Source organism: Monodelphis domestica, chromosome 1, assembly GCF_027887165.1.
Source record: "Monodelphis domestica isolate mMonDom1 chromosome 1, mMonDom1.pri, whole genome shotgun sequence".
Lineage (NCBI taxonomy): Eukaryota > Metazoa > Chordata > Mammalia > Didelphimorphia > Didelphidae > Monodelphis > Monodelphis domestica.
The window spans coordinates 345,102,707-345,246,885 of record NC_077227.1 but is presented as its reverse complement, the minus strand read 5'-3'; positions in this window follow the sequence as shown (position 1 = coordinate 345,246,885).

Here is a 144,179-nt window from a genome sequence, read left to right as displayed (position 1 = left end):
ATGGAAATAATTGTACTTGTATCACTGGATTCAAATAGCCATTGCATCAAAGGAGAAAGTCTAGCTGAAAGAATTTTGTATACTTTGCCAGTACAAAGGAGGATAGTTCATTCCCTTGGCCTCTTTCTTTGGCTATATATTACCTATCTGTATGTAACTATGTGGCTCATAGGAAACATGGATGCTCCCATAGAAATTTGACAGGAATTAGAGTCATAGATTCAGATTTAAATTTCCACCTCTTTGTTTTACTAATTATATATCCTTGGATAAGTCAGTTACCACTCTGGACTTTTCTTTTCTCATCTGTATAATAAGATTCTGAATCTAGAGTTTCTTTCAAATCTAAATGCCATCATAAGATTATACATTTTGAATTCAGAAAGACCATAGAGGCCATTGGGCTCAATTCTCATTTTGAAAATAAGAAACTGATTTACAAAGAGATTAAAATATTTGTCTTGGGTCACACAGGCAAGTAAGTGTCTGAGTTGGTATTTGAAACAAAGTCTCACTGACTCAAATTCCAATACTCTATCCAGAATAGCACATGACCTGAATAAATTAAAAACCATTATTATATAGCTCCAATGACTATTCTCCGGTACCTAAAAAACTTCTTAAGATCCACAGTCTCTCTAATGCATCTGGAATGCTGCTGGGTAGGATACCAATTCCTACTCTAAAGTAGAGGATATGATTCTTCTTTTCCATGACTGTCATCTATGCATTAATGTTAATCCACCAGCCTCTGCAAAGTAGATAGAATACCATATAAGTTGCAAGGTCCAACTAATGACTCAATTAAATAATCAATAAGTAATTATTAATCACTTACTATGTATTAAACTCTAAGCTAAATACTGGCATACAAAAAGTAAAATAACTTCTTTCCTTAAGGAATTTACATTCTTTTGGAGCATTTCAGTAAGTGTGTACAAATATAAACAAATATAGTATATGCAAAATAAATACAAGATCCTACACCAAGATGAACTCAGAATGGGTGAATGACTTGAATATAAAGAAGGAAACTATAAGTAAACTAGGTGAATATAGAATAGTATACTTGTCAGATCTTTGGGAAAGGAAAGATTTGAAGACCTAAGAAGAGTTAGAAAAAAATTACAAAATGTAAAATAAATAATTTTGATTACATTAAACTAAAAAGTTTTTGTACAACCAAATAAATGCAACCAAAATTAAAAGGGAAGTAAAATATGGGGGAAAAAACTTCATAACAAAAACCTCTGACAAAGGTCTAATTACTCAAATTTATAAAGAGCTAAATCAATTGTACAAAAAATCAAGCCATTCTCCAATTGATAAATGGGCAAGGGACATGAATAGGCAATTTTCAGATAAAGAAATCAAAACTATTAATAAGCACATGAAAAAGTATTCTAAATCTCTTATAATCAGAGAAATACAAATCAAAACAATTCTGAGGTATCACCTCACAACTAGCATATTGGCTAACATGATAGCAAAGAAAAGTAATAAATGATGGAGGGGATGTGGCAAAGTTGGGACATTAATGCACTGCTGGGGGAGTTGTGAACTGATTCAACCATTCGGGAGGGCAATTTGGAACTACGTCCAAAAGGTGCTAAAAGACTGTCTGCCCTTTGATCCATCCATAGCACTACTGGGTTTTTACCCCAAAGAGATAAAGAAAAAAAGACCTGTACAAGAATATTTATAGCTGAGCTCTTTGTGGTATCAAAAAAATTGGAAAATGAGGGGATGCCCTTCAATTGGGGAATGGCTGAACAAATTATGTATGTTGGTGATGGAATACTATTATGCTCAAAGGAATAATAAACTGGAGGAATTCCATTGGAACTGAAATGATCTTCAGGAATTGATACAGAGTGAGAAGAGCAAAGCCAGGAGAACATTATACACAGAGACTGATACACTGTGGTACAATTGAATATATTGGACTCCTCCATTAGTGGCAACACAGTGATCCTGAACAACTTGGAGGGATCATCAAGAAAGAACACTATCCACATCCAGAGGAAAAACTTTGTGAGCCGAAACACAGAAGAAAAACAACTACTTGATTACATGGGTCCATGGGGCTATGATTGGGGACGTAGACTCTAAATGATCATCCTAGTGCAAACATCACCAACATGGAAATAGGTTCTGATCAAGGACCCATGTAAAACCCAGTGGAATTGCATGTTGACTAGAGGAAGGGGCAGAGGAGGGGAGGGAGGGAAAGAATATGATTCTTGTAACCAGATAATAATGTTCTAAATTGTCTAAATAAAATTTCAAAAAATAATAAATATAAGATAATTTTTGTGGAGGGAGCTAGAAGATAAAGGATCAGGAAATGTTCTTAAGTTACATTTTGAACATAACAAGGAATTCCAAGAAGCAAAAATGAAGCCAGAATACATTCTAGGTATATAAATTATGATATGTGTGAGGAAGAAAAAGTATGTTAGAACCTTAGCGTTCAATAAGTGCAATGTAGTATAAAAAGGTAGGACATGTATGTTAGTGCTGGGATGTTGATTTTTTTATATGTCAAAAAAAGGTATTTTAAATTTGTATCTAAAGGTAATAGGGAACTGTTGGCATTTATTGAATAGATAAATGGCAAGATCTGACCTACACTTTAGGAAAATTACATTACCATCTATGTAAAAGATGGAGTAGACAGAAGATATGCAACAGAAAGTTCAATTAAGAGGTAAATTCCAGGCTTCCAGGTAAACATGGCTGCAGTTTACATGCATGAATCTACCTCTCCTCATCACCTGCCAATATAGACTACCTCAAAAGGCTAAAAAAATAACCTAATTCATATGAACAAAGGGACTCCACAATAGGGTGCAGCATTGGGCATTTCCACACTATAAGGGGGTGAAATAGCTTTCACCAAAATATGAGCTGATCTACCCTCCCCCACCCCACCTACAGAGTCAGTGCACTACACTCAGAGCCAGTGTGGCTAGAATCAGTGAGCAAGCAAGGGGCACCTCTAGATCCTTTGCAGCTGACTAAGACCACCAAAGACCTACTCCTGAGAGCAGCTAGACTTGAGTCTCCAACAAGCAGAAGAGCCAAGACATTGGGCATGGAGATAGCACAGAGAAGGGCTGTAAACAATAGGAGCTGCAGAGATTTGAAAGGTGGCCTCAGGCAAAATCCATTCTCCTTAGCTCCATTAAGAGAGAGTCTCCTATCCTCACTCAGACTTCTGACTGGAAAGGGAAGGAAAAAGCTTAGTGATGGCAAACAATGCCCAGAAAATAAAACCTCCAACCACCAAGAAGATCAAGAAAAAGGCTTTGACTATGGATAAATTTTATGGTGAAAAAATTCAGACAACTGCAACCAAACCTCCAAAAAATCCCAGAAATTGGTCACAAATTCTTGAAGAATTTACATCTGAGATTTCGAGAAAAATTGAGGAATTTGGGCAAGAAAAGTTGGAAATAGTTTTTAAAAAGCAGTCTAAAAGACAAGAACTCCCAATTGGAGAAAGAAACCCAGAAATAAAATGAAATGATAAATAAATTGTAGAACACAATTAAACAGCTGGAAGCCATGAAAAGCAGGATAGACCAAGTCGAAACGGAAAAATCAAAAGATTTTAGCAAAAATAAATAAATAAATAAATAAATAAAAGTTTATGGTGAAAACCAGTGTTTAAAGACCAGAATTGGGCACTTGGAAGCCAATGATCTTGCAAAACTGCAAGAATTAATAAAGCAAAGTCAAAAGACTGACAAAAATAAGGAAACATGAAATATCTCATTGAGAAAATAACTGATCATGAAAACTGGTCTAGAAAAGACAATTTGAGAATCATTGGTTGATCTGAAAACCCAGAATAAAGAGAAATCTTGACATCAACTACAAGAAATTATCAAAGAAAACTGCCCTGGTATTCTTGAACAAGAGGGCAAAATATATATTGAAAGAGTCATAGAACACCCTCTACACCAAGTCCTCAAAAGATAACACCCAGAAATGTAATTTACAAATTCAAGAGGATCCAGACTAAGGGGAAAATTTTACAAGAAGCCAGAAAGAGACAATTCATGCATAAAGAAGCACCAATCAGGATTATACAAGATCTGGCAGCTTCTGCACTGAAGCACAAAGCTTGAAATATGATATTCAGAAAGGCAAGAGAATTGGGTTTTCAACCAAGTATCACCTACCCATCAAAAGTGACTACATACTTGCAGGGGAAAGTATGGACATTCAACAGAATAGAAGATTTCCAAGTATTTGTAAAGAAAAGACCAGAAAAAATTGTTTTTATTTAAATTTTCTTCTTTAAGGGCTTCAATAAGATCAAATTGCTTATATTAATATATGGGAAAATGTTATTTGTAACTCTAAATTATATTAATAGGGAGAGAGATGGGAGTAAAAAGTGGTCTAAGATGATATGTAAAAAAAAAGGAGAGAGGGGAATAGATGGTACCAAGAGAAACTTGAAGGAATAAGATAAATAGGAAAATTTTTATCACACAAAGAGGTGCATGGGAAGGGGAGGGTAATAATACATTATTAGAAGGATAGGAAGAGAGTGCTATTAGGTAATACTTAAACCTTACTCTCAGTGGAATCACTTCTGAGAGGGAAGAGCATCTAGATACCTTCAGGTATCAAATTCTATCTTACCCTTCAGGGAACGTGAGAAGGGAAAAACTAAGGGTGGGGGAAATGGAGTATAATAAGGGAGGTCAAGAGAGGGGGGGAGGGAATTTAATAGACCCTAAAAAAATTAATAATCAGGGTACAAAAAGAGGAGGGGGTGGAAAGGAGAGTAAAATAAGGGTTGGGAATACAGTGACTGATTAAAATCAAACCACTGGTTTAAAAGGAAATAGCAAAAGAAGTAAGGGCAGAACTAGGAGAGGATATCAAAATGTAGGGGAATACAGAGGTGGCAATTATAACTCTGAATGTGAATGTGATGAATGTATCCATAAAACAAAAACAAATAGCAAAGTGGATTAGAAACCAAAAACCTATCATATGTTTACAAGAAACACACGTCAGGCAGTTAGACACACACAGAATGGGGGTCAAAGGCTGGAACAAAATCTAGTAAGCTTCAAATGAGAAAAATAAGGCAGGAGTTGCAATCATATCTGACAAAGCCAAAGTAAAATTAGATCTGATTAAAAGAGATATGGAAGGTAATTACATCCTAATAAAAGGCAGTATAGACAATGAGGAAATATTAGTACTGAACATATATGCACCAAATGGTATAGCATCCAAATATCTAAAGAAGATACTAGTGGAGTGGAAGGAGGAAATGAACAATAAATGAATAGTAAAAGTATACTAGTGGGATTCCTGAACCTTCCTCTATCAGATCTAGATAAATCAAATAAAAAAATAAATATGAAAGAGGTAAGAGATGTGAATGTAATCTTAGAAAAAATAAAGTTAATAGATATGTGGAGAAAAATAAATAGGGACAAAAAGGAATACACCTTCTTTTCAGCAGCTCATGATACATTCACAAAGATTGACCATGTACTAGGGCATAAAAGCATGGCAAACAAGTGCAAAATAAAAGAAATAATAAATGTAACCTTTTCATATTATAATGTAATAAAAATAATAATTAGTAAGTGTACATGGAGAGGCAAATCAAAAATTAATTAGAAATTAAACAACATGATTCTACAAAACCGGTTAGTTAAAAAACAAATCATAGATACAATTAATAATTTTATTGAAGACAATGATGAGACATATTTTCAAAATATATGGGATATAGCCAAAGCAGAACTCAGGGGAAAATTTATATACTTGAGTTCATATATTAACAAATTAGGGAAAGCAGAGGTCAATGAATAGATCATGCAACTTAAAAAACTTGAAAGTGAACAAATGAAAAATCCCCAGATGAAAACTAAATTAGAGATCCTAAAAATTAAAGGAGAAATTAATAAAATAAAAGGTAAAAGAAATATTGAATTAATAAATAAGATGGGAAGCTGGTACTTTGAAAAAACAAATGAAATAGACAAAGTACTGGTTATTCTAACTTTAAAAAGAAAAGAAGAAAACAAAATTGGCAGGAGACCTTATCTCTAATAAAGAGGAAATTAAGGCAATCATTAAAAACCATTTTGCCCAATTATATAGCAATAAATGTGGCAATTTAGGTGATATGGATAAATGTTTACAAAAACTTAAATTGCGTAGATTAACAGAAGAAGAAATAGAATACTTAAACAATACCATATCAAAAGATAGAAATTGAACAAGCCATCAAAGAACTCCTGAAGAAAAAATCCCCAGGTCCTGATGGATTCACAAATGAATTCTATCAAACATTCAAAGAACAACTAATCCCAATATTAGACAAAGAATTTGACAGAATAAGCAAAGAAGGAGTTCTACCACATTCTTTTTACAACACAAATATGGTACTGTTTCCAAAGCCAGGAAGGTCAAAAACAGATCTAGAAAACTATATTCCAATCTCCTTAATGAATATAGATGCAAAAATCTTAAATAGGATACTAGCAAAAAGCCTCCAGCAAGTTGTAATGACTATAATTAATATTAAATACTCCAAGTATTATTTTAATGCTATTTATTAAAATCAACTTAGAGCAATGAGCAATTAAAAAAACAGAGAAAGGAAAAAAAATGCTCCCTCCTCCATGCTGATACTAGCCAGAGAGACCATGTGGGCAGAAACAGAAACTCAAAATCTCAATCCACCTAAGGAGAAGCACAAACAGGAAAAGGAAAAGGGGATTATGGGAAACATAGTCTCTGGGGGTTCATGATTCTAAATCAATACACTCTTCCCCTGTGATCCTTTTGGAGACCAGTCTCCCCAATGGATCATGAAAACAATTAACTTATAACTTGAACTAAAGGTATATACCAATATTATAATTTTTTAAAGGTTAATTACAATAATTTGGGGATAAGAGGAAAATAGAAGGGAAAAGTAATAAAATCAATAATAGGTACATTGACAAAAGCCAATTAGGAGGCAGTCCCCTTTGTTATAAAAGAGTACATTCAAAACAAAAGCATTTCAACCCCTCCCCAAAGTTCAAATTTGCCATATCTCAGTGTTCAATCTGGATCTTCTGGTGTAGTGTGTGGTCTTTGCAGGCATCTTTACAGAACTTTCTATATTCTGGGAGGTAGTCTCATGTTCTAAATTAGGCTCAAATTCAAGTCAAATTTCACAACAATAACATAGTCCTCCCTGCAGAAAATAATTATACATTCCCCCTGAGGAGGATACTGGGATACATATAGGATTTTCAGAGGGATACATGGTCAAGTCATAAGGCATATGAATCAAGTATCAACAACATCAAGGAATCAAAGAATTTTTTTAAAAATAACCTCTGAGTGAAATAAAATATAAAATGAAAACTTGAAAAATTCTGAGAAGGAAAAAAGAAAAAAAAAAGAAAAAATATTACAACTCACAACAGGTTCTTGTAGTGATTCATGTTCCATATGCATACAACAACAATCAGTTACTAACCAAATTAAACAGCCTGGACTACAGTCCGTTGTCATATCATGAGAGAAAATAGGAAAAGAGACTAGATCTTGAGCCAAATGATTCACCCCTTTTCTTTGCTTTTTTGGGATAATGGAGCCAGAACAATCAATGTTATGTTCTTGATATAGAGTGTGTACAAGGATGTCCTGCACTTAAAATGTGTTAAACAGCCACAACCTTGAGTCTCACATATGATCAAGTGATTGTGCTTTTTGTGCATAATGTCATCAATCCCTCTAGGATTATCTTGATTTCCTTCACCTTTTTGTGCTTGTTTGTCACTTTGAAAGTCAAGTTCTATGCTCCTTTGTGATCTGTTTGTCCTTGGATTACACATAGTCAATGAGCAAAAGTCTCATAATAGTTAAATAACTAGTGGCAGGTTACCATAGTCCAAAGCTTTTTTGGGTATGCTTTTATATGATAGCTAAATGGACATCTTAGGTTATGCTATTGCAAAAAGTAAAAATAGTTAAAAAAAAAAACTTTTCAATACTAGTGACATGTGTTCCAAAGGTAAAAGAAATGAGAAAAGAAGAGGAAAAATAAAATACTGTATGACACATGTAGGAATAAAACATAATAATAAAATGTGTATATTTCACAATTGCAGAGGTAAAGCATAGAGGCTAATTTTCAAAAAATAAGATTCATTTCCTCTTTGACTTAACATGATCCACAATGTGAGTGCAAATTAGGTAGACAAAACAATGTGAGTGCAAATGAAGTAGATCAAGCAATAATACATTCAAGAAAATAAAAAAAATTAGAAAAGGTACAACATATTACAAAAGGAACATCAGGTTAATATAGGCCACTAATACAGATTTTCTTCTATGAGGTAGTATATATGTTGTCCTAAAAGGTAATTTGTGCAAATATAAGGATCAACCAAATAAAGTGCAACAAAATAATTCAAATCCAGCAATAAAGAAGTCTAATTACAATCAATAGTCAAATACAATCAGTGCAAGCAATTATTTATCCTCAACAGAAGGTACTCATTTTACATGACTACAATGAATCCAAGAGTCCCGCTCTCCAATTTTTATGGCTGTTGGTATAGTTAGTAGAATCTGGGATGGTCCATCATTAGCAGGTTCAGTCAACCCAGTACATTTGAAATTCTTCATGTACACACTATCACATGGGTTTAAATCATGAAGCAAGAAATCTATGTTCAAACAGCAGCTCCAGAGTCAAGGCGTTCTCAGTTTTGTTTGTAATAGTCTGATATATGTAGCAATTGTTGTATCCCCTCTTAACAGTGAAATATAGGCAGGAGTAAATAGTTGTGCCTGAATAGGTGGATGCCCAAATAACATCTCAAATGGTGAGATGTATAAATCACCTCTAAATTTTGCTTCTGAGATAAAATAGGGCCAGAGGAACAATTTCAGTCCACTTTAAATGAGTCTCTGTGTACAATTTGCTAATCGTTGTCTGAAGTTCTTTATTCATTCGTTCAAATTGGCCAGAGGCCTGGGGGGATGATATAATGTATGAAATTTAGAAGTTATCCCCAAACATGAATAAATTTGAGATAAAACAGAATCAGTAAAATGTGTTTCTTTATCCCAATCAACACATGCTGGCAGGCCAAAACGAGGAATAATTTCTTTCAAAAGGATTTTGACAAAAAAGTCACTGTGGAATGAGCAGTAGGAAATGCTTCAGGCCACCTGGTCAGTTGATTGACTATGATCAGACAAAATTTATACTGTCCATCTTTTGGCTTAGAAATAAAGTCAATTTGTAGGTGCTCAAATGGTATGTGAATGTGATGACGTACACCAAAGGCTTTTCCTCAAAAGGCATGTTGATTAAAGACCTGGCAGGTAGGACAAGCTGTACATACTTTGGAGGCAATTGTAGTTATCCCAGGTACTATCCATACTCTTTTAACAGAGTCTACAATTCTTTGAGTGACAAAATAATCATGTTTGTGGATGTAGTGACAAATCTGGTTATAGAAAGCTCTAGGGAGTAGGGGTTTGCCATCTGATGATACCCATACTCCATTAATCCATTTTGCTTTAAATCTCTGCTTCCATTTTTCCACTTCCTTGTCTTTATAAGAAAGGGATAGATGTGAATTATCAGTAATTATTAGTGGCATAATTAAGTCAGGACCTTCTAAGGCTGCTAGTTTTGCTGTCATATCTGCTTGGCTATTTCCTTTGAAGATAGGGTCAGTGACACCTGTGTGTGTAGAGCAGTGAACAACCGAGATAATTTTGGGGAGCTGGATGGCAGAAAGCTATTCAGTAATGAGGTTTGCATTGTCAATACATTTTCCAGCTGATGTTAAGAATCCCCTTTGTAACCATAGCATGCCAACAGTGTAATACATGCCAAAGGTGTACTGGGAGTCTGTGTAAATTGTGACTCTTTTATCCTTTGCAATGATACAGGCATGTTTCAAAGCTATGAGTTCTGCCCACTGTGCACTTATATTTGAGGGTAAGGAAGCTGACCATAGAATATCAAGTTTGATAACCATTACAGCTCCTGTATAGCACACACCATCCCTCAAAAATGAAGAACCATCTGTAAATAATATTCAATCCTAATTATGCAAAGGGGAGTCCAGTAAATCATTACAAGGTTTATCAACAGTGGACACTAAAGATTTACAATCATGTAAAGGTTAACCAGAATTTGGTAAATCAGGGAACAAGGTTGCATGATTAGGAACTCCACAGCATTTTAGTGTGATGTGTTTATTATACAATAAGGTTATCTCATACCTAGTAATCCTTTGGTCACTAAATGCCTGTGTCCTATACATTAATAACAGTGATTCAATGTCATGTGGGCACACTATGGTCAGAGGGCATCCCAATACCAGATCAGCAGATTTGCTTACCAATAAAGTTATGGCAGTTACTCCTCTAAGGTATAGTGGTGCTCCAGCAGCTACTGGGTCAAGTTGGGCCAAATAATAGGCCACTGGGTGTTGAGCAGGTCCCAAATGTTGAGTTAAAACACCTTAATCTACCCCTTTCTGTTCATGGACATATAAGGTAAATAGTTTATCATAATTTGGAATGCTAGAGCAGGGGCAGACAATATAGCTTGTTTTAGATTTGAAAGAGATGTTAGGTGTTCTACTTCCAGTTTAAGTGATTCAGGGACCAAGTTTGTTATGAGTGCTACAGTGGGCTTAGTGATTTCCCCATGACAAGGGATCCACTGCTGACAAAATCCTGTTGCTCCAAGAATTGCCCTCATTTGCTTTTTAGTGTTAAGAACACTTAGCTTTTGGATATTTTCAATATGCTTGGGAGAAATTAAATGGGACCCAACAGTCCAAATGAAGGCTAAATGTTGTATCTTGGGGAGACACCTCTGAATTTTGTCTTTGGAGACCATGTGGCCTCTCTTATGTAGCTCTAAGAGAAGGTGCTTGCTGTCCTCTTGGCATGCTTCAGCGTTTAGTGAAGCCAAGAGCAAATCATCCATATACTGAATTAAACAACCTATATTTAAATTTTATAGCATCAGTATGCTATAATATATAGTATATAGTATCTGAATCCAATGCAGCTGAGGAAGTCTCCAGGTGTAACGACTTTTCATACCACTGAACCCAGGCTTCTAATGCTGAGAGAGTGGGACTGTCTCTGTGCATCGATTTTTCCACTTAAATCTCCTTCATGCACAAGTATCTTTGTGCACACTCATCTATCCTAACCCCGTCCACCCTCTTCAAGACCTGTGTTGTGACACAAAGGTGGAGGTGACCACTGGCAGTTGTAGTCACGATCCTGCAAGTAGGAGGTCCACGGACCAGTGGTCACTCGGCCCTGTAGGGTAGCATCCTGGGTGACTGAACAGTGCTCTCTAGGACAGCACTGCTCACCCTAATCAAGGAAGGGGACTAGAAAAGGTGTTCCAAACATTGCCTGCCCTATAAACACCCGGTCAGCACACCGCGACTGACAGGTCATCCCTTTAAGCGGTTGAAATCAAAGAAAACAAAAAACAAAGAAACTCCTACTAGGAGCATGGAACATCAGAACATTACTTGATAGAGAGAATACCCCAAGACCTGAGAGAAGAACAGCTCTAATCGAGAAAGAACTGGCGCAATATAACATCAACATCGCAGCATTAAACAAAACACGCTTACCAGAAGAGGGATCACTCAGAGAACCCACCACTGTATACACCTCCATGGAATTCCTCCACTTTATTATTCCTTTTAGCACAATAGTATTCCATCACCAACATATACCACAATTTGTTCAGCCATTCCCCAAATGAAGGGCATCCCCTCATTTTCCAATTTTTGGCCACCACAAAGAGTGCAGCTATGAATATTCTTGTACAAGTATTTTTCCTTATTATCTCTTTGGGGTACAAACCCAGCAATGCTATGGCTGGATCAAAGGGCAGACATTCTTTTATCACCCTTTGGGCATAGTTCCAAATTGCCCTCCAGAATGGTTGGATCAATTCACAACTCCACCAGCAATGAATTAGTGTCCCTACTTTGCCGCATCCCCTCCAGCATTCATTACTTTCCATAGCTGTCATGTTAGCCAATCTGCTAGGTGTGAGGTGATACCTCAGAGTTGTTTTGGTTTGCATCTCTCTCATTAAAAGAGATGTAGAGCACTTTTTCATGTGGTTATTAATAGTTTTGATTTCTTTGGCTGAGAACTGCCTGTTCATGTCCCTTACCCATTTATCAATTGGAGAATGGCTTGATTTTTTGTACAATTGATTTAGCTCTTTGTAAATCTGAGTAATTAAACCTTTGTCAGAGGTTTTTATGAAGTTTGCTTCCCAATTTGTTGCTTTCCTTCTGATTTTCGTTACATTGATTTTGTTTGTACAAAAACTTTTTAATTTGATGTATTCCAAATTATTTATTTTTCATTTTGTGACTCTTTCTAAGTCTTGCTTGGTTTTAAAATCTTTCCCTTCCCAAAAGTCTGACATGTATACTATTCTGTGTTCGCCTAATTTTCTTATGGTTTCCTTCTTTATGTTCAAGTCATTCATCCATTTTGAATTTATCTTGGTGTAGGGCATGAGGTGTTGATCTAAACCTAATCTTTCCCACACTGAGACTACCACTACTACTAGCATCTGTATCAGAAGTTAAGAATTGTGTGAACAGGGTGAGGCTGTCCACGAACCCTTGAGGCAAAAGAGCCCAGGTCCTTCTTGAGACTTTCCAGGTGAAAGCAAAGCTATACCTGGATTTCTCATGTATAGGTATAGAAAAGAAAGCTGAGCACAAGTCTACTACTGTAACATATGTAGCTGTGCTAAGAATAGAAGAAATAACAGTATTTATGTTGGGAATGACATGATGTCACTTTGTAACAGCTATCAGATAACATGATTGTTCACAGCTATCAGATCTTGGGCAAATCAGTAGAGGTTCTTGCCATTGGGCCCCAGTTTGGGCTTCTTAACAGGCAGGATGGGCATATTGTATTCAGATTTACAGGGAATTATGATGCCTTGGTCAATCAGGGAATTTATTACTGGTGTGATGCCATCAATTGCCTCCTTCAAAAGAGTGTACTAAGGAATGGAAGGAGGTGGTCTAGATTTTCTTTAAATTTGACCAGGGACAACCGATTTAAGTAGGCTAACATCAGAAGATGATGTGGCCCAGAGAGACTCAGGTATATCAGTTGGGATCTCAAAAATAGGAATCTCTTTGATTTTATGAACATCTGAAAGAAATACATGGAGTACAGTTAAGGATTTCTCAAGCAATTCCAGTGTCATAGAGCCATCTGGAGAACAAGTTATTGTGGCCCTAAGCTTCCATAAAAGGTCTCTCCCCAGCAAATTTATAGAGGAGCCAGGCATTAAGAGGAAAGTGTTCCACACTAAGGGGTCATATGGACACTATTGGGGAAAGTTTGGGAACCTTTAGGGGTGTCCCTGATACCCTCATGATATTTATTGAGCCAGTTGAACTGCAATCTGAATCAGGTGTACACTTCAATACAGACCAGGAAGCTCCAGGGTCCAAAAGACAACCATAATACATGTTGCCAACCTTTAATGTTACATGGGGCTCATCAGTATGGGTGGGGCAGTGGATACAGACAATGGACAGTAAGATGTCAGGGTCTGGAAAATCAACAGCTGTATCCTCTGATTCCTGTGCCCCCCCTTACACATTCAGAATCTTTGAGTATTACCTTGGACACCCCCCTGAGGGGCAGTAGCACCCTGAGTGGTTCAGGGATGAGCTCCACTCAAATTATACTGCTGTGGGATCATTTGGTATGAGTTGTTTGGTGCCTGATTTATGTCCCTAGGATTGTTATTATCAGTCCAAAAATTATGAATCCTGAAATCGCCATTATAATTATCATTCCTGTAATTGTTCCTATAATAATTTCTCCAGTTGGTATAGTTCATCATTGCCAAGGAAAAAATTCCTACACTTTATCATTATGTGACCCTTCTTCTGACAGAAGTGGCAGGTAAGGGACTGATAGTTAGATTCTTAGAGAGGACTAGCACCATTGGTTGTGCATCATGCCTTTTGTCCTGTTTATCAAACCAATCCTGTAAAATTTTGATTTCTTTTTTCAAGGTTTCTATGCCATTATTAGCCTCTTCCTGTTTTTCTTTTGGGCCTTTAAAGACATAAGCAGCAGTGTTCCTCAACTCTTCAAGGTCCATCTGAGGCCACTATGGGCAATGCATCTTAAAATAATTATAGACCACCCTGCAAGAGTTGTTGATAAAATGTCTCTTTATTTGCTTAATATTTTTATCTTTAGAAATATCAAAGTCTAGATACTGACCCCAAAACTCAAGGAGCTTATCCATGAATTGTGAGGGTGTCTGAACATTGAATTGTCTAAGGCTTTCAAATTTTGACCATGTTTCCAAATCCTCAGAGCATTCTGATATAGCTGTTATAATGGCCTCCCTACAATGATTTAATTGTAACCAGTCCTAGGGGCTGTTATAATCCTATGCAGGATCCTGAGCTGGCTGATGTGCTGCACCACATCCCCAGACCTTGTTAACATGAGAGATGATCTTATTTTTCTCACCTTCCATTAGAAAAACATTGAGCAAATTCTCAATATCCTTATAGGAGGGGTCATATTGATAAAAAAAAATCAGCCAATTTCTTGGTCACCACAAGGGGTTCACATTCAATATGAGGGACATTGTATTTCAGTTCTCTAATTTCTTGAGGAGTGAAAGGTATTTGGTGTCTTAGGGTTACCACATCCCCACTGCATTCTATTTCAGGTACTTCCCTTGGCTGTGATTCCTTAGAAGTTGACTATGGGGATACCAAAGCAAGATGGGTAGGAACAGGTAGTATAACAAGATGAGATTTCTTCAGGGTTGGGGTTGGTCATGGGGTGGGAGAAAGGACAGGAGAGGATGGGGGATTAGAAGAAGGATCAGGGGAGGTAAGATCAGCCAGGAGTTGTAGAGCATGAGAGAGATGTTGAAGAGTATGTGAGAGAGAAGGGTCTGAACTTGATGTATATGAGAGGAGTATCCCATCTGCATTTTGAGAGAAATAGGACTGTCCTCTATTTATGGTTCAGGAACAGGCTAGCAAAATTCAGTCTTGTTTTGGATGGGATCAGTATTTTTCATTAGATCATGATAGTGTGAAATTTTTTTATTGAATTTTCCTGTCAGCCTGCATTTCTGCTTTAATCTTTTGTATAGTAGCATCTTTTGTCTTAATATTGAAGAGAAGAAAAATAAAACTTCCTAGGAGTACAAGGAGAAGGAGGGAATTCAGAATCTTACATGCCTTTAATTGGGCAAAAAGCAGAAGGCTTTCATGCATGGCAGCATAAATGCTGCTTTACATTTTGATAAAAAAAAAGAAAAAATAATGTATATTTTATTGATTTATTTTCTAATTATTATTATTATTAGGGGTGGGGATAGTGTAATGTGAGGGTATTTAGTTTATTTTACTTTATTTTAAATGATTTATTTAGATCTTTCTTCATAAAAATGGGGGTGGGGATCATTTAATTATTTTATTGCTGCTCTCTAGTGGTAGCAAACAACCACTGTAGCTAAGCTGGAAAGAGGGAAAAAATAAAAGGGGGGAAGGAAGAAAAGAGAGAAAAGGAAAGAAAATAAGTTGGAAAAAATCAGTGCTCAATATTGACTCCTAATGCCCAAGAGGTAGCACTACAACTGGGAGAAATTAGGGGTGTTGTTAGGGGTGGGTTTCAGGGTAAGAGATGTGGTTAGGGACTGCCAAAACCAAAATGGAGGATATAACTACAAAATTAAGCAGGGTCTGAGAGACTGAATAAGGCAGGTTTGGTAAAGCATGATGTGGGCTTGGGTTGTTGAACGAGGTCCAGGACCCTCTCTACCAAGGCAAAATGCCTGGTAGGGGCTAATAGTCAACCAGGTGCCATTGGGGGAAAGGGGCTTCCCTCTTGCACTGGACTGGGGAAAAGGGAAACTTATAATCACCATCTAGAATAGGAGCAGGTCAGCAGAAGCAGCAGAAATCTCAGTGGTGTGGCAGCTGCAGGAGTGCCAAAGCCAGGCATGACTATGCTTCAGCAGCTGCAGGAGGCAATAGTAGAACCAAGGTGGGCACACGGTGCTCTGGCTGAGGTAGCAGTTCAAGGTAGTGGGGTGGAATGAGCCTGTTGCTTATCCAGGGTTTAGCCAAGCTGTGGGTAGGAATGGCCAAGATTATTCTCCAGGCTGTGGGTGTAGAGCAGCTTCTCCACCAAGTCCCCCAAATTAAGGCAGCTAGACCTGTAGGAGAGCTACAAGCAGGCCAGGATGGAAAATACTCACAGCTGTTGGAGGCTCCGAAGGCAGAAGGAGGGCTAGAGGAAGAAGACCTGGCTGGGCAACTGGATCTGGGATTTGAAAACTCCCAGCAGAAGAGCAGCTTTTGGTTGCAAACAAGTTGCAATTTTAAACAGTATGGTTTTTGGCAAGTTGGTGCTTTAATGCCAATTGATAATAGCTACTAGAAACACCTGTGCTCTGGCATAGGGGAAAGCAAGCATGGCTACAGTCAGGGCAGGAACTGCCTGCTTTAAAAAAAAAAAAATCTCTGCATTCTAAACTTCCACCAGTGTCACCAAAAATGTAAAGATTAAAATTAATATTCAATACTCCAAGTATTATTTTAATACTATTTATTAAAATCCACTTAGAGCAAAGAGCAATAAAAAAAATCAGATGAAGAAAAAAAAACCTTGCTCCATCCTCTGCACTGATACTAGCCAGAGAGACTGTGTGGGTGGAAATGGAAACTCAAAACTTCAATAAAATGCACAAACAGGAAAAAGGAAAAGGGGATTGTGGGAAATGTAGTGTCTGGGGTTGAAGATTCTTAATCAATACAAAGTGATGATGAGGGTTATTCATTATGATCAGGTAGGATTTATACCAGGATTGCAAAGATGATTCAATATTAGGAAAACCATCCACATAATTGACTATATCAACAAGCAAACCAACAAAAACCACACAATTATCTCAATAGATCCAGAAAAAGCCTTTGACAAAATACAACACTCATTCCTATTGAAAACACTAGAAAATATAAGAATAGAAGGGACTTTCCTAAAAAATAATAGACAGTATATATCTAAAACCATCAGCAAGTATCATCTGCAATGGGGATAAACTAGAAGTCTTCCCAATAAGATCAGGAGGGAAACAAGGATGTCCATTATCATCTCTATTATTTAACATTGTACTAAAACACTAGCAGTAGCAATTAAAGAAGAAATAGAAATTTAAGGTATTAAAATAGGCAATGAGGAGACCAAGCTATCACTCTTTGCAGATGATATGACAGTGTACTTAAAGAATCCTAGAGAATCAACTAATAAGCTAGTCAAAATAATCAACAACTTTAGGAAAGATGTAGGTTACAAAATAAACCCACATAAATCATCAGCATTTCTATGTATTTCCAACACATATCAGCAGCAAGAGTTAAAAAGAGAAATTCCATTTAAAACCACCCTAAACAATATAAAATACTTAGGAATCTCACTGTAAAGACAAACACAGGTACTATATGAACACAACTACAAAACACTTTCACAGAATTAAAACAAGATCTAAATAATTGGGGAAAACATTAATTGTTCATGGGTAGGAGGAGCTAACACAAGAAAAATGACAATCTTACCCAAATTTATTTATTTATTTAGTACAATACCCATTGAACTACCAAGAAACTTTTTTTTAATTAGAAAAAGCCATAACAAAGTTTATTTGGAAGAACAAAAGATCAAGAATAGCAAGGAAAATAATGAAAAAGAAAGGTGAAGGAAGGTGGCCTAGCAGTACCAGTTCTCAAAATGTACTATAAAGCAGTGGTCATCAAAACAGTATGGTACTGACTAAAAGACAGGAGGGAGGATCAATAGAATAGACTTGGCATAAGTGACCTCAGCAAGACAATCTATAATAAACCCAAAGATCCTAGCTTTGGGGTCAAAAATACACTATTTGACTAAAACTACTGGGAACACTGGAAATAGAATGGGAGAGATTGGGTTTGGATCAATATCTCACACCCTACACCAAGATAAACTCAGAATGTGTGAATTACTTAAATTTAAAGAAGGAAACTATAAGTAAATGAGGTGAACACAAATAGTATACCTGTTAGATCTTTGGGAGAGGAAAGATTTTTAAGACCAAGCAAGAGTTAGAAAAAATTATATATATATATATATATATATATATATATATATAAATGTAAAATAAATAATTTTAGTTACATTAAAATAAAAAAAATCATACAAACAAAACCAATGCAACCAAATTTAGATAGGAAGCAAAAAATTGGGAAAAAATCTTCATAACAAAAACCTCTGACAAAGGTCAAATTTATAAATAGCTAAATCAATTGTTCAAAAAATCAAGACATCCCCCCACTGACAAATGTCCAAGGGAAATAAATAGGCAATGTTCAGATAAAGAAATCAAAACTATTAATAAGCACATGAAAGTGTTCTAAATCTCTTATAATCAGAGAGATGCAATCAAAACAACTCTGAGGTATCACCTCATACCTAGCAGATTGACTAACATGATAGCAAAGGAAAGTCATAAATGTTGGAGGGAATGTGGTAAAATTGTGGCATTAATTCACTGCTGGGGGAGTTGTGAACTGATCCAACCATTCTGGAAGGCAATTTTAACTATGCCCAAAGGAACTAAAAGACTGCCTTCCCTTTGATCTAGCCATAACACTGCTGGGTTTGTACCCCAAAGAGATAATAAGGAAAAAGACCTGTACAAGAATATTCATAGCTGTGCTCTTTGTGGTAGCAAAAAATTGGAAACTGAGGGAAGGCCCTCTAATTGGGAAATGGCTGAACTAATTGTGGTATATATTGGTGATGGAATACTATTGGGCTCAATGAAATAATGAGCTTGAGGAATTCCATGTGAACTGGAACGACCTCCAGGAATTGATGCAGAGTGAAAGGAGCAGAAGCAGGAGAACATTATATACAGACACTGATACACAGTGGCACAATTGAATGTAATGGACTTCTCTACTAGCAGCAATGCAATGATCCAGAACAATTTGGAGGGACTTATATGAAAGAATGCTAGTCACATTCAGAGGAAGAACTGTGGGAGCAGAAACACAAAAGTAAAACAACTGCTTGATATTATGGGTGAATGGGTATATGATTGGGGATGTATACTCTAAATGATCACCCTAGTTCAAATATGAATAACATAGAAATAGGTCTTGAACAATGATTTATGTAAAATCCAGTGGAATTGTGCATCAGCTACAGGAGGGGATTGGTGGGAGGGGAGGGAAAGAACAAGAATCTTGTAATCATGGAAAAAATATTTTAAATTAATTAAATACAATGTTTTAAAAAGAGGCAAATTCCAATAGTTCAGATGAGTGCTAATGATGGCTTGATATAGACTGGTGGTCCCAAGCAAAAAGATGAGAAAGATGTGAGAGAATCTTGGGTTAGATAGAAAGACAGATGACAAAATTAAGCAATTGATTAAATATATATGATGAAGGAAAGTATTAATCCAATGCACCTCTCTCTTGCCTGTTATGTTCTCTTATCTTCTCAGGGACAGAAGCTAAACTTTGGTAAATGGACAATGCCCTTTCCTAGTACAACTACATTTGGGATCAGATTGTTAATGTTGTTGATAGTACTTTCTCTCTCTCTCTCTCTCTCTCCCCCAACTCCAACCTTAATTGTCACAAGCTATATCATTATTGTAGTCAAGAGATTTCATCTTGTTCCATAGGAAAATAGTGGAAAAGTAGAGAAACATTCCTCTTTTTCAGAGTTGACAGAGCAAACAGACCCATTTTGCATTTTTAAATTGATCTTATATGTATGAGTCTTCATTTCTTTTAAAATTGGCACAAAGTAAGTAAATTAAAAACTATTAGGTACTGGGATTTCCTTGCCCAACTGATCTCCTTAGGGGAACAAGTATGTTCACTAAACATACTCTTGAAGAGAAAAGTCTGGTAAATATAGATTATACACTGTCCTCTCTTTCTTGGAGAGAGTAATTTACATTTCACATTCACCTCTATTTTTCTTTTCTCCCAGTGCATTCCTTTTTCTCACATATTCATTTTTTTTTAGATCATCACAACATAATTCCAGGTCCTCTATGTAGTCTCTTAACTACCTTAGTAAATGATGAAGTTCTTAGGAATGACATGTATCATCTTTCCATATAAACATGTCAACTAACATGCTTTTTCTTTTGTTTTTATCTTTCTATGTTTTACTTGAGTCTTGAATTTCAATTTCAAAATTTTCTACTTAGCTCTAGTCCTTTTAAAAAATATATCTGGAATTTCTCTATTACTAAAGATATCTCCCCTTTTTTTCACCTTTAGGATTGTCTTCATTTTTGTGGGTAGGCTTTTCTTGGCTGTAATCCTACCTGCCTTCCAGAATCTTGTATCCTAATCCCTCTTTTTTTTTTCATAATAGTAATTTCTAAATAATGTGTGGTCTTGACTCTAACTCTGGTAGCTGAATGATTTCTTTATGGCTGTGTTGAGAATTTTCCCTTTGGCCTGGAAGTTTTGAAATTTGACTATAATATTCCTAGGAGTTTTTATTTTGGGATCTCATTCAGTAAGTCATTGGTGGCTTCTTTCAATTTCTATTTTTCCCTGTTCAAAAATACCTGGGCAGTTGTCCCTTTTTATTTCTTGAAATATTATATCTAGCCTTTTTTTGATAATACCTTTGAGGCAGCACAATAATTTTAAAGTTATTGTTTTTTTAACCATTTTCCAGGTCAGCTTTTTTTCTTATGAGATATTTCACATATTTATATTTTTACATATTTGACATATTTAGGCTTTTCACTTTCTTTAATTGTTTTTTTTTTATGTTATGTATTCATCAGTTCCCTCTTGACCAATTTTTAGTTTTAAGAAATTATTTTCTCCAGTGAGGTTATTTACTTCTTTCTTCCTTTGTCCAATTAAGCTTTGTAAAATTATTTTCTTCAGCAAGGTTTCATACATCTTACCATGTGATAAACTCTCCTTTTTGACAAGTTATTTTCTTCACTGATGGCTCATATCTCCTCTACAAGTGGGTCAATTCTGTTCATAATGAATGTTTTTCTTCAATACTTTTTGTGAGTTTTTTTTAATTAAGCCATCAATTTCCTTTCTGTAATTTCCTAATATTAACCCCATTTATTTTTTTTATCATTTCTGGCATTATGTAAACTTTATCATTTTTTAAATTTTTAAATTTTAAATTTTTATTTATCATTCTTTAAAAATTTTTTCTGTTCAAAGAAAAACAACTGCTTGATTACATGGATTGAGGGGATATGATTGGTGATATCGACTCTAAATGATCATCCTAGCACAAACTTCAACAATATGGAAATAGGTTCTGATCAAGGACACATGTAATACCCAGTGGAATTTCATGTCATCTACAGGAGGGGTGGGGGGAGGAAAGGGAGGGAAAGAATATGATTCTTGTAACCATGGAATAATGTTCTAAATTGACTAAAAATAAATTAATTAATTAAATTAATTTTAATTTAATTAAAAAAACAGAATCAATACCTGTTGGAACAGTTAAAAAAATAAAATAAGTTAACCACCAAAATTTTTTTCTGTTCAGAACTCTCCTTCTAAATGCTTCTGACCATTACCCTCTTTAATTTACCTTCCCTATTTTCATCCTGACCACTTTCTCTTGCCCTCCAATTTCCCTGTTTTATAAGATAGATTTGTATGCCCAATTGAGTATGCACATATATTCCTCCATCTTTGAAACAGTTCTGATGAGAGTAGGGTTCAAGCACTGCTTGCTACTCCTGCATTGTCCCCTCCACTGTAAAAGATCTTCCTTGTATGCCTCTTTTTTGAGATACTTCCTCCCTATTGTATATTTCCATTATCCTTTTTCGCAGCTCGTTTTCTTACTCTTGAATATTTTTGGAGATCATCCCAACATAATTGACTTATGCCTCATGCTTTCTGCTTATGTAGATTCCTTCTGCTTAGCTTAATAGTGAAAAGTTCTTAGAGTTGCATTATCATCTTCCCATATTGGAATGCAAATAGTTCTATCTTATTGAGTCCCTTTTGATATCTCTTTCTATGTTTACCTTTTAATTCTCCTTTTGAGTCTTGCATTTGAATGTCAAATTTTGTATTAAGTTTTGGTCTTATCATCAGGAATGCTTGAACATTCACAATTCATTAAATATTCATATAATCTCTCAAAGAGAGGTAGGGGAAGGTGTTGGATGTATGATTAGTTGCAATTTTAGATCCTTTACTTTCCAGAAAAAATATAATCTAAGCTCTTTGCTTCTTTCATGTGAAAGCTGCTAAATCTTGTGTGATCCTGACAATATTTCAGTTGTCTCTTTTTAGATCCTTTCAGTATTCTCTCCTTAACCTGAGAGGTCAAGAAACTATCTATAATATTCCTAGGAGTCTTTATATGTTAGGATATCTTTCATAAAGTGATTGCTGGATTCTATTAATTTCTATTTTGCTCTCTAGAACTAATATATTGATGTACTTTTCCTTTCTATTTTCTTGAAATATGATGCCTAAGCTCTTTTTTTTCTAAATCATAGATTTCACATAATTGTATACTTCTGAAATCTTCTCTCATCAATCTCTTTTTCTGCTAAATTGTTTTTTCAAATGAGATATTTCAATTTTTCTTTTGTGTTTTTTTTCATTCTTTTGACATTGTTTTATTTCTTTTCTTGATGTCTCATGCAGTCATTAGCTTCCACTAGCCTGATGCTAATTTTTAAAAAATTCTTTTCTTCAAACATATGATCAATCACAAGGTTTGATGGGGATTTGATTGGGGTTTTGGCTTTAAAAAATCATTCTATTGCATGTATGAATAATACAGAAATAAGTTTTGAACAATGACACATGTATAACCCAGTGGAATTGCTTGTCAGCTCCAGGAGGGAGTAGAAAAAGGGAAGGGGAACATAGGTGCTGGTAATGCAAAGATGCAAGTAAAAAAAAAAGTCTGGATTCAAAGAACTCATATGCTAATAGGCTAACAACATGGACATATATCAGGATATAACTAGTTACAACTAGTTAGGTTAGAAGTAATACAGTCCTGATCTAGGATAAGTGAAGAGAAGTTACATGTAAGAGATGTTATATATGTATAAATTACAAGATTTTACAACTGATTGGTATGTGAGGTGAAGAAGGGCAATCAAGGATGACATTTTGGTTATAAATCTGGGTTACTAAAAAAAATGATGGTGTAATAATTGAAAATTAATATATATATATATATATATATATATATATATACCTAGTTATTAATTTTATGACGTTTTATTAACAGGAAAGGTAGATCAGCATAGTTTAAAATCTCGTTCTTACTCTAAGTCCTCCAATCATGGTTTTCCTAGTATCCATTAATCTTTCTCTCCCTCACCTGTCTCTCCAGCCCTTTGTCAGTCCATAAAGCCCAGTCAGTCTCACCTACTTTCTTTTATTGACCTTCGGTCATTCGTTGCAAACTCTGCCCCAATCCAAGAATGCAAAGAATACTGACAGACAGGTCAGGAACCTAGGAGGGGGAGGGGATAAGATCCTTTTAGCACAATAGTATCCTTGACAGAAAGTAAGAATTCAGGAAGAGAAATGAGCTTATAATGAGTTATTTTGAACATTTTGAATATGATATGCCTACAACACATGGTGGCAACTAGGTGGCACAGTGAAAAGAATGCTGAGGCTGAAGTAAAAAAAAATTACAAAGAAAAACTCATCTTCTTGAGTCCACACCTAGCCTCAGAAAATTGCTAGCTGAGTGATCTTGGACAGGTCATTTCCTATTTGCCTCAGTTTCTTCATCTTTAAAATGAGCTGGAAAAGGATATGACAAACTTTTCTAGTGTCTTTGTCAAGAAAACTTGAAATGGAGTCACACATAATTGAGTCTGACACAACTGAGGATGACTGAACAACAATATAGCACATTAAGTTGTAAATGTTCTATAGTCAGCTGGTGATATTGGACTAGATCTCATGTGAGAAATCAGGAATGGGTTCATACATCTTGGAGTTATATTTATAGAGATGATAGTGAAACTTTCAGCAACTGAGAAGAAAATACTAAATGAGAAAGAAAATAGAAGAGGACCTAGAATAGAGACTAAGAAAACACATACAATTTGAGTATTTTCTTTTCAGACTTCATCTCTTCACCAAAAACCTTTCAATCTGCAGAAATCTCTTCCCTGAGACATTGACTTCTTAACTGAATAAATTCCTGGCCCAGATGAAATTCTGGGAGTTTTCTAGCTGGGCTCACTTCACTCCCGAGTGAATTAATTCTCTGGACTTCCTTAACTCTCCTCTCTTTCAACTCCTATTTCCAGATCTCCTTTATGTGATGTCTTCTCATTTCAATGAAAATTTCTTGGGGATAGGAATTGTTTGGCTTGCTTATATCTGTAAACACAGTGCAAAATGCCTGACAGTCAGTATATGCTTTCTATCATGTCTATGTATCTATCTATCTACCTATCTATCTATAGATCCATCTTTCAGTCTCTCTGTATATTATATTGACCACATATCTATCTATTTATACTCATCATTTATCATCCATCATCTGCAAAATGAGATTATCTTCTAGATTTTGACTTCTGTCTTTCTATTTGGCCAAATCACTTAACCTCTTCAATCTCTTATTCCTCTTTGATAATCATTTTGCTACAGCACATTGTAAATCTTAAAGTTTTATGTAAATGTATTATTATAATATTGCAAAGAAGAGTCATAGCTCCTCACCTTATTCCACTATTTCCTCTATTTTCACATTTATATCCATCCCAACTAGATTGAGTTCAGCCAAAGAACTGGAAATTTAAGGAACTTAAACTCAGAATAGAATCAGTTATGATCATTAGTAGCTTTCCTTCATATACATGTTCAGTTTTCATGGAAGAGGGATTGAATACATAAAAGAAGGGAGGAAGGGAGAGAAGTTTTTTTTTAATTAAATTAAAATTGTTTGCTGTATCCTCCTATCAAATTCTCCAGACAAAATGAAGCCCTCTGTATTTCACAATCTACTAAATGTTCCTAACAATAACTGTCATGTATATACTAGTGTAAAATGCTTGAATTGCTTGATGTAAATCATATAACTCTATTTTCTCGACACTCTAAAGTATATGTTCTAAGTATGTAATATAGAGTATTGTGAATATCATCATCCCTATTTAAGATATGATAAAAAATTTGATTCAATTTCTGTGACATGACCATGATCCTTCTTGTCTGATTCTTTGACCCATGAATTTGTAACAACATGGCAAAAGAACCAATCAATTTATTTTGGCAGAAATGTTATTTTCACTTCATCCTCATTGTCTAATAGGAAAGGGAAGACAAGAGGCATAGAGTAGTGTTTGTGGATATAGAAAATGATTAATAATCTTTGAGTAACTGACAGAAGTCTGTACCTGCAGATAGTATTGCAGAAATTGAACAAGACTGATCAGACACAGCACACCTAAAAGGTTCCACAATTGGCAAAGAATCAAATAATGTGTGTGCTGTACTGTGATGGCATTGCTATGATAGGAATGGTTCTAGTTGGCATCATGTCCTTGGTAGCAGTTCTATAAATACTCCTTGAATGAATGCAGAAACAAATGAATACTCAGAAATGTAGTAGCAATATTAATAGGAACACATTCTCATGTAGTTTTAATATTTACAAGAAATGGGGGCAACTGGGTAGCTCAGTGGATTGAGAACCAGGCCTAGAGACAGGAGGTCCTAGGTTCATATCTGGCCTCAGCCACTTCCTAGCTGTGTGACCCTGGGCAAGTCACTTGACCCCCATTGCCTAGCCCTTACCATTCTTCTTCCTTGGAGCCAATACAGAGTATTGACTCCAAGACAGAAGGTAAGGGTTCATAAAAAAAAATATATATATATATATATGTATATATATATATTTACAAGTAATTTTCCTCACATGTATCTTGTTATATAGGAGTGAGTATATTCATATTCATTTTGCAAATTAAAAAAATTAAATTTATAATTTTTTTAATAAACCCTCATCATCCATATTAGAATCAGTAATATGTATTGGTTCCAAGGCAGAAGAGTGGTAAGGGCTGCAATGGGGTTTAAGTGACTTGCCCAGGATCATGCAGCTAGGAAATGTCTGAGGTCAGATTTGAACCTAGGACTTCCTGTCTCTAGACCTGGCTCCCAATCCACTGAGCCACCCAGCTTCCCCCAAGATGAAAATGTTAAAGTTTAAAGAGTTAAAATGTCTTGCCCAAGGAAAAATTGCAAGTGAGTGTGATGGTCAATATTTCAACCCAGCTCCAATATAATATTGCTAAGTTTGGAAAGATTTTCCTATATCACAGTCATAGATTCCCTAACTTTCTCTTCCTTGTTCATCTTTTCTTTTAAAATTCAAAAATAATACATTTTAATGTAACAACAGCAAAAAGTTAAACATCAAAATAGCACATATACATGTATACATATGCATGTATGTATATATGTATATAATGTGTATATATACATATATATATATGTATATAATTAAGGGCTGTCTTTTTAAATTGCCCAATAGGAACAAGGTAGCTCCTTTTTATATTACTCCTTGAGATGACTGTACTTCTTGGTTACTGATTTAATCCTTTGTTCATAGGTGGCATGTATATGTGTATGTGTGTGTCCTATTTTATGTTTTCTCTCTTACTACTCCCATAGTGATATAAAACAGAGAAAGGAAGGGGCTTTGAATGTCAAATATATTAAGAAACAAGCATTAAAAATAGATATGGCTACCTTCAAACTTAACAAGCTACAGTTGTATTTTCTTTCAATGATATGATATTTTTTCCCCCTAGATTTAATGGCCAAAATAGGAAGAAACTGGAAAAAAGTAGCTGGGTATATTGAACATGTGTTGACCTATTTATCTGGTAGAAAGATTTTTTTTAAACAGAGTAGAATAGAAACCTAACCACTTTGTGGATAGAATATTATTTCAAGCCTATAGACTACAAAGTTCTAAATCTAGTTATTTCATTGACTTGCAGTATAACCTTCAGTATAAGTTTGGACTAGTGGCAACCTCTGTGTCATCTGTCCTCTAACTCTAGAATGAGAGGGAGCTTTATGATACCCATACCTTCTACATCAAGCAATGTCTAAGAAAAGATGGTGTACATTAGAATTCAGAAATAAAATTATACTGTGAATATTGGAGGTTTGTAAACAGGAAAAAAGAAACAATGCTCTTGTAATTTAATTCAACAAATATTTAGGTAGTATTTTACTACATGTCATTCATTGTACTAGGGAATGAGTATACAAAGATACAAATGAAAACCATTCTTGCCCACAAGGAACTTAAATTTTTACTACATGAGAAAGTTTAAACTCTGGCAAAGTTTAAAACTTGATAGATTCTGCATGCCATCTGGACATGGATCTGCATTTGAGATTCATCTGTTCTAAGAGGCTGTAAGGTATGAGTAAATGAGTATATATTCCTTCAGAGAAGAAGTTAGCTTGTTCTTACAAAAATGTAGCACCTGACTAGCCAATAAGGCAATGTAACTGCTATTATGCAGGGAGAAGAGGTTAAGGATATGATATAAGTAAGTGGTGCATTCCTTAAGGTTTCTCTCCCTTCCTTTGCATTTCTCTCTGTTCTGTGTGTTTGTATGTCTGTGTATCAGTCTATCTGTCTGTCTTCTTGACATTTCTTGTACAAATTCTTCACCAAGTATTCTAATTCAGAAAGAGAAGGATCTATGAAAATAGACACTTCTTTTGGAGCTTCAAATTGTTAGAATATGTATGGAAAATGGTCCTGACTACAGTGCCTAGCTCATAGTTAAGTAGGCAATTAATACATTTCATTGACTGATTTGGGAGGGGGGGATGTTGGGGGATTCTAAAATTCTTTAAAAGGTGAACATGAGAAAAGAAAACATGAGAATACATGTTTTTAATCATGCAATATGAGGTTCATTGAAGGAATTAAGGATAATTATCTTGAAAAGTGAAGGTTTGGGGGTTGGGGGGAATGGGATGATAATTGTGTCCAGATAATAGAAGAGCTGTTATATAGAAGAAAGATTAGGCTGTACAGAGAACAACCAGGAGCAATGTGCAAAGTTGCAAAGAATCAAATCTAGATTTCATGTTAGGACTATTTTTCTAACAATTATACCAGCTAAAAAGTAGAATTTCTTTGAGGTATAGCAAGTTTCTTCTCTTTAGAAGTCTTCAGGTAGAAACTGGATGATCATTTATCCAGTTTATTACAGTATGAATTTCTTGATGGACTAGATAGGGTATAGCATCCCTTCCAGATTTGAAGTTCTATCTTTCTGTGATCCTGTGTCCATAGAGATGTTTTAAAAGATAAATGCCAAATGATAGCATTGTTTAAAAGGAAATAAAAGATAAAGATTTCTTCACACAAGTACACATATGCTCTGTATATACATATACATATACATGCATATACGTACTCCATTTCTGGGAAAAATGAAAATTTACACATGAGAATTTTGAGGGAGAAGCAATAATGATAACTCTAAGGACTTAAAACTTCAATAGCATTAAAAATATTACACTGAAAACAAAATGAAAATAATTCACAAGCCATAGACCCCCTCACATTAATCCAAAAGTACTTTAAGCAGAATCAGTAATGGAGAGATCTGAAGTAATGTGGCTTTTCTCTATAGCAAGAAATAAGTCTGCCTGTAATTGGTTTTTTCTTGAGTGCTAACAGACTTAGCAAAATGATATATGCAGTTCACAAGTATGCAGTTACTTTCTGGCTTGGCTTCCCGATGTCTCTAAGTCCCCCTCCTTGCTCATTTCCTGCTGCTTACAGTAGCTTGAGGTCGACAAGCTCCATGGGAAGATGGTCACTCACTTACCATCTCCAGCAGGGAGATCAGCAGTAGTACTACACTGTTGCTAGGTTGTCATTATTGGAAATCCAATAGGACCCCCACTGTTCACAGTGCTATTCTATTTGATTGTGGTAATAAGTGTTTAATAGGTATTTTCTTTATCCGTGTTTTTTGTTCCTGTTCAAACCTCACACTTAAAAGGCTAAAAGGTATTCTAAGTAATCCCTCTAGCCTTAACTCCAACACTTTTCTATAAGAAATCTATTCTATTCAAACTAGTCTAAAATCATAACATCATGAAGCTGGTTGGGACTTTAGAAGCCATCTAGTTCAGCTGTCTCTTTTTACGGATGAGGAAACTGAGGTGCAGAGTAGTTAAGGAACATGAAGAGTTCATAATCTTCTAAAATTGAAAGATAAAACATGTGAAGGCAAGAAGTTACAATAGTCCTGGAAAGACAAGTTTAAGTAAAATCATAGAGATCTGTGAATACTGGAATTAACAGTTCATATTTTATTCTATAAGAAAGGGATTTATATTACTTAAATGTAATTGAGTAAACATTTACTTAGTATCTATTATATATGATATAATAATATATATATATTATATATAATCAATCTATTATACATGCATATAATTAGAAAGAAAATGTATACAAACAAAAGGCAAAGTAAATTACATAGGGAGAGCAGAACAATATCTGTAGAGATTATGAAAGGCTTTTATTTTTTAATTTTATAATATTTTATTTGATCATTTCCAAGTATTATTCATTAAAGACAAAGATCATTTTCTTTTTGTCCCCCCCACCTCCCATAGCCAATGCGTGATTCCACTGGGTATTTATTACATGTGTTCTTGATTCGAACCCATTGCTATGTTGCTAATATTTGCATTAGGGATTCCTTTAGAATCTCTCCTCTGTCATGTCCCCTCAACTGCTGTAGTCAGGCAGTTGCTTTTCCTCAGTGTTTCTACTCCCACAGTTTACCCTCTGCTTATGAATGGTGTTTTTTCTGCTGGATCCCTGCAGATTGTTCAGGGACATTACACCGCCACTAATGGAGAAGTCCATTACGTTCGATTATACCACAGTGTATTAGTTGCTGTGTACAATGTTCTCCTGGTTCGGCTCCTCTCGCTCTGCATCACTTCCTGGAGATCGTTCCAGTCTCCATGGAATTCCTCCACTTTATTATTCCTTTTAGCACAATAGTATTCCATCACCAACATATACCACAATTTGCTCAGCCATTCCCCAATTGATGGGCATCCCCTCGTTTTCCAGTTTGGGGCCACCACAAAGAATGCAGCTATGAATATTCTTGTACAAGTCTTTTTGTCCATTATCTATTTGGGGTACAGACCCAGCAGTGCTATGGCTGGGTCAAAGGGTAGATATTCTTTTGTTGCCCTTTGGGGATAGTTCCAAATTGCCCTCCAGAATGGTTGGATCAGATCACAACTCCACCAGCAATGAATTAATGTCCCTACTTTGCCACATCCCCTACAGCATTCATTACTTTCCTTTGCTATCATGTTAGCCAATCTGCTTGGTGTGAGGTGATACCTCAGAGTTGTTTTGATTTGCATCTCTCTGATTATAAGAGATTTAGAACACTTCTTCATGTGCTTATTAATAGTTTTGATTTCTTTATCTGAGAACTGCCTATCCATGTCCCTTGCCCATTTATCAATTGGAGAATGGCTTGATTTTTTGTACAACTGATTTAGCTCTTTATAAATTTGAGTAATTAAACCTTTGTCAGAGGTTTCTATGAAGATTTTTTCACAATTTATTGTTTTCCTTCTGATATTAGTTACATTGGTTTTATTTAAACTAAAGCTTTTTAATTTGATGTAGTCAAAATTATTTATTTTACATTTTGTGATTCTTTCTATGTCTTGCTTGGTTTTAAAGTCTTTGCCCTCCCAAAGGTTTGACATGTATACTATTCGGTGTTTACCCAATTTATTTATGGTTTCCTTCTTTATGTTTAAGTCATTCACCCATTTTGAATTTATCTTGGTGTAGGGTGTGAGGTGTTGAACCAAACCTAGTCTCTCCCCACACTGTCTTCCAGTTTTCCCAGCAGTTTTTATCGAATACTGGATTTTTGTCCCAAAAGCTGGGATCTTTGGGTTTATCGTATACTGTCTTGCTGAGGTCGCTTTCCCCCAGTCTATTCCACTGATCTTCCTTTCTGTCTCTTAGCCAGTACCAAATTGTTTTGATGACTGACGCTTTGTAATATAGTTTAAGGTCTAGGACTGCAAGGCCCCCATCATATGTGCTTTTTTTCATTATTTCCTTGGATATCCTTGATCTTTTGTTATTCCAGATGAATTTTGTTATGTTTTTTTTCTAAATCAGTAAAGAAATATTTTGGGAGTTCAATGGGTATGGCACTAAATAGATTAATAAGTTTGGGTAGGATGGTCATTTTTATTATATTGGTTCGTCCTATCCATGAGCAGTTAATGTTTTTCCAATTGCTCAAGTCTAGTTTTAGTTATGTGGAGAGTGTTTTGTAGTTGTGTTCATATAGTGCCTGTGTTTGTCTCGGGAGATAGATTCCTAGGTATTTTATTTTGTCTAGAGTGATTTTGAATGGGATTTCTCTTTCTAGTTTTTGCTGCTGAGCTGTGTTGGAGATATATAGAAAAGCTGATGACTTATGTGAGTTTATTTTGTATCCTGCAACTTTGCTAAAGTTGTTGATTATTTCAATTAGCTTTTTGGTTGAATCTCTAGGATTCTTTAAGTAGACCATCATGTCATCTGCAAAGAGTGATAACTTGGTCTCCTCCTTGCCTATTTTGATGCCTTCAATTTCTTTTTCTTCTCTAATTGCTACTGCTAGTGTTTCTAGTAGGTCAAATACTGGAGGTGATAATGGACATCCTTGTTTCACTCCTGATCTTATTGGGAATGCATCTAGTTTATCCCCATTGCAGATGATATTAGCAGATGGTTTGTAGATATACACTGTTTATTATTTTTAGGAACGACCCTTCTATTCCTATGCTTTCCAGTGTTTTTAATAGGAATGGGTGTTGTATTTTATCAAAGGCTTTTTCTGCGTCTATTGAGATAATCATGTGGTTCTTGTTGGTTTTCTTGTTGATGTGGTCAATTATGTGGATGGTTTTCCTAATGTTGAACCAGCCCTGCATCCCTGGTATGAATCCTACTTGATCATGGTGGATGACCCTTCTGATCACTTGCTGGAATCTTTTTGCTAGTATCCTATTTAAGATTTTTGCATCTTTATTCATTAGGGAGATTGGTCTATAGTTTTCTTTCTCTGTTTTTGACCTGCCTGGTTTTGGAATCAGTACCATGTTTGTGTCGTAAAAGGAGTTTGGTAGAACTCCATCTTTGCTTATTATGTCAAATAGTTTGTATAGTATTGGGATTAACTGTTCTCTGAATGTTTGATAGAATTCACTGGTGAATCCATCAGGCCCTGGGGATTTTTTCGTAAGAAGTTCTTTGATGGCTTGTTGGATTTCATTTTCTGATATGGGATTATTTAAGAATTCTATTTCTTCTTCTGTTAGTCTAGGCAGTTTGTATTTTTGTATATATTCATCCATATCACCTAAATTGGTGTATTTATTGCCATATAATTGGGCAAAGTAGTTTTTAATGATTGCCTTAATTTCCTCTTCATCAGAGGTGATGTCCCCCTTTTCATCTTTGATGCTATTAATTTGCTTTACTTCCTTCCTTTTTTTAATTAGATTGACCAGTACTTTGTCTATTTTGTTTGTTTTTTCAAAGTACCAACTTCTTGTCTTATTTATTAAATCAATAGTTCTATCACTTTCAATTTTATTAATGTCTCCTTTAATTTTTAGGATTTCTCATTTGGTTTTCTTCTGGGGGGTTTTAATTTGATTGTTTTTGAGATTTTTTATTTGCATTTCCAATTGATTGATCTCTGCTCTCCCTAGTTTGTTGATATATGCACTCAGGGATATGAATTTACCTCTGATTACCACTTTGGCTGCATCCCAAAAGGTTTGAAAGGATGTCTCGCCATTGTTATTTTCCTCGATGAAATTGTTAATCGTTTCTATGATTTCTTCTCCAACTAAACGATTTTGAAGTATTATATTGTTTAATTTCCAATTAGTTTTTTGTTCGGTTTTCCATGTACCATTACGGAACATTATTTTTATTGCCTTGTGATCTGAAAAGGCTGCATTTATTATTTCTGCTTTTATGCATTTCTGTGCCATATTTCTGTGACCTAATGTATGGTCAATCTTTGTGAATGTGCCATGTAGTGCTGAGAAGAAGGTGTATTCCTTTTTGTCCCTATTTATTTTTCTCCATATGTCTATTAATTTTAATTTTTCTAAGATTTCATTCACTTCTTTTACCTTTTTCTTATTTATTTTTTGATTTGATTTATCTAAATTTGATAATGGTTGGTTTAAGTCTCCCACTAATATGGTTTTACTGTCTATTTCTTCCTTCAATTCTCCTAGTTTCTCCATTAAAATTTGGGTGCTATATTATTTGGTGCATACACATTGATTAGTGATATTTCCTCATTATCTAAACTCCCTTTTAACAAAATATAATTACCTTCCCTATCTCTTTTGATCAGGTCTATTTTTGCTTTGGCTTTATCAGATATCATGATTACCACTCCTGCCTTCGTTCTGTCAGTTGAGGCCCAAAAGGTCTTACTCCATCCTTTAATTCTGACCTTGTGGGTATCAACCCGTCTCATGTGTGTTTCTTGAAGACAACAAATGGTAGGGTTTTGGATTCTAATCCATTCTTCTATATGTCTACTTTTTATGGGTGAGTTCATCCCATTCACATTCAAAGTTATGACTGTCATTTGTGGATTCCCTGGCATTATGATATCCTTCCCTAATTCTAACCTTTTCTTCTTCAGCTCTATCTTTTACTCCAGTGATTTACTTTAAATCAGTTCCCCTTGTCCCCTCCCTTGACGTGTTTCCTTTTTTAGTCCCTCCCTTTTTGTTCCCTCCCCCTCCCCCCTCTCTTTCTATCCTCTTTTGTTTTCCCTACCTCCCCTCCCCACTTTGGTTTTCCCTTCTCCCTATCCTTGTTGGGTAAGATAGAATTCAAGATCCCAATGGATCTGGGTGTTTTTACCCTCTCAGAGTTGATTCCCCTGAGATTAAGTTTTAAGTAAAAATTCTCTTCCTCTCCTTCTTATAGGAGTTTCCTTCCCCTCCCCTTCCCATTTGAATCTTTGTGTGAGAAAGATTATTCTATTTGGCCTTTCTTTTTCCCCTATTTACACATTACATTTTCCCCACATGTTAGTATACATAGATTGAAATAAATGTAGTTCTTATAGAAGAGAGTTTGAGTAAAGGAAGAAGATAACATTTTTCTCCTTTTCCCTTTCCTTCATATTTACCTTTTCAGGTATTCCTTGCTCTTTGTTTTTTGGTGTCGAACTTTCCACAGAACTCGGGTCTTTTCTTTGCAAAAACTTAGAAATCTTCTATGTTGTTGAATGCCCATACTTTCCCTTGGAAGTATATAGCCAGTTTTGCTGGATAGCTGATTCTTGGTTGAAGACCCAGCTCTCTTGCCTTTCTGAAGATCATGTTCCATGCCTTACGATCATTCAGAGTAGAAATTGCAAGGTCTTGTGTGACCCTGATTGGCATTCCTTTATATCTAAATTGTCTTTTTCTGGCTTCTTGTAGGATTTTTTCTTTTGTTTGAGAGCTTTGGAATTTGGCAATTACATTCCTGGGAGTTGTCTTTTGGGGGTTTAGTGTAGAGGGTGTTCTGTGAGCTCTGTCAGTGGCTGTATTGCCCCCTTGTTCTAGAATCTCTGGGCAATTTTCTTTGATTATATCTTGTATTACGATGTCAAGTTTGCTGTTTATTTCTGGCTTTTCTGGAAGTCCAATTATTCTTAAATTATCTCTTCTCCCTCTATTTTCCAAATCTGTCACCTTGTCAGTGAGATATTTTATGTTCTCTTCTAATTTCTTGGTCTTTTGGCTTTGCTTTATTAGTCCTTGCTTTAAAGCCTGGTTTTCCTTTTCAGTTTGGTCAAACTGCTTTTGTAGATGCGTGAATTTCTTTTGCATTATTTCCCATTTTTCCTCCCAGAAGGTTTCCATCTTTTTTATCATTTCTGATTCATATTCTTCATGGGTTTGTGGAGAGTTTCCATTTCCTTTGGAAGGTTTCGGAGCATTTGCTTGTGTTTCCTCTTCTATCTCCTCTGTGTTTTGTATTTTTGCACCATAAAATGTGTCCAAAGTCGCCCCCTTCTTCTTGTTTTACTTGGAATTTTGGGTTTTTTGTGCTTCTGTGGAGTTTGCCATCTCTATCTGAGTGGGGAGGATTAGCTTTTCTTATCTCTGTCTGGCGTTCAGAGGTTTTAGCCCTAGGCAGATTGTCCATTCTATGGCTTGGCCCTAGGGGGGAGGGGCCATGGTTTCCAGGAGCTCTGAGGGCTGGTGATAATATTAACCTCAGACTGAGTATGCCCTCAGGCAAGGACCTTCAGTGAGACTCAGATGGAAGGATCTGGTCAGGGGGCTACAGGCTCCTCCTGTCTCTCTCTGTTTCCCTGCTGTCTGGGTGCCCCCTCGATTGGGTCAGGTTGTTTTCAGGATTCGGCCTTCATCTCAGAGGCTCTTTTGCCAGCTCTGAGGGTTACTGTTGTTTCAGATGACCCTGAACTATGAGGGAGGGAGGTGCCCTGGCTTCCTGGAGCTCTGAGGGCTGGTGATAGGATTAACCTCAGACTGAGTATGCCCTCAGGCAGTGACCTTCAGTGAGACCCAGATGGAAGGTTCTGGTCAGGGGGCTACAGGCTCCCCCCCTTCCCCCCCTCTCTCTGCCTCCCTGCTGTCTGGGTAAACCCGTGACTGGCTCAGGTCGTTTTCAGGGGGTGGCCCTCAGAACAGCCGGCTCCCGAGGCCCCCGTGCCTGCCCTGAGGTTCCTGCTGCTGCCTCGGACTCAGCACTCTGGGTTGGGGGGGGATGGGTCCTGGGACCTTCCCTTTGCCTTCCCCTTAGATCCAAGTGATCTCGGGCTCAGACTCTTGGGGGGGCCATACCTTTTGATCCAGGTCCAGGAGTAGTGTTTCCAGGGTCTATTCTGCTGTTTGTTTTGATTTTCGATGCCCTAGGAGCATTCCTTTTGAGATCGGTAAGGAAGGGTTTCTGGAGCTCTGAACTTTCGATTTCTCTAAGTTGCCATTTTGACCGGAAGTCTATGAAAGGCTTTTTACCAGTGATGGTGCCTGTGTTGATGCTTATAGAGATGGAGGGATTCCAAAGTTACCAAACTTCCATTCCTAAAATGTCATTGAAGACTTTGAGTGAAGTATGGGTGGAAGGAGAGAAGAACCTCTTCCCTTCCCTTTTCTTCATTTCTCAAGATTAAAACTCAAGAATGTGGTGCTGGAAAATCCCTTCAGCAGCCATGTCAACCATTTGGTGTCCATGGGTCAATCTTTGGCAAGAGTAAGATCAATACATTGATCAGGCTGGCATATGAGAATGGACAGCTTAGTGGCTTTATGAAGGCTAGCCTTCATATGAGAGGCAGGATATATAGGGTAGGATGCATAGTCAAGACATGATGACTATTTCAATAAGGGTGATAGCCATGTGAGTAGAATGAATAGAAGAATGTTTTTTTTTTGAAAATTTTATTTAATTAGTCAATTTAGAACATTATTCCTTGATTACAAGAATAATAGTCTTTCCCTCCCCGCCCCCCCACTTCCTATAGCCAATACACAATTCCACTAGGTTTTACATGTGTACTTGATCAAAACATATTTTCATGTCATTGATGTTTACACTAGTATGTTCATTTAGAGTCTACATCCCCATTCATGTTCACCTCGACCCATGTAATCAAGCAGTTGTTTTTCTTCTGTGTTTCTGCCCCCACAGTTTTTCTTCTGAATGTGGATAGTGTTTTTCTTATAAATCCCTCCAAGTTGTTCAGAATTACTGCATTGCCACAAATGGAGAAATCCATTATATTAAATTGTACCACAGTGTATCAGTCTCTATGTATAATTTTCTCCTGGTTCTGCTCCTCTGACTCTCCATCAATTCCTGGATTCCAGGTCACATAGAATTCCTAGTTCATTATTCCTTTGAGCACAATAGTATTTCATCACCAACATATACCACAATTTGTTCAGTCATTCCCCAATTGGAGGGCATCACCTCATTTTCCAATTTTTGGCCACCACAAAGAGTGCAGCTACGAATATTCTTGTACAAGTATTTTTCCTTATTATCTCTTTGGGGAACAAAATCATCAGTGGTATGGCTGGATCAAAGGGCAGACAGTCTTTTAGTGCCCTTTGGGCATAGTTCCAAATTATCCCCCAGAAAGGTTGGATCAATTCACAACTCCACCAGCAATGAATTAATGTCCCAACTTTGCCTCATCCCCTCCATCATTCATTACTTTCATTTGCTATGATGCTAGCCAGTCTGCTAAATGTGAGGTGATACCTTAGAGATTTTTTAATTTGCATCTCTCTGATTATAAGAGATTTAGAATACTTTTTCATGTGCTTATTAATAGTTTTGATTTCTTTATCTGAATATTGCCTATTCATATCCCTTGCCCATTTATCAATGGGAGAATGGCTTGATTTTTTATACAATTGATATAGCTCTTTATAAATTTGAGTAATTAGACATTTATCAGAATTTTTTAATAAAGATTTTCCTCCAATTTGTTGCTTCCCATCTAATTTTAGTTGCATTGGTTTTGTTTGTACAAAAAAACTTTTTAATTTAATGTAATCAAAATTATTTATTTTCTATTTTGTGATTTTTTCTAATTCTTCATTGGTATTAAAATCTTTCCTTTCCCAAAGATCTGACAAGTATACTATTCTGTGTTCACCTAATTTACTTATAGTTTCCTTCTTTATAATCAAGTCATTCACCCATTCTGAGTTAATCTTGGTGTAGGATGTGAGCTGTTGATCCAAACCCAATCTCTCCCATACTGTTTTCCAATTTTCCCAGCAGTTTTTTTTTTATCAAATAGTAGATGTTTGTCCCCAAAACTGGGATCTTTGGGTTTATCATAGACTGTCTTGCTGAGGTCACTTACCCCAGGTCCATTCCACTGATCCTCCTTTCTGTCTCTTAGCCAGTACCATATTGTTTTGATGACCACTGCTTTATAGTATAGTTTGAGATCTGGGATTGCAAGGCCACCTTCCTTCACATTTTTTTTCACTATTTCCCTGGATATCCTTGATCTTTTATTCTTCCAAATGAACTTTGTTATGCTTTTTTCTAATTCGGTAAAAAAGTTTTTTGGTAATTTGATGGGTATGACACTAAATAGGTAAATTAGTTTGGGAAGGATTGTAATTTTTATTTATGTTAGCTTGTCCTACCCATGAGCAATCAGTGTTTTTTCCAGTTGTTTAGATCTAATTTTAATTGTGTAGAGAGTGTTTTTTAGTTGTGTTCATATAGTTCCTGTGTTTGTCTTGGCAGACAGATTCCTAAGTATTTTATATTGTCTAGAGTGATTTTAAATGGCATTAGAAGAATTTTTGAGAAAGATATTGTAGAGAAAGGCAATGTGGTGTAAAGGAAAAAGTGGACCTTTAAATCAAGATAAATTTAATTCAAATTCTACCTCTAAGATATACTAGCTGTGCAGTCATTTGGAAGTTTTTAACCCCTCAGTATCCTCACAAAATATTCTAAAATTACAAACTCCAGAGTAGTTGCTGATATATACTAATATATGGGAATTTTTTACCTGGAGTTCCCCTTTCCAATGAAATCACAGACTCAGTTACTCATACATATCCACTTAACAACTGATTATATATAGGAAGAGACAGAATTTGGGTGAATGGGAAGATATTGGTATGATAGCAATGAATTAGGAAATTAGAAAGGTCAAATTACAGGAAGAAGATGATGAGTTCAGATTAAATATTTTAAACTTTAGATCTAAGAAAATGAAGCAGCAGGCAGCTGAAAATCCAGAACTGAAGCTCTAGGAGAGTTTGAAGATGAAGGTATAGATGTGGAAGTCATATGTTTGGAGCTGTCAACTGAAACCATTGGGGTGAATGAACATAATAAGGAATAAAGTGGAAAGAGGGAAGAGGGAAGAGAGACAAAGACAGAGTTCTGAATGCTTTCATGCTTGAGTGGAAGGAAGAAATAAGGAAACTAATGAGTCATATTTTCCTTTGATCTCTCTTGACATCCATCACAGAGTTCTGCATGTAGTAGGCAATTGTTGTTCAATAAAGGTTTAATTAAAAAGAAATTCAAAAGTATGTTTCCTTTTCTCTCAAACTGAGAATAGGTTAAAGTATAGTACTTGATATTGGCCATTATTCCCAACTGTGTCCCCTAGACCAAGGTAGAGCAAGACAGGGCACTAAGATCATGTGGCCTAAGTGATTTTAGCAGTCTAGAAGTATTGCACCCAGGGATGAGCCTCCATCATTTATTGCCAATGAAGCACTGTAGATTCAGTGAAGACATCTGATTAAGAGTGAAGAACTAAGATGAAGAGGAAAAATACAGAAGAGTTGTGACATAGTACTGCTCAGACCTTTAAGTTTTCTGGAAGTCTACCAAAATCCAATATTTTAGGAAGCCAAACTTTGAATAACTGAAATGCCATTTCAAGGTCCACAGGAATGATAATCTAACAGACTTCTCTATAACAAAAAGATCAGGATTTTCTGGGGCAGAATACTTTAAACATTAACAGATGCAGTCATTTTTTTTTTACTTAATTATTTTCCCTTTTCATCAGGAAAACTTCAGTGGGAGGAGGGGAAAGTATAAGGGAAGAATGGTCCAGAAATGACAATGATATGACAAAAACTTTAAAAAATAAGAAAATACAGCATGCTAGTTGGGCTTGAAAATTCATGTTAGGAAATACCTTCAATAAGTGGATTAGAAATAAGGATCAAATTATAATGGATGTTATTACTCACAGTGTTTGTCTCTCTCTTTTTTTTGTTTACTCTCACTCAACCATAGGAAATTTTGATGTGTGTCAGGTTTCTTGCAATTTATATAAAATGAAATTCTTTGGGAAAGATAACCTCAGAGTGTCCATATGATTTCATGCTGCTGTCTCAGCTTAGATCTAAGGCTAATAGCACTTTCCCATCCTTTCTCCTGGGGAGATGTCAACAGAATATTCCCATTTAAAATTAATATGTCCCTGTGACTAGTGTTTCATATAGACTTGGCTTTCAGAAATCATTCCTTCCTGCGATGGAGACAGGAAGAAGTTTTGTTTCATTAAAAACTGTTTCTAAGACTTTTTTTAGGTTTGAAAATGTTATTTATAGATCCTTATCCCCCTTTATTTGCAGAAGTGGGGAACTATGGGTTTGGAGCACTGCATATAATGTCAAACTTTTTCAATATTTTGGTTAGTTTTATGAATAATATTTTCCTCATTTTTTTTCTTTGTTATAAGGGATTGTCTAGGAATTGGTAGGGGATATGTCAGAGAAAGTAGATTATTTCAACATACCACATCAATGAAAATATTTAAAAAGAAAGAGATGCTATGTAACTGCTCAGGAAAACCTACCTGGTTTATCTTTCTCCAGTCTCAGATGATTTGGGAATTCATGTTTACAGATTATGTCACCCAATTCTTTGGGTTTGTAATCTATATTCTTTTGTAAATCTTCCACAAAGGACCCACTGAGGATACTAGGATTTTCCTCTAGTTCTGTCAACATCTCAAGAGCTATCCGTATAACATGTTATACTATCCATCTGTTGTCACTCCTCCTCATCACATGACTGGGACATCTCCTTTTCTAATCCTGCATAGGCTTATAGATTTAAACTGGCATTACAACTTAACATATTCAAAACAGAACTCCTATCTTTCCTACCAAATCCTACCTTATTTATTATCCTATTATTGTGAAGGGCACCAACAACTTCCCAGGAACTTAGACTTGAAATCTTAGTATTATCCTCACTTTTCTTACTGCCACACATCTAAGTCATTTGCTAAATCTTCTCATTTCTATCATTATGCCATCCTCTTACATATATCTCTTCCCTCAGACCCTCATCCCTTCTCATTTGGGTGACTGCAACAGCCTTCTAATTGATCTCTTGCCTTGAATCTCTCACCACTCCTGGCCAAACTTGAGGAGATTTTTCTGCAGTAAAGATCTTACCATGTCACTCCCTGCTTAGTGAAGACAAGTGCCTCCCTATTACCTCCAAGATTAAATATAAATTCCTTTCTTGAGGCTCTTAAGCTTTTTCCAAACTTCACGCCTTCTTATATTTCCAGTCTTCTTACCCCTCTTTCCCTTCCATTTATTCAACAATCCAGTTATATTGGCCTAATTTTACATGTTTAAAAGCAACATTCCATGCCCTGCTTCCCCCCCACGCCATGCCTAGAATGTTCTGGCCCTTCATTTTCTTCTCTCAGTTTTCCTTATATTTCCGTCTTCTACTTTAGAAAAAATACACAGTATTTATTCTAAGGTGGAAGGTAAGACTGAAAAAAAAAAGACAGCCAAAACCTTTCCTTCTACAAGAGGTCTTTCCTGGTTCCCCATCTACTAGAGTTTTTTTTTTTCCCTTTCATGTTACCTTTATCTAGAAGTAAACATTAAAAACTAACTTTCCAGAAAAAAATGTGCCCAGGACACACTTTTAAATTAAATATTTATTTTCAATAACTTTATTAAGTCTGGATAATCAGCCAAACAACAGATTTGGCCATGATTTGTAGCATTTGCCTTCCAAGGTGCAAATTCTTAAACTAAAAATTTAATAACCAATTCCAGTTGCAGTTGGCTCCAGAATACCTTTTCCCTTCATCTACTCTGTATATATCTTCTACGTATTTGGTTATTTAAATATACCCATCATTAAAATATTGCTCCATGAAAGTAGGAACTCTTTTAATATCTGTATTTTCCCCCTCAGAGCTTAGCACATTATCTGGCATGTATTGTTGAGGTTCTTTTTAAGAAATCACTCTTTCATGTGGTTATGAGACTTTTAGATGGGATTTAGCTGAGTAGTAGTAGTAAGAATATATTATGAAATTAAATGGGTGACTAAGTAGTTAAGAGCCTTGGGCATGGAATCATGAAGATCTGAATTCAGATTTTATCTCAGACATTTACTATCAATGTGGTTCTGGGAAAATTACCTGTAACTTCATTGAAACTCAATTATCTCCTCTGTAAAGTGGACACAGGTTGATTGTGAGAATCAAATGAAATTAAATATGTGTAGTATTTTGCACATCTTAAAGCACTACATATTTTATTTCATTCAGGTGCTAGGGATGCAGAGGAAGGACTTTAATAGTCTCTATTCTAAACGGGCTTACATTTATTTAACTTACATGCAGAGAATATCATGCAAAATGAAAGACTAGATGAATCAAAAGCTATAAGGTCACCTGGAAAACATAAAAAATCTCATATATGCAGACAATAACATCCTGATGGTAGACAGTGAAGAATTAATAATTTTTTGACCAGGATAAAAGAGAATATAAAAACTGATTTGAAGCTTAATGAAAAAACAAAACAACCAAGATCTTGACAACTGTTTACATCGCTTCCTATTAAAAAGAGGGAGAAGAAATAGAAACAGTGGCAGATTTTATATCATTGGGCTCAAAGATCACTGGAGAAAGTGACTATAGCCATGAAATTAAAGGATGTTTGCTTCATGGAAGGAAAGCTATGGCAAATCTGGACAGTATACTAAAAAAGGAGGTCCATATAATCAATACTGTGTGGGTTTTTTGTTACAAGAGCAATATGTGGTTGTAAGAGTTGAATAAGGAAAGCTGAACAACACAGAGTTATTATTTTTGAATTGTCTTTCTAGACTTTGCGAGTCTCTTGGACAGCAAAAATCAAATTAGTCAGTACCTAAAGAAATTGTTTCAAGCTGTTTACTGAAAGGTCAAATACTGAAGCTAAAGTTTAAATAATTTTGTCACATAATGAAAAGATAGGATTCATTGGGAAAGACCCTGATCTTGAAAAATATTGAAGGAAAAAGGAATGGCAGATGATGAGATGAGTAGTAGATCCACAGAAACAATGAACATGAACTTGGCTAGAATTTGAGACATAGTGGAGAATAGAAAGAGAAAGGTATACTAAGGTCCATGGGGTCATGAAGTATGCAATATAACTGAATAGCAGCACTCACTCTTTATTACAAATTTTTCTTCTTACATATACATAGCTTTTTGTTCTTTTTATATGGAAACATTTGTGTTTGTTGATAATGAAGTTCATAATTTTTAAATGTAAATAACTGCAACAAAAAGAAAAATAATGATATTGAACTAGATGATTTCTAAGTCTCTTTCCAGCATCGATGTTCTGTATTCTAGAATCCCTTCTGGACCTGAAATTGTATGTTCCATGTTCTCAGGTTCTGTCCAGCTTTGATTTTCTAAGTTCTAAGGCCTGGCATGACAATGCTGAATATCACTATAGGATATCAGTCAGGACTTAGGTGTGAATCTACAGAATTCTAAAAGTCAGAGGACTGAATGTATTTTCAGACATTGAGGTACCAAAAGCCTGGGTGTATCTCTAAGTTAGAGCTTTTCATATTTTTCTTACAGTCTGCTAGCCTGCTGAGGTCAGACCTCAAAATGACTTCTGCTTATATCAAAATTGTGTGGGTAGTGGGGTTCACAAAAACTTAAGTAGCTTTGAGTGCAAAACATCCAACAAAGTTCCAAGTCCCCACTTGGGTAAATGGCCATAGGATGGATGTTTTCCACTCTATATTTGTGGTATAGAACACTTAAATACATAACTTACTTTTGAGATGAGAATAGAGGTGGAGAACTGGAATCTAGTCCTTAGATGGCTATCAACTGAAGGTGTACTATTCATTTGGTCATTTCATATCTCTGAACCTCTATATCCTTATTCTTAAAAAATAAAATAGTTGAACAAGTTGATCTTTTAAATTCCATAACACTCCAACATTTGATGATCCTAGTACATTTTAACCATTCTTCAAAGTACGTATCCTGACTTGAGGTTACTCAAAATGGAAGGAGGAAAGTAAGGCAAGAAAGAAAGATGGCAAGAAAGGTAAGATGAAAAAAAGAAGGAAAGAGGAGGGAAGAAAGAAGGAACCTAGGAAAGAAGGGAGGAAGGAATTACCAGTTGGTGCAGTCTGGCTCTTATACCTCATAATCATAGCTCCCATGAAATTATTTCCTATTGCCTTTTGGGCAACTCTCAGTTTTTACTTTTCAGATTGTGGCATTCTGTCCGTCTTCATCTTACAGCATCATGAGAAGAATAGTGTGGAAAAGAGGTATATATCAGAAGGTTGATATAAGAGTAATAATGTGAGAGTTAAAAGAAGTGATTCCCAATTACATAACACAGGGAAAAGAATATTGAATTAGAGTCAGAAGATTAAGGCTTAATTCTACCTTTGCTGCTTACTACCTGAGTGTTCTTGGCTTAATATGTATAGATTAAATTCCTCACTTAGCAAAAAAGAATGTCTTTCAACTTCCCTTTGACCTTACAAGTTTATCATTCTGTTCTCCTATGACCTCTTTTTAACTATTTGTATGACCTAGAACAAATAATCAACTATCTCTTGGCTTGGATATCTTCATTGATCTAAAGCAAAGTGGTTCTACCAGATATCCTCTGAGAACCTTTTCAGGTCTATTATTCTATGTATCATAGTGGATATTGTAAAGATTAAAATTTAGGGGAGAGGGGGAGACTGAGGCAGGTAGAAATTAGTTTCTCTCTGCAAGGAATATTATAATTTTTAGAGGTTTATTAAAGTTTAAAGATTAAGAATATACAAGTAAGAAACATGTGCCTAGGCCAGAGGCCTAGACAAAATAACCTCACATCATGGAAGAGACGCCTCTGCTCCAAAAACGGAAGTCCAAAAAGCCGAGCCCTTCAAAAGCCTTTGCTTAAATATCTTCTCGATCTCGGCCCAGGTGAGATTACAAGGCATTCTGGGGAAGTGGAGCAAAGGCTCATGGGGATTGTAGTCCTGTATTCGAGTCTATTTTTTAAATCCCCCCGTGTGATCATTTGTGGAAAAATTAATTTTTCCCCAAAAGGATCATAAAAACATAATAAACTTAAAAGATTACAATAGTGTGAGGATAAGAGAAAAAAGAATAAAACCAATAATTTCTGAACACATTGACAAAAAGCCGTTAGGGGGCAGTCCCCTTTGGCATAAAAGTATACATACAAATAAATGTTCAATCAACCACACCCAAAGTTCAATTTTGTGCAACTTGTGGTCTGGAGGCTTCTTCATGATGGCTTCTCCAACAGTTCAGTTTCTGAATTCAGGGAAGTAGCATCTTCTTTTTTATTTTTTTTAAATATATTTTATTTGATCATTTCCAAGCATTATTCGTTAAAGACATAGATCATTTTCTTTTCCTCCCCCCCACCCCCCATAGCCGACGCGTAAGTCCACTGGGCATTAGATGTTTTCTTGATTTGAACCCATTGCTTTGTTGATAGTATTTGCATTAGAGTGTTCATTTAAAGTCTATCCTCTGTCATGTCCCCTCAACCTCTGTATTCAGGCAGTTGCTTTTTCTCGGTGTTTCCACTCCCATAGTTTATCCTTTGCTTATGAATGGTGTTTTTTTTTTTCTCCTGGATCCCTGAAAGTTGTTCAGGGACATTACACCGCCCCTAATGGAGAAGTCCATTACGTTCGATTATACCACAGTGTATTAGTCTCTGTGTACAATGTTCTCCTGGTTCTGCTCCTCTCGCTCTGCATCACTTCCTGGAGGTTGTTCCAGTCTCCATGGAACTCCTCCACTTTATTATTCCTTTTAGCACAATAGTATTCCATCACCAACATATACCACAGTTTGTTCAGCCATTCCCCAATTGATGGGCATCCCCTCGTTTTCCAGTTTTGGGCCACCACAAAGAGTGCAGCTATGAATATTTTTGTACAAGTCTTTGTGTCCATTATCTCTTTGGGGTACAGACCCAGCAGTGCTATGGCTGGGTCAAAGGGTAGATATTCTTTTGTCGCCCTTTGGGCATAGTTCCAAATTGCCCTCCAGAATGGTTGGATCAGTTCACAACTCCACCAGCAATGAATCAATGTCCCTACTTTGCCACATCCCCTCCAGCATTCATTACTTTCCTTTGCTGTTATGTTAGCCAATCTGCTAGGTGTGAGGTGATACCTCAGAGTTGTTTTGATTTGCATCTCTCTGATTATAAGAGATGTAGAACACTTCTTCATGTGCTTGTTAATAGTTTTGATTTCTTTATCTGAGAACTGCCTATCCATTTCCCTTGCCCATTTATCAATTGGAGAATGGCTTGATTTTTTGTACAATTGATTTAGCTCATTATAAATATGAGTAATTAAACCTTTGTCAGAGGTTTCTATGAAGATTTTTTCCCAATTTGTTGTTTCCCTTCTGATTTTAGTTATATTGGTTTTGTTTGTACAAAAGCTTTTTAGTTTGATGTAGTCAAAATTATTTATTTTACATTTTGTGATTCTTTCTATATCTTGCTTGGTTTTAAAGCCTTTCCCCTCCCAAAGGTCTGACATGTATACTATTCTGTGTTTACCCAATTTACTTATGGTTTCCTTCTTTATGTTTAAGTCACTCACCCATTTTGAATTTATCTTGGTGTAGGGTGTGAGGTGTTGATCTATTCCTAGTCTCTCCCACACTGTCTTCCAATTTTCCCAGCAGTTTTTATCGAATAGTGGATTTTTGTCCCAAAAGCTGGGATCTTTGGGTTTATCGTATACTGTCTTGCTGAGGTCGTTTTCCCCCAGTCTATTCCACTGATCTTCCTTTCTGTTTCTTAGCCAGTACCAAATTGTTTTGATGACTGCTGCTTTGTAATATAGTTTGAGGTCTGGGACTGCAAGGCCCCCATCATATGTGTTTTTTTTCATTATTTCCCTGGATATCCTTGATCTTTTGTTCTTCCAAATGAACTTTGTTATGGTTTTTTCTAAATCAGTGAAGAAGTATTTTGGTAGTTCAATGGGTATGGCACTAAATAGATAAATAAGTTTGGGTAGGATGGTCATTTTTATTATATTGGCTTGTCCTATCCATGAGCAGTTAATGTTTTTCCAATTGTTCAAGTCTAGTTTTAGTTGTGTGGCGAGTGTTTTGTAGTTGTGTTCATATAGTTCCTGTGTTTGTCTTGGGAGATAGATTCCTAGGTATTTTATTTTGTCTAAGGTGATTTTGAATGGGATTTCTCTTTCTAGTTCTTGCTGCTGAGCTGTGTTGGAGATATATAGAAAAGCTGATGATTTATGTGGGTTTATTTTGTATCCTGCAACTTTGCTAAAGTTGTTGATTATTTCAATTAGCTTTTTGGTTGAATCTCTAGGATTCTTTAAGTAGACCATCATGTCATCCGCAAAGACTGATAACTTGGTCTCCTCCTTGCCTATTCTGATGCCTTCAATTTCTTTATCTTCTCTAATTGCTACTGCTAGTGTTTCTAGTACAATGTCAAATAGTAGAGGTGATAATGGGCATCCTTGTTTCACTCCTGATCTTATTGGGAATGCATCTAGTTTATCCCCATTGCAGATGATATTAGCTGTTGGTTTTAGATATATACTGTTTATTATTTTTAGGAATGACCCTTCTATTCCTATGCTTTCTAGTGTTTTTAATAGGAATGGGTGTTGTATTTTATCAAAGGCTTTTTCTGCATCTATTGAGATAATCATGTGGTTCTTGCTAGTTTGCTTGTTGATGTGGTCAATTATGTGGATGGTTTTCCTAATGTTGAACCAGCCCTGCATCCCTGGTATGAATCCTACTTGATCATGGTGAATGATCCTTCTGATCACTTGCTGGAGTCTTTTTGCTAGTATCCTATTTAAGATTTTTGCGTCTATATTCATTAGGGAGATTGGCCTATAGTTTTCTTTCTCTGTTTTTGACCTGCCTGGTTTTGGAATCAGTACCATGTTTGTGTCGTAAAAGGAGTTTGGTAGAACTCCCTCTTTGCTTATTATGTCAAATAGTTTGTATAGTATTGGGGTTAACTGTTCTCTGAATGTTTGATAGAATTCACAGGTGAATCCATCAGGCCCTGGGGATTTTTTCTTAGGAAGTTCTTTGATGGCTTGATGGATTTCAATTTCTGATATGGGATTATTTAAGAATTCTATTTCCTCTTCTGTTAGTCTAGGCAGTTTGTATTTTTGTATATATTCATCCATTTCTCCTAAATTGGTGTATTTATTGCCATATAATTGGGCAAAGTAATTTCTAATGATTGCCTTAATTTCCTCCTCATTGGAGGTGCTGTCCCCCTTTTCATCTTTAATGCTGTGAATTTGCTTTTCTTCCTTCCTTTTTTTAATTAGATTGACCAGTACTTTGTCTATTTTGTTTGTTTTTTCAAAGTACCAGCTTCTTGTCTTATTTATTAAATCAATAGTTCTATCACTTTCAATTTTATTAATTTCTCCCTTAATTTTTAGGATTTCTAATTTGGTTTTCTGCTGGGGGTTTTTAATTTGATCGCTTTCGAGTTTTTTCAATTGCATTTCCAATTGATTGATCTCTGCTCTCCCTTGTTTGTTAATATGAGCTTTCAGGGATATGAATTTGCCTCTGATTACCGCTTTGGCTGCATCCCAAAAGGTTTGAAAGGATGTTTCGCCATTGTCATTTTCCTTGATGAAATTATTAATTGTTTCTATGATTTCTTCTTTAGCTAAAAGGTTTTGGAGTATCATATTGTTTAATTTCCAATTGGTTTTAGATTTGGTTTTCCATGTACCATTACTAATCATTATTTTTATTGCCTTGTGATCTGAGAAGGCTGCATTCATTATTTCTGCTTTTTTGCATTTGTGTGCTATGTTTCTGTGACCTAATGTATGGTCAATTTTTGTGAATGTGCCATGTGGTGCTGAGAAGAAGGTGTATTCCTTTTTATCCCTATTTATTTTTCTCCATATGTCTATTAATTCTAATTTTTCTAAGATTTCATTCACTTCTTTTACCTCTTTCTTATTTATTTTTTGATTTGATTTATCTAAATTTGATAATGGTTGGTTTAGGTCTCCCACTAGTATGGTTTTATTGTCTATTTCTTCCTTCAATTCTCCTAGTTTCTCCATTAGAAATTTGGGTGCTATATTATTTGGTGCATACATGTTGATTAATGATATTTCTTCATTGTCTAGGGTCCCTTTTAACAAAATATAATTACCTTCCCTATCCCTTTTGATCAGGTCTATTTTTGCATTGGCTTTATCAGATATCATGATTACCACTCCTGCCTTCTTTCTATCAGTTGAGGCCCAGAAGGTCTTACTCCATCCTTTAATTCTGACCTTGTGGGTGTCAACCCGCCTCATGTGTGTTTCTTGAAGACAACATATGGTAGGGTTTTGGATTCTAATCCATTCAGCTATTCCTCTACGTTTTATGGGTGAGTTCATCCCATTCACGTTCAAAGTTATGATTGTCATTTGTGGACTCCCTGGCATTTTGATTGCCTTCCCTAATTCTAACCTTTTCTTCTTCGGCTCTACCTTTTAGTCCAGTGATTTACTTTGAATCAGTCCCCCTTGTCCCCTCCCTTGATGTTTCCCTTTTTAGTCCCTCCCTTTTTGTTCCCTCCCCCTCCCCCCTCTCTTTCCCTCCCTTTTTGTTCTCCCTCTCCCCCTCCCCCCCTTGGTTTTCCCTTCTCCTTACCCTTGTTGGGTAAGATAGAATTCAAGATCCCAATGGATCTGGATGTTTTTCCCTCTCAGAGTTGATTTCCCTGAGATTGAGGTTTAAGTAACCCCCCCCCCTCTCTTCCTCTCCTTCTTATAGGAGTTTTCTTCCCCTCCCCTTCCCCTGTGAATCTTTGTGTGAGAACCATTATTCTATTTGGTCTTTCTTTACCCCCTATTTATACATTACATTTTCCCCACATATTAGTATACATAGGTTGATATAAATGTAGTCCTTATAGAAGAGAGTTTGAGTAAAAGAAGATAACATTTTTCCCCTTTCCTTAATATTTACCTTTTCAGGTATTCCTTGCTCTTTGATTTTCGGTATCAAACTTTCCACAGAGCTCTGGTCTTTTCTTTGCAAAAAGTTGGAAGTCTTCTATTTTGTTGAATGCCCATACTTTCCCTTGGAAGTATATAGTCAGTTTTGCTGGGTAGCTGATTCTTGGTTGGAGACCCAGCTCTCTTGCCTTTCTGAAGATCATGTTCCTTGCCTTACGATCATTCAACGTAGAACTTGCAAGGTCTTGTGTGACCCTGATTGGCATTCCTTTATATCTAAATTGTCTTTTTCTGGCTTCCTGTAGGATTTTTTCTTTTGTTTGATAGCTTTGGAATTTGGCAATTACATTCCTGGGAGTTGTCTTTTGGGGGTTTAGTGTAGAAGGTGTTCTGTGAGCTCTGTCAGTGGCTGTATTGCCCCCTTGTTCTAGAATCTCTGGGCAATTTTCTTTGATTATATCTTGTATCACCATGTCCAGTTTGGTGTTTATTTCTGGCTTTTCTGGGAGTCCAATTATTCTTAAATTTTCTCTTCTCCCCCTGTTTTCCAGATCTATCACCTTGTCGGTGAGATATTTTATGTTCTCTTCTAATTTCTTGGTGTTTTGGCTTTGCTTTATTAGTTCTTGCTTTAAAGCCTGGTTTTCTTTTACAGTTTGGTCAAACTGGTTTTGTAGATGCGTGAATTTCTTTTGCATCATTTCCCACTTTTCCTCCCAGAGGGCTTCCATCTTTTTGGTCCTTTCTGATTCAAATTCTTCATGTGTTTGTGGAGAGTTTCTATTTCCTTTGGAAGATTTTGGAGAATTTTCTTGTATATCTTCTTCTATCTGCTCTGTATTTTGTATTTTGGCTCCATAGAATGTGTCCAGAGTCGCCCCTTTCTTCTTATTTTTCTTGGTATTTTGGGGCTTCTGTGCTTCTGTGGAGTTTGTCATCTCTGAATGTGGAGGATTGGCTTTTCTTGTCTTTGTCTGGTGATCAGAGGCTTTAGTCCTGGGCTGATGTTGGTTCTATGAGCGTTCCCTGGGTTAAACTGAATATGCCTCACTGGAACTGGAATGGAAGGGTCGGACCACGAGGCCACACTCTCCCCCGGCTTGATTTCCGGAAGTTGCCTTCAGAATCCCTGGCCGTGAGGCTGTTTCCTCGGCCTGCGGGGGGATGGGCTGCCGCTTCCCCAAGCTCTGAGAGCACAGACTTTCACTGAGACTTGGATAGCAGGATCCAGCCCGTGAGGCTGTCTTGCCCGCCCTGAGGGTTGCTGTTGTTTTGACCAGCTCTCTGCAGCGGAGGCCCCAGGCAGTAACTTTCACCCGGACCGACCAGCTCTTTGCAGCGGAGGCCCCAGGCAGTAACTTTCACCCGGACCAACCGGCTCTCTGCAGCGGAAGCCCCAGGCAGTAACTTTCACCCGGACTGGGACTTGGGTAGAAGACCCTGAGGGTTGTTGTTCCTCAGACCCTGCTCTCTGAGCCCGGCACGGCTGCCGCTTCCGGGAGCCTTGGACTCTGCGCTCCTACCCCTGAGGTCCGAGGGATCTCGGGTTCTGGCTTTTAAGGGGAGCCGTACCTTTTGAACCGGGTCCAGGTCCAGGAGGAGGGTTCCCAGGGTCTGTGCTGTTGATCGTTTTGAATTTCGGCGCCTTAGGAGCTTCTAGTTTGAGATCGGTCGGGAAGGGTTTTCCGGAGATCTGAGCTTCAGCTTTCTCTAAGCCGCCATCTTAACCGGAAGTCCAAGTAGCATCTTCTTTACCTAAAATTCTTCTCAAAAAGAATTTGAACTTTGCAATTTAAATAATGATATTTTTTTACATTCCCCCGTGTTGTGGGTGATTGAAAGATTCAGAATCAGTTAGGGATGCATGGCTGAGGTATGAGGTATATGAATCAATTGGCAAGAGATATTAAAAAGACATCAGAAAATCCAAAAGAAAAGAAAAATTTCTGGATGAAAATATAGACTATCAAAGTCTTATATGTAAAAATTCCAAGTAGAAGAAAAATAAATCTATAACAGGTCCTTCAATCAGGGCCCAATCAAAATGATCTAAGTAATGATGCATTTACCCAATCAGTGCCAGGACTACAGAAAGGTACCACAATATGAGAGGCAGAAAAGGGGACCAGATTATAGAAGCCAAGTAGGAGCCAAGGTTTCGGGGATACTCATTTGTGAGTATTTTCAGAGTGAGTGTAGATACAAGGAAAGCCTATGTCTTAACACATGTTAAACATAGTAACCTTGAGTCTTCACACTAGGTTCAAGACCTTTGTATTGGCCTAGAAGTGCATCAATCCATCCTAGATTGGCCTTTCTTTGGCCCTATGAAATGGCTCTTGTGTGTATCTCTTGTCCTGGAATCAGACAGAATCATTAAGCAAAGTTCCATAATTTATTTAAATAATTAGTGGCATCATTTTTATAGTCACAAGCTTTTTAGGGCATGCATTAGAAAATGTATCTTAAACTTGTAGCACTGAAAATCAAAAGGTTAAAGAAAATCTTAATACTGGTGACATGTGCTTCAAATATAAAAAGGAAAGAAAAAATAATAAAAAAAACTGAAAAAGTATATTGCACATGCAAGAAAAATATAATAATAAGAGAGCTTTAAAAAATTCAAAAATATAGCTTATAACCATTGACACTCTGTGTCAGTTAAGAAAATATAAAATACAAGGCTTTCTCACCAAAATATAAGATCCATTTCTTCTTTGTATCTGGCCATGATCACTGTGAGTAGAAGGCAAATGAATTGAACAAGGTTAACAATTTTTTCATCTTTAAAAATACAGTAGTACAAATATGTAGATATCAAAATCCCCAAAATTCTCAATAGCCCAATTAATTACAATAGCAAACAAACACACTTTCATATTTCACATAAGTTGCTGTGTGACATTTTTAAAACCTATGAATTGATGGACATTTGTCACAATTTTTACAAACGTAGCAATCTTTCAACCTTGGTATTTAAACATATTTTTTTAAACAAAGTAAAACTCATCTTGGGTTAAGAACATAATCAAGAAATCTATATATCATTCTGGTAGAAGTAAAATAGTGAGCTAAAGAGCATAAATAAAGGGGTGCTCCTTTTGGAGGCTTTTTAAGGGTACAAATGCCCTGAAATTAACTGCCCAACTTCCATTCACATGTGGGAAGGTTGGGGTTTATAAAATACATTTCACTTCAGCTACTAGAATGGGCCTTACCTCGTGGTAGGGTCAGGCAAAAATAACCAGACTGTTAAAAAAAATTCCAAAATCATATTTAAAAAACCCTTAAAATCAAATCATTTGAGGTATTTAGCACATTAAATTTCCAAAGGTTGTTAATACAATTATAACCAGTTCTGAAGTCCATCTATCCTCAGCAAAATAAAAAAAAGCTGTTTTTTCATATATGGGCTTATTCACAATAATTTTTTCAACACAGTTATAGGGGAAAAACAACAGAATTTCAAAACTCAGTACATTCAAAATAAATTCAATCAACCTTCAGTTCACAGAATAATATTCAATCCAGTAATATATGAACTTAAAATCACAAAGTTATATCTTAAACAAAAAATGCAATAGAATACAGATAATTTTATAAACCATTAGAGTCTGAAATGCCTTAGAATATAGCCTTTAGCCTCTTCAAAGTTCCTTGGGGTTTTTTTTTTGTTTGTTTGTTTTTATTTATCCATTTAAATGTCTATTGTCCGAAGGTAGAGTAGTAAAGGCTAGGCTATGGGGTTCAAGGGATCCGTCCAGGGCCCCATAGCTGGGAAGCATCGGAGGCCAGATTTTAACTAGAGACCTCCCATCTCTGGGCCTGGCTTCCAGTTCGCTGGGCCACCCATTTTCCTCCCCAAAGTTAAAGTTGAATCTTTGGGCTGAGTCTGCTCCCAGACAGGCAGGTAAAATCAATGAAACTGCCAGAAGAGTCAAAAATCCTTTTAAACAGCCCATTGTTTTTTAGGTTTCTGTTTGAAAAGTCTGTTTCTGATCTCTAGTCTTTTCTCTCTTTCCCCTCTGATCACCCTGTGGCCAATACCCCCAGCCACGTGGAGGCTTAGCCTAAGGGAAAATTGCCCATTCTCCTTTCCCTCTCTTCTCTCCCCTCCACCCACGTGGCCAATACTGTTACCAGCTGGTCGCAATGAGTCCTGAGCGATCTGCTCCAAGGATCTGGGTGGTGAGTCAGCTGAGTCCGAGGCCAGACGGGTGAGAGACAGACTGCCCGGGTGGGTCGGGCCGGGAGCTGGAGCACAGCTCAGGCACCAGGTGAGAGGCCAGGAGCAGAAGCAGGAGCTGGAGAGGGCCGCAGGCAGGAGCTGATCAAGATGGTTTTCTAAAGAGCATCTCGGAGAACCTTGGCTTTAAAAAAAAATTCTCTAGGCTAAAAATTTTTTGAGAAGTTCTCATCCAATCTAGTGGTCGCCAACTGTAAAGATTAAAATTTAGGGGAGAGGGGGAGACTGAGGCAGGTAGAAATTAGTTTCTCTCTGCAAGGAATATTATAATTTTTAGAGGTTTATTAAAGTTTAAAGATTAAGAATATACAAGTAAGAAACATGTGCCTAGGCCAGAGGCCTAGACAAAATAACCTCACATCATGGAAGAGACGCCTCTGCTCCAAAAACGGAAGTCCAAAAAGCCGAGCCCTTCAAAAGCCTTTGCTTAAATATCTTCTCGATCTCGGCCCAGGTGAGATTACAAGGCATTCTGGGGAAGTGGAGCAAAGGCTCATGGGGATTGTAGTCCTGTATTCGAGTCTATTTTTTACAATATTTGAAAAATGGAGATTTCCTGAGTTCAGCCTTCATCTCTTAATTCTTCAGAACAGGAACTAACACAACATCAAACATTGGTGTTTGTTGGATGATGAACATGATAACTGGTGGGAATAGTTGTATATGCAAAATGTTAGGAAATGAGAATTCAAAAGTCTTCTTAGATAAAGAGGTTTCATTCCCAAAACATCAGTGTCTTCAATGGTCAGGTCATTTCTTAGCATCTTTTAAGGGATGAGAGACTATGATGTAGTCCTCAGATCCATGAAGGACCAAGTTCAAGTCCTGCTTCTAATACAAATTGGATGTGTATCCTTGGGCAAATAAATTAACAAGGATAAAGGAAACTCTGAATGACTAAGTTAGAGAAAAGGTCACTGTAGAGGTGTAACTCCCTACAGCAATGAAATCACAGGGCAAATCTTTATTGCTACCCTCATAATAGCTATACATGCTTCATTTCCCATGGCATATTATGTAAATTATTCATTGCAATGTGCAGATGGAGAAATACCACCTTTTATCTCTGTTATTACAGTTCTATGACTCTCTTTTCTTTAAATCAGAGTGCCAACTCACCACCGTATGCTGCTATCTCTAAACCTTGTACACAAGAAGAAAAAATAAAGCATGGAAAAATATATATTCTCACTTTAATTTTTTCCAAAGCATTATCTTTTCTAAGATTTAATTCCCAGCAGTGAAAAAAAGAATTTTTGGCATTTTTCTCTCATTTCCTTTTCTTTTGTTGTTGTTTTTTTACTTTTTCCTTCCTTTTTTCTTCCCTTCTTTTCTCTCTGTCTCTCCTTTTCTTCTTTTTCTTCTCCTTTCCCTCCCTCTTTCATTTTTCTCTTCCTTCCTGTCTCCTTTCCTTCCTTCTTTTCTTATTGAAGGAGGTGAAAATGAGGGCATTATCTAGAGAAAAAGATAAAAACCAAGTTCTCCAATTAACTGGGAAAACGTATTTTCTTTTAATAATTAACAGATACTCAAAGAGTCCTAAAAGGACTTGGGAAAAATCTGCTAACTACTTTAATCATCAATGTAAAAGTATCTTTTACTTTGTATTCCCTGACCTTGTTAGTTCTAAAATCTTAAATCAGTTGATGTTTATTTTCGCCTCAGGTATACTGACAAATTCTAAAAAAAATTAATTATAACTGAAAGTGTCTTGAATGCTCAAAGCACACTTCTTCCTGCTCTCTCTTCCCCTTCAGCATTAAAATTGGAAACTTCTCATAATTCTCATTAGTTTCTAAATGTAAGGGAAAGATGTTGGGTTCAATATTTATGTTTCTAGGCTGTATAAATAATGAGGATATCCCCATTTTAAAGTATCTTCATTGATATGACTCAGCATGACTTCTCGACACCCTATTCAGTCTGACTACATTACAATATCAAGCAAATTTTCCTTCATGCACAGAACTATTCCAGGAATAAATCATTAAATCAATTGAAACTGTAGGTAAATTCTGGTAGATGAGTAAATACATCTGCTTCAATCAGTATATATACTATTATAACTCATAGATATTTAGGGCTTTAAGGTTTATAATAATCTTTAGATACATTGATTTTAAATGACTGTGAGACAGTTCCCATTATTGCCCCCATTTTGCAGATGAGTATTAAGAATGTCAGTGAGTTTAAGCCTATGGTTGCACAGCTCATATTCAAAACCAGACCTTCTTTATTTCAGAGGGTGAAGGTTAAGTCACCACTATCTCAAACAAGGCAGCATTGTTTTTCCATAACAATGCCTATATCCTCTTTTGGGCCAGGTGCCTTTCTTTAAAAGGACTATGACAGACTTTTTAAAATATTCCTTTATATCACTAAAAATACACACAAATATTCTTATAATTAGAATCCCTACTGCCACAGAAAGAGGGAAGAATACAACTTGCCTATTTGGAGAAAAGAGTCACTACAACTTCATAAGTAAACAATTGTCATAGAATGTCAGACATATAAGGTCCTGTAGACACCATAAAATCAAATTTAGAATTAGAAGGATCTCAGAGATTTGTCTTGTCCAGCTTCTAACATTTACAAACAAAGAAACTGAGGCTGAGAAATTCAAATAGCTTTTCCATGTTCATAGAGAATATAAAGTATAGGACAACATTTGAACCTGAGTTCTTTGACTGCAGAGTTTAGGTTCATTCATTTATACCATGATGTGTGCATGATTCCTTTTTCTAGTCCTTAGGGAATGGCTGAATCTATGCTAGCATATGAATGTACTGGAATGTTAAATGTGCTAAAAGTAAAAAAATAAATTATGAAGAATCCAGAGAAACCATATGGAAGTGATGGAGAATATGGAAAAGAACATATACAGTGACTGAAATAATGTAACTGAAAAACAATATTAAAAGGCAGCTAACCTTCGATTGAATGTCATGATCAGTATTGGATTCAAGATAATTGTGTTTTTTGGTTTTTACCCCCTCAAAATCCTCTTATTTTCTCTCTTAGAATTGATAACTATATATTGGTTCCAAGGCAGAAGAACAGTAAAGGCTAGGCAATGAGGGTTCAATGACTTGCTCCGCATCACACAGCTAAGAAGTGTCTGAGGTTACTCAGGAAAGCCCATCTCCAGGCTTGGCTCTCTAACAACCTAGCTGCAAGCTGCACCAACAAATTGTATTCTACCTAATATAGATACTAGATCGGAATTAGTTGAGATATTTAAGATATAAAGTCCCATTGTGCTTATTATTCACTGATTTTAGAGAAAGATTGATTTTTTCCCACTTAAACAAAATATGGCCTTAAATACTCTCCTCTAACAAGGTGTCTACCAGTAAAATGCTGAAATAATTGAAGATTCCTTGAAATATGAAATAAAAACAGTAATATTTCACAGACTTCTGATTATAAGTATCAGGTGAATCATTACAAAAAATTGGAGAAGTACACTTAGCAAAGGTGTTTGGCACTTTCATGGATGATGTGAAATTAATTTAAAGCAGGTTATTTGCAAATATTAAAGTCCTCTAGATGCTCTTGTGTGTGTGTATGTGTGTGTGAGGTTCTGCCTCAAAGCACAGAATATTACTGAACTCCCTAAACAAGATGAAGAATCACAGAATGTGATAATTAAAATGTTTTGGAGCAAGGGAAATATATATATCAATTATGACCGCTGAAATATGTTTTCTACTGTGTCTAAGATGGTCGCCAGGGAATATATTCCCAATTTATGAATATGCCCAAGCCAACTGGGTTTTATAGAGAAATTTAATTTATAATACACTGATTAATCAATAGAGAAAGAGAGAAAGGAAGAAAGGAATAAGAATGAATAAATCAGTCAGTTGGTTTTATCACTCACCCAAGATCTCTCTAGGTAAGGCTTCTCATGCCAACCTCAGGCTCCACCTTCAAGAGAGCCTCCTTTCAAGAAATGTTTCCAGAGAATTCTCCTCCTTCAGAGCCAGCCTTCTCTCCTGGTCCTCCCCCAGAGCAACCTCCTCAGTCCTCTTTCAGAGCCACCTCACTCAGAGCAAAACCTCCTCCTTCTCTCCTCAGACCCTGCTATCTTTAAGGAAACCATCTAAGTCCCCTCCCCTCAGTTCTCACATCTACCAATCACTGTCGATGTCTTCCCTGTGCCAATGGTGGCTCTAGCTTAACCCAGGACTGCCCAGAGGTCTGATTCCTTTGCACATGTCTGTTGTAGGTCATATTCTCAAATAATTAAATCTTGATCTATGCTGCAGCCCTTCCTAAATCCTGTTAGACTGAGTAGGGTGGAGATTGTAAGTTCCAAGACCTGGTTCTGTCATTCCAAGTATCTCTATTGTATCAATTCTAAAATCAATCATGACTCAAAGAACTTCCTGTTCTATGCTTAAGCATAGGTCAAAGCCCTTTCCATTGTTTAGCAAAAGGTTTCTGTCCTAAAGTAGTCTTAAGTAGGGAGGAGAAGGACCCTCCCATGCCAAGGGTTTTCACATTCCAATAGAGTTCTTACTATCAGTAGGAAATTTTTTCCAAGTATGAAATTTCCCAATGGTGAAATTTCCAACAATCATAAGTCTAAGAAATTTTAAGGTTTACAATAAAAAAGTTCAATTTTACTATCCACAAAGGAAGACTTAATTGATGAAGACAGCCTTTAATGACCAGGTGGAAGAGAAGGAAAAAGGAAATTAGCATTTCTACAGTGCCTATCATGTAATGTAAGGGCCAGAATGTAAGGGGTTATTATAAAAGTTTGATCTGGATCATTTAAGAATAGGGTTGCCAGGAATTTAATCAATTCCAAAATGATTTTCTTAGCGATTTATTTATAAAATATAGAAAGTGTGAAAATAAGAAAATCAGAAAGAGTAGAGTAAGATATCTAATCCAACACACTTAAGTATTTTGCTCCAACCTCTGACTCAACCCAGGAAGGGTTCATTAGTCCTTAGCCAAAGGGGTCTCATGTTTGAGTTGAGACCTGAAAGTCTCTCTCAAGAGGGGAGGCCTCTCCTGAGGCTAGTCCTTTCAGAAACTACAGGAAAGGAGTCAGCCTTTTTCTCTCACCCCACATGGTAGTTCTAAGGGGAAAATCCAAGAGCAGTGCAAGGTCTCAATCTGGAGCTCCTTCAAGATCAAGTTCAAGGCAAAAGAGGTCTTCACAGGAAGCTCTTGGCATTAAAAAAAAAACATTCTTTTTTTTCACTTCTTGTGACTTCCTTCCATCTTCCATGTACCAATTACAGCTAAAGCTTTGCTTAGAACTGCCCAGGGGGCTGTCAGTGAATTCGGATTTGTCACCCACTATTGCAAACGTATGTCACAGACCTCCCCCACTTAACTGTAAGTGGGGTGTATAAACTTCTGATGATTAAATCTAAAAATGGGCAGTAGAGAGTTAATCCCATCTTCACAGTGCCTAGCACTGTGGAAAGCCCTTTACAAATATTATTTCATTTGATATCATAACAACCCTGTGGGATGTTGATGATGATGATAGTTAACATTAATATGGTACTTACTCTGTGTTAAGTATTTTATAATTATCTTATTTCATCTTCAAAATAATACAGGGAAGGAGTTACTTCATTATTCCCCATTTGCAGATAAAGAAAATGAGGTAAATTGAGGTTAATTGATTGCCCAGGATCATATACCTGACAAGTGTCTGAGACCAAATTTGAAATCAGGTCTTCCTGACTCCAGGAGGAACATTCTATCTAACATACCACCTACCTATTAGGGTGAACAAATAAACAATAATGAGAGCTTTACAAAAACATGAGACATCTTGGAAAGGATAAGGAGCAAAGAAAGCAGCATAAAACAACATACATCATGAAATTACAGCTTGTACAATAGAGTGTATCAAACTTGGACAGATATTACATATGGATATTCGGATAAATTGGAGAAAGAAAATGGATTGGATTGTATCTAAGAAATTGTGAATTGTTTTATAGCTTCCTCAGTTTCTCCTGAAGCCAAGATCTTTAAAAACAAACAAACAGCAATCATATTTTTGTGATGTCATATAGCGATGGAGCTGGGAAAATCAGAATTTCCAAAGGTTCAAAGGATTAACATCACATATCACACAAAGGGCAATGAAGAAATATATTAAATTCTTGAATAAACTTTTTATTTCATTTTTTAAAATTAAATTAATAATTTATTTAATTTTATCAATTAAGAAAGAAAATATTTTAAATTAAATTAAATTTATTTGTTTAATTTCATCAATTAAGAAAATGGCAAACAGAGAAGGAGCTTAAAGTGTACTCTCAAATAAATATATAACCAGACAGGGAGATGGGCTAATCATGAAACAAGGGCATGTATTTAATGAAGAACTCCAAAGGCAAGCAAACAAAGACAAGTCATCAAGAGAAAGGTCACTGGGTGAGGCTTCACATTGGAGATATACAATATAGAATATAAAACAATCCCACAGGATAACAAAAAATATAGGTGGGTGACCTGTATCAGAAGGAAGTACCCATATTGATAAAATCCCAGTTCCATTAAAAGGTCAGTTTATTTCTGACCAAAATAATGGAAATTGACCTGTAAAGTTTCTATCTAATGACCCAAAAGAGGAAGATATCAATTTGGAAGATGATGGAAAAATTAGAACATATAAAAATTTAAGAGTCACAAATACAGGAAAAATATTTAGATAGCAGATAGTCTCAAATATGTTATTTAAAGGTAATGAGGTTTAAGAAATAAATATCACAGTTGAAAGTCTAAAGAAGTAGATTCAAATTATTCTATTTAACTATTTAAGTTATAACTATTTAAATAGTTCTTAACTATATGATGAAAATAAATTTATTTAATTTTCCTAACTTTTCCTCATTAATAATAGGTATTGTAAGAATTACATTTTAATGGTTTGACTAAAATATAGGAAAATTATAAGTAATAATTGTGGTCACCAATTCAAAGCATTATTGCTCAAAGTTGGAATTTAATAGTTTTCATTTACAAAAGAGGTGGAAGGAGTGAAAGAAGAGAAATACAAAAGAGTAGAGAAGACATTAGCCTATGTAACTAAATATTGCTCTGGTGTTCACATCAGCCAGGACTTGTTGACCTTCAACCAGAATTAAACTCTCTCCAGAAGACAGGAAAGGAAATTCAGCTGTCCACTCACCCAAGTTCCCTCTAAGAGGTAGGTCAAGATGATGACTGGAGCTAAAGGTGACTCCTGAAGCCAACCTTCTTCTTAAAGCTAACTTTTTTCTTGAAGTCCAACTGGTTCTTCAAGCCAACTTCCTTCTTGAAGTTAACTTTCCTAGCTCCAGAAATTCAGGGCCATTTATAGTTGCTTCTTGTCCCTCCCCTTCTTCACAAGGGCCAGTCAGAGCTTCCAAATTGTCCAAAACTGCTCTGTGGGCAGTATTTGTGAGAATCACTTCTCACCTTCTTGATAGGAGATTATTAATAAAAAAGGTTCACAGATTCCTGGACAACTGAGGTGTGTATTCTCATTTCCTGGCTGATTGAGTTGAAAAGGTAGAGAGCTCTTCCACCTAGTGCTAAGTAGGATGTTCAAGCTTTTGTTGATTCAATTCAAAAGGAGACAAAGGAGAGTTAATCCTGTCTTCACAATCTAGTGAGGTACTTAGTAGTGGTACTTAAGTTATTGTTAACCAAGTGTTAACTCAAAATAGACAAAAGGAATAAAGGATTCCATTTCACAAGTGTAAATTCAGAATAAACAAAAATAACAAAGGATTCTCTTTTCACAGGATGACAGTGATACTTGCTTTCTGTTGCCTATTTCCTAAATTTTTGTAGGAAAAAGTACTTTGAAAATCTTAGATTTCTATAAAAATTCAATGGTGGTGGTGGTGGTATTGTCCTCATCATCATCGTCGTCGTAGTAGCACTAGTGATGATAGTGATAGGTAGTGGTGGTAGTAATAGGATTTTTTGCACTTTGCATAGCTTTCCAAACTTATTTCCATTTAACAATGTCAACCAAATGTTAGGAAACATTAAAGAGAACCTGGAGAACAAATGATAATTTAGTAGGAAATCAGAAATTAAACAAGGATTTTTTTAAAAGTAAGAATGTAATAATTATAATTGTTTTTAATGGAAGACCAGAGTTCCAAAGAAGGACTGGGTTAGAAGATAGGGAAGGCTAATGTAAAGTATAGGTAAATATGGAGAATTTGGGTAATAAGATTTATTCCATGTGAGGAAGAGAAGTCTCATATGGAAAGAAGTTTCACATTCAAAAATCTTACTTGATATCTTGGATATCAGTCAGAATGGAGACTTTTAGATTTATCATTGTCAACAAGGAAATCTAGAGACCCCCAGTTTATTTAGTTTGAGTGTAGAAACCCCAGGTTTTGACCTTGTCACAGGAGAGGTTTCCCCCTGAGGGAAGGTCCCTCTTCACCAGACAGTGAACTTCCTGGTAGTTTGGGTGTGAACAGCTAATCCCATCCAATATTAAGCATCCCTTTTGTCCCAATGGTTTCTCCCCCTAGGCTAAGGTCCATGACCAAGGTGACCCAGCCCTGGGCTGAGTCTTTCCCTTTTGTGTCCATTGTAGGGCCCCAGCCCCTCACTATTATTCCTGTCTGGAACTCTTCATTTTCCTTTCTTACCATTGTAAAGTCAATCAACTATCCCTCTAATCCTAAACCCCCCAGGTCATCTAGAGTGGTATATAGGTTCCCCAAGTTCTTTTGTTCCTAGGAGTCCATCCTGAGTCAGTGGCACTCCCAGGGGCTGGTGACCAGGGTGTCTTGACTCTGTGCAGTCTTGGAAAGCAGCTCTGTTGTCGTATTAGTAGTGCTAACCCCTTTTCCCTTGATTAAAGAGTGATTTTTGACTATTTAATAGTTCTGCGTTTTTTCTGGTTGACATCATAAAGTCAACAAAGTCTATTATTTTTTTCATGTGTTAAAGAAAAAAAGATAGAGCTTAAAAGCAAAGTCCATCTCTCACAGATAACTTGCTGAAAAAAGCAAGAAAAAATAGGATCATATTGGATACAAGGGAACAGAAATTGAGTAAACCATTAAACAAATATTGTATATATTCATATATATATATTTATATATAAAATATTTTTATGTGTATGTATGTATACATATGGACACATATGCATTAATATACATAAATACATATATATAAAGATAAGTAGATGGATAGATTGATAGATAAGCAGATAGATTAGTATGTATAAATGTATATGTCTAAAACTAATTGGGAAATAGAATATATAAGATTATGGTTTTCATGTTAAGCAAATTCAGATGTGAAAGACATTGAAAAGATATTGAAGAATATATTTTGCATAGTCCTTACTACAAAATGAAAGTTTCAGTGTGAGAAAGCCCCTTGTCTGGAGCATTGAAGTATTTAGTATATTAATATTGTTCTTCATGAGTGCTGATTTCTGCTTAGACATCAGATGAAAAGTGTAGTTCAAGTTTTTAGCTCCTAGAGTCAAGAAGAATAAAAATCTGACTTAATTAACCATCTCCAAATAACTAAAGGAATGAGTTTGTGAAAGAATAAATCCAATTGTTTTGTATTGGGAGCAAGAATAGTCACTATGAATTCTCTTGCCTGGGGAAACTTCAGTTGAGGAATAGTAAAGTGTAAGACAAAGGATGATGGGTGTAATCACACTCACAGAGGGGTCATTTGGTTCCTAGTAAACCTGGTCTTTCCTCTTCAAGGGTTGTGAAGTAATGGGGAGAGAATAGGGCCATGGGAGAGGGCTGCCTTAAATGATGAGACCTTGAGGGTAGCAGTCTTAGGTTGTATGGTAAAATGGGGTCTAGAAAACCATAAGATGAGGAAAGAGAATAGAAGTCATTAGAAGGATGGGCAGGAATTGCTTCAGTGATTGAGCACTTGACCTTTTTACCAAGGTGAGAGACATGGCAAGAACAACATGGATACAGGAAATAAATTCTTTTGCAAGAGTTTACAGAAGAAGATCCTGGAAGATTATAAATATTATCATCTTACAAAATATAGAAGAGTGATTTGGAGGGGAAAACAAATCAAAATCTTAACATGAGCCCCACGTAAACCTGACTGTCCCAAGTACACCTGTAGAAGAAATTATTAGTGTTCGTGTGGCATATTTGTATTGTCAGGGACAATGGAATCATTCTACTTGAACAAAAGATCTGATGTGTCCTATTAGAAGGTAGAAATGAGACTTAAGAAAATGATGCTGGGAAGAGTGACTAGAGCATATCAAGGACACAAAAAAGAAACCCATGCTGAAAGCAACACCACTTTGAAAGCAGTTGAAAGGATATAAAAAGCAGAAAAATACCAAATAACTCAAGAAAAAGTTGCAAATTGAATTAGTAAAGTGATCAAGAAGCAATTAATAAGTTCTGATTATTTTCTCATCTTTATGTAATATCCATCATTATAATATTACTTGCAGCAATCCAAAAGACTATGTTATCACCTACATTATGCATCAGTAAGGTGTAATTGTTTACACCCATTCATCTTGCATGTGGTACTGTTAGGTGATGGGGATTTAAAAAAATACAGTGTCAGCCTTCAAGAAGTTTTCATTCACCCACTGTATATCTAATTATTATATGTGTCATGGCAATGATGCAGAAATGACATCAGGGAAATATGATCTAGAAAAGGAGGTGGGCTATTGTGTAGGGAATACCAAGGATGGGTAACTGAGTGCTTTGTACTTAGAAAAAAAATTAAAGAAGGTCTGTAGGGTAGATTCCCTATGGAAGATTCATGAGAGGGCATAGATTTTTAAAAATGTACAAAATAAAAAGAATGAAAGATTTGTAGTTCATATTTTTTGTGGGGAATACCCAGGTCAATGAAATCACAGGTCCATTGAAATTTCAAAGCACTTAATTGTGACTTTCTGGAGGTCAGGTACTGTGTCCATTCTTCAACATTATATTAAAATTGCACTAAGACTTTTGGGACATCCTTTATTGTGGCCCTCTACTTGTAAAGTCTTCTAATGAAATTAAGAAGCTTAGTAAATATCAAATGTGTAGTCTGAGTGTCAATGAAATTGCATGCATTATTAATGAGATGCCAACACATTCCTCTTACTCTTTTCCTCACTTAGAAATGATGGGTTCAGGTTTCCATAATATCATAGTTAGTTGTAGGTGAAAGAGATGGTTTTGCATAAACTTTGTCTTGCAAAGTCACAGAATATACACAGGGACAGTGAGTTGATAACCAGTCCACAACTAGTACAAGAAACTGCCTTTGTATATTCGCACCACCAAAAATAAATAGATGAGACATGATCAGAATGGAGTCTGAATTCACAGTCTGAAATGTAAGTGGAATTTTATTACACTGTCCATACCTATTAGGCATTTCCCACAAAACAACATCAACAACAACAACAAAAAACCCTGAGGAACTTCACCAATTCAAATTGAAATGATTTTTCTAGTCCTATAGCACTTTTTTTTTGTAAATAATAAATTAGGATTTTTTTACATAGAAAACTGAGTCCAACATGAAGATAAAAGGTATTCTTTTGTGGAATATCTAGTAATATAAACAAATGGGTATCCTATTATTTCTCAGACTTTAAAAAACACCATAAATCCTTTCCTACCGAACAGCCCACCTTGACACACTCAATACTATTTTGGGGAAGACTCAAGTGACATGGAGAAATGTTCAGGTGACAATGTAAATAGAATTTACTCACCAACATTTCCCACTGGGTTGGTTCATTATGTAGCACATTATTGCCCTTATTTTTTTTCATTTGAATTAATTTATTTAGTCAATTTAGAACATTATTCCTTGGTTACAATAATCACATTGTTTCCCTCTGTCCCCTCCTCCCACTCTTCACACAGCCAATATGCAATTTCATTGGGTATTACTTGTGACCTTGATCAGAACCTATTTCCATGTTGTTGTTTGCACTAGGGTGTTCATTTAGAGTCTACATCCTCAACCACATCTTTTTGACCCATGTGTTCAAGCAGTTGTTTTTCTTTGGTGTTTTTACTCCCACAGTTCTTTCTCTGGATGTGGATAGTGTTTTTTTATCATAGATTCCTTCATGTTGTTCAGGGTCATTGCATTGCCACTAATGGAGAAATCCATTACATTCTATTGTACCACAGTGTATCTGTCTCTGTGTACAGTGTTTTCCTGGTTCTGCTCCTCTCGGCATCAATTCCGGGAGGTTGTTCCAGTCCCCATGGAATTCCTCCACTTAATTATTCCTTTGAGTGCAATAGTATTCCATCACCAATATGCACCACAATTTGTTCAACCATTCCCCAATTGAAGGGCATCCCCTCATTTTCCAATTTTTTCCACAAGGAGCACAGCTATAAATATTTTTGTATATGTCTTTTTCCTTATTATCTCTTTGGGGTACAAACCCAGCAGTGCTATGGCTGGATCAAAGGGCTCACAGTCTTTTATCACCCTTTGGGCATAGTTCCAAATTGCCCTCCAGAATGGTTTGATCAATTCACAACTCCACCAGCAATGAATTAATGTCCCAACTTTACCACATCCCCTCCAGCATTCATTACTTTCCTTTGCTGTCATGCAAGTCAATCTGCTAGGTGTGAGGTGATACCTCAGAGTTGTTTTGATTTGCATTTCTCTGATTATAAGAGATTTAGAACACTTTTTCATGGGCTTATTAATAGTTTTGATTTCTTCAACTGGAAATTGCCTATTCATGTCCCTTGCCCATTTGTCAATTGCAGAATGGTTTTATTTTTTGTACAATTGGTTTAGCTCTTTATAAATTTGAGTAATCAGACCTTTGTTAGAGGTTTTTGTAATTAAGATTGTTTCCCAATTGGTTGCTTCCCTCCCTTCTAATTTTGGATGCATTGGTTTTGTTTGTTCAAAAACTTTTTAATTTGATGTAATCAAAATTATTGATTTTACATTTTGGGATTTTTTTCTAGCTCTTCCTTTGTTTTAAAGTCTTTCCTTTCCCAAATATCTGACAAGTATACTATTCTATATTCACCTAATTGACTTATAGTTTCCTTCATTATATTCAGGTCATTCACCCATTCTGAGTTTATCTTGCTGTAGGGTATGAGATGTTGATTCAAACCTAATCTCTCCCATACTGTCTTCTAATTTTCCCAGCATTTTTTATTAAACTGTGGGTTTTGGTCCCCAAAACTGGGAGCATTGGGCTTCTCATAGATTGTCTTGCTGAGGTCATTTACTCCAAGTCTAATCCACTGATCCTCCTTTCTGTCGCTTAGCCAATACCAAATTGTTTTTATAACCACTGCTTTATAGTATAGTTTGAGATCTGGGACTGCAAGTCCTCCTTCCTTTGCATTTTTTTTCATGATTTCCCTGGATATCCTTGATCTTTTGTTCTTCCAAATAACTTTGTTATGTTTTTTTTCTAATTCAGTAAAAAAGATTTTTGGTAGTTCAATGGGCATGGCACTAAATGATTAAATTAATTTGGGTAGGATTGTCATTTTTATTATGTTAGCTGATCTCACCTATGATCAATCAATGTTTTTCCAATTGTTTAGATCTAGTTTTAATTGTGTGGAGAGTGTTTTGTAGTTGTGTTCATATAGTTCCTGTGTTTATCTTGGCAGATGGATTCCTAAGTATTTTATATTGTTTAGGGTAATTTTAAATGGAATTTCTCTTTCTAATTCTTTCTGCTGAGATGTGTTGGGGATATATAGAAATGCTGATGACTTAAGCGGGTATATTTTGTATCCTGCAACTTTGCTAAAATTGTTGATTATTTCAACTAGCTTTTTGGTTGATTCTCTAGGATTCTTTAAGTAAACCATCATATCATCCACAAAGAGAGATAGCTTAATCTCCTTATTGCCAGTTTTAATACCTTCAATTTCTTTTTCTTCTGTAATTGCTACAGCTAGTGTTTCTAGTACAATGTTAAATAATAGAGGTGATAATGGGTATCCTTGTTTCACTCCTGATCTTATTGGGAACGCTTCTAGTTTATCCCCATTGCAGATGATGTTTGTTGATGGTTTTAGATATATACTTTTAATTATTTTTAGGAAAGGTCCTTCTATTCCTTTGCTTTCTAGTGTTTTCAGTAGGAATGGCTTTTATAATTTGTCAAAGGCTTTTTCTGCATCTATTGAGATAATCATGTGATTTTTGTCGATTTGCTCATTAATACGGTCAATTATGTGAATGGTTTTCCTAATATTGAACCATCCTTGCATTCCTGGTATGAATCCTACCTGGTAATAGTGAATAACCCTTGTGATGACTTGCTGGAGCCTTTTTGCTTGTATCCTATTTAAGATTTTTGCATCTATATTCATTAAGGAGATTGGTCTATAGTTTTCTTTCCCTATTTTTGACCTGCCTAGTTTTGGGATCAGTACCATGTTTGTGTTGTAAAATTAATTTGGTAGAACTCCTTCTTTGCTTATTCTGTCAAATAGTTTGTATAATATTGGGATTAGTTGTTCTTTGAATGTTTGATAGAATTCATTAGTGAATCCATCTGGACCTGGGGATTTTTTTCTTAGGGATTTGTTTGATGGCTTGTTCAATTTCTTTTCCTGATATGGGGTGGTTTAGGTAAACTATTTCTTCCTCTGTTAGTCTAGGCAGTTTGTATTTTTGTAAGTATTCATCCATATCACCTATATTACTATATTTGTTGCCATATAATTGGGCATAATAGTTTTTAATGACTGCCTTAATTTCCTCTTCATTAGAGGTGAGATCTCCCTTTTCATCTTGGATACTGTCAATTTGATTTTCTTCTTTCCTTTTTTTTAATTAGACTGACCAGTACTTTGTCTCTTTTATTTGTTCTTTCAAAGTACCAGCTTCTAGTCTTATTTATTAAATCAATAGTTCTTTGACTTTCAATTTTGTTAATTTCTCCTTTTATTTTCAGGATCTCTAATTTAGTCTTCATCTGAAGATTTTTAATTTGTTCACTTTCTAGTTTTTTTTAATTTACATGCCCAATTCATTGACCTCTGCCCTCTCTAGTTTGTTACTATATGAACTGAAAGACATAAATTCCCCCCTGAGTACTGCTTTGGCTTCATCCCATAGGATTTGAAAGGATGTCTCATCATTGTACTTTTCTTCAATGAAGTTATTAATTATTTCTACGATTTGTTCTTTAACTATCTGGGTTTGGGGAACAGTATTGTTTAATTTCCAATTAATTTTTATTTACCTCTCCATGTACCCTTAGTAATTATTATTTTCATTTCATTGTGATCTGAGAAGGTTGCATTTATTATTTCTGCTCTTGTTTGTAAGAGTTTCATGTCCTAATACATGGTCAATTTTTGTGAATGTACCATGTGCTGCTGAAAAGAAGGTGTATTCCTTTTTGTCCCTATTTATTTTTCTCCACATGTCTACTAACTCTAATTTTTCTAAGATTTCATTTACTTCTCTTACCTCTTTCTTATTACTTTTTGGTTTAATTTATCTGGTTCTGATAGAGGAAAGTTCAGGTCTCCCACTAGTATAGTTTTTCTATCTATTTCATCCTTGAGCTCCACTAGTTTCTCCTTTAGAAATTTGGATGCTATGCCATTTGGGGCATATATATTGAGTACTAATATTTCCTCATTGTCTATACTGCCTTTTATCAGGATGTAATTACCTTCTCTATCTCTTTTAACTAGATTTATTTTTATTTTGGCTTTGTCACATATCATGATTGTGACTCATGCCTTCTTTTTTATCAGTTGATGCCCAATAGATTTGGCTCCATCCTCTTACTTTCACCTTATGCATATCTACCTTCCTCATGTGTGTTTCTTTCAGACAGCATGTGGTAGGGTTTTGGATTCTAATCCACTCTCCTATTTGCTTAGGTTTTGTGAGTGAATTCATTCCATTCACATTCAGAGTTATGATTACTAGCTCTGTATTTCCCAGCATTTTGATTTGCACTTTTAGTCCTGCCTTTTCTTCTTTCACTATTTCCTTCTACACCACTGTTTGTTTGTAATCAGTCCCCTCTAGTTCCCACACTTATTTTACTTCCCTTTGACCCCTCTCCCTTCTTGTTCCCCCCTTATTTTCCCTGTAGTCTTTCTAAAACTACCCCTCACCCATTCCCACCCTTATACTGCTTCCCTCCCCACCAATCCGTTTGTTACCCTTCTACTCCCCTATGAGATATAAATCTATTCTCTGCCCCAATGGATTAGACTGTTCTTCCTTCTTTGGGTCAATTTCAATGCATGTAAGAATTGAGTATTTCCTATCTCTAACCTCTTTACCCTTCCAGTGTATTGATGTTCTCCCCTCTCCTGCCATGAGCTTCTTTGTGATATATAAATTTACTCCCATTTGTTTCTTTTCCCATTTATTTTAGTATTAACCTCTTTTTAAGGTCTAGTATTATTGCCCTTTTAAAGTTAGAAGTTGTGTCACTGAAGCAAAGCTCAGGCAGACTTCATACTTGTCAGCATTGAATTTAACAGATGTGAAAGAACAGACTTTCATAATTTCTAGAAGCAAGTGTACAGGTTTTAGGGTCACCAATCCTTGCCCTTTGGTGGAGGTGAGGTAGAGGAAATTGGTTCTTAACACCTTTGCACCTTCATTTGCTATACTTCTCCTTGACTATTAGGTGGCTGTGAAAAAAAAAAATTTCCATGGAATTGTAAGCTAAAAACTAATCAAAGTCTTATTCTTTTTTTAAAAAATCAAAATAGCTGATAGTAATCTATTTAAATGAAAGAAACTTTTAGTTCATATCATTAATTCAATTATTTGAAGACAGACCCAATCTTGACAAGGGATATATGAAATGAGATGTATATTTTGCATATTGTGAGAATTTTTTATGTCAGGAAGAAAGACCCTTATCCCCTTATACTTAATTGTATTTTAGTGATAGTGATAAATTTAAGATAATCAATATTGTGATTCTAAAGTGATTAGTATAAATTCCATTATAATTTTAATACAATCAGTAGAATTCATGATTTTTATAAGGATTTCTAACTAAAACATAAATATTGCTTCTAAGGAGATTTCTAACCCCTCCCTAAGTTCGTACTTCCCTTTATCATTAGATGCTGACCATCTGAGTCTCATGTTCCTATACAGTACAAATCTCATGAACGCTTCCTTGTATGGAAATAGCTATTCTCCCCCCCCCCCAACCCCCCAAATCAGATGAGTCTGAGGTAATGGTCATCACTATCTGCTTAAATAAGTGTATTGCCTTGTGGTTTGGTCTTTAGACTAATATAGGCTTTCCAAAATGAACTAACCAATCAGCTTTGTAGTTGGATAACTATTTCTAAATAAGGTTTATATGATATTATGTGTTGTGATATGTCATCAACCTTGTATTATATGGAAATATTTATTTTGTTACTTCCCCAGTATATAAACAGGGCCTCTGCCTCTGGGCATTGTCTCTTTCCAGGGTCCAACAATGTAATACATGCAAAAGGACTTGGCCCTTTTCTAATAAAACCTACCTTTCTACCTTGAGTTGGAAAAATTTGGCTTTTTTACTTTATTTACCTAAATTATCTATATTGAGATGATGGGTTTCTAGTATACAACATTGTGCTTGACTACCCCATTTTATTATAGTTTTTTTTTAGTAGTAGAAGGACACAAAACAGAAAAATGTTTGTCAATTAAAAATATAATAAAATTCTTATCCATTAAGGGTATTTGCATTAGGGACTCTTGGAAATTGAAAAGCCTTGGAAAAGCCTCTTTGAGGGGATCTTGGGGAAGGACATACTATATAAGCACCCAAAGGTTCTCAAGTCAAGCTCATTATTGCTCCTAGGTATGTGAATGTATGTCTCCCTTGTGCTTCAAAATTGTACACAGTTATGATGCTTATATTCAGCAGGTTGTGATCCCCAATCAAGAACCCTGATCCCTGGGGCCTAGGTCCTAATGTCTGATTATGTTACTGGGCAGATTCACAGGGACTGAGAGGGAAAGAGCAGTCAATCAACAAGTGGTTTGGATTTTGACCCTCTTTATCAACCACACTATGATTGGTAAATGTGTTACTCTTACCCAACTGGATTAGAAGAAGTTTGCTAAACTGATAATTTCCTAATTTTGCATTCGTAATCCTAAATGTAGGTGACAAAGCCTGTTATTGGGCACATAAGAACCCTCCCAGAGTACAGGAGAGTCAGACAGTGGTCAAAAGTGAAGTCCCTGCTCATAAATTAAGCCTAGCAATAGTCCAGTTTTCACAGCCTCTCCAATGGTGGAATTTAAAGCAATATTAGAAATAAGAATACTAAAGATGATGATGATAGCTAATGTTTGTATGCCAGGCACTGTGCTTTACAATTAGTATCTCATTTTTTCTCAAAACAGCTCTAGAAGGCAGGTGCTATAACCATCCCCATTTAAAAGATGACTATAAAATTGGGGGTGGAACAAATTTAAGTCACTGCCCAGGATCAGATAGCTAATAAGTATCTGAGATCAAATTTGAACTCGAGTCTTTCTGACTCTAGGCCTGGCTCCATCTCCACTGTGCCACTTGACTTCCCTACTTATTTCATTTGATCATTATATTGAGAGTTATGTTAACTCAGAAACCCACTGATCCCAGGCCCTCTGATTAATGTGTGTTGTGGGGGATGTATCATGTTAAAGAGTCATGTCACTCCCTTCCCCCCTTTGACTTGAAAAATTTCACATCCTTCTCCTATTTGGGGGGGGAGTAACTGAGATTTAAGGATCCAATTGCTTTTGCTAATGTGAACCTATAAGAATTGTTTATTTTATTATGAAATTAATATTATAAAAAACTGGCATTTTTTTCATTTGAGTTGTCCATAGTCACATCTAGGAAGTATCAGAGGTTACATTTGAAACCAGGACCTCCCATCTCTAGCCCTCTCTCTCAATCCACTGAGCCACCAACATACCCTGAGAAATGCAAATTAAAAGAACTGTAAGGTACCTCTCCACACCTATCAATTTGGCTATTATAATAGAAAAGGAAAACAACAAAACTGGGGAGAATGTGGGAAAATAGAAACTCTAAGGCACTGTTGGAGTTGTGAATTGAATGAACCATCAAAGAGAGCAATTTGGACCTAAGCCTAAGGGCCATAAAACATACCTTCTGACCTCTAAGTTTGTGTCTCAAAAAAGATAAACAAACAAAAAACAGGCTATATGTACCAAAATATTTAAAGTAGCTCTTTTAGTAGAGCAAAGAATTGGAAAATGAAGAGATATCCATCAATTGGGGGATAGCTGAGTAAGTTAAAGTATATCATGGTAGTGGAATACTATTGTGTTGTAAGAAATGATGAGCAGGAGGATCTCAAAACAACCTAGAAAAAAAAATTATGAACAGAAGCTAAGTGAAATAGGCTGAACCAGAAGAAAATTATATACAGTGACAGGAGCATTGTATAATAAACAACTTATGAAAAACTTGGCTATTCCCAATGTTAACTTAAAAATAACATGGAACTACTAAAGTAGTCAGAAAAAAAAAGGTCTTTAATCAGGGAAAGAGATAGGTCCAGTAATCAGCTGCTATTGCAGAGCCAAGTGCCAAAAACTAGACAGAGTCAACACCCTGGGGCTCTGGGGATTTATCCCTGGGAGAATGCATCACTAGATGATTTTACAGAGAACAATAGAACTTGGGGAACTTATTATGTACCATTTAGAGAACTAAGGACAGGGAAATATGATTGATTGGCATTCCATGACTACATGGAAATGAGAAGTCCAAGACTTCCTTATCAGGGAGAGGTTGATGTTTTACAGTGGATACAAAAGGGAAAGGTCCAGCCAAAGACTAGGCTACCTGGGAGAGGACTTTGATACAATGGGAGAAACTACTGGGACAAAAAGTAGTTAACATTTCTGAAATGAGAGAGTCTGGGAGTTCCCTCAGGGTGAGTTCTCAGGGGACAGGGGTAGACTTGGGGTCTCCAGATTTCAAGTTGACACCAGCAATATAATGATGCAAAAAATCCAAAAGGACTCATGATAAAAAAAAATGCCATCTGCTTTCAAAGAATAAACTGATGGAAATAATTCTCACCAAACCACATTTTTTTCTTAAATTTTATTTGTTTCCTTCTCCAATGTACCCAAAGACTGACTCTTATGAACAATATGCTCAGGTAACAGACTTATGGATATAATTCTTATATTTCACATAATTGATTTCTTGATCCTTATAACAAAGTAAAACTTCTGGTATCTTATGGTATTCTGACCACTCCCTAAGCCTACAGTCCAAAGGGAAAAATGGGCCTCTGGGAGGGACACTAACTCCAAAATTTTCTTAGCCTCCATCTTTTTGATCTTGTGGTTGTCAACCAAGCCAGTATTAAATTCCCTACCATGTCACATGTTCATTAACTACCTCCTACTCCCTGTTCCTTGATTCTGCAATAAAAACTTGATTTACATGTGGCTCTCTCTCTACCATCAGAGGAGCACACAGACTGAATCTCATGCTGCTGAACCTTATGTTCTCATGTCTTTCTTTCTTCCTCATGTTTCCTCTCTCTTATCTCTAAACCCCTTCACCCATTTTCCTATAGTTTTCAAATTCCCTTTTAGGTGTTTACCCATGAAAAGACTATTTTGTGGCTGCTAGAAGCTACACACAAAATAATTAATATGGAAAAATGTTTTATATACATGATTGTGTATGTAGCATCTATATGAGATTACTGGAAGGGAAGGAATAGGAAGGAGGAGAAATCAAGACTCCACACTATTTCAAAAGTCTTAGAAATTGTTTTTACATGTAATTAGGGAAAAAAAAAACATTTTTAACAGCTGGACTACCTACAGACTTTGCTGAGAATTAGTCTGTCAATGTGCCTTGATATATTTTAAATACACTTCCTTTAATTTTTTCTGTTCTGTGTCTTGTTTCTTTATTCAAGGTAAGAACTCAAAAGAAAGAATTTTTCTTTCAGTCATTATAACTCTCCTTTTCTACCAATACAGATCAAAACCAATACTTAATTTTATAGGTGATCTTAAGGGTTATTGTGACCAAAACAAATGGTTGCTTCATGGCCAGTCATCTTAGAAGTCCCCTTTCTAAGGGCTGATCAGTAGGGGTAATTCTCAGATGACAAGCATAGCCTATCATCACTCTTCTCACAATACCTACTGATCTCAGTATTACTTGCCAGAGTTTGCCAGTTAGAATTCCTACACTTTGTTGACCAAGGCTTCTACAGATGTAAGGGGTAAAAATGTGAGGGATTTTTATAAAAGGTTGAACTGGATTGGTTAAGAATAGGGTCGCCAGGAATTTAAATCATTCCAAGAGTTTCATTTTAACAAATTATTTATAAAATGGAGAAGAGTGAAAGTAAGAAAAATCAGAGAGAGGATGGGATAAGATATCTAGGCTACACACTAAGTATTTTGCTCCAGCCCTGCATCAACTCAGGCAGGGCTAGTTAGTCCTTAGCGTGAGGAGCCTTGGCCTTTGAGCTTGAGAACTTGATGATACAGGAAACCTCTCTCAAGAGGTAGGTCTCTCCCGAGGTTAGTCCCTTCAGAAAATCCAGGAAAGGGGTCAACCCTTTTCACTCACCACATGTCAGTCCAAAGGGAGAGATTTAAGAAGAGTCACACCAAGTCCAAAGTCTCAGGTACAGTAAGCAGATTCTTCACCAGCCTCCAATTTGAACTCGCAACTCTAAAAGAATGAGAGAATTCCCTTCACAGGAAGTTGTAACTCCTTTTAAAGATGCTTCTTTGCGTCACTTCCTGTGCCTTCCTCTACTTTTTATGTGGACAAATTATAGTCTATAGTTTTGCTTAGAATTGCCCAGGGGGCAGTCTGTTGTTTCTGATTTGTCACCCACTATCATACACAGTCACAGACCTCCCTCACCTAAAGATTAAGTGGGATGTGTACATTTTTGGTGATTAAATCTAAAAAGGGACAGGGGAGCTAATTTAATCTTCACAATCAGGGGAAAGTTAATTTAATTTTCCCAATCAGGGGAGAGTTAATTCAATCTTCACACAATCCAGGGTCACTCCCATACTACAGTTGAGAGAATGGAAATGAAAGATAAAGAAAAGTGCAATGGGGTGCAGGGTGAAAATATAGGATCTTGACTGGAAGAAAGAGAATGAATCTTCTTGGTTCTCTTAGAATTTTGAAAGAGCGATTCATGGGAAGGAACTGCCAGCTCTGGGGAAGAAGTTTGGGAGCAGTAAGAGAGTTCACAGCTTCTGGACTTTGGTCTCCTCAAATGCTGCTTGTATTTTCCTATGTACTTCTATGTGTGGTTTCTGTGATCATGAGATATTCCTGCCAGCCATTTCCTGATCTGATTGAATTCTGTCTATGATACTTCAAAGAGAGAAACCAAGCTTGACTGCCCTGAACTCTTACTAGACCTCCACAGCCTGTAGCTTCGGTGATCAAGCCATTTTGGTCACCAACCTGATCCAGCCAACACGATCTGATACCTTCATCAAAAAGTGTTTTGGAGAAGCTTAAGACTAGGAGAGGGAGAATAGGGAATTTTGGGGGGGGGGGTCTTAGAACAGTCAGGAAGGTTGTGAGATAGCTTCAAGCAAAAGAAGTGAGACTTGTGAAAGTCTCTTAGAGGTGGATTGAGCATAGTTTTATTAGTCTAGGGAGCTCCTTGGCCCTCTGTCCTCATCCAGTCCTTGTTGCTTACTTCATGAAACCTGTTTTCAACATTTATACATCAGTCAGATTGTATTTTTTGAGAATCCAGTCCAGAGGGTATCCATCTTGCCTTTAGAGCCTGGGAGACCCCAAGACAACAGACTTTTGAATGTACCAACCTTTTGAGTGACAAAACCTGCTTATTTCACAGTGAAGCATTAGAATTGGTAGAGTGGAAAAACAACCAATTGTAGACCAAGGAGTATCTGCCCAATATTTTCAAAACATCTATTAGTAGATTTTATTACACAATTAAAAATAAAAGCAATCTGTACTTAACAGAGACCTGTAGTTTTAGGTTGAATGTTTTCTCTCTTTTTTGATTATTTATATGTAAATGTTAATTTTGTTTGTGTTTTTTTTTTGTTCAGAATAAAAAATAATCGAGAACTCCATATCTTAGAAAAGCATTAATTACCTATTTGATATATGGTAACCCTTTGTGTAGTAGATGGTGTTACCTTATGAACCAATAAACAATCATGAAATAAATATCTACTATATATCAGTCACTGTGTTAAGTGTTGGGGATACAAAGAAAGATAAAAGTCATTCTCTGCCCTCTAGGAACTCACAAATTAATCAAGGTTGAAATATGCAAACAACTCTTTATGAAAAAAGATGTATTGAGGATAAATGAACAGCAAGGAACCAGATCACAAAAGGCTTTAAAAACTAAATTGAGGATTTTATATTTGATCTTGGAAGCAATAGGGAACTACTGGATTTTATGGAAAAGGGACTGACATAGTCAGACCTGAATTTTAGGAATATCACTTTGATAACTAGATGGAGGTTGAAATGGAGTGGAGCAATTCTTGAAGCAGACACACCAACCAGAAGGCTATTACAACAGTCTAGATATTAGGTGATAAGGCCCTGCATCAGTATGGTAGTAATGTAAAAAAAAAAAAGAATGAGATGTATGAAATAGATACTGTGAAAGTGAAATCTGGAGGAATTGGTAACAATTGGATATGGTGATGGGGTAGGGAGATTTGAGAGAAAATAAGGAAGTATGTGGCAAGCCTATATGAAGGAGAAGTGTTGTATCTTTGCTAGAAATAGGAAAGTTCAGAAGAGAAGAGAGGATGAGGAAAAAGACAAAAATCTTTAGCAACTTCAGAAATCAGATTCAGTTGGATGATGAGATAAGAAGCCAACCTGCAGAGTTAAGGAGAGTGAGAGTAAAGGAAAAGAGAGCACTGATTATAGAAAGCCTTTTCAAGTAGTATAGCCACAAAGGGAAGGTAAGATAGTGGATGACATTAACAGAGATGGATGTATCAAAACAGGTTTTGTTGTGTTTTTTATGATGATGATGAGAGACATTGGAATGTTTGTAGGCAACAGAGAAACAGCCAGACAATTGTGGAGAATGGGAATAAAATAAAGCCAGCAATCTGCTAGAGAAAAGGGAATAGAATGAGATCTGCATTTTAGGGACAAAATAAAACAAATCTAATCCTTCTTTAACAGGATAGCCCTTCAAACACATGAAGATATCTATTGACATGGGCACTGTACCCTAGAAACCCAGGTGAACTATTGTCAAGGGAACTCCCTTGTTGTTTTTCCTGGCTCTGAGACTAAAAACACCCAATGACCTCACCTAGAGTCCTGAGATGACTATCTTCCTTTGATCGTCCTCTAGATGGTCAGAAAGATGCACCTTCAGACCACACCTCAATCCTATGGGACATCTGTTTGTCCCCTAAAACTAAGGAATCTTTATGTCCCCAGGCAGACCCCAGTACAATCACCCCACCTCATGCCTGAGTGACTAACTATTGTGAAGAATGTATAAAATCCCCAGAACTGATGTCATGGGGGTGGGGGGGGTTTGGGGGGGTGGAACAGCCTTTCCTTTCATGCTGTCCTCCCAGGGTACTGCTCCCCATCTTGCTGTTCTACCTTGCTATCCTCCTGGCCACTCTCAACATTACTTTCTAAATTAATAAATCTCTTTTTGTTTCTAAGCTAAGTTTTGGAGTCATTGCATGCTTGCAAAAGGCATCCTTCCCGAACCCCAAAGGGTATCCTCCATCCCCATAACATTTTGACCCCCAACATGTTTGGCTCTCCTGAAAGCTACGCCTGTACCCCAGATCGTCCACGAGGACACGGCTTCTCAGGTAGGAAAGGAGCCTTCTCTTTGACTCCTGAAACTCCTATCTTTTGGGTGATATCTCCGTGGGAACTCTTTCGTGCACTCTCTCCCATCGGCCCCAGTTCAGTCTGAATGCTGGAGTTTGGGGTCTGTCTGTCTGTTGGTTTCCCCGTATACTAGAAGACATTTTAGTTGTGTGGGAAAGTCTTGCCACCTCAGTGTTCAGCTGAGTGCTCGCCTCAGTGCTAAACTGAAGTGCTTTTGGTTGGGCAACTTCTGTGGATGCATAGTTGTTGACCCTTGGTGTGAAATTGGCCACTTTTGCATCCAAATGGGACAGAGACAGAGCATACCCCGAGATTCCCCTTTGGGGTATATACTTAAAAATTGGAAAAAAATTGGCACTAAACAGCTTAAAGAAAAAGCAATTAATTTCTTTTTGTAATGTTGTCTGGCCACATTACGTCCTTGGTAATCAAGAAACATGGCCCATTCATGGTACCCTAAATTATAAAACCATCAGACAATTGGATTTGTTCTGCAGAAGGGAAGGGAAATGGACAGCCATTCCCTACCTTTCCGCTTTCATTAAACTCAGCCAGAATCCTGAGCTAAGGCGATCATGTCGTTTGTGCCGTGCCACCTCCTTACTGACCCCTTCTGGGGAAAGTCCCCAACAGGATGTTCTGAATGACTTAGCTCTCCCAAGCAATTTAGCTTCTGTGAGGGATAGGGAGATAACATCTCCTACATTGGCTGCTGAGCAGTCAAGACCTTCCCCTCCCCCAAAACTAACTTCTACCACAGAACCCCCTCTAGATCCTCCTGGTTCCTCTCCCCAACCCTAGGCTCCAAACCCTCCGCCTTACTCTCTGGGTTCAGAGCCTGAGACCACTCCTCTCTCTACTCCCAACTGTAATATCCTTTTGTACACGCCACTGCCTAAGGATAATGTTACCTCGCCCATTCCTCAACCAAGCCCACTCCACACCCGAGCAGACTGAGCTATGGCGACAAGGCCCACCTCCTCCCTATGAGAGAGCCAGCCAGATGGGCTGGCTCGGGTACATGTTCCCTTTTCTATGACTGATCTAGCCTAGATAAAGGAGAAATTGGGTTGCTACTCAGAGAACCATACCAAATTCATTGAGGGTTTTAAATCCCTTACCCTGAAGTTTGACCTGTCCTGGGCAGATCTGCATATTATTATCTCCACCTGCTGCACCCCAGATGAGAAAAAACAGATCTGGGATTTGGCTGCAGAAATAGGTGATGAGAAGGCCCTAGCTGGCACATGGGTAGGCATTTCTGCTGTCACCACAGTCCCCGGGAAAGATCCTGGGTAGGACTATCTGAATGAAAGGGACAGACTTAGGAGAAACCATATGATTGATTGCCTCCTTGAGGCCATGCAAAGGGGGATTAGAAAAAGAGTGAATTACAATAAGCTCAAAGAAATCACTCAGGGAAAGGAGGAGAATCCAGCCCTCTTCCTGTCCTGATTAGTGGAAACCATGAAGCAATATACCAATGTCCACCCAGACACTGATGAGGGGGCACTTATCTTAAGGCTTCACAGTCTGCCCCAGACATCAGGCAAAAACTGCAAAAGCTGGATCTGGGACCTCAGACTCCAATTAACCAATTAATGGATGCTGCTTTTAAGGTTTTTCATAACAGAGATCTTGTTGAGACAGAAGGACAGAGACGTGAGAAACTTCTCAAGGCAGCTCTCACCTCTCTGACCTATGGGCAGAGGCCAAGGGGCTCTTGCTACACCTGTGGAAGGGATGGACAGTGGTCGAAGGACTGTCCTTCGAAGGGAAGACTGCCCACGACTCTGTGTCCAGTGGCCCGCCAACCAGAGACCCCAGCGACCCAAGAGGCACGTTCCTGACCTCCAGTCTCCTGAGGACTCAGAGTAGGGCTGCACTAGGATTTGCTCGCTCCCAGTTTCCATCACCATGGCCGAACCCAGGGTTATTCTCGAGGTTGAAGGTAAGAAAGTTACCTTTCTAATTGACATGGGAGCCACCTATTCTGTTCTCCAAACTCACAATGGTCCTACATTCTATTCTCAGCACAAGGTAATTGGAGTTGGGGGAAAGACTCTTAGCTGTAGAGAGATGGCACCACTAACATGTGCCCATGAAGATAAATTACAGCTCCGAACTTTTCTGGGTATGGCAGGATTCTGCCGTATCTGGATACCTAATTTTGGGATCATTGCAAAACCTCTCTATGAAGCCACTAAGGGGCCTGATTCGGAACCACTAGATTGGGGGGGGAGACCAGGAACAAGCCTTTTCACTCTTAAAAACCCAGCTTTCTTCCACCCTGCCCTAGGGATTCCAGACCTTGAAAAGCAGTTTTTCTTGTTTACTGATGAGAGAAAGCAGTTTGCCCTAGGCGTTCTAGCACAATACCTAGGACCTGACCTCTGCCCCATTGCTTACTTTTCCAAACAACTCGACTCAGTTATCAGGGGATGGCCACCATGCTTGAGGGCAGTCTCTGCCATGGTCCTCATGGCAGAAGAGGCATTTAAACTAACTCTGGGTCAACCCCTAGAAATTCTGACCCCCCCCATCGTGTCCTCAGCATTCTGGAAGCTAGAGGTAACAGATGGCTCTCTGGGGGCTGCCTCACTAAGTACCAGGCTCTTTTACTGGACTCACCTGGCCTTACCCCAAAGGTATGCAGGACACTGAATCTAGCTACCCTCCTCCCTCTTCCTGGAGACCCCTCCTCCCATGACTGATAGACCACACTTTCTCTAGCAGACCAGATCTTAAAGATTCTCCTCTACCTGAGGCAGAAGTCAGCTGGTATACAGACGGGTCCTCCTTTATGGAGAATGGGGTAAGGAAAGCAGGGTACTCCATAGTCTCTCAGACTGCCCCCATTGAGGCAAAGGGACTCCCCCCAGGAACTTCAGCACAGAAAGCAGAGCTGATCACCCTCACAAGAGCATTGCAGCTTGCTGAAGGGAAAAAGGCGCATATTTTCACGGACTCAAAATATGCCTTTAATGTTTTACATGCTCATGGGGCTATATGGAAAGAAAGATGTTTATTAACTACCAAAAACTCTCCCTTGAAACACGGGAAAGAAATCCTGAGTTTACTTGAAGCAGTTACTTTACCCAGCCAAATAGCTGTCATTCACTGCAGAGGACATCAGGGTCTAGATTCCAACATAGCCCGAGGGAATCATAGGGCTGACCTAGCCACCAAAGAGGCTGCAAGAGCCACTTCTTTGACTGCTCTGACCCTAACCCCACGACACCCCACAATACCAAAGGGCATTTCTCCCTCATACACTGAGGAGGAAATTGCACAAGCGAAACTTCAGGGATTCGCCCTTGAACATAGTGGGTGGTGGAGGTCTCCCCCCAGACCTCTGCTCCTCCCTAGTAACCTAATGTGGAAGCTGGTTATGGGATTGCATAACTTCACACACTTGGGCAGGGAAGCACTAACCACTCTGATAAAGCCACTTTTCACAGGCAAAGGCATTTCCAAAACCATTTGAGAAGTTTTCAGATCTTGTGCCCTCTGTGCCCAAACCAACAGCACTGGAGCTCTTAGGCCACCTCCCCTCCTCAAGCCCGTCCAGAGGAGAGGGGAGTCACCTGGTGAGGATTGGTAGATAGATTTCACCCATTTGCCACCTTGCAAGAGGTACAAGGTCCTTTTAGTCTTTGTAGACACCTTCACAGGCTGGCCTGAGGCATTTCCCTCCAGATCAGAGAAAGCACAAGATGTTACAAAGGCCTTACTCAATTAAATCATTCCTAGATTTGGCCTTCCAAAAACCCTTCAGAGTGATAATGGTCCAGCCTTTATTTCACAGATCACTCAGATGGTCTCTAAGGCTTTGGGAATCACTTACCATTTACACTCAGCCTGGCATCCCCAATCTTCAGGGAAAACAGAACGTATGAATCAGACCCTAAAAAGAGCCCTCACCAAACTCTGTGAGGAGGCTAAAATTGATTGGATCCAAGCTCTCCCCATTCCCTAACCAGAATCAGAATTGCTCCATGGGCAAAGTTAGGGTTGAGCCCATTTGAATTACTTTATGGGAGACCTTTTCTAACCTCTGATGTTCTTTTAGACACAGAAATACACAGCCTTGTTGGGTTCTCTAGACAACTTGGCCCTACCCACCAGGGTCTGAGAGAATACGCTAATCAGATCCTCCCCAAACCCTCCACAGAGGATACAAAGGAATCTCTCCACCCAGCCCAAACAGGAGACTTGGTATATCTGAAGACATGGAGTGGATCAAACCACCTAACACCCCGATGGGAGGGCCCCCATAGGGTTATTTTGTCCACTCCTACAGAGGTAAAATTAGAGGGGCATGGACTCATATCTCTCGTATTAAACCCTTTATCCCTCTAGAAACAGGTGGTGAAGGGGGTACGGAAGCCACTTATTCCTGTGAGCCACTGAAAGATCTCAAATTCCTCTTCCGAAGAAAGACCCAACCTAAGGACACTTTGGAATAAGTAGCTCCATCCCCCCCTCCTTGTTATCTTAAATCTCTCTTGCTCTAGCCATGAGTATCTCTTTCCTTACATTCTTTGTCCTTTTTGATATATCAATAATTCCCACAAAGTGGAAATATAAGCCCAAGAGTTACATGAGGTGTCCATGGAGAGAGCTGTTTCCTGGCTCATCCTCCTGGAAATCCTGGCTATATGCCCTCCTTGCCCCATTTATCCCTATCATCCTGATAATTGGGGGTATCTTGATATATGGACCTTGTATATGTAACCTTGTCATCTCTCTAGTTGCTTCTAGGGTAAAAGCACTCATGGGAGTCACCCAGATGCCAGATGCCACCATAACCTTAGCAAACATCCCAGCCTGATGCTCTGGACTTGGTCTACAGTCAATTCCTCTTGCTCCTAATGTTAGGTGGGGAGATCTCTACACCCATCCTCAGCTCTGAAGAAGTTACAGAAGACAGATCGCTGTCCCTCTTTCCCTACATATTAGGAGAGAGGGGAGATGACATGGGCACTGTACCCCAGAAACCCAAGTGAACTATTGTCAAGGGAACTCCCTTGTTGTTTTTCCTGGCTCTGAGACTAAAAACACCCAATGACCCCACCTAGAGTCCTGAGATGACTATCTTCCTTTGATCGTCCTCTAGATGGTCAGAAAGATGCACCTTCAGACCACACCTCAATCCTATGGGACATCTGTTTGTCCCCTAAAACTAAGGAATCTTTATGTCCCCAGACAGACCCTAGTACAATCACCCCACCTCATGCCTGAGTGACTAACTATTGTGAAGAATGTATAAAATCTCCAGAACCGATGTCATCAGGGGGAACAGCCTTTCCTTTCATGCTGTCCTCCCAGGGTACTGCTCCCCATCTTGCTGTTCTACCTTGCTATCCTCCTGGCCACTCTCAACATTACTTTCTAAATTAATAAATCTCTTTTTCTTTCTAAGCTAAGTTTTGGAGTCATTGCATGCTTGCAAAAGGCATCCTTCCCGAACCCCAAAGGGTATTCTTCCATCCCCATAACATCTATCACCCACATTCCCATCCCACAAACACCTCAAATTTTCTTCAGACTAAATATCTCTAGCTCTTCCACATATTCCTTATATAGAAAAGTCTTTAGTCTTATCTTCTTTGTCACATTCTTCTCTGAAAGTATTTTGGCATGCCTCTCTTTTTTATATAATGGGATTCTCACAACTGAATACATTATTCCAAATGCAGTCAGATTAGAAAACAATATAGTAAAACTATCACCTACTAACCTACCTCCTTCTGGATTCTAGTCTCCTAATAGGGAAAATTGTATCACTTTAAGTTTTTAGCTTTTGGATACCATGTGGCACTATTGACTCAAAATGAGTTTGTGGCCTCCTAAGGCCCTCAGATATTTGTAAACTTTACTATTGCCTAGGCACACTGTGTCCATCCTATATTTTTGAAGTATTTTTTTTCAATCCAGCATGAAGAGATTTCCATTTGACATTTCCATTTCCATTCTTTGTTACATTTCTATTGACTTTTCCTCCAAGCTTTGAGGTATTTGGAAATTTTATGAGATTACCATCTATATTTTCACCTAACTCTTTGTTAAAAATATTGAATAGCATAGGACCAAGGGCATTGATAATTGGACCTGCCTCTGAGTTAATAATGGCCTATTAATAGTCTCTTCTTGTGTCTGGCCATTCAGGTCAAAAACTATTACCATCACCTCTAGCCTCTCTCTATATCCATGTCCTTCTCTATCTGTATCTCAGATCAGTTTCATTATGTTTGTGGCTGGAATCACTACGAGACTCACAATGTTCAATAATATTTTTTCTTTAAAAATTTCAAACAGAAATTGTAAATGAGAATGTAATTTGAATATTCTTAAATAATCTCTCCTTTACCTCAGTTGCTCTCCTTATTTGTAATTTTATGAGTGAAAAGGACAGGAGTAATTTTTTTAAACCCTTACCTTCCATCTTGCAGTCAGTACTGTGTATTGGCTCCAAGACAGAAGAGTGGTAAGGGCTAGGCAATGGGGGTCAAGTGACTTATCCAGGGTCACCCAGCTGGGAAGTGTCTGAGGCTAGATTTGAACCTAGGACCTCCCTTCTGTAGGCCTGGCTCTCAATCCACTGAGCTACCCCGCTGCCCCCATCTAGTACTCTTTCTAATATAGTACTCTATGGTCACTTCCAGTACAACCTAATTTCTTTGAATTCTTAGGATCCTATTTAGTTTGGTGTCTTCAGTAAGTTACAATTACATTAATCTTTTGTGGGACAGAACCAATACCTTCAGAATCATAACTAAATTCCAGACATTCTCTTTTCAATTCGATTTAATTCAACAAGTACTGATTAAATGCTATATCCTAGGCATTATGCTAGATGATCAAGATACAAAGAAAAAAAGAGATGGGGAAGGTTTCCCTTTTCTCAGGGAGCTTGCTTGCTGGAGTTAAACATCATGTATAGAGATAAGTGTATTCAAAATAAATACAGAGTTTGGAGGAGTTTGATACTGGGAGCCATTAAGGAAAAACTCTATTAAGGAGACAAAACCTCAATTATGCTGTGAAGGGACTTGGATATTCTAAGAGTTGAAAATAATGAGGGAAAGCATGCTAGGAAAGGGGGTCAGACTGAGAAAAGGGAATGAGACATAAGATAGAATGTTATGTTCAAGCAATAGCAAGTAGACTAGTTGGGCTATGAAACAGAATGCATATGGAGGAGAAATATACACTTAGTAAGGAAACTTTAAGGGAGAATGACTTGGGCTGAGAGATATTTGAGCTTTACAAAGAGGGACTAGATGTTCTTTGTTTCCTCTTTACTCCATTTTTCTTTTAGTCTGCCACAACACCTTATAAGTGCTTCCTAACAGCACATAATAAATTTAGTAGCCTTTTTATACTGGGGAAAAGTTTTAGTTTGCCTGAGAAAGGAGAAATGTACACACAATAAGCTCAGTTAGTTTAACCGCTTCCCTAGTATCTCACCTTAAGAATCCCATCTGGTACTTTTGTCCCAGGATCTGAATATATAGCCAGCTTTCAATTGGATGCAATCATAGGGAACAAAGAGTCAGAGACATCACAACTTTTATGTAATTTTAGTCTTTTATAGAAATCAAATATTTTCTCACCCAACTTTCTACAGATTTCAAAAATGTAAGAGAAATTGATTGGAATTTTGCCACTTTTACCTTTTCTTTTCCCTTTCTATGATGATATAATAACTCATTTCAGTAATACTTTTAAGTTTATGAAGAGTTCTGTGCACTATCTAGACAAGTGACTTCATTTGATCCTTTCAACAACCTTGTGAAATCATTCCTATCATTCCTATTATACATCTAGAAAAACTGAGGCTCAGAGAAGATGGGATTTATAATAACTAGCACTTAAGTAATGCTTCAAGGTTTGTAAATAACTTTATAAATATTATTTCATTTTAGTCTTACAACAACCAAAGGAGGGAACAGCTTTTATTACTCCCATTTTATGGATAAGGAAAGGAGACTGAGAGCTATTAAGTGACTTTCCAAGACTCAACGGTAGTAACTCTAGGAGGTCAGATTTGAACTCAGCTTGAAACTGCTAAAGATTGATTCTAACTTTTGTCTTCCTATTTGCAAGCCAGGCTTTCTGCCTATTAAGCCATACTATCTTTTTCAAGTGTCTACATGGTCAAAAGGTGGATGCAGTAGTAGAAAGGAGAAACCTGGGGGACTGGGTAATATGTAGACAGGATAATCAGCCCCAAAAGACTTAAGAGAAGGTGAGTTTTTAATATGCTATCTACCTATTTGAAAGGGAAGACATCTATGCTTGCATGAGTGAAAATGTCATGAATGATTTTTTGAAATGCACAGTCCAGAGGTGAAATGATTTTGCATCTGAAATTCATTTTAGTGAATAAACTACAGTAGTCAGAAGGCTAAGAGGTTTTCATTTTTATAATTTCCTCAATTTTTTTCATAGTGGTAGAGAAATCGAGATTATAAATCTGACCTAAGAAGCTCTACAAGGAATATCTTTTAAATCTCAGCTCCAATGGTCTTGATAAAAATAGACAACTGAGTGTGAAGTACTACAGCACTATCATTGATTTAGTGGCCTTCTGTCTTACTGTTGCCCTGGGGATTCTATCACCTCTCTAATGCATGAGTCTCTCTAACCTGGGAACTCACAAAGCAGTGAACTCTATTCCCCCTTTCCAGCTCACAAATCACAACCTGCCAGAGCTGGAAAGGAATTTAGAGAGCCTGTGAACCAGCCTCATCATTTCACATATATCTAGCAAAATCTTATCCAACTTCACAATGTGTTTGAAGCAGACCTGGGACAAGAAGCCATTTCTTCTGATTACCTAGGCCATTAAAGTATTCTTTCAGTTATAGTATGCTGTTTCCCAAAAATCAAAGAAAAAAAAACTAAATGTAAATGCTACTAGGTAGATGTCTCAGCAAAATCATGAAGTATTTTTCATCTCTTTACTTTCATCCCTTTACATCCCATCACTTTAGCCCCCATTTGTGCAGTCTCCACACTTGCCATCATTTATACTTCTACTCTCTCCTGTGAAGAAATTGATATTCAAAAATAATTGCCAATAAAGTATTAGATATTTCCTATCTCCTTCCTCAATCTTATTAAAAACTGAAGTTGCTTTATCTGATCATAGCAAATTATCATTCCATTTCTCTTACCCCTCACCCCTTCTAAATGTATGTATTTCTTCTCTGTACCTCCTGGCCTCTCCAAATTATTTCAAGTCCAGGGTGAAATCCCATCTTTATGAGAAGACTTTCCTGGTCCCCTTCAAAGCTAGCATCTTTTCTCTCTTAATTATCTCCAGTTTTCCTGTATATATATTTTAAGTATAGTTGTTTGCATATTGTCTCTCTGATTAAACTGTGAGCTCCTTGAGAGAGAGCACTATTGGACTTTTCTTTACAATCACAACATTTAGGACAATTCTTAACATATAGTAGGTGCTTAATAGCTTCTTATTGAATGACTTGGATGTGACAGTCTTTCCAACCCTCATCGCTGTCTTTGCTCTGGGTTCAATTTTTCTTCCTTTTTAATCTCGACTTTTGAGTTAACCAGTTTGATTCTATTATTTCCCCAATTCTCTTGAAGTCCTTGATCTTTGGTCATATCTCACTCATTCATACCATAACCCTAGACTATTCCACTCATTTCCTCTTCTATTCCTCTTACATTCATACATTACTTAGTGGAGCTCAATAGTCATAAAACCATTCCTACTGGATCTGCTATAAAATTTTTGTTGTCTGGATCTTTCTTCAATGAGATAATATATTTAATCCTCTCATTTTTTTCTTTTTTTACTCTGTGCAAAAGTTTTTCCAAACCCCCTCAGTTCCCTTATAACACCATTCCTCCAAAGAGCCTAACTGAAAACATCAATTTTCATTTTACAGAGAAAATAACAGCAATTCACCATGAATCTACCTTTCTCCCTTTTTTTCTATATGTCACAGTTGCTTGACATTATCTTTTATTTTCTCTTTTATAATCTCTGATAAGGGATTGGACCTTGTCTTTGCCAAATCCTACCTGTTAACATGGATGCTGAATCTAATCCTAGCTAGGCTCCTATAGCAGAATCCCCTCTCCATCATACTTTTAATCTCTAATCCTCAATATCAAGTGCATATGATGGCTCCTTTCCTGCTCCCTATATAAAAAAACTAAATCTTCTACTTAAAAAAGGTTTAAGAACTTTATTCTTCTCTTAAGTTATTATTCTATCCCCTTATATCTAAGCCAAATTCCTAGAAAAAATTGCATACATTTCTTGTTCCTACACCCTCACCTCTTATTCACCTTCCCCAATCCTTTGAAATCAAGATTCTCATCTTATTACTTAACCAAATAGCTCTATCAAGATTTAATTGCCAAACATAAAGATCTTTTCTGAGTTGTTGTTCTTGATCTTTTTTTTTCCCAGGATTTAACAGATTCAATCATCTTGTCCCTGTATACTCTCTCCTTTCTGAGTTTCATCTGTGAAGTTCATGTTCAACATATTGTCTCCAAGTCACATTCACACTCACATTTTCAATTTCAGTTTCTGGTAAAGGGTATGAGCAAAGAGGAGAGCAAGTAAAGAAAACAGGAAGGAAGGAAGAGAGAAAGAGGGGAGAAAGAAGGAAGAAAGGAAAGCAGGAAAGAAAGAAGAATAATTTGTTTCTAGTCAATCTCTGAAAAATGAGCACATTAGAGTATATCTCCCCTTGGTTCCTGAAAATTCCAAAGAGCTATCACAAATTAATAATCCCTCCAGGAGCTGGGTGACTACTCCAAATTCAAAGTCATCTGTGAGTTCATATTTCTAAAACTATATAGTTCAATAACCACTCCTGGCATACATTTAAAAATATTCTGACAGTGGGGAAAAATGCGATCAAACAGAAATGGTATTTTAAGAAAAATTTTTAAAAATCATCTCATAAGCCTTTGGTTCTCTTTCCCACAACACATCATCAAAAGAAAGAGTTGGCAAACTCATTGAGTAAACTGAACAGGATATGTACATAAATGTAGGAAACCAAATGGCCCAAATAACTCATACTTCCAGCTCTGCAAGGTGCTAAATGTCCTTTCCTTAGTCATGGTCAGAGATAGCTCTTTTTGAATCATAGGGATAACACTCTTAAATCTGGTTCTGGTGTCTTCTACTAGAAAGTAGAGTGGTAAGATTCTGGTCAGACATCAAAGATGCCAAGGCCATCTAATATAGCCGAGGTGCTCACCATTGGACTAAAACAACTCTGGAAGAAAGAGTAATTCTGATGATTTTGTGGAAGTCTGCCTCACTTATATTTAGTCACTTGGGATTCAAGATATCACTCATAGTGACATTATTGGTCCTCTTCAACAATGAAAGATGAACAATAATATGTGATAGACATTGAGGCACTCTTGATAGGCACTAGACATTGAGATCTTTTTTTTTTTTAATAAAATTTCCCCCTTTTCTCAAAGAACTTAAGCTTGACATGCCAAACTGGCTTTTCCTCTTATAATCTGTTTGATCTCTCCTTGTCTTCTGGGTAATAGAAAGTACCTTTCATTCCTTAGTAACTGCATTTCTGAAAAATAGATTTTTATCAGGCATATACAAGAACATGGTGACTGCTTGCAAAGTGGATTCATAATGTGACAAGTGTGAATCTGTCAAGTCAGAACATAATTTACATTTAAGAATCCTTTCTGTGGGGATTTTCCCATATGCTAGCTTTTGTTGACATTTAATACATTTGCCAGTGAAATATTGCATCCTTACAACTTTAGAGTGGTTAAGACCCAATAAATGTACATAATAGAGATGATGATATGACTTTCCATTGAGAAAAAGGGTCATAATTTGTGCTTTGGTAACAACATTTCAAGCAGGAAGAACTACTGGGACAGGACTTTATTGCTTCTTGATCACTTTTCTGTGCCCTCTCTTCCTCTCATTCACCAATAAAAGACTTTCCAAATACATTTTCCTATTCATGGCCTTGTTTTAATTTTTAATTAGAGCCATTAAAACCAGGCCATGAGTTTCTTAAAATTATTTACTCTTGATTATTCTACCCAAAAGCAATCCAGTCTGTTTTCTTCCTTCTACTTAATTCTGGGCATTTTTGCAGTGCCTGTCCAAGTTCATTTAATGACTCCAAACTTCTCTGGGAAAAAGAAGCCCATATTTTTATGACCAAAATATTCTAACAGCTTTGTTATATGGTTGCAGATCATAGAACAGTGTAATCTTTAAATAATTAAAATAATTATTACTCAGAGGTCAACTGAGAGGCAGTGTTCTGTGTGAATAAGCAGTAACACATTGCAAACAAAAAATTGCAAAGAATAACTGAAGTAAAGAATGTCTTCAAAGAAATGTTTGATCAATAAAGAAAATGGCCTGGTTACAAGATAGGAACATGGAAAATCTAATGGCAAGCTTGAGAATTAAACTGGTATATTCAAATTCTTATGATTAGAGTTAGAATGAAACAGTCTGAATAATGAACTTGAGGTTATGCAGCTAGTAAATGATGAGCTGAGATGTGAACACATATCTTACAACATAGTGATGTAAAGAAAAAGGGTCATATAGTTCCTGGGTTTGTCCTAGCAGGTAGATTCCCAGGTATTTTATTTAGTTTCAAATTATTTTAAATGAGACTTCTCTTTCTATTTCTTTCTGTTGGGATTTATTGATAGTATAGAGAAATGCTGGTGATTTTGTGGGTTTAGTTTATATCCTGTAGCTTTACTAAAATTGCTAATTGTTTTGATTAATTTTTTTGGTTGATTCTCTAGAATTTTTCTAGGTATACTATCATTTCATCTGCAAAGAGTGATAATTTTATTTCCTCATTGCCTATTCTAATTCCTTCAATTTCTTCTTTGATAGAATATCATTTAGACCTTCCCTCAAAGTCTTAATTGGTGGATATTTCAGTGAACAAGTGGGCTTAGAGTTCTCAGTTCCTCTCCTATTACTTCATCATTGGGAAGGAAAGGATTACTCCTCAGGTGGGTTGATATCTACATCTTTACTACATCTAGGCAAATGTGACTGATCCCTACTTCCTGGCACTTAAGAAATAGAATGGTAGATGGTTTATAAAAACCAACTTCCTCTAGCATTCTTTGGCTAGAAGAACATAAATTATCCTTAGCCAGGATTTTCCTGGCTTTGTCTCCTCTATTATAGATTATGTGACCCCAAATCTTAATGAGGTAAATTGCAAGGACAAAATAGGACATGTGCCTTCCTCAGCCTGATTTTGCCTGCCCAGGTAAATGTCTACCATACTACCACAGGAAGTGCCTGACCTTCAGAGGTTAGTATCTGAGGAAATGCATGGATTCACATTGAAATATTGCTGATAAATAATACAGTCCAACATTAATTTGCCTCATTGAGCAGGTATGAATAGGTTGGAAACCTTGAGGGAATGGAATCTTCAGATTGGAATCTTTGAAGGGAACATCCCATATGAATGAGAATACTTGTTCTTTTGAGTCTTTAAGCATCTGAGAAATGACTTACTAAATTGTATGCCCTTTTACACAGTTAAATTTCTAGACCTATGCCTAAAAGATATTAAAGAAAGATGAACACATCCTTTATATACAAGAATCTAGGAAACTTTTTGTACCTGAAAAATGCCCTGGAAACTAAGAAGGTAACCAAAAACTGAGGAAGAGTTAAATAATTTGTGGTCTGAGTGTGATAGAGTATTGTTATGTCATATGAAGTGAGGAAAGAGACTTGGAAAAATTCATATAAACTCTCCAGAGTAAAGTGAGAAAAAACCAGAACAATTAATATTTTAAATGAATATTTTAAAAATGAACAATTTCGTGTGGACTTTCATAAAATGATAAAGAATTAAACAATAAGAATGAGAATGGTTTATAAAATAAAGACAACCCTGTTAAACAAATCTATAGTAACAATAATTTCTACAATTACTATTCATGATTTCATAAGACTTATGATGAGACATTCTACCTATGACAGAAGTGATGGATTTAGGATGCAGAATATCTATCTATCTATCTATCTATCTATCTATCTATCTATCTATCTATCTATCTATCTATCTATCATATACAGTCAGAGGAATTTATTTTGATCGACAATACACATTTGTTAAAAGAATATTATTCTTTTTTCTTTTTTTTCAGTGCAATGAGGAGTGGGATAGAGAGAAAAATATATCATTAATTTTTCAAAAGAAAAGTGAGAGAGGTATCACAGATGTGTGATGTTGTACACACCTTGAGATGAGGTTACCATATTATTCATTTTACTTGAATTATTTTACTTTGTTTCAAGAGGTCAGGCATGCAATAGAAGTAATCTGTCAGTTAATGTAATTAAAAAATAAAACACATTGATAAAACTGAAAGCAATAAAAAATATCACCAATTAAGATTTCTTCTAACCCTTATTATAATTGCCATAGAAGTGTTATATATTATGCTAGTAGAAAGAGAATTCACACTAAGAAAATAATTGCAGTATTGTCTTCCCCAATTTAAGAAAGTAATCAGTTCCTGGAAAAAACAAACCAAAATAAAATAAAAAACTCTCATCAAGGGATTTATCATATAATAGAAATGTAATTAGAATTAATTTCAATGGGACACATTTTACTCATTTCTGAGATGCCATATTAATACTAATTTAACCTCCACTGGTAATCAGGGTTTGTGTAATTGAACTTTTCATAATAAAAAAAAAGACTAACCATGCCTAGAGACGGGAGGTCCTAGGTTCAAATCTGGCCTCAGACACTTCCCAGCTGTGTGACCCTGGGCAAGTCACTTGACCCCCATTGCCTAGCCCTTACCACTCTTCTGCCTTGGAGCCAATACACAGTATTGACTCCAAGATGGAAGGTAAGGGTTTAAATAAAAAAATAAAATAAAATAAAATAAAAAAAAGACTAAGAAAATTAAAGACAAGGAAAATCAATGAAAATAATGCAAATATTATCAAACTGGCAGAAATAGGGTGATACTATAGAAAGACAAGAAGATAAAATAATACTTTGAGGGTAAGGATGTTAATATTTTTATCATATTAGGGGTCATGATGTATGAAAATATCACTACTACGAACTAGATGGGAATACTTTGAGAAGAAAATTTAAGGCAACAAATGCAAATGATAAAACTGAAACTGACCAGAATATAGTTGTTGTTTTTCTAATTGCATATGATTCAGAATAAATATAAACTAGTTCTTTTAAATATGAAAAAAATAGTTGATAGATTAAAAGAGGAATAGCAAATGACCTTCTTTCTAAAGTAAAATTCTTCTAATTTAAATGGGTGTATCTAACTCACTGAAAGATATCAGAAGTATATGTATATGTAGCTATATACTTGTAAGGAATTGCTCTTCAGAATGATTAGTTCAGTTCCCAATTCCACCAACAGTGCATTAGTATCCTTATGTTCCCTCATCCCCTCCAACATTTATCATTTTCCTTCTATGTAACTTAATCTGACAAAAGTGAAGTGATATATGTTGTTTTAATTTGCATTTATTTAATAAAAAGTGATGTCAACAATTTTTTTATGTGACCATAAATAATTTTGATTTTTTCTTCTGAAAATTGCCTGTTCATATCCTCTGACCATTTATCAGTTGGTGAGTGGCTTATATTCTTATACATTTGACTCAATTTTATATTTGACAAATGATGCTTTTGTCAGAAATTTGCTGTAAAAGTTGTTTTCCAAGATTCTTGTTTTCCTTTTAGTCTTGATTGCACTGGTTTTATTTGTGCAAAACCCTTTTAATTCGATTAAATTTTATTCAATTAATTCGATTAAATTAATTCGATTTAATTCGATCAAAATTATCTGCTTTATATCATGTCTTTTTCTCTTCTTTGGTTATACATTTTTCACATATTTCACAAATAAATTTGATGGATACAATTTTCCATGCTCTCCTAATTTGCCTATAATATCACCTTTTTATTTTATTTTAAATTTATTTTTAATTTTAATAAACAAATAATAAAATTTAAATTTATTTTAAATCATGTATTAATGCATGCATTAATGCATAATTCTCTGACAAATGCAATGAAATTTGGTATAAAAGAGGAACATTCAAATTCCATAAATGACATGAGAAAGTTAATAAAATGACTTTTTATATGCCCTTGGGAGAATTTGGTAAAAGGTTTCAAAAGCTACGTTTATGGAGAGAAAGAGAGAGAGAGAGACATAAAGACAGAGAGACAGATAGACACACAAACACACATACACACACACAGATACAAATATATGTGTAGATTATATTTTTATGTAAAGTTATGCCTGTAGGGAACATCATCTGTAAAATGGAATAATAAGAATCTCTGCCCTATTTACTTTACACTGCTGCTACGAGGATCAAATGATATATATAGTATGGATATGTTTTGTAATCTGTAAAGTGTAACACAAATATAAGGAATATCTTCATCATCAACAACAATCAACCTGTCCCATAGGATTTTTTATGTGATCAGTGATATGAATACTTTATTACACTTTAATAGAATGTGGCATTGTAGAAGTAATGATGAAATACTAATTTTTCCAGCTTTTGATTTCCTTGATTCCATAATTAGGGTTCTAGGATTCTGTGATTACGGTATAATTAGAATGGAGCTAATAATGACTGTCATGTGCACATATGCATACAACTAAACAGTTTCAGGCATTGACAGAAAATTCATGGGGACCACTGGAGTGAAAGATTTTCAACTGAAATACAGTGAACAGTTATTTGCAGTCTTTACAACTGTTAATGACCTTTGTGCTCTAGAGATACCTTATAGCCTAGTTTTATTAGTTCAGGCTAAGTGTACTAGAATATAAATCTGAAATAATATCTTAATTTATTTGAACCATTTATACAATTGATCTAATTCAATTTTATGTGGTTTAGCATAAGGACAACTAAATTTGGAATCAAAGGACTTGAATTCAAATGCTAGTTTAGCCACTTTCTAATTGTATACCTGGAGACCAATCATGTAGATTCCTCATCTATTAAACAAGTGAATTGAAGTAGATGATCTCTAAAGTACCACTTTAAATCTATGAATCTTTAACTCTGAACTTGGGCATGGTTCATAAAATTTAGGAGCAGTAATCTTCATGGAAACATTTGTTCGCAAATACATGAGAATGATTTATAATTAGCATACACGTTATTGGAATAAAAGATTCTTGTAACTACTTGAGGGGGCCTAAAAGCAGTTTTTCTACCAATTAGGTTAAACAGTCCTCCTACACCTTTATTTATGCTATTAAGTTGCTTAGAAACCAAAGTCTTTTTTCACTGGTGTGGTTAAAAGTGTTTAGCTTTGGCTCTGTACCACAAATTCTGAATTAGTGAGATCTGAATTAATGAAGTTTTACTGTATATTGAAAAAAATCAGTTGTGTTATAACCTCACCCTGGAGGAAAATGTCAGCTCACTTAATATCTAGAGAAATCATCTGCTAAATGAAGGATTAATCTAATAAATTGCTGACCTGAATTTGGGTGTTATATTTCCTAGCACAAATCTTTACATGAATCCAATTAGTAATGAAATGAAACATTTCAAATCTCTGGCATATCACTCGGGCAAGGACAATATTTTAAAGATAGGACTGGATTCCTCTTCCTTATTCCTTGCTCTACTATGGAGCTGAACAGGGACCTGGAAATTATCTAATCCAACTGCCTGATTTTTATAAATGGAGAAACTGACACCTATGAAGGAAAGTACAAAGTGCCAACTTCAATTCTTTTTTGATGGGATTAAGGAACTGGGGAATGATGTGAATATAATTGCTGTTAATTGTTACTTTGGGATTGGTTATTTGTTAATGGTTCAAGTAGGGCTAGAAAAGGCTTCTTGTGAAAGATGAGATTTTACTTGGTATTTAAAGGAAGCCATGAAAATAAATTGGCAGATTGAAGAGAGAGAACATTCCAGGGGATAGGCAGTTATAGAAAATATCTACATCCAAAAGATTGAGTATCTTGTTTGTGGAATAGCCAGGAAGCCAGTGTCACTAGAATAAAGAGTTTGTGGTACAGAGTGAAATTTAAGAAGACTAGAAAGATTAGAGGGGATTAGGTTATGAGGCTACAAATTCTAAACAGAACATACTGTATTTCACCTGGAGGTAATAGGGAGCCACTGGAGTTGATGTACAAAAAAGGCATTACTCTTTTTGAGTTGCCAAAGAATGGGAAGCAGAGGGGATACTGACAAATTAGGGAATGGAAGAACAAATTTTATTCATTTTATTTATTTATATGGTATATAAATCATTTATTTATTTATATGGTATCAGTTTTATGGCTATGCATTTTTTCCTCAAAACTATTGGTCTAACTATATCAATCATCTACTCAATCAACTCCAGTGGCTCCCTATCACCCTCAGGTGAAATTCAAAATGTTCTGCTTAGAATTTGAAGTCTCTTATAATCTTACTGCCAATTAGATATGCTAATTGCCCCCAGCAGAAACAACTCCCTTAAGCCATCCAGCCCCAGAAAGAAGGAAGCAACTGTACTAGAGAGGGAAATTGGTGAGATGTAATTGAGGAAATCAGAAGAAGTTACACCAGGAAATAAGCAATGAAAGAGGCTGAATCTTGGCCCCCTCCCCTATCCACTTCCTGTCCTTCCTTCATCAATCAATTAATGGAGGGTTTCTTCACAGATGGCAAATTCATTCTTCTCTCTAGTAACAATAATTTTACAAATTGATTTCCTTAAAGGATCTTTTATTCTTTTGGGAGAGAAAGGAATAAGGGTGATGTTAGGAAGTAGGAAAAAAGTATCCCTAAATTAAAGTTGTAATACTGACTAAAAGCTTTGAAAGTAAATCCTTTCAAATGAAACAAAAATATCTTCCCCAGAGGGAAGAAATAACAGCCAACACTGTTATGAGTCTTTCTGGACAAGACAGTCTTCTTCAGCTCCAATTAGAAATAGAAAAAGGATGAAATGGTGTCTTCAGAACCTTTTCCATTGAAAAAGAAGTGAGAAGTGAAGTTCAGAATTGTTGGGGTCCCAACTGACTTTTCTTCCTCCAACCTTCCATGGAACTCTCTCTCTCCTCTCCCGATGTTCTGATTTCTCTGTGTTCTGAGCTCTCCTTGCTTTGCAGAACCATTTTTGTCTTTGCCCAAATTTCTTCAATCACACAACCCTGCAAGAAGGAATGTGCTATTTTGAATATAATTCATTATCCCTTTTTTGTTTGATCTCTCCAACCACAGCATTACTCTTAGCATAATTCACAATTCTAGTTTACAAGTGGACCACAAATTAATAGCTAAATATCTTTCAATCAATATAAGCCATACAATTCTATAAGTATGCTTTTTCATGTAAGGTGAGTTTGATATTCAATATAAATACTGTTTCGTTCATCACTCAGGCTTCACTCTGTCTAAGGTCAGAGCACAGGCAATTCAGATTTATTTTGATATTTAACTGGATCTTTAAACCCAGCCAGATCTCCAGAATATCTGAACAGTTATTGGATAAGCCATTAGCTTCTCTAAGTTTTAGTTTCCTCATCTGTGAAATGGGGATAATAATATTTGTATTGTGTGCTTTACAGAGCACTAGCAAAGTGCCCTGTGTGCTATATAAATGTGAGATTCGATTATTACTCTTGCTGTTGTTATTATTAGTATAGAAGGTGTCATGAAGAGATTAGTTTGGAATGGAATAGTCAGAGAAGGCTTGATGGAAGATGTAGGGCATGAACTTGGACTCAGTATGATGTAGAAAACACACAGACTTGGAAACAGAAGACCTTTAATCCATTTCCAAATCTGCCATTTGCTATGTGTGTGTCACCTGAGTTAAGCAACTCAACCTCTTTGAGTACTGTTTTCATCATCTATAAAATAAAGATAATACATATGTTAATCTTCAAAAGCTGACAAGAGATATGACATATGACTTTAAGGTTCCCTTGTGAAGATGTAACTAGAGAATGTCTTAGAAACCTATAAATCTCTTATTTCTTCAAATTGAAACACTATTTCAATGTGAGTTATTATAACTAAAGAATGAATGAGGTAAAAGGAAGAGAATTTAGTTTAGGCAGAAATATTCTGATATTCTAGTTAGTGCACACAATAAAAGTAAAAGCCTGGAGGCAGGAATGAACATGGCATGATTATGAAAGATTAAGAACACTTATATGATTAATTTAGAAAACATGTGATATGCAGTAATAGGGAGTGTTTAGATAGAATGAGAATAAATAATGAAGACCAGTAAGTTCTGGCTCGATGTGAAAATTAATAAGGAGTAATTGTAGGTTGTTGAACAAGGGACTCTCCCTTAGTATGTACAGGAAATGAGGTGGTATTTCATATTTGACTACTCAATATTCAGCTTAAAGTTTATTCCTATTTAAATGTTCACTTCAGTTTATTGTACATAATTTTAGTCACTTTAAATCCCTGAAACCCATATAATTAATTTCTAATAGAGTTGTAAATATGAAAGGCCAGCTCCATGACCATATTTACCAGACTGCTCCAAGTTTTATCATTCTCTGTCAGGCACATTGTTGGATTAGAATACGGGGTATTGAATTTCATTCATGTTGTATCAGCTTCAAAGGCCAACTAGGCAGTTTTATCTCAATTAGAACTGAAGTAAGTTAGGTGGCATTCTAACTCAGCAAAAATTTGAACTCACCTGAAAACTGAAAAGTCCCAAAGGAATTGAGGAAAATTTCAGATGAACATAACTCATTCCAAAGGATTTAATAAAAGCTAAATGTACCAGGAGTAAGCCCCAGGTTTTCTCATAGCATTCAAAAAGTTACTACCCTTATAAAAAAAAAAAGTACCACATTTCTCTTCCTCTTTCCTAGTTCTGAAAGCATTTTAGTACATCTTGATCGAATTATGCCCTGATTTTCCCCTTTTATTAGCCATCTTGCTTGTTCTCCAAAGGAGCCGTTTTGATCATCTTCCCATATTTATGCTCTCTCCTTTGCGAATTCAGATATTTTCTAAGTTTATACCTCTATGCTCTTAAGTAAAAAATCCAGTTCTATTGTTTTCTCTGAGCCTCAGAACAGTGAATCCAACTACGTATAGGAGCTGAAGGGGCAACTAGATGATGTGGTGAATAAAATGCCAGACTTATATTCCTGATTTCAAATCTGGCCTCAGACACTTGTGATGCATTTAAACCTGATTGCCTCAGTTTCCTCCTCTATAAAATGATCTGGAGAAGGAAATGGAAAACTACTGCACTATCTTTGCCATGAAAACACCAAATGGAGTCACAAGTAGTCAAAAATTATAAAAGCAATTAAAAAAACAATAAAATAGACATCCCATTGGCCAACCTCAACATATCTGAAAACAGATTTATGTTTATTTTCAATAAAAAAATTATCTTCTGATTTCATTATAGTATTTCTATTTCACTATAATTGGCCATTTGTTTTTGAAACTTCAGATTGCTATTATCTTTTCTTTCTTCTTATATCAGAAAAGTTAACCAGTCCTGTAGATTTCATCTGTCTGACATTCTGCATCAATCCCCTGTTTTCTCACCACCATCATCCTATTCATTAATACAGTATTTACTATGACCAATAATAGCTTCCATTCTTTTCCTTTTCCTATGTATCGCTTTACATTGTTGCCCAAGTACACTTTAAATATATAGATCTCTCATAACACTTTCAATTAAAAAAAAAAAAACTTCAATGTTTATCTGCTTTATACCAATTAAAATTCTACCTTTGATATATAGGAATATATATTTAGAACTAGAAGGGACCTGGTAAGCCACCTTCTCCAACCAGTGTTGTTCTTCAGATGAAGAAATAACCCAGAGAGGTTAAGTGAATGACAATGGTCACACAGATAAGAGGCCAGGCTTAGAATTTAATCATAAGTGCTTTGAATCAAAAAGTAGAATTCTACACTTTTCTATGCACCCTGTCATTTGTCATAACCTTCTATGATCTTATACCAATCTACCTTTTCAACTTTCTTCTATATTATGCCCTTCCATTCACCATATGCTCTAACTAAATGGTCTTAATCTTGAGAAATATTAATGTTGAATTTTATTATTTATTATCAATATCTCCATGTGAACTTTAAACCTCTGAATATCTGACTCACCAACCTAAAGAAATTTATTCCCAGGCCCTGAGACATCTAACTGAGCTGGGACCTTTTGCCTTTTGTTAGACAGGGTAGAGAAGCAGACAGAGTGGAGATCTCCTTTAGCTATGCACAAGAACACTCTTCTTAAGACATTTCAAAGTATAAATCCTCTTTGTTCTTAGTAGACATAGACTTTAGATGTGGAGTAACTAGATCCAAAATAGGGGGAAAGGCCACTGAAAACATGACTGAGACAATTTATATTTTTCTAAGCAAATATTACTAGAAAGAAATTGGCTACAAAAGCTCCCTGACATTCAATTTCTTAACATTTTAGAGAAGGGCAAATTAGTCACATTTCCCTAGCTGGATGAAGCTGCAGTGAAGAGTGGCAATCCAATTCTGCATCCCTGCCACCACTAATAATGGGGGAGGAGTTGAGATCTCTAAGTCTTCTTTCAAAATATTAAGCTTTCCAGGAGAGGTCCAAAGAATGAACTATCAGGATGAATTAGAGGACATATCTCCTCATAAGAGAGAGGGTCAGGGCTTACAGTTTCTTTCCATGCCTAGGGTATTAGAAAGTTAGATGACATAATTCAGCAAAAAATTGAACTCACCTGAAAACTGAAAAGTTCCACAGGGAACTTTATTAACACACCACATGTACCTATTAATAAACAATTATTTTTCAGAAAATGGTCTCTTACTATATATTGATTATATTGGGCGCTACACTTCCTTCTTCCAAAATATATTCCCCATTTTTCTTCCTCTATTACTTTGTTTCCTGTGACTAGGATGTTACCTCTAAAACCCTTCACCTGTTAATTTCCTGACAAGATTTTAAGCCCAATTGAAATGTCAACTCCTTCAATAAGACTTTCTAATTGGTAACAGACTTCCTCCTGAAACTTCATATAACACTGTATTTTTTATATTTATTTTGAAAAAAATTTATTTATTTTGAAATAATTACATGCTATATTATAGTATGTGTGCATGTATGTTTTCCTTTCTAAGTGTCATTAGTACTGGGACCACATCCAATTTTTTACTTCTAGGACTCAACCCAATGCTTTTTATACACTATGCATTTAATAAATACATCTAATAAATGTTTGTTCACTGAATTAATGTAATTGTTGCTTCATATAATAAAAGGGATTATTCAGAACCTGTACTATACTCAGCACTATGCTAAGCACTGGGGAAGTTATATAGAGTATGTCAACATGGAATCTAGAAACCCCAAACATGTAGACTAGTAAGATATGATGAACCCCAAGTTTTATGACTAACTGATAAGCTAAAGACTCCAAAGCCTGTACTGGTTCCTTCTTTTCATGAGAATCCATCCTGAACGGAATCTTAGGTTATCAGTTTCAGACTGAATAATGGACCCTAAGAAAAATGACAATCCCAATTTAGGTGGTACTTGTTTTGTCCTGACTATGGCTTCATGATATTATAATTGTTTCTTATTCTGCTTATAATATTTTCTCCTTGACCTGAGAGTTCTGAATTCTTCCCAGATTAAAGTTCTTTGTGCAAATGCCATCAGAACTGCCTCTGTGGATTGATCTAATTTTAGTTCTTCTAAGATGGTATGATGTGTTTAATATTCTCCCAATCTATGCTCTGGCCTATGAGTACTCCCAAATACTCTTTTCCCTCTTGGAACTGTGACCAGGGTCCCCCTGCTCCTCAGTGGCTACAAGTCTTGGTGCCTATTAGTGCTTCTCCTCACCCTGATAACATGCCTCTGGACTGCAACCCAATGCTGCATATGAGGAATGCAATAAGGGTCTTGAACCTAGAGTCATTAAAGATACCCCTGTAATCTTTTTCTGAGCAGTTGTCTTACCACACCCCCACACTTTAATGACTGTGGTTGAGAGGTCCTGAAGTCTTTCCTGCTGCTTTAGCTTTGTCCAAGACCTGTTGACATGGGGGGGGGGGAAGGGGGGAGCTCATCCTAGCATACTGTGCTCAGCCTCTACCCCAATTGTGCTAGATCCCTTGTGCCAGCATTCTAAGTTGTTTTAGACTGAAAAAAAAATACTTTTTTTTTTATCTTTTTGTTGGTTCTGCTACTCCAAAATTCATTTTGAGGTATTATATCATAGTTTTTTAGAGGGTCATTTGGTAAAGATCAGATGGGTTCATGTATGGTATACACCATCTTGGCTTTGTTCTACTGGGATTACATAGTTGAAGTTAAGGTAATACAGATAGTAAATGTAAGAATCATAACTTATACCTGGGTCTGCTACCTTCATATCCAGAATTCTTCCTCCTGTACCTTGCTGAAGATATAGTTCTTACTCTAATGAGGATTAATACATATGAAAAATAATGACACAGATTTTTAAAAAGCCTGTGAGAATTCTAGAGTTCTGGTCTTGACATTGTTACTAACTCTTTTTGTAAATTTGGGCAAATAATGGCACTTCTTTAAGCTTCAAATTTCCCATTTTGGGGATAACAGTGCTGCATTCAATGTTCTCTAAAGTTCTTTCCAGTTTTAATAGCATCTAAGTCTATTGATGTCTGTGAGAACCCTGAGTAAGCATTACTTCTGCAGAATGTTGGCACACTTCAATTGTAAGATAGCATATATATATATATATATATATATATATATATATATATATATACATATATATATATTTATAAAATAAAAATATTAACATGTTTTTACATAAATACATGAGTGTATATATACCTATACATACATATATTTGAGTAATATTTATTAAGATTTTACTATATGCTAGGTACTGTGCTGAATAATAGGGATATTAAGGAAGGCAAAAGGCAGTCTCTTTTCTCAAGGTGTTCATAAGGTAATGGAAAAGATAACCTGAAAATACCTATGTATAATCAAGATATAAACAGAAAAAATTATACATAATCAACAGAGAGAGAAGATGAGTACTAAAAGGGATCAGGAAAGAATTAAAATCATAATATATGTACACATATATATGAATGTCTACATACAGTCTTATACATAGTTTTAATCAAATATTTCTGAAGTTATAAAATTGCTTGGCACAAAAAAAATTAATAGATCCCAAAGCAATCATCCTTTCTGAACATGCCAAAAAAGCAAGCAAGTCTAAACTGAAAGAAATTGTATAAAAGCACTCTACATCACAGTGAAAGGGAAGATGTTGACAAGGTAATCTAAAGCTGAATTTCATGATTTTTCTCACTTTCTGCATCACTCATCACTATAGCTGGCAAGACCTTGAACTATTTAAAACTGTAGTTGCATTAAATTGGGAGTTCCCGCAGGGTAAGAACTAAGTTTTAGCCTTCTGTTGTGGTTTTTTTTTTTATTGGGGGAAAGGCACTATCCCCATTTCTTGGGACATAGTAAGCTCTCAATAAAGTCTTATTGACTTGACATGATTTGACTTATGCCACTTTAAAAAAATATATAGTTATTTCTTCCTAGTTTGAACTGTTCTCTTTATTAAAATTGTCCAAGTTAGAATAAGCAGGAGAGGCAACTTGACATAGTGGAATGAGCCAAGAAGACCTAGATTCCAGTCCCCCTCTGAAACATCCTGGCTTGGTGACCCTGGGTGAGCCAATTAATGTCCAAATGCCTTCAGGCAATTCCCTGAAACTCTAACTTTCAGAGGAAGTGTGAGTCTGCATTGGTAAGGGGCATTTCTTCTCTGGGAGTTTCCCACATTGATGAAATCAGTGGTCAAAGCTTAAAAAAAAAGGAGGAGTCAGAGAATTTTGACAGTTTCTAAAATTTTTCATAAAATGGTTGTGAAATTAGATCAATGACTCTTATTTAATTGAAAATCATTAGATAGATAATAGTGACAGACTAATAGAGTCATATTTTTCTTTTCCAAGCTAGCTGATCTTCCCTCCTAGTGCCCTTGAAATGATTTTCCCCCTGAAAAGTTAACAGAACAAAGCTTATCAGCCATATAGATGGATGGCACTTGAATAGAACTTGCATTTTCACAGCTGATCTATAATAATGGTGATGTGCACTTTGTGCAAACCTATTAAAATGAAGAACAGTGCCCTAAGCCACCATTCAAGTCATTTTACAGTGTGCAATCATTTATCAAAAATGCATATAAATCAGGAATTAAATTAATCAAATTATATAATGAGTCAGTCTCTTGCTATTTTCCTCCTAATACATTTTTCCTTGAACAAAATGTAGTTGTCACTGAAAAAAAATCAAATTAGAGCTTCCTAATAAATAGGTATGGATTTGTAATTAAACCCAATAAAGCCAATAATAAAATATAAAAGGTAGAGAGCTAAAATCCAATTAAAATGTTATAAGAAATAAAGTGCTAGATTTCATTTGGACAAAATGCAACTTAGTTTGGTTTGTAACACAATACCTAGTTATTGGTTTTGATGATGAAATCTAGTCCAGGCAGTAAGTAGCTAAAGGGAAGAGATGTATGTGAAGTTTTAGAACATGCCAGTGATGACCTAGTATTTTCTTTTATGATTACAGCCATATTTCCATTAATTTCTTCCCTTTACATGATACATCTCTTCTCTCTGAATCCAACATGTTTTGCTGCTCAGTTGTGTAGAAACAACTTAATTGAAGTTGTTTCTACACAATATCCAACATGAATGAAAACATTAAAATTTCCACAGTTTGTCAAGCACTAACATTTTCCATTTAGTGAAACACCAAATCATAGTGCATTATGTCTAGAAGGAACCTTCTTATTCCAGTCTACCATTATGAACAGAAGGAAACAGAAGCTAACAAAAATTAAGTGAATTTAAATTGGGATCACAGATAATAAGTGACAGAAAGAGTATTTAAACTTCTAACTCCAGGACCAGTGCCATTTTTGGCAATTAAAAAATATTTGTTGTATTTAGGTTGCATTTTGCAGTTTTAGTCTAATTGATTAGAATCATTTAGATGTAGCCTTTTTTTTTTTTCAAATGGCATTAAGTGACTCATCCTAGGTAACAAAGCTAGTATCTGGGGCCAGATGTAAAGCCAGGTCCTCCTGGCTCCAGGTCTGCGATTCTATCCATTATGTCACCACGTTGGTTCTTAGATATGGTTTTATTGAATTTTACACCAGTTACCTAAAATGAAAAATTGAAAGAATTATTCCCATAAACACAAAGCCTTGTTGTTTTGGTTGTCTGGAGTGCAACTGAATTCCTCTATCTGCACTAATAGATTCAGTTTTTTGTTTCATTTTATTTATGTACTTCTAGAAAAAACAAAACAAAACAAACAATATCCTTTTCTAAAGTTCTGACTACGAAACCAAAACAAAAGTGGAATAAACAGTCTTCTGGCCAATCTAATAAGAGGTGACTTTGAACTTGAACTAAGCAAGATCTGTGTTCAAATTCTGCCTTAGCTACATGCCAGCTTGGAGGTCATTTAAATTGTTACTCAGTCATGTCTGACTCTTCATATCCCCATTTAGGATTTTCTTGGCAAAGATAATAGAGTAATTTTCCTTCTCCCGCTCATTTTACAGACAAGAAAACTGAAACAAACAGGGTTAAGTGACTTGTCCTGGGCCATACAACTATCACTGGTCTGAGACCAGATTTGAAGTCAGGAAGATAAGTTTCCCTGACTCCAAGCCCAGCTCTTTAATCTATTGTGCCACCTAGCTGTCCTAGCAAGCTATCTAATTTCTATGGAAAAGTCAGTCACTTATACTATCTGGGCTCAGTTTCTTTATCTGTAAAATGGTGATAATAATAGCAAGGAACCCAAAAGTTTTTGTATTCTTATTTGTTTTCCCATGTGGAAAGGAAAACTGAATCAAACTTTGGGCCTTTCTGCCACTCAGGTGGAACTGACAGCAGTTGGAATGTTGTAGTGAAGATATTGACAACAATGACAGTTGGTAGGGGGAAGGGGCAACTTGGAGAGTGACAATTGCTCTCCAGGGAATCTCTTTCCTGTCCTTTGAACTGGAAGGAGAACTCTCTCCCTGTCTCTGGATAAAAGTCCCTCTGTTCCTGGATATTTCCTAACTGTGTGCTCTACCTGGATTCCTATGAGTGTGTCATCAAACAAAAGGATTTAAAGGGAGTGGTTTGAACTGTAAGCCTGGTCTTTGGGTATATCAACCGAAAGAGATAGGGCCAACCAGCTCTGAAGATCAGAACATTTTCTTCCTCTTGCTGTCTACTGTTAAGACTTTGAACTTAAGAAAGCTAGCATAGATTAGCATAGACAGGAATAAAAGAATCCCTCCATCAGCCTGCAAGGCCTGGCCTCAGCTAAAAAGCTGAGAGAGACTCAAACCCAATCTGAGGAAAAGTATAAGGAACCCTTCTTCCCTGTACCCTGATATCTTCCCAATCCAAACTTATTATTAAATTCATCTTTATTAAAGTAACCCACAGTCAGATAAGAGGAGAACTATCATTTCAGGAGAACATAGAGGGAGCAGAACTTAAGGACAGCCATTCAACCATAAATAGTCCTTATTGGACTCCTTCCAGGTGACCTTGGTTCAAGGGGAGGCTTGTCCATCAGGAGGGTCCATTCCTATCTGCTCTGGGGTATCTTCAACATCAATCAATAAAGAAGACATCCTCTCAGGTGATCATAGGTGGCCATTTCTCAGGAACCTCAGTTTTCACAGACACTCTGAGCAGAGGGTATCTCTCTCCTTTTACCTCACCAGCATCCATATTGCCTCTATCCCTTCAACTCCTCCATTTCCTATTACAAAACCTTCCTTATCCCCTGTTACTCTTCAATCCTCAACAATCCCTTTAACTATTACACCTATTGCTCAGAATAGTTTTTTTAAATATAGTAAATGATTTAAAAATGACTTGCATCCTTTCATTCTTATGAGCATCAAATAAGATGATATATCTTATTTGTATATAATAATAATATTATAATATTCATGTTAACATTGCTAATCAATATCATTATTATCAAACCAGTATTAATATCAAATTATATATAATTAAATAAATTGTAAAACACTCTAAAATGAACATTTAATTAAAATGTAAGTTGTTATGAAGTGAAATTTTGTCTCTTTATCTTTTGCTTCCTTCAACATTCTAGCTCTTCATTAAAGAATCAAATTTTAAAATTTAATATATTTAAAATGCTAAATAACCATTGCATTTATTCTGAACTAGATCAGATAAGGAGTGGTCAAAATCAATCAAAAACAAAAATATGGTACAAGATTGTCCAGATTCATGGCTTGATCCAGAAACAGATTCAGAATTCAACTGTTCTGACTTTCTATCATGGGGCTTGCGGAAAAGTGTATTAATATGGATTATACTTTGAGCAAATGAGCTCCTAAGTAGAAATAAATGTATTCCTCTGTGCTTCATGCTTGCTTTCTATTCCCTTCCTTCTGCTGTGTCCATGTGGTTCTCAAGTATGACATTTTTGAACAAGCCACTAGTTCTACTACGTAGATAGCAACCATTTGTTTTACTTCCAACTCTAAACAATATGTTGATCTATTCTGTTCCAGGATCCTCTGAGCAAAGCTATCTCCCTTTGCAGAAATGTTACCAAAAGCCTAGAAGTCTAGAATTCATTCTCCTTAATTTCTATTGAAACAGCCATTACACATCATAAAAGGAAATTTTTGAACAAGAAGAGAACTTCAACTGTGCATTCAATCCTTCCACAATCTGGTGACACCCTTCATTTCCAATGTTAAATTACTTATTCTCAAGGTACTCCCATGCTGGTGAATTAGCTATTTCCATGCACATTTTATACTTTTTGGCCCCCATGGCTTTATTTCCTTGTCCCCACCAGTTGGGGATAAACTTTCATTCCTTACATCTTACATAATATATATGTATACACACATATATGTTTCATTTATCTCATTCTAATTTTTTCCTCTATTTCTCTAAATTTCACCATGTATATGTGTGTTTTTATCCCTAACTAGATTATGTCAGATATATGTAAGGATAAATTATTTTATTTAATTTATGTCTCCTGTTGTCCTAAGGTTGTGAGATTTTATTAACATATAAATCTGTACAGATTTATTGTGCCCACAATATATAAAGTACTTGGGACACAGAGTTAGATATAGTAATAGTTAAGTGGTACAGTAGAGAAGGCTCTGGGTCTGAAGTTATGAATTCTAAGTTCAAACCTAGCCTCAGAAACAATGAAATTGATTATTCATTGTTCTGCCCATAAATGAGCAATTGATTCTGTCTCTAGCGGAAATAAGCAGGGGTATTAATTGATTAAGGTTGCAATATTAGAAGGACCTGAATTGGTAAGCAGAGCCAAAATGGTAGAATAAAAGCAGGGAAACTTGAAACCACTATGAGAATTCTCTCTATTTATAAAATAACACCTCAAAGTGAATACAGGAGTGAAATAAGCAAAAAGAAGACAAAGTGAAGCAACATTCATGAAGAGAATAACTTAAAAGGTAGGCAGAAAGCACATGGGGCACCTGAGTGAGAGGGGAGGTCAGCCAGTAGGAAGCTAGAGCAAGGAGTAAGGAGCAAGCCAATAACAGCTCCCCACTGCCACCCTACACCTACTGTTCCAAGTTATGAACCTAGGCTCCAGTCAACATCCAGACCGTGGGACCCTGCCTGAGCCAATAACAGTTCAACCCAAAGCACACTCCTAAAAATTCCAAGCAAACATAACATAAGGTCCAGAATTCCAGTCCAGGTTAGACTGTCATGGTCACCGGAATATATGTGGGCCCAGAAGCCAGGAGTCCTAACGTTGGCTTGTAGTCAGGACTTAAATCCGAATTTGGGGAAGAAAGTAGACCCAGAGATTTCTACCTCTCCATTCCTAGCAGGGGTAGTCCCCAGGGTATTGGCTTGAGGGATCCTGGCTAACTCTTGCTGAAGCTCAAGGTAGAGCCCCATGGAAGGGCAGTCTGTGGTTTGCTTTGTATCTGACTTGATCAAGCCCAGAGTGAGACCAAAAGCCTGTGCTCAAGCCTGAGGCTAGAATTTGAGCCATCAGCAGTCTCAGGGCATAATTTAATCAGCAGTAGGAGATGGCCCTCAGAGCTACCAGCCCACAGACCATTATACCATCTCAGAGGAACTGAAACTTGCAGAAAACCAGAAATAAGACCTAAGGGTAGCATCAAGGAATGACTGAATTTTAAAGGGTTCCCTATCTTCCTGGAGAACAGAGTCTACCTTTAAAATAAAAGTAAATGTCAAGAAAAAGGCTAGAAAAATGAGCAAATATTAAAAATTAAAAATATACATCTGTAATAGTTAAACTGTTGCCAAATTGCAATAATTAAAAATTAAATTATGAGGCTGCTAGTAGCTTTAGTAGCTTTATTACATCAAAGTAGTGACAGTGAAGAAAGGAAAATGTAGGAAAGAGGCAGAGAGCAGTTTAGCTAAATACCCTAATTGCCATTCTGATGGAATGAAGCTCATCACCAACAAAGCCTCCTTCATGTCCAATCTCTAGTTAGAAGTCTGTGAGAGTCTCTCCAGCAATAGTGTCACCAATGCCAAAATGTGTCTTCAGACCTCTGATCATGCCTTTATTAGCCATTTTCTCCACCCAGTAGCTTTCCCATATCACCTCTCAGGAACCAATTATAGTTCCTTATTTTGCCTGGCACTTCCCAGGTGGGCAGTGACTGTGGGATCAATTTCCTGTTTCTGAGGGTGTGTCTGTGATTGCACATTAATGTTAAAGGACTTCAAGTTCCTAACTGATTACATCAAAGGTTGCTGATTGATTATATCAAAGAAAGCAAAGGGAGGGTAATATCTTTTCCACACCTCCCCACTGAGAATTTTCAGGGCAACAAAGAGCAAGGAACAGACCCAGAAGTGAACAATGAAAGCAAAGCAAACACAATTAACATCCCAAAGAAAAATATGAATAGACTCAGGTTCTTGTAGAGCTCAAAAGTATTTAAAAATTGATTAATAGAGGCAGAGGAAAAATGGGGAAGAGAAATTGAAGCAATGAAAGAAGAAATTGGCCAAATGAAAAAGGAGGCTCAAAAGTTGATAGAAGAAAATCATTTCTTAAAAATTAAAATTGGGCAACTAGAAGCTTATGGCTTCATGAGACATCAAGAAACAATAAAATAGAGGACTTCCAGTCAAGATGGTGGCTTAGAGGCAGCAAAAGTTCAGACCACTGAAAACCCTTCCTTACCAATCACAAACTGAATGCTCCCAGGACAACGAAATTCAAACTGAAGAACAGGACAGACCCGGGGAACCCTCCTCCTTGCCCTGGATCAAAAGGTATGGCCCCCAAAAGCCAGAACCCTAGATCACTTGGATCTAAGGAGTAGGCAGAAGGAAGGTCCCAGGACCCATCCCCCCTAACCCAGAGTGCTGAGCCCACGGCAGCAGCAGGAACCTCAGGGCCGGCAAAAGGGCCTAAGGGCTGGCTATTCTGAAGGATTCACCTTGAAAGCAACCTGAGCCAGTCTCCGGGGTGCCTAACACAGATGACAGGGAAACATAGAGAGAAAGGGGAAGCCTGTAGCCCCCTGACTGGGTCCTTCCATCTGAGTCTTAAGGGAGGTTCCAGTTTTAGGGCACCAGCTGAACCCAATCCCATCAGGAGCCCTCAGAGCTACTGAAAGGACAGAAACCTCAGGGCTGGCGAAGGGGTTACTCCAAAGGACTTACCTTGAAAGCAACCTGGGCCAGTCTCTGGGCATTCAATACAGATTGTGGAGGAGGAGGTTTTTTTGGTTCGGGGATCATTCGGCCCACACCAGCTGAACTTAATCGCATCAGGAGCCCTCAGAACCCAGGGAGGCCAGAACCCCTCCCCACTTAAAGAGCAGGGTCTTTGGAAAGAACAGAAAACTCAGGGCTGGCAAAGGGGTTGCTCCAAAGGGCATTCCTTGAAAGCAACCTGGGCCAGTCTCCAGGCATTCAACATAGATTGTGGAGGAGGAGGTTTTTTGCTTCAGGGCTCATTCTGCCCAAACCAACTGAACCTAATCCCATCAGGAGCCCTCAGAGCCCAGGGAGGCCATGACCCCTCCCCTCTTAGAGAGCAGGATCTTCTGCAAAAACAGAAAACTAGAGGTGGAATCAAGATGGCAGACTAGAAGGAGCATAGACCTGGCAGCCTGGCCAGAGCTTTGGAGATCCTCCATATTTGCTCCAGCCATCCAGGAAGTTTAAAACTCAGAGCAAACCCAGCCCAACCAAGCTGAACTTAATCCCATCAAAAGTCTCCAGAATGCAGGAAAGCCCAGGCTCCCCACCCATCCTCATTGACTGCTGGACTCTAAGCCAATCAAAAACCTCCAGAGGACAGGGAAGCTCAAACCCCCAACAACCCTCTCCCAGAGACTACACCAAGAGATCTTTTGTTAAAGCTCCAAGAGGGGAGACTCATAGAATTCCCCCCAAAAAAACAAAAATAAAATGAGAGGAACAAAAGCACAGACAAATATGGGGAGTAAAGAAGGGGTGAATTTGAGCAAACAACAGAAAAAGAAGAAAGAAACTACAATAGACAGCTACTACTCAGCAAATGGAACAGAGGGGGAGAGATTAGCAAACGATAAACCAGAAATCCCAGTGAATTGGATACAGGTTGTGGAAGAACTCAAAACACAACTAAGAGAGGCTGAAGACAATTGGGAAAAGAACTTAAGAATTAAGATAAGTCATCTGGAAACAGAGGCACTTGAACTAAAATGAGAAAATAGTGTCTTGAAAGCCAAAATCAACCAGCTGGAAAATGAAGCAAAGGAGATGAAAGATGAGGCAAAGGAGATGAAAGATGAGGTAAAGAGGATGAAAGACGATCTTCAAAGAAAATCAGACCAGAAGGAAAAAGATGACCAAAAAGCCAGAGTTGAAATCCAAACTTTAAGAACCAGAATACAACTAGAGTCAAGTGACCTCACAAGGCAGCAGTACATTATAAAACAAAACATAAAGAATGAAAAAATTGAGGAAAATGTGAAGCATCTCATTCACAAAACAGACTATTTAGAAAATCGTTCAAGAATAGACAATTTAAGAATAATTGGACTACCAGAAGACCACGACAAAAGAAAAAGCTTGGACATAATACTAGAGGAAATTATCCAGGAAAACTGTCCCGAGATCCTAGAAAAAGAGGGGAAAGTGGAGATTGAAAGAATCCACAGATCACCCCCTGTATTTAATCCCCAACTGACAACACCAAGAAATGTTATAACCAAATTCAAAAACAATCAGATGAAAGAAAATATATTACAAGCTGCCAAGAAGAAGCCATTCAGATACCATGGAAACATGGTGAGGTTAACACAGGATCTGGCTGCATCCACACTGAAGGACCGAAAGGCATGGAATAAGATATTCTGGAAAGCAAGGGAACTAGGTCTACAACCAAGAATAAAATACCCATCAAAACTGACTATATTCTTACAGGGGAAAGTATGGTCATTCAACACAACAGAAGAGTTCCAAGCATTCATAAATAAAAGACCAGACCCAAACAGAAAATTTGATGTCCAACCACAGAACTCAAGAGACTCATCAAAAGGTAATTAAAACAGAGGGGGAAAAACAAACAAAACAACAACAAAAAATTTTTAAGAGACTCAATAAGTTAAAATGATATGTATCCCTATAAGAAAAGAGGTCATTGGTAACTCTTAAAAACTGTTGCTATCACCTGAGCAGCTAGAAGAATTACATTCAGAGGGAACAGTGACAAACTGTATAGGATGAAAGGACAAGACATAAATAGGTATATAGATATATGCATGCATAAATACATATACATGTGTATGTATATGTATATATATACATGACTAGAGCTAAAAAAAAAGGTTATGACTAAAAGAAATGGGAAAAGAAACAAATGGGGGTAAATTTATATGTCACAAAGAAGCTCATGGCAGGAGGGGGGAGAACATCAATACACTGGAAGGATAAAGAGGTTGGAGATAGGAAATACTCAACTCTTACATACTTTGAAACTGACCCAAAGAGGGAAGAACAATCCAATCCATTGGGGCAGAGAATAGATTTGCGCCCTATAGGGGAGTAGAAGGGTAAAAAATGGACTGGTAGGGAGGGAAGCAGTACAAGGGATGGAGAGGGTGGGGGGGAATTTTAAAAAGACTACAGGGGAAAATAAGGGAGGGAATAAGAAGGGAGAGGGTAGAAAGGGAAGTAAAATAAGGGGGAAACTAGGCGGACTGACTATAAACAAACATTGGTATAGAAGGAAATAGTGAAAGAAGAAAAGGCAGGACCAGGAGTAGAAATCAAAATGCTGGGAAATACACAGCTAGTAATCATAAATCTGAATGTGAATGGAATGAACTCACCTGTAAAAAGCAAGCAAATAGCAGAGTGGATTAGAATCCAAAACCCTACCATATGCTGTCTGTAAGAAACACACATGAGGAAGCTAGATATGCATAGGGTGAAAGTAAGAGGATGGAGCCAAATCTATTGGGCATCAAATGATAAAAAGAAGGCAGAAGTGGCAATTATGATATCTGACAAAGCCAAAGAAAAAATAAATCTAGTTAAAAGAGATAGGGAAGGTAATTACATCCTGATAAAAGGCAGTATAGACAACAAGGAAATATCTGTACTCAATATGTATGCACCAAATGACAGAGCATCCAAATTTTTAAAGGAGAAACTAGAGGAGCTCAAGGATGAAATAGATAGGAAAACTATCCTAGTGAGAGATCTGAACCTTTTCCTATCCGAACTAGATGAATCAAATAAAAATATAAATAAGAAAGAGGTGAGAGAAGCAAATGAAATCTTAGAAAAATTAGAGTTAGTAGACATATGGAGAAAAATAAATAGGGACAGAAAGGAATACACCTTCTTTTCAGTAGCACAAGGTACATTCACAAAAACTGACCAAGTACTAGGGCACAAAATCATTGCAAACAAGTGCAAAAGGGCAGAAATAATAAATGCAACCTTCTCAGACCACAATGAAATAAAAATAATAATTAGTAAGGGTACATGGATAGATAAATCAAAAATTAATTGGAAATTAAACAATATGAATCTCCAAAACCAGCTAGTTAAAGAACAAATCGTAGAAACAATTAATAACTTCATTGAAGAAAATGACAATGGTGAAACATCCTTTCAAAACCTATGGGAGGCAGCCAAAGCAATACTCAGGGGGAAAATTTATATCCTTGAGTTCATATATAAAGAAATTAAGAAGGGCAGAGGTCAATGAATTGGGCATGCAAATTTAAAACCTAGAAAGTGAAGAAATTAAAAATCCTCAGATGAAGACTAAATTAGAGATCCTAAAAATCAAAGGAGAAATTAATAAAATTGAAAGTCAAAGAACTATTGATTTAATAAATAAGACTAGAAGCTGTTACTTTAAAAAAACAAATAAAATTGATAAAGTACTAGTCATTCTAATTAAAAAAGGAAAGAAAAAAACACAATTGACAGTATCTAAGATGAAAAAGGAGACCTTACCTCTAATGAAGAGGAAATCAAGGCAATCTTTAAAAACTACTATGCCCAATTATATGGGAAAACTATGGCAATCTAAGTGATATGGATGAATACTTACAAAAATATAAATTGCCTAGACTAAAAGAAGAAGAAATAAATTACCTAAACAACCCCATATCAGAAAAAGAAATTTAACAAGCCATCAAAGAACTCCCTAAGAAAAAATCCCCATGTCCAGATGGATTTACAAATAAATTCTATCAAACATTCAAAGAACATCTAACCCCAATACTATACAAACTATTTGACAGAATAAGCCACAAAAGGGTTCTATCAAATTCTTGTTATGATCCCAAAGCCAGGCAGGTTAAAAACAGAGAAAGAAAACTATAGGCCAATCTCCCTAATGAATATAGATGCAAAAATCTTAAATAGGATACTAGCAAAAAGACTCCAGCAAGTCTTCACAAGGGTTATCCACTACGATGAGGTAGGATTCATACCGGGAATGCAAGGATGGTTCAATATTTGGAAAACCATCCACATAATTGACCATATAAACAAGCAAACCGACAAAAATGACATGATTATCTCAATAGATGCAGAAAAAGCCTCTGACAAAATAGAACACCCATTACTATTGAAAACACTAGGAAGTATAGGAATAGAAGGGCCTTTCATTAAAATAATAAACAGTATATACCTAAAACTATCAGCAAACATCATCTGCAATGGGGAAAAACTCAAAGCCTTCCCAATAAGATCAGGAGTCAAACAAGGATGCCTATTATCACCTTTATTATTTAATATTGTACTAGAAACCCTAGCAGTAGCAATTAGAGAAGAAAAAGAAATTGAAGGTATTAAAATTGGCAATGAGGAGACCAAGCTGTCACTCTTTGTGGATGATATGATGATTTATTTAAAGAATTCTAGGGAATCCACCAAAAAACTGACCGAAATAATCAACAACTTTAGCAAAGTTGCAGGATACAAAATAAACCCACATAAGTCATCAGCATTTCTAGATATCTCCAACCCAGTTCAGCAGCAAGAATTAGAAAGACAAATTGCATTTAAAGTCACCTGAGACAAAATAAAATACTTAGGAATCTATCTGCCGAGACAAACACAGGAACTATATGAACACTACAAAACACTCTCCACACAATTAAAACTAGATCTAAACAATTGGAAAAACATTGATTGCTCATGGGTGGGATGAGCTAACATAATAAAAATAACCATCCTACCCAAACATATATATCTATTTAGTGCCATACCCATTGAACTACCAAAAAAACTATTTTACTGAATTAGAGAAAACCATAACAAAGTTTATTTGGAAGAATAAAGGATCAAGGATATCTAGGGAAATAATGAAAAAAAATACAAAGGAAGGGGGCCTTGCAGTCCCAGATCTCAAACTATATTACAAAGCAGCAGTCATCAAAACAATTTGGTACTGGCTAAGAGACAGAAAGGAGGATCAGTGGAATAGACTTGGGATAAATGAACTCAGTAAGACAGTCTTTGAAAAACCCAAAGACCCCAGCTTTTTGGACAAAAATCCAGTATTTGATTAAAAAACTGCTGGGAAAAAGGAAGATAGTTTGGGAGAGATTAGGTTTGGATCAACACCTCACACCCTACACCAAGATAAACTCAGAATGGGCGAATGACTTGAATATAAAGAAGGATACTATAAGTAAATTAGGTGAACACTGAATGGTATACATGTCAGACCTTTGGGAGGGGAAAGATTTTAAAACCCATCAAGACTTAGAAAGAGTCACAAAATGCAAAATAAATCTGAGTACATCAAATTAAAAAAATTTTTGTACAAACAAAATAAATGTAACTAAAATTAGAAGGAAAGCAACAAATTGGGAAACAATCTTCGTAACATAAACCTCTGACAAAGGTTTAATTACTCAAATTTATAAAGAGCTAAACCAGTTGTACAAAAAAATCAAGCCATTCTCCAATTGAAAAATGGGCAAGGGACTTGAATAGGCAATTTTCAGTTAAAGAAATCAAAACTATTAATAAGCACATGAAAAAGTGTTCTACATCTCTTATAATCAGAGAGATGCAAATCAAAAAAACCCTGAGGTACCACCTCAAACCTAGCATATTGTTCAACATGACAGCAAAGGAAAGTAATGAATGCTGGAGGGGATGTGGCAAAGTTGGGATATTAATGCATTGCTGATGGAGTTGTGAATTGATCCAACCATTCTGGAGGGCAATTTGTAGGTATGCCCAAAGGGTGATAAAAGACTGTCTGCCCTTTGCTCTAGCCATAGCACTGCTGGGTTTGTACCACAAAGAGATAACCAGGAAAATGACTTGTACAAGAATATTCATAGCTGCACTCTTTGTGGTGGCCAAAAATTGGAAAATGAGGGGATGCCCTTCAATTGGAGAATGGCTGAACAAATTGTGGTATATGTTGGTGATGGAATACTATTGTGCTAAAAGGAATAATAAAGTGGAGGAATTCCATGGAGACTTGAACAACCTCCAGGAGGTGATGCGGAGTGAAAGGAGCAAAACCAGCAGAACATTGTACACAGAGACTGACATATTGTTATACAAGCGAACGTAATGGACTTCTCCAGTAATGACTTTACCGTGTCCCTGAAAAACCTGCAGTGATCTATGAGAAAAAGAAAAAACTATCCTCAAGCAGAGGACAAACTGAGGGAGTAAAAACACTGAGGAAAAGCAACTGTTTGAATACAGAGGTGGAGGGGACATGATCGAGGAGAGATGCTAAATGAGTACCCTAATGCAAATACCAACAACAAGGAAATGGGTTTAGAGCAAGGACACATGTGATACCCAGATGAATCACGCATCGGTTAGGGAAGGGGTTGTGGGGGGAGGGGGTGGGAGTGGGAGGAAAAGAAATGATCTGTTCCCAATGAACAATATATGGAAATGACCAAATAAAATAATGTTTTAAAAACTAAAAAAAAACAATAAAATAAAATCAAAAGAATGAATAAAAAGGAAGAAAACATGAAATGCCTCATTGAAAAAACAGCTGACACAGAAAAGAGAGATAATTTAAGAATTATTGGACTACCTGAAAGTCATGATAAAAAAAAGAAAAAAAGAAGTCTGGACATCATAATCAGGAAATTATCAAAGAAAGCAGCCTAGATATTCTTGAAGAAGAGAGTAAAATGAACATCAAAAGAATCCACAGATCACCTCCAGAGAGAAATCTTCAAAGACAATTACCAGGAATATAATATATAAATTTAAGAGTCCTCTAGTCAAGAAGAAAATACTGCAAGCAACCAGAAAGAAACAGTTCAAATACCATTGAGCAAAAATCAGAATCACCTAGGACTTAGCAGCTTCCACATTAAAGGTTTGGAAGCCATGGGATATGATATTCCGAAATGCAAAAGATCTAGGTTTACAACCCAGAGTCTCATATACAGAAAAAACCAAGTATAATTTTTGAATTTTCAGGGGAAGGGGAAGAATGTCATTCAATAAAATGGAAGATTTCCCATTATTCCTGAGGAAAAGACCAGTCATAAACCGAAAATCTGAAGTCTAAACAAACGACCCAAGAAAAGCCTTAAAAAAGTAAATAGGAAACAGAAAATTTAAGAGCCTCAGTAAGGTCAAACTATATGTATTTTTACATGGAAAGAGGATATTTGTAATTCTTAAAAAGTTTTTATTAGTAGTAGAGCAGTTAGAAGGAATATACTTAGATGAAGGGTGGGTATGTAAGCTGATTAGGATAATATGAAATGTAAAAAAAATCACTAAGAGAAAAAGAAAGGGAGAGATGGAATGGGGTAAATTATCTCACCTAAAGAGGAATTTAAAACTATTACATTGGAGGGAAGGAATGAAGGTGATGATGGGCAATGTTTAAACTTTACTCTCATCATAACTGACTCAGAAAGGAAATAGCCACCATACTAACTGGTGTATAGAATTCTATCATACCCTGTAGAGAAGTAGGAGGGGAATAAGACAAGGGAAGGGGGTGGTAATAGGTGGAAAGGGGACCTTGGGAAGGGTGACATAAAGCAAATCATTGGTGAGGAGGGACAAAATGAAAGGAAAAAGCACAGGATCAAAAGGCGAAAATGAGATGGAGAGGAATACACAATTAATAATCAGAACTGTGAATGGGAATGGGATCAACTCACCCATAAAACAGATTTGGATGGCAGAGTGGATTAAAAACCAGAATCTTACTATATGTTTTTTACAAGAAAGACATTTGAAGCCAGGTGACACCCACAGAATAAAAGTAAAAAGCTAGAACAAAATTCATTGCAAATCATCTAAAGTAAAAAGAAAAATCAGGAGTATCAATAATGAGCTCAGATAAAGCTAAACCAAAAATAGATCTATTTAAATGAGCTAAGGAAGTGAAAAGTACTATAAACAATGAAGTAATATCAGTAATAAATGTATATGCACCAAATGGTATAGCCTCTAAATTATTAAAACTGAAATTTAATGAATTTCAGGAAGAAATAGACAGTAAAATTAAACTAGTGGGGCACTTATAAATAAGTCCATTAAAAATTAAACAAGAAAAAAGTGAAGGAAGTGAATGAAAACTTAGAAAAGTTAGAACCAGGAGAGAACTGAATGCCAATAGAAAGGAATATTTCTTCTCTTCAGCAGTACATGGCTTCTACACAAAAACTGATCATGTATTAGGACATAAAACCTTCACAACCAAATGAAGAAATGCAGAAATAATAAATGAATCTTTTTTTCAGATCAGAATGCAATAAAAATTATAATAAATAAATCTCCATGGAAAGATAAATAAAAAATTAATTGGAGACTAAATAATCGAATGTTAAAAAAGGGTGGGCAAAAGGACAAATTATAGAAATAATAATTCTATTAATGAGGATAACAATAAAGGGACAATGTATCAAAATTTATGGGATACAGACAAAGCAATACTTAGAGGAAAAGTCATATCTCTAAATGCTGACATCAATAAAATAGAGGAAATGCAGATCTATGAACTGGGCATGAAAGTAAAAAAGAACTAGAAAAAGAAACAAATTAAAAAATCCTCCTTTAACGAATAAATTGATAATCCAAAAAAAGAGAAAATAATAAAATAGAAAGTAAGAGAACCATTGAACTAATAAATAAGAGTAGGAGTTGGCTTTGTGAAAAATAAAATCGAATAAAATTGACAGTGTTATTTGGATTGATTTTTAAAAAAGGAAAGAAGAAAACCAAATAGTCAGCATTAAAAAGAAAAGGGTAAAACTCACTACCAATGAAGAGGAAATTAAAGTAATCATTAGGAGCTATTTTGCCCAATTATATACCAATAAATTTGACAATCTAAGTGAAATGATGAATATTTACCAAAATACAAATTGCTCAGATTGGCAAAAGAGGAAATAGAATACTTAAGTAATCCCATCTCAGAAAAAGTAATTGAATATGCCATCACTAAATTCTCTAAGAAAAAATCTCCAGGTTTAGATGGATTCACAAGTGAATTTTATCAAAACTTTTCAGAACAATTAATCCCAATACGAAGGAGGCAGAGAAGGAATCTTACCAAATTCTTTTTATGAAACTAAAATGGTATTGTTGCTTAAACTGGAAAGAACAAAAATAGAGTAAAAAATTATAGGCCAATTTCATCAATGAATATAGATGCAAAAATTTTAAATAAGATACTAACAAGGAAAATAAAGCAATATGTCACAAGAATCATTCATTATGAGCAGGTGGGATTTACACCAGGAATGCAGGATGGTTTAATATTAGGAAAACTATCTGCATAATTCATCACATCAATAACCAAACTAACAGAAATCTCATAATTATCTCAATAAGTACAGAAAAAGCCTTTGACAAAATGCATCCATTCCTCTTAAAAATACTAGAAAACATAGGAATAAATGGGTCATTCCTTAAAATTATGTCATATATAATTGAAATCTGCAGAAAGTATCATCTATAATGAGGATAAATTAGAAGCCTTCCTAGTAAGGCCAGTGTTTGAAGCAAAGATGCCCATGATCTCCACTATTATTATTGTATTAGAAATGCTACCTTTAATAGGATAAGGAAAGCAAAAGAAATCAATGTAATTAAAGTAGGCTTTGAGAAATTAAAGTATCACTTTTTACAGATGATATAATAGTATAGCCTAAGAATTCTAGAGAATCAACTAAAACACTAGTTGAAATAATAACTTTAGTAAAGTTGCAGAATACAAAGTAAATTCACATAAATCATCGTCATTTCTATATATTAACCAGCAAAGTTCAGCAGCAAGAGTTAGAATGAGAAATTCCATTTAAAATCACTCTAGACAATATAAAGGAACTGGGAATCTACTTACCAAGGCCAACACAGGAATTATATTCACATAATTACAAAACATTTTTCACATGAATAAAGTCAGATCTAAACAATTAGAAAAAATATTAATTGATTATGTGTAGTCCAAGTTAATATAACAAAAATGACAATTCTATCTAAATTAATTTATTCAGTGCCATACCAATCAAACTACTAAGTAATTATTTTATAGAACTAGAAAAAAAATCACAAAATTCATCTGAAAGAACAAAAGGTTTAGGATGTCAAGGGAACTAATTAAAAAAATACATGAAGGAAAGATGTCCAGTAGTCCTAGATCTCAAACTGTACTATAAAGTAGCAATCATCAAAACTATCTGGTACTGACTAAGGAATAGAAGACTAAGAAAAGAAGATCAATGGAGTATATTAGATTCACAATATGCAGGGGTAAATGAACTTAGCAAACTAGTGTCTGATAAACCCAAGATCCCAACTTTTAGAATAGTAACTCATATAAAAACTTCTGGGAAAATTGGGAAATAGTATGAGAGAAACATCAATATAGATCAATATCCCATACCCTATACCAAGACAAGGTCAAAATTGATATATGGTTATGTATGAAGAGTGATACTATTGCTAAATTATGGGTACCCAGAATAGTTTACCTGGCATATCTTTAAAAGTAGTCATTATCAAAAACTACCTGTTAGTAGCTAAGAATTAGAAGAGTAGAATAGTGAAACAGAATAGACACATAACAAACACTCATTAAAATTATAGTAACTTTGTGTTTAACAAAAGTAAAGTTTGAAGTTTTTGGAACAAGAATTCATTATTTGGTAAAAAATCATTGGGAAAATTGGATAGCAGTTTGGCAGAAACTAGATATAGACTGATGTCTTATACCATTTACCAAGAAGAGATCACAATTGCTACATGACCAAGGTGTAAAGTGAGATGTTTTAAACCAGAACAGGGAGCATATTACCTATCATATTTATGAATAGGAAAAGATTTTATGTGTAAACAAGATATAGAAAGCATTGGAAAAAGTAAAATATAATTTTGAATACATTAAACTGAAAAATTTTACAAATAAAACTAATAAAGCCACCATTAGAAAGCAATAATTTGCAGTGGGTGTGTGTGTGTGGAATTTTGTAGGTAGTTTCTTGATTAGAGGTCTAATATCTAAAATGTATGGAGAACCTTGTTAACTCTACCACCATAGAAGGAACAGAGGGAGAACATGGAAAAATACCATTCTTCATTTTATTTCCTCCTTTAATTTTTCTCTAGTGTAAACAACATTTGTCTTGTTTCACAACATGATGAACAGGGAAATATGCATTTTATGATAATGAATGTACATATGACCTACCTTCTTGGGGAGGGAAGAACAGCAGAAGGATGGGGGGAAATGAATGAGACATAAATTTTTAGACATTGCTAATGTGAGGATTTGTTTCCTTTGGTTAAGCATATTTGTTATAATTTACTAAATATTTATAACAAATCATATGTATTTTATGTTACATACTATATTATAGATATAAATATAAAAGTAAGGTAAAAATTGAAGGTTGAAGAAGTTACTGCAAGGATGGTATATGTCAGCATGAAAAATCTTTGAATAAATAATTGGAGTTCAGCTAAAGAGAGTTCCCTCTCATCCAGCAACTAAGCAGTATTATATTGGTAAATATTTGACAATGCATTTTATAGGGGGAAATCGTATTCACAAAACACACTTTTAAGTTTATTTTGAATTATTAACATTTTAAAAACTTATGTCCAATCAGCAAAACAGAAAATAAAGCTCAGATTTAGAATTTGTTGATTTCTGTAAGATTTAAATTAATATCTAATAACTCCCAATTATGATATTTAATAAGATTTATTAGTAATCATTTAAAGTAGAAGAGATACAAGAACAAAAGTAAAAGTCTGAGTAACACTGTAAGTAAGATTCTCCTGCCTGGCACTCACCCAAACACCACAGCCATGTTCCCAGGAGCAGAGAGAGATGGCAGAGTTACACAAAACTTATATCTTCCCTGCCTTAGTATGTTACATAAATATGTAACCAGGATGCTGGGAGAGAGGGGAGAAAATTCTAATTACACATTTCCAAGGTGTAATTTAACAAGTAGAAGTAGTTATCCCAAATCCAAGAGTTGGCTCCAGTGTACCCTAAGACTCTCATAACAACAGGACTTTAAAAGTTAAAAGAGTAAACTACAGGGTTCTTTTGAAATAATCCGAAGCCTAGGGAATTAATCTTTGGAAGAGTAAATCAAAAATAGTTTTGAAAAGTTAGCAAATATATATCTACTAGTAAAATTGTGAAGCAGATTCTAAGAAGGCTGAAAAATCAAGTGAATACCTCTCAGGGGGAAAACCCAAGGTTTTGATTTAGAAGAGTTCATAATAATAAATCACAATTTTGGAGTACTGTAATGTTTACAGAAATATCAATCTAGTTTGGTTTAGGTACAGATAACTAGATGAAGTGATGATCTGGAAGAAAAGGTTTGGTTAAAAGATGAAGGGAATCTAAAAAAGACCAAAGCCTAAGCCTCATTTCATTAAAATGAAAAACTGGAAATTACTTTTAAAAATCCCATAATTTTGAAATTTTTAACCAAGTAGAACAAGACCTTTGAGAACAAAGGAAGATTTTAGTATGAATTTCACAGACAGCTAGGGAGAAGTGGGGAAATATCTTCCCATTTATAGGAGATCTGGGAAGAATTAAACTCAGGTCAATGGAAAGGAGCAGAAAAAGTCATTGAATCAAGTCCTGAGGCTCACTTGGAAATGGAAAAGTGTAGCACAGGGTCACTTATAGGAGCTGTATAAAGTTTGCCCTCACCATTCTTTTGAGAATGTTGCTCTGCTTCACCATCACTCTCCAAATATCCTTTTGTGCAAGTAAGGCATAAATATTCAATTTTTGTAATTTTATTTGTATAATTTTTATTTTTTGTAATTTTTCAGTACTCAATATTGTGAATATATTTTCTATTGGTATCATTATACTTCTTCTTGAGAATATAATCTCCTGAAAAGCAGGAACCCATTCAGTTTGGCCCACTTTGCTCTATGGATAGTCATTGTTTTCTTACTGACTCACCTTCAATCATATGAATACTAAGAATATTTCTGCACTGTCATTCAAAATGCTTACTTGGTTTCTTCCTTTCATGAAGATTAGAAAATATTTTCTAAATAGTGCCTAGTGTTGTTCAGTACAGTCTATTGACCATGGGGCAGAATAAAGGTAAAGGACACATGTAGGGGCAAAGCCCAAAACAGTTCTCTTGCTAAGGGAGTTAACAGTAACTGCTCCAGGGAATTACATACACCTGCTGTGAATGGTTCTGAGTAGTGACAACTGGTTACACTACTCTAGTTTATAATAATGTTAGCAGAAGCAATAGAGGAAATTGCCTTTCTCCACAGCAATTTTTATGATTTCTTAGATACACAATTGATGTTAGAGTTAGAATCTATGCAATCATTTGGAAAAATGAAACCATTTCAATAAAATAAGGTGTATTTTTGTATTCTTAAGCAGCACTACCAGTAGACAAAACATCCTGAGGTGTCATAAGTTCTCTTTCTATAGATGTAACCCATGCATACATGCTGTCACATTTCTTCTCTCATCCAAGCCCATATCAAGTTCGCCCTAAGAATAAAAGTTGTCTCTAGCCCTGGTAACTAACCCATGATCAGATAAGCTATGAATGAAAAGTCAAGTGTGATGTCAGTTTCAATTTCCAATTCCACAATTTTGCTTATTGGGAAGTAATAAGAGTAAAGTTTAAGCATTGCCTATCACCAACCTCATCCTCCCCTCCCTGTAATAATCTTTCATGCCTCTTTATGTTATATAATTTCTTCTTGTTGGTTCTTTCACTCTTGTATTCATCTTGTGGCATTATTATAAGATTAGTTGGAGAGAATTCTCATGGTGACTTTAAGCTTCTCTGCTTCTACCCTGCCATCTTGTTTCCATTCTAACACTGATTCAGCTTTTTAGAATCACTGGTGAGAGTTGGATGAACTATGGACCCCAAATATGAATGAGCAACCCTGAAAAGGACTCAGCAAGCCGTCAAACCAGAGATGCAAGTCTTCCATGAATAACCCATATACCCAAGTTTCTTAAGGATGACATAGGTATATGCATTCGGCCATAAATGGCTATATTAATGAAATATAATCTCTGAAAGACTCATGACCTGGGAAAGGAAAAAGTTTTAGTGATTAGCTGTACATCAGTTGTCTGTGAAAATATTATTAGGCTTGTGATATGGTCATTGAATTTTTGATCACATTAGTTTTTAAACAATGTGGACAAAGTCATACTTTGATCTCTTTTGGTGGAGTCATTTCCACCATCAGTAAAATTACAGATACTGAAGCATTGAAGCAAATAAAATTCTCTTTTTCAGCAGAACTTCCAGACAATATAATATCTGGAAAACTGAAACTTACTTTTTTTAGAGCTCAGTGGTTCTAAATGGACCATTTTACATGCTTTATGATAATTTCAGTCTATACCAGGAACTTTTCCTGTTTTTTTTTAAATAACCCTTATCTTCTGTCATGGAATCAATAGTGTATATTGGTTCCAAGGCAGAAATGTGGAAAGGGCTGGGCAATGGGGTCAAGTGATTTGCCCAGGGTCACACAGCTAGAAAGTGTCTGAGGCCAGATTTCAACTCAGGACCTCCCATCTCTAGGCCTGGCTCTCAATCCACCGAGCCACCCAGCTGCCCCACTTTTCTTGGTTTTACTTAGAAAAATTCTGAATAATTGGACTTACCTTCAAATTTCTCTCTTCCACCTATGTTTCAATGCTATTTTTCTCTGGTATTGTATCTGAAGAGTGATTGTGTGTGTGTGTGTGTGTGCTTGTGCTTCAGTTTAGTTAGCTACATTATTTGCTTTCTTTTTCTCATTCTATACTTCCTCATTCACGTAAGCAGGTTGCCATATAGCCTTCATGTGGGTGCCATTCATTGTTTTTAATATCAGTTGAAATCCACTACTGCTGGGATGATAGATACTGCAACTTAGTTCTTTTTTTTTTATTTTAAACATTATTTTATTTGGTCATTCCCACACATTATTCACTGGAAACAAAGATCATTTTCTTTTCCTCCCCGGCCCCTCTCCCACCACCTTTCCCTCTCCCATAGCCGAAGCACAATTCCACTGGATATCACATGTGTTCTTGAATCAAACCCATTTCCCTGTTGTTGGTATTTGCATTAGAGTGTTCATTTAGAGTCTCTGCTCAGTCATATCCCCTCAACCCCTGTAGTCAAGCAGTTGCTTTTCATTGGTGTTTTTAATCCCACAGTTTATCCTCTGCTTGTGGATAGTATTTTTTAGATCCCTGCAGATTGTTCAGGGACATAGCATTGCCACTAATGGAGAAGTCCATCACCTTCGATTGTACCACAATGTATCAGTCTCTGTGTACAATGTTTTCCTGGTTCTGCTCCTTTCAATCCGCATCATTTCCTGGAGGTTGTTCCAGTCTCCATGGAATTCCTCTACATTATTATTCCTTTTAGCACAATAGTATTCCATCACCAACATATACCACAATTTGTTCATCCATTCCCCAAATGATGGGCATCCCCTCTTTTTCCAAGTTTTGGCCACCACAAAGAGTGCAGCTATGAAAATTCTTGTGCAAATCTTTTTCTTTATTATCTCTTTGGGGTACAAATCCAGCAGTGCTATAGCTGGAGCAAAGGGCAGACAGTCTTTTATAACCCTTTGGGCATAGTTCCAAATTGCCCTCCAGAATGGCTGGATCAATTCACAACTCCACCAGCAATGAATTAGTGTCCCCACTTTGCCACATCCCCTCCAGCATTCATTACTTTCCAAGCTGTCATGTTAGCCAATCTCCTAGGTGTGAAGTGATACCTCAGAGTTGTTTTGATTTGCATCTCTCTGAATATAAGGGATGTAGAGCAGTTTTTCATGTGCTTATTAATAGTTTTGATTTCTTTGGCTGAGAACTGCCTGTTCATGTCCCTTGCCCATTTATCAATTGTAGAATGGCTTGACTTTTTGTACAATTGATTTAGTTCTTTGTAAATTTGAGTAGTTAAACCTTTGTCAGAGGTTTTTATGAAGATTGTTTCCCAATTTGTTGCTACCCTTCTGATTTTGGTTACATTGGTTTTGTTTGTACAAAATCTTTTTAATTTGATGTATTCCAGATTATTTATTTTGCATTTTGTAACTCTTTCTAATTCTTGCTTGGTTTTGAAGTCTTTCCCTTCCCAAAGTTCTGACATGTATGTTATTCTGTGTTTGCCCAATTTTCTTATAGTTTCCTTCTTTATGTTCAAGTAATTCACCCATTTTGAATTTATCTTGGTGTAGGGTGTGAGGTGTTGATCTAAACCTAATCTTTCCCACACTATCGTCCAATTTTCCCAGAAGTTTTTATGAAATAGTGGATTTTTGTCCCAAAAGCTGGGATCTTTGGGTTTGTCATATACTGTCTTGCTGAGGTCGATTGCCCCCAGTCTATTCCACTGATACTCCTTTCTGTCTCTTAGCCAGTACCAGATTGTTTTGGTGACCGCTGCTTTATAATATAGTCTGAGATCTGGGACTGCAAGGCCCCCTTCCTTTGTATTTTTTTCATTATTTCCCTGGATATCATTGATCTTTTGTTCTTCCAAATGAACTTTGTTATGTTTTTTTCTAAATCAGTAAAAAATGTTTTTGGAAGTTCCATGGGGAGAGCACTAAATAGATAGATGAGTTTAGGTAGGATGGTCATTTTTATTATATTGGCTCATCCTACCCATGAGCAGTTAATGTTCTTCCAATTGTTCAAGTCTAGTTTTTTTTTTATTTTTTTAAAATATATTTTATTTGATCATTTCCAAGCATTATTCGTTAAAGATCATTTTCTTTTCCTTCCCCCCACCCCCCATAGCCGACGCGTAAGTCCACTGGGCATTAGATGTTTTCTTGATTTGAACCCATTGCTTTGTTGATAGTATTTGCACTAGAGTGTTCATTTAGAGTCTCTCCTCTGTCATGTCCCCTCAACCTCTGTATTCAGGCAGTTGCTTTTCCTCGGTGTTTCCACTCCCATAGTTTATCCTTTGCTTATGAATGGTGTTTTTTTCTCCTGGATCCCTGCAAGTTGTTCAGGGACATTACACCGCCACTAATGGAGAAGTCCATTACGTTCGATTATACCACAGTGTATTAGTCTCTGTGTACAATGTTCTCCTGGTTCTGCTCCTCTCGCTCTGCATCACTTCCTGGAGGTTGTTCCAGTCTCCATGGAACTTCTCCACTTTATTATTCCTTTTAGCACAATAGTATTCCATCACCAACATATACCACAGTATGTTCAGCCATTCCCCAATTGATGGGCATCCCCTTGTTTTCCAGTTTTTGGCCACCACAAAGAGCGCAGCTATGAATATTTTTGTACAAGTCTTTTTGTCCATTATCTCTTTGGGGTACAGACCCAGCAGTGCTATGGCTGGGTCAAAGGGTAGATATTCTTTTGTCTCCCTTTAGGCATAGTTCCAAATTGCCCTCCAGAATGGTTGGATCAGTTCACAACTCCACCAGCAATGAATTAATGTCCCTACTTTGCCACATCCCCTCCAGCATTCATTACATTCCTTTGCTGTTATGTTAGCCAATCTGCTAGGTGTGAGGTGATACCTCAGAGTTGTTTTGATTTGCATCTCTCTGATTAAAAGAGATTTAGAACACTTCTTCATGTGCTTGTTAATAGTTTTGATTTCTTTATCTGAGAACTGCCTATCCATTTCCCTTGCCCATTTATCAATTGGAGAATGGCTTGATTTTTTGTACAATTGATTTAGCTCATTATAAATATGAGTAATTAAACCTTTGTCAGAGGTTTCTATGAAGATTTTTTCCCAATTTGTTGTTTCCCTTCTGATTTTAGTTACATTGGTTTTGTTTGTACAAAAGCTTTTTAGTTTGATGTAGTCAAAATTATTTATTTTACATTTTGTGATTCTTTCTATATCTTGCTTGGTTTTAAAGCCTTTCCCCTCCCAAAGGTCTGACATGTATACTATTCTGTGTTTACCCAATTTACTGATGGTTTCCTTCTTTATGTTTAAGTCACTCACCCATTTTGAATTTATCTTGGTGTAGGGTGTGAGGTGTTGATCTATTCCTAGTCTCTCCCACACTGTCTTCCAATTTTCCCAACAGTTTTTATCCAATAGTGGATTTTTGTCCCAAAAGCTGGGATCTTTGGGTTTATCGTATACTGTCTTGCTGAGGTCGCTTTCCCCCAGTCTATTCCACTGATCTTCCTTTCTGTTTCTTAGCCAGTACCAAATTGTTTTGATGACTGCTGCTTTGTAATGTAGTTTTAGGTCAGGGACTGCAAGGCCCCCATCATATGTGTTTTTTTTCATTATTTCCCTGGATATCCTTGATCTTTTGTTCTTCCAAATGAACTTTGTTATGTTTTTTTCTAAATCAGTGAAGAAGTATTTTGGTAGTTCAATGGGTATGGCACTAAATAGATAAATAAGTTTGGGTAGGATGGTCATTTTTATTATATTGGCTTGTCCTATCCATGAGCAGTTAATGTTTTTCCATTTGTTCAAGTCTAGTTTTAGTTGTGTGGCGAGTGTTTTGTAGTTGTGTTCATATAGTTCCTGTGTTTGTCTTGGGAGATAGATTCCTAGGTATTTTATTTTGTCTAAGGTGATTTTCAGTGGGATTTCTCTTTCTAGTTCTTGCTGCTGAGCTGTGTTGGAGATATATAGAAAAGCTGATGATTTTTGTGGGTTTATTTTGTATCCTGCAACTTTGCTAAAGTTGTTGATTATTTCAATTAGCTTTTTGGTTGAATCTCTAGGATTCTTTAAGTAGACCATCGTGTCATCCGCAAAGAGTGATAACTTGGTCTCCTCCTTGCCTATTTTGATGCCTTCAATTCCTTTATCTTCTCTAATTGCTACTGCTAGTGTTTCTAGTACAATGTCAAATAGTAGAGGTGATAATGGGCATCCTTGTTTCACTCCTGATCTTATTGGGAATGCATCTAGTTTATCCCCATTGCAGATGATATTAGCTGTTGGTTTTAGATATATACTGTTTATTATTTTTAGGAATGACCCTTCTATTCCTATGCTTTTTAGTGTTTTTAATAGGAATGGGTGTTGTGTTTTATCAAAGGCTTTTTCTGCATCTATTGAAATAATCATGTGGTTCTTGCTAGTTTGCTTGTTGATGTGGTCAATTATGTGGATGGTTTTCCTAATGTTGAACCAGCCCTGCATCCCTGGTATGAATCCTACTTGATCATGGTGAATGATCTTTCTGATCACTTGCTGGAGTCTTTTTGCTAGTATCCTATTTAAGATTTTTGCATCTATATTCATTAGGGAGATTGGTCTATAATTTTCTTTCTCTGTTTTTGGCCTGCCTGGCTTTGGAATTAGTACCATGTTTGTGTCATAAAAGGAGTTTGGTAGAACTCCCTCTTTGCTTATTATGTCAAATAGTTTGTATAGTATTGGAGTTAGCTGTTCTTTTTGAATGTTTGATAGAATTCACTTGTGAATCCGTCAGGCCCTGGGGGTTTTTTCTTAGGAAGATCTTTGATGGCCTGTTGGATTTCTTTTTCTGATATGGGATTATTTAAGAAATCTGTTTCTTCTTCTGTTAGTCTAGGCAATTTATATTTTTGTAAATATTCATCCATATCACCTAGGTTGGTATATTTATTGCCATATAGTTGGGTAAAGTAGTTTTTAATGATTGCCTTAATTTCCTCTTCATTGGAGGTGAGATCCCCCTTTTCATTCTTGATGCTGTTAAATTGCCTTTCTTCTTTCCTTTTTTTAAATTAGATTGACCAGTACTTTGTCTATTTTGAGTGTTTTTTCAAAGTACCAGCTTCTAGTCTTGTTTATTAGCTCAATAGTTCTTTTGCTTTTGGTTTTATTAATTTCTCCTTTAATTTTTAGGATCTCTAGTTTGGTTTTCTTCAGTGGGTTTTTAGTTTGTTCTTTCTCAAGTTCTTTTGATTTGCATTTCCAATTCCTTGGTCTCTGTCCTCCCTAATTTGTTAATATATGCACCCAGGGATATGAATTTTCCTCTAAGTACTGCCTTGGCTGCATCCCATAAGGTTTGAAAGGATGTCTCACCGTTGTCATTTTCTTCAAAGAAATTATTGTTTCTATGATTTCTTCTCTAACTATCTGATTTTGGAGTATCATATTATTTAATTACCAATTAATTCTTGATTTGGCTCTCCATGTACCCTTACTGATCAATATTTTTATTGCCTTGTGATCTGAAAAGGCTGCATTTATTATTTCTGCTTTTCTGCATTTGAGTGTCATGTTTCTGTGACCTACTGTATGATCTATTTTTGTGAATGTGCCATGTGGTGCTGAAAAGAAGGTGTATTCCTTTTTGTCCCTATTTATTTTTCTCCATATGTCTATTAACTCTAATTTTTCTAAGATTTCATTCACTTCTTTTACCTCTTTCTTCTTTATTTTTTGGTTTGATTTATCTAAATTTGATTGTGGTTGGTTCAAGTCTCCCACTAATATGGTTTTACTGTCTATTTCCTCCTTAAATTCTCCTAGTTTCTCCATTAAAAATTTGGGTGCTATATTATTTGGTGCATACATGTTGATTAGTGATATTTCCTCATTGTCTATACTCCCTTTTAACAAAATATATTTACCTTCCCTATCCCTTTTGATCAGGTCTGTTTTTGCTTTGGCTTTGTCAGATATCATGATTGCAACTCCTGCCTTCTTTCTATCAGTTGCGGCCCCAAAGGTCTTACTCCATTCTTTAATTCTGACCTTGTGGGTATCAACCCTCCTCATATGTGTTTCTTGAAGACAACAAATGGAAGGGTTTTGGGTTTTAATACAATCTGCTATTTGTCTACATTTTATGTGTGAGTTCATCCTATTCATGTTCAAAGTTATGTTTGTTACTTGTGGATTCCCTGGTATTTTGATATCTTCCCCTAGTTCTGATCTTTCTTCTTTAGCTATATCCTTTTGAACCAGTGATTTACTTTAGGTCAGTCCCTCTAGTCCCCTCCCTTGATATGCTTCCCTTTCTAGCCCCTCCCTTTTTATGCTCCCTTCTCCTCCCCCCTCTCCTTCCCTCCCTTTTTATACTCCCTCCCCCTTTCCCCTCCTTAATTTTCCTTTCTTTCTTACCCTAATGGATAAGGTAGAATTCAGGATCCCACTGGATCTAGATGTTCTTTCTCTCAGATTTGATTTCACTGAGAGTAAGGTTTAAGTAATTCCATTTCACACTCTCTTCCTCTCCTTCTCATATGAGATTTCTTCCCCTCCTCTTCCCATGTGTATCTTTATATGGGAAAGATTATTCTATTAAGTCCCCCCCCCCATTTCTTGAAGTAAATCTGAGTGTTATCAACTTATCAACAAGGTTCTCCCCCTCCCTTTTCCTTTCTTTGCCCCCACTTTCCCCAAATCTTCTTAATGCCCCTATCTTTCCCTATGCATGTTTCTTCTAACTACTCTTTTGATGCATACAATTTTTGAGAGTTACACAAAACATTTTCCCCATGTATTAATATATATAATTTGATGTAAATGTAGTCCTTATAGAAGAAAGTTTGACTTAAAGAAAAAGATAAGATTCATCTCCTTTTCCCTTTCTTTCATATTTACCTTTTCATGTTTCTCTTGCTTTCTGTGCTTGGATATCAAATTTTCCACTATGTTCTGGTCTTTTCTTAGCAAATGCTTGGAAATCTTCTATTTTGTTGAATGCCCATACTTTCCCCTTGAAGTGTATAGTCAGTTTTGCTGGGCAGTTGATTCTTGTTTGGAGACACAGCTCTCTTGCCTTTCTAAATATTTGTGTTCCATTCTTTCTGGTCTCTTAGTGTGTTAGCTGCTAAGTCATGTGTGATCCTTATGGGAGCCCCCTTATATCTGAAGCTCCTCTCTTTGGCTTCTTGTAGGATTTTCTCCTTTTCTTGGAAGCTTTTGAATTTGGCAATTACATTCCTAGGGGTTGTCTTTTTGGGATTTACTATAGAGGGTGTTCTATAAACCCTTTCTATTTCTATTTTGCCCCCTTGCTCCAGAACGTGGGGGCAATTTTCTTTTATAATCTCCTGTAGAATAATATCGAGTTTATTGTTTATCTCTGGTTTTTTCTGGGAGACCGATAATTTAGAGGTTGTCTCTTCTTTTTCTGTTTTCCAAGTCTGTGACCTTTTCAGTGAGATATTTTATGTTTTCTTCTAATTCATTAATTTTTTGGGTTTGCTTTATTGATTCTTGCTGTTTTATGATCTCACTTTCTTCGAGTTGCTTAATTCTGGTCTTTAGGGACTGGTTTTGCTTTTCAGCTTTGTCTGCCCTTCTATTGGATGCTTCGAGTTCTTTTTCCAATTGAGCAGTCTTGTCTGTCAGACTGCTGATCTTTTTCTCCCATTTTTCTTTCCAGGTTTCCATCTTTTGGATAAGTTCCAGTTTGAGATCTTCCAGAGCTTGTTGATTGTTTCCATTTTGGGAGGCTCTGATTTTTTTTGGATTTCCTCCTCATTCTCCTCTTTACCTTGGGTACTTCCACCATAAAATTTTCAATAGTCACCTTTTTCCCTTTCTTCCTCGAGGCTTGATTTTGGGCCATGTGAGCCATCCCTTAGTTGGTTTTATTCCCCTTTCCTTTTTGGTCTGGGGTCTGGTTGATATGGGTGGATTTTCTGTGAATTTAGGTAGCCTCAGTCTAGTTCTTCCCAGCCTCCGAGGTTTCTTAGGGTGCAGGCCCTTGTGTTCAGTCCAACCTCCCAGGTGATCAGCTCCGCCCAGATAATCAGTGCATGATCTGCCCCTGGTATTTAGCTCCACCTAGATGCTCAGTGCAACCTCCCCGAGTACAGCTCCATGGACCCCCTATGCTCAGTGCCATGTTCTCCCATGAAACCGCCCTGAGACATTTTTTCCTGGCAGTCCCCAGATCCCAAGGACCCTGGAATGCCCCCCCCCCCCCCAGACAGAGATGTTTCCCACTCACTCACTGTCCCAGTGAGCACTCCGGTAGCTCACTCTGTTTGGTGGGGGAAGTGGGGGGGGGAAGAGCACCTCAGTTCACATTTCTGTGCAAGCTTTTCCTCCTTCTTATTATGGTGTGGAAATATTCAAACCCCATGTACCTTCACCTCTGTGGGGTACTGGAGAGTACTGGGGAGTCCTTCTGTTCCTCCAAAGGTGATTTTTATGCTCCTTTGATGTAGTCTATATCGTTTGGTGCCGGGGAGAGGAAGTGTGTGGCATCTAGATTGCAGCCATGATTACCTGGAAGTGCAACTTAGTTCTAATTGCCTTTTGAATAAACTATTTCTTGAGTGTTCAAAAATGTATTTTTTGGACCCCTGTCCTAATGAACATCAAATATATAGCCTAAAGTAATTAGTCTCCTTGAAGTTACACACAATGCCTCACCAAATCCATCTAAAGGATCTCCATTTCACCCTGGAGATAGAGTTGCTTTCCTTGTTAAGTATTTAAAAGCTTTTCTAATACCTAATGGTGCTAATCAACCTATGATTGAAAGTTAATTCAGACACGAATATAATGGTCTTTCCAACTACCCAAGGTAATAAAAGCTGCTAGGTTTCCAGAATCCTCTAAGCTTTGTGGCTTTTTTTTCCTTTGTGGGAGGAGAAAAACTCATTTTCATCTTCTCAAGGGTCCCCCTTCCTTCTCTATGGCAATTTCAGGATCTGTATGGTCCATACTTTGACTGAAACCAGGCAAATAGAATTCAGCAGCAGAGGATCAAATTAATGAACCGATTCCAAAGGTTTGTGATAAAGAAATGATGTGGTATGGTGAAGAGTAAATTAGCCTCAGAGTTAATGAAACCTGTGTTCAAATCCTGCCTCCAACACCTACTAGGTATGGGATAATGAACAAGTTCATTATATCTTCCATACTCCAGGTAACTCTAGGACTATAAAAATATAAAAATACCCATATGCATTGATAGATGGAGTTTCCTCACTCGAAGCTCCCCACACAAATGAAATCACAAGCCTTAACAAAGAAAAGAGTATTATCATATACTTACTGATAATGTTTGATATCTGTTCCCTAAATAGTTTCTATTTTGATATTTCATATTTTTTTAAGTGGAGAAAGAACTCAGTGGAGTGCATGGCTTGATGGTATTTGGAATTATTTCCTTATTTTCCCTCTTACTTCTTCTATACATCATTTTGTTTTCTGATTGCTCAAACCCTATGAAAAGCTCGTTAAACAAATAACAAAATAGGAAGAGCTGATAAAAAGTCATTTCTTCTTTGAAACTTTAAGGGACAGCTGGAAAAATGTATTTGCTCATCTCTCCTTAAAGGTTAGACACTGATTTTCTGAGCTGGATGAAGGATATCAGAAAATCACTTGCAACATTTCAATAAAATTTAACAAATATTCTTCTAGGCAGTTTATATTAAGCACTTTCTCTGAGTACAAAAAGAAGGAATATTTGAAACTAAAATTTATACTTTTATTGAGAATTAACATTTTACCACAAAACTTTAGAAATAAATAGGCTAAACAAAAAGAGCCCGCATATCCCTATTTTCTACTATTTTCCCACTTTTTCAAAGAATATCTCTAGTTCATTGAAGCAGGTGAGGCAGTCTATACATTTGACCAAGAAATAGACATTAAAACAGGTAACTTACTTAAATGCCTATCAATAGTTTGTGGCAAATCCTATAGGAATGATAGCTAACTCAACTGCATTCATAACAACTATGCCATTTACTAATAACACAGTGTTATGGCAAATAATCACACAAGCTTATGTATTTGCCATAACACTGTGATATTAGTAAATGGCATAGTTGTTATGAATGCAGTTGAGTTAGCTATCATTCCTATAGTGTCCATCACCACTCCAGTAACTGCACTGAATAAAATATTGTAAATCCAGTTGCAGGCAAAAGCAGACAATATCGTAACTCCACACACTATTTGCATCATCATCTTTCCATTTTAATTTATATCCCTTAACCTGGGGTGGGTCAGACTTTTCTTGGGGTGCCAAATTTTAGTAGATATTGATACTAGGGGAATTATGGTAAAGGGGAAATGTTAGAGAGGTAACACTGGGAAGCAAGTCAGGGAAAAGACTGAATCTTTAACCCCTCCCCATACATTACTTCCTGTTCCATTTCAACTGTTCTCCTCACTGATGGTAAGCTTGAAGATTTCCCCTAATAACCAAATCCCACAATCAAATCCTTCAACTAAAAGGTCTTTTATTCTTTTGGGTAGAGGAGGTAAGGAGAGGGGAGGGGTGAGAGGAAAAAGAGGTCTCCCTAAATTTTCCAAGTTATTTTGTTGATTGAAGATTTCAAGATATATTCAAATTCAGGAAACAAAATTATCTTTCCTAGATGGTGAGATGTTGACCACACTGCTGACAGGTTACTTTTGGGCTAAAACCCAAATGTCTTTTCAGCACACAATCTTATGGATAAGGCAATAACAAGAGAATAGTCTATCTTCCACCTTCTGGTCCAACAGCCAGAGAAGGAATCCTTTCAGCCAGCTGAAGCTGCTTAACTGCTTTTTCCCAAGGTCTCCCCATCTCAGTTGACTGGTGTTTCACAAAGTCCTGAGCTCTTTTCATTTTGCAGATGCATTTGGCACTTCTCAAAATCTTCATTTACAGACAGAATAGACAATTTTCAGATGAAAAAATTAAAACTATTAATAAGCATATGAAAAAGTCTTCAAAATCTCTTATAGTCAGAGAAATGCAAATAAAAACAACTCTTATGTACCACCTCACACCTAGCAGATTGGCTAACATGGCAGCAAAGGAAAGTAATGAATGATGGAGGGGATGTGGCAAAATTGGGACATTAATGCATTGCTGGTGAAATTGTGAATTGATCCAACCATTTTGGAGGACAATTTGGGGCTATGCCTAAAGGATGCTAAAATATTGTCTGCCCTTTGATCCATAGCACTGCTGGGGTTGTACCCCAAGAGATAATAAGGAAAAAGACTTGTACAAGAATATTCATAGCTGCCCTCTTTGTGGTGGCAAAAAATACTTGGAAAATGAGGGTATGCCTTTTGATTGGGGAATGGCTGAACAAATTGTGGTATATACTGTTGATGGAATACTATTGAGCTTAAAGGAATAATGAACTGGAGGAATTCCATGTGAACTGGAACAACCTCCAGGAATTGATGCAGAGTGAAAGGAGCACAACCAGGAGAACATCATACACAGGAACTGATACACTGTAGTACAATTGAATGTAATGGACTCCTCTATTAGTAGCAATGCAGTGATCCAGAAGAATTTGGAGGGCTTTATGAAAAGGAACATTATCCACATTCAGAGGAAAAACTGTGGGAGTAGAAACACAGAAGAAAAACAACTGCTTGAATACATGGGTTCATGGGGATATGCTTGGGGATGTAGACTGTAAATGATCACTCTAGTGCACACATCAACAATATGGAAATAGGTTTTGATCAAGGATACATTAAAACCCAGTGGAATTGCACATCAGCCATAGGAGGGGGTAGGGGCAGAGGAGGGAAAGAACATGATTCTTATAACCAAGGAAAAATATTCTAAATTGACTAATTAAATAAAATTTAAAAAATAATCTATAGAATAAACTATCTGGGTATCTACCTGCAAAAACAAACCCAGGACCTATATGAACATAATTATGAAAAATTTTACATAAAGTATGATCTAAATATATAGAGAAATATTAATTGTTCATGGATGGGGAGAGCAAATATAACTAAAATGACATACCACCTAAAACTAATCTAATTATTCAATATCATCCCAATCAAGTTACCAAAAATTTATCTTATCAAGCTAAAAATAATAATAATAAAATTCATTTGGAAGGACAAAAGATCAAGACTATGAAAATAATTAATGAAAAAAAATAAAGGAAGGGGTTCTATCAGAACTGGATTTTAAATTGTATTATACAGCAGTGACTATCAAAAGTACTTGGTACTGCCTGAGAAATAGAAGGGTAGAACAGTGTAATAAAATAGAAATACAACAAACAGTCATAAAATATAGTAATTATCTTCTTTTTCATAAAAATATGGATCTTGTCTATTGAGATAAAATGTCACAATTTAGTAAAATTGCTGGGACAACTAGAAAGTAGTTTGGGAGAAACTAGGTATAGATCATTATCTTACACCATTCACTATAAGATCAACATGCATTCATAACCTATACATAAAAGGAGATATCATGAATAAATTAGAAGAATAGGGAACATATTACCTACCCTATTTATGAATAGGAAAGGAATGTATGAATAAACAAGAGATGGAGAGCATTGTGAGATGTAAAATGGACAAAATTAAGTACATTAAATTGAAAAGTTTTCATAAAAATAAAACCAACCTTGCCAAGATTATAAAGAAAGGAGAAAATTGGAGGGAAAATTTTTTTAATAGATCGTCTCTTGGACAGAGGTAGAGGTCTTATATCTAAAATATATGGGGAACTTTGTCAAATTTATAAGAATGAGAGCTATCTCCTAATTGAAAAATGAGCAAAAGATATGAAGATAAAGTTTTCAGTTGAAGAATTAAAGCTATTTTTTAATATATCCAATGAAATTTCAAGGTATTTTTTTTGAAAAACTAGCTATATTCATGTTACCCAGAAAAATTAGAGAGGATTATCTTTAACTACAAAACAGATATAAAAAGCAGGAGTAGGTCCATCAGGTCCACTGCTAACTGGGTATGAAGTACTGACCCTACGAGGATGGGTTCCAATAATCCAATTGTTTGCCAAAAAATCTTAATAAAAAGCACATTTATTTCCCCCTATGCTTTTCTGTGGAGAGCCACTTTTAAAAATCCAATCAAGTTGAAATGCCAAGCCTGGAAATGCTTGAGATTTTGGTTACATCCTTGTTCTGTGATCTTCGTGAGCTAAGAAGATGAATATAAACTGTGCTGTCAGGATAAAAACATCCCCAAATGCGACACCATAAATCATCTCCATTAGTAAATGCAGTGTCAGGTTCTCATGCATTTTGGACTATTTTAAACTCATGCTCCATTATTTCCTGATGTGCCTGAGTGAATCCAGGGGGTTTGATATAGCAACTGGGTCAGCAGTCAAATCAACTAGTCTTCATTAGCCTGTACTCCCAGGAGATGCTTAGAGACTAGCCTGCCATGTGGTGCTCCCACGGTCTGAGTCTCTTCTCCACTTACTCGCTGACTCAATATTCAGAGAAACCTATCTTTGTCCCCAAGCAACTCATTTAATCCTTTCCTGGATGAGGATGCCAGGTGATGGGCTAAGATCATATGATAGGAATTGCATTTCTTATTCTGCTATCATCTCGGAGTATAGGAGACACCACCTTCCTTAACCAAAGCAGTGAAATAATTATTCCCTTCCAGAATTGTAGTCAGAAGAATTAGTTTGTAGAGCCAGATATCCTCAGCTCCTATTTAGATGTATGTATACAGAACTGAAGATCAGGATTGGAGTCAAGAAGATCTAAGTTTGAATTCTACCTGAGAAATTATTCTTTAAATGATAGTAAGTAAATAGTTTGATATAACTTTAGATTATTAACATCTGTAAGAGAAGCAGTGTGGGATAGTAGATAAAGAACTCATCTTGGAGTCAAGATATGAGCACATATTCCCCCCTCCCCTACTTCTGACACACATTGCCTGAGTGACTTTGAACAATTAAGTCGATTAAAGTCTCAGTGCTCCAAGAAAATGTCTCAGTTTAGTGTTTCAAAAGCAATTGATTTTTATTGGTAGAGGGCATTTTCTCACAGAGAATTTTCCATGCCATTCAAATAATTTCTTCAGGATAGCAACAATAACAATAGTCTGGAAGGGGAACTTAGGGTCTTACAGCATGCCCCCTTTTTGTTTTATTGGGCTATTATTTTCTAGTGGCATGTTATGATTAGAGATTTTAAGATTGGAAATATTGAGGTATTTCTCTAATTGATCACTGAACTGGAAGAGGTAGATATTTAAGAGAATGAGCCCACCCTTTTCTTTTCCATCCACCCTCTTTACTCTACCTTCAGCTTACCTCGCATACTTTGCTTCCCATACCTAAACACAATAAACCAATGCATTAGCCATGCACAAAAAACTTATGTCTCATTCCATTTTTATAACAATCTTGAGACAAGCTATATCATCAATCCTTGAAAGTCATGTTAAATTACTATATTATACAAAGTTTTGATATCTTTCCATTCCTTCTCCCATAACCTCCATACACCTGTCCTCTGTCATTTTCATTTCATTATTGTGGTCCTTGTGCCATGTTCAGATTTTACTTCCTTTGAGCTGTACCAATTTGTGCAAGTGTAATATAAAACTTCTGATGGCTCCAAGGGCCTGGACTACTGATTTCATTTCCTTCCCACCAAAGAGATATTGCTCTCAACCAACATAAGATCAGATTAAATCCTGGGAAAGCCTGGTTTCTTATGAAAGAGGAACAAGACTCCTTTTTCTCACATTCTTGGGCTTATTATATCTCCAATCCTATAATCTCTGAGAAAATTTCCTCATGTTTTGGCTGAAGCCTAGATCTTTCCAAAGGGAATGGGAGTAGAGGAGGAGAAAAAAAAGATTTAATCCCATCCTCTTTTTATTGGTCAGCTTCTCCAAGAATTGATATAGTAATTAGAAACTCCTACCCAATCCCCTCCTCTGCTGCCAGTCAGCTCTATTCTACCAAAATCCAAAACCTTCCAAATTTCTTTAACTTCTAAGATCCAAATCTAGATAGGACTGATATTACTTTGCCTAAGATCAGGAAAGAAGAAACATAGAGTGCATAGCCTAAAATCTAAGTTCTAGCTTGCCTAAGTAGACAATGTGCTTTAGCTGCCATTTACTTATAGCCATCTTGGCTTCCTTACACCAAGATGGAAGGCTTCTGAGATGGGTTAGAATATAGTAAAAATAATTCTTCTCCCCACTCCTCACTGGAAATGACTAGAAACAATGACAATATAATCACAATTGGAAAAGAGGGTCAACTAATTGTCTTTTAAATATCTACCTCTTCCTTCTCAGTCCTCATTATCTCAAAATTATTTATTATAAAATCTCATTATCTCAAAATATTTAACTGCCTTAACTAAATTTATATGAACATGTTGGCCTCCCTGATGATATCCTTTATGGTGTGGGGAGGGCTTGGGGCATTTGTGGATGGGATCTAATATTGTAAGTATTAAGAAAAGTAAGCTAAACATATGGGAGATTTGTGATTTCATTTCTGTACTATCTCCTTTTTCTTATTATATGGAAATGCTGAGAGGGTTGGTTTTGCAAACATCTGGAATAATTTAAAAAATATTTTAAAAATATTTGTGAATGGTAAGATACTGTCTCAAAAGTGGAAAAATATACTATGTATATTCAGAATCAACAATTTATCCTAATAATGCTAAATTAATAGGTACCAACTTCCAGATCTTTGTGATTTTAAAAATGACTCCTATATACACAGATAGACACATCTACATATATACAAAAAATATACAAACACATATTTGTATGTATTCATAACTACATAGCTATATCTATAAAAGAAGGTAGCTAGGGGACTCAGCAGATAGTAAACTGGCATGAATTCAGTAAGACCTGGGTTCAAATTTGGCCTCAGACACTAGCTATGTGACTAGGCAAGGCTCTGCTTGCTTTAATCCACTGAAAAAGAAAAAGGTAAACCACTCCAGTTTCTCTGCCAAGAAAATTCCATGGGTAACACTTGTGTACTATGTTCCATATTGTCACAAATAGTAGAATACAACTGAAAGACTGAACAACAACATTAGATATAGATATAGATATAGATATAGACTAGTATCCCCAGATAAAACGATAGTGTCTTTTCTAGTATAAGATTTATTTCACTTCCATAAATATCTTAACCAAAAATTTTAGACCTATTGACCACAAAATTATTAACAACATTAGACATGTTATTCTATCTTAATTGATTTTGTTTATGATAATTTAATGTAGTTGGATTCATTTTCTCTCTAATGATCACCTTAATACTTTGTTTGGTTAAGAATTTTCCCCTTAGCTAGAGTAAAACTGCCAGGAGCCATCAAAGTCATGCTGTTTGACATGATGACACATGGTAACTGGGGGTTGTAAAGCAGCTCCAGGAAGGATGGGGACATCCACTCAGTCCCCCTCTGTGTGACTTCTCTCACTAACATCTCTTATTATAGGAATTGTTCCCCAGGAGAAAATAGATGACAGCAAAATGCCTATAGGATTAATACAGGTTTTCCACTTTATTCCCCCAGAATATCACCAAAAACATCATACTTACAAAATTAAACCTAAGGATTCTTATGTACCCACTTAAATAAGACCCTTTTCTTCAAGTATAAAAACTCCTAACAAAACTGCACTCAGATTCTCCACTCCCACCACCAGCCAGAGACAAAAGGTATATTAATTGCCTCTCAGGCAGAGACTGGTACATTATACTTCATTGATTTTTTTTTCCTAACTAAAACCTAGGCAATCTGTCTTGGAAACCTTAGTGAAACATTAGAAAAATGAAAGCCTGATATTAAAAAATACCTAAAACTAGGTTATGTTTTTCCTATCCTTTGACCCCACACTTAGCAGCAGTGTTTTTGTTGATTATCTCCTAAGAAATTGTGATAGATTTAGTATTTTATTAAAAGTAATGAATAATCATTCTTAACCTAACTGCAAGTTTGAACACATCATGGGTTAATGAAGAAGTGACCCCATGATGATCTTCTAAGCTTCACATTTGTTGTTATAATCTACAGTAACATAGTATGTAGGAAAATCATAGAATGTTAATCAAACAATTTGTTAAAAGTTAATGTATGACTTATCCAATTATCTGTAAGGAAGCATGTATGTTGAAAATGA